The sequence below is a fragment of the Camelus bactrianus genome, chromosome 7 (genome assembly GCF_048773025.1).
Source record: "Camelus bactrianus isolate YW-2024 breed Bactrian camel chromosome 7, ASM4877302v1, whole genome shotgun sequence".
Taxonomy (NCBI): Eukaryota; Metazoa; Chordata; class Mammalia; order Artiodactyla; family Camelidae; genus Camelus; species Camelus bactrianus.
The window spans coordinates 71913215-72057393 of record NC_133545.1 but is presented as its reverse complement, the minus strand read 5'-3'; positions in this window follow the sequence as shown (position 1 = coordinate 72057393).

The following is a 144179-nucleotide window of genomic DNA, read 5'->3' as shown; positions in this document are numbered from 1 at the left end:
AACACTTAGTATTGTTAAATTTGAAGCTAATTTGCAGCAGAGTAGCAAAGTTTACTCCACAATCAGCTGCTGGGAGGCAGAGCTTGTGGAATTTTGAGTTCACCTTCTAAGAACATCTCTGTGTTTTTGCTTCACTGTGAGCGAGCACCAGAGATACGGTGTCCTGTTTTAGGAAACAATGTCTGAGAAAATATTTACCTAAAATCTGTATCCTTGAAGCTGAAAGATGGTCACAACTCTATCCTGTGCCAGCATCGGGACTAGCATGGGACTCCCTGCGGGAGGGGGAAACATACCTGACTGTTTGAAATGCCCGTAACCAAACTAATGGCAGATGTGGACTAATCTGACCTTACAGTCCTCACTTCCTGTCTGGTGTTTCAAAGTAGAACTAGTCTCCTCTGTATTGAGTAAGACCCTTGGTTCTGAGACCATTCGGTGTGGGACTGGGATGAGGCTATAGACTTAAAGTCTCAAAAAGGGAAATAGAAGACCTTATGTTGTACAACGAAACTTGAAACCTTGAACAACTGGAAAATAAGAAGTGTGATTTTATTTATATTACAAGTAGGTGATGCTAAATTCACATTACTCAGTGATGTAAAACCCTTCTCTCTTACCTCCTATTTCTTACTAAATCCAATTTAAACTTCTCTGCAAGGTGCAACCTAGCCCAGCCTTCTTAAAACGAGCCAGACTTACTTCTCACAACTTCGTCCAAAATTTCACCTAGTCTTGTCAGTCTGGTCTCTTCAAAACGTTATGAAAATTCCAAAGTTTCATTGTCAGTATTTTCCTTTCTCTGGAATGATCTCTTCTCACTTCTTTCTCAATATAAATAGTGTGAGGTTAGATTTAAGACTGTACCTTAAATCACAATAGCTATAAGTCACCACCAACCTTACTTATAGAAATTCTAATATATGTAAGGACTTCCCTTTTCTAGAAATGTCCAACACCTGCTTGCAGTGAATTATGAAATATTTGTCCTGGTCTTACCCTTAAGACTCCAAGGGAGGAACAGCTCAAATAAAGCTCCTAGAAGCCAAACTCCATTTCTAATTCCTCTCTTCCATCAGGGTACTATGGTCCATGTGGAACTGCCAGGGACTGACTGCTGTTCCTCCCAATGGTGCAACTGGACATAAGATATCACTGCTAACTTTATGGGAAATCCTGGGCATTCTGCAAGTCTGTGGCTCACTTAAACATCATCCCCTCTTCCCAAGTCCCTAAGGCCATGCTCTCCAACATCCCGATGAAAACTTCTGCCAGTGGCCTCATTCATTCCTTGCCTCCTTCTTGTAAAAAGAAAGATGGTCTATCCATTATTAAAGACCTCTCTCCAAATGAAACCAAATGCAAACAACCATACGGCAATAAATTGGACAACTTAGAAGAAATGGACAAGTTTCTAGAAACATACAGTCCACCAAAACTGAATCAAGAAGAAACAGATCACTTGAACAGAACAATCACTACAATGAAAAAAAAAACCAACACCCTGGCAATAAAAGTCCAGGACAAGATGGCTTCACTGAGGAATTCTATCAAACATACAAAGAAGAGCTCATACCAAACTCATTCTATGACGCCACCATCACCCTGATACCAAAGCCAAACAAGGACACTACCAAAAAAGAAAACTATAGGCCAATAACACTGATAAACATAGATGCAAAAATCCTCAAGAAAATATTAGCAAACAGAATCCAACATCATCCCAGGGACACAAGGATGGTTCAACACATGCAAATCAATCAACGTGATACACCACTTCAACAAGAGGAAGGACAAAAATCACATGATCATCTCAACAGATGCAGAAGAAGCATTTGATAAAATTCAACACCTATTTAATGATAAAAATTCTAACCAAAGTGGGTACAGAGGGAACATATTTCAACATAATAAAAGCTATTTATGACAAACTTATAGCCAGCATAATACTCAACAGTGAAAAGTTGAAAGTCTTCCCGCTAAAATCTGGACTAAGACAAGGATGCCCATTCTCACCACTTCTATTCAATATAGTATTGGATGTCCTAGCCATAGCAATTAGACAAAAAATAAAAATAAGGTATACATATTGCAAAAGAAGAGGTAAAATTGTCATTATATACAGACGACATGATACTATATATAGAAAACCCTAAAAGCTCCACACAAAAACTACTAGGGCTGATAAAAGAATTTGGCAAGGTAGCAGGATACAAGATTAACATAGAGAAATCAGTGGTATTTCTTTACTAACAATGAAACATCAGAAAGGGAAAGTGAAGAAACAATCCCTTTTAAAATTGTGTCCAAAAAAATAAAATACTTGGGAATAAATCTGACCAAGGAAGTGAAAGACTTACACACAGGGAACTACAAAACACTGACTAAGGAAATTAAAGATGACTTAAAGAAATGCAAACATACTCTACGTTCTTGGATTGGAGTAATCAATTTGTTAAAATGGGCATACTACCCGAAGCAACCTACAGATTTAATGCAATCCTTATCAAATTACCCAGGATGTTTTTCAAAGAACTAGAATAATTAACCCTAAAATTTATATGGAATCACAAAAGACACAGAATTGCCAAAGCAATACTAAAGAAAAATAATAAAGCTGGAGGAATAACCTTTCCACACTTCAGACAATACTATAGAGCTACAGTAATCCCAACAGCATGGTATTGGTACAAATACAGACATGAATCAATGGAACAGAAAAGAGAGCCCAGAAACAAATCCACAAAATTTTGGTCAATTAATCTTTGACAAATGAGGCAAGAATATACAATGCAGTAAAGACAGTCTCTTCAGCAAACGATGTTGGGAAAATCAGACAGCTGCATATAAATCAATGAAGTTAGAATACTGTCTCACATCATACACAAAAATACAACTCAAAATGGCTGAAACACTTGAACATAAGACAAGACACTATAAACCTTTTAGAAGAAAACAGGCAAAATATTATCTGACATAAATCTCAGCAATGTTCTCCTAGGGCAGTCTACCCAGGTAATAGAAATAAAAGTAAAAATAAACAAATGGGACCTAATTAAACTTAAAAGCTTTTGCATAGACAATTCTGGAAACCCTAAGCAAAACAAAAAGACAACCTATGGAATGGGAGAAAATATCTGCAAAAGATGAGACTGATAAGGGCTTAATCTTCAGAATATAAGAGCAGCTCATACAACTTAATAAGAAAAAAACAAACAACTCAATCCAAACAATGGGCAGGAGACCTAAACAAGCAATTCTCAAATGAAGAAACAAATGGCCAATAGGCACATAAAAAAAAATGCTCAGTATTGCTAATTATCAGAGAACTGCAAATCAAAACTACAATGAGCTATCACCTCACACCAGTCAGGATGGCCATCATTCGAAAGTCCACAAATGATAAATGATGAAGAGGCTGTGGAGAAAGGGAACCCTCCTACACTGGGAATGTAGTTTGGTGCAGCCATTATGGAAAAACAGTATGGAGATTCCTCAAAAGACTAAAAACAGACTTACCGTATGATCCAGCAATGCCACTCCTGGACGTATATTCAGAGAGAACCTTAATTCAAAAAGACGCCTGCACCCCAATGTTCACTGCAGCACTATTTACACTAGCCAAGACATGGAAACAAACTAAATGTCCACTGACAGATGACTGGATAAAGAAGCTATGGTATACTTACATGGAATACTACTCAGCCATGAAAAACCCCCATAAAATAAGGCCATTTGCAGCAACATGGATAGGCCTGGAGAATGTCATTCTTAGCGAAGTAAGCCAAAAGAGAAAGAAAAAAAAACATATGGTATCATTTATAAGTGGAATCTTTAAAAAAAAAAAAAAAGACAAACTTATTTACAAAACAGAAACAGACTCACAGACATAGAAAACAAACATGGTTACCAGGGAGGGGAAGGGGGTAGGAAGGGATACACTGGAGTTCGAGATTTGCAGATGCTAACTAATATATATATAATGATAAACAACAAGCTTATACTATATAGCACAGGGAACTATATTCAGTATCTTATAGTAACTTATGGTGAAAAAGAATATGAAAAGGAATATATGTATGTTCGTGCATGACTGAAGCATTATGCTGTACACCAGAAACTGACACAACATTGTAAACTGACTATACTTCAATAAAAACATACACATATTCAAAAGAAACTGAATGCAAATTCAAGCTGGCATAAGGAAGTAAGCAAATAATCAAGTAAATAAATTTAGTATTGACTCATACATCTAGGAAGTCTAAGCACGGGGTAGACTTTGAGCACATTTCGATCCAGGGTCTCTAACAAAGCTATCAGACTCAGTTTTCTATCTCTGGCCTCTGCTCGCCTCTATGCAATGACTTCATTCTTTTATGCAAGCTTTTCCACATGGTAGGAAAGATGGCTGCTGTCAGGCTCAGGTCAAGATCTCCATAGTTTAGGAACGAAAAGAAAGAGCATCTCTTTCTCCCAGTGTCTATCTAATCTCATAACGGACTCAAGTAGGTCCCGCTTGGGTTGCATATCCACCCTTGGACTGCTGTACTCGTTGACTAGGGAAATAAGATTATCCTGATGATATAGGTCAGATCTGGGTTCCAGAGGGGTGGGTAGGAGATGGTAGGACCATGTGATTGACACACTCCCTTAGAACTACACTGAATAGAAGAGAAACATTCCCCAAGGAAAGAGTAGTGGAGCATGAATGCATGTGCATGTGCACATGCACAGACACACAATGTCCACTAGGCCCCTCTAAAGTAGACCAGTTAGGGGTTCTATACTAATGAGTTCCATGGTTCCATGAATAAGAGCTCTTTAGTGCTTACTATTTTTCTCTTTTGGAGATTTACAAAGCATACAAACATAATAAAGACTCTGAATGTGTCTGCACTAAAGGAAGCTGCTTAACTTAATTTAACCTTGTACCTCCCAAACTTATTTGACCAGAGAACATTTTATATGAAATGTCTATTAAAATCCTGTGACTCTAGAGCCTGAGGAAAATAGTATGGGAAATACTGACAAACTAAGAGAAATGGACATCTTTTTAATAAGAAAATAGCATCTCTGAGATGTTTTGCCAGAAGCCAGTTACTTCACACAGATGAAAACTGAAGGATTAACGTGTCAGGATGGTGTAAGAAAAAGGATATTTACCTGGGAGATGAGTCATCTGGGCCTTATGTCTGTCATTAACACATTTAATGCATAATTTTCACTCCTGACTGTAGATTACATTTTCTTAAAATTTTGGTTCATGTTTTGTTTACTTTTAATTTGCTATTTGGTTGTGTTACCTGTCTTGAGGTTGTTTTAAATTCATCCTTTCATTTATTCAATAAAAGTTCACTGAAAACATATTATGTCCAGGCTCTGTGCCAGGTGTAGAAATAAAAATTTAGCAATCAAATATTAAGAATACCTTCTTTAATTTTCCAGTCCCCAGGGAATTTCAGCTAATTAAGGAAGCCATAACAAAGTGTCATAAGGGAGATTCTAAGGTACCTCAGAAAATGTTATCTCAAGCTTGGATGGTCAGTCAAGTTTTCTTGGAAGCTATCATATCAAAGACTTGAATGAGTGCGTGATCGTGAGGTGACCATCTGTCAGGGACCAGTGTTCCAAGTAGAGAGAATAACATGTGTTCTGCCAACAGGAGGAGAGAGAAAACATGCTGGATTCAAACTAATATCCTAAACTAAGTATTAGTGTGGCCACAGCACAGAGGAATGGGGGAGGGTATAGTAGGCAGAGTAGGTGGGAGCTTATGCAGTCTTGCAAGCCATTTTTAAGAGTTTGGAGCTGATCATATTTGCATTTTAGAAAGATGACACTGACTACAATGCAGAGAAGAGATTGGAAAGACTTAAGTCTAAGAAAATCAGTAGTGGAGCCTGTTTTAATAATCCAAGGGACAGTGGGTTTATTTTTCAAGTGAATATAAAATTTCCAAAGATGGGAGGAACTCATATCTAAGCTGCTCTGGCAGCTGGCCCACACTCTTTGGCTCTGTGTACTCAGCTACTGGGATAACAGGGAAAAGCAGGGAAGCAGTGTCAGCAGAAAAGGGCAACAGGAACAACCACAGGTTAGTCTGTGCTGAACACGCGGCCAGCAACTGACCTACAGAGCAAGTGTGTGTAACCTACAACAGCATCTGTCCACCCTGCTGCTCATTAGAACCACCAGAGAACTTTTCAGATGCTGATGCTCAGGTAGAGATTCTGATTTAACTGATCTGAGTCAGGGCCTTGAAAACATCCCAAAGTGGGATCAGCAGGCAGGACTGAGATCCAAGGAGAACCAATGAGTCTACCCAGAAATTCAGACCCATCTATCTCAGCTTTGTTAATTTATGTCCATTGTCTAAGGTGGTTGTTCTCAAACTTCAGTAGGCATCAGAATTCTGTGGTGAGCTGTCAGAACTGATGGGCCCTACTCTCAGTTTCTGATTCAGTAGGTCTGGGTGGGGCCTGAGAATCTACATTTATAACAAGTCTTAAGGTGCTGTGGTTGGTGGTCCAGAAAACAGACTTCAAGAACCACTATCTAAGGCAATCATTGTGGAAATGAGAAGTTTAAAAATGATTTATTTTTTGCGAGAGGAACTAACTTTTCCTATTCTTTCATTAATTTAGATATGTGGAGTCTTTTTAGTTTCACACCTTGTGTACTGCCCAAACACCAAAATGGAAACACAGATGAGGCAACTATGGTGTGCTTTTATTTTATTATAGATGTGAGAAGTAAACAGACTTTTGAAGAATTTCCTCAAAATACTTTTTGTGCTGATCTTTCTGCTTTAAAATTTTTTTATTCTGATTCAAATAAAGGAAAAGACCCTTTCTTTAGAATGATGCATATTAATGAGAGAATATATAATAATCTGATGGTTCACTATTGCTCATGATTGCGAAAAAGGTTGGTCATGATTTTTCCACCTGAAACTATTCTGCAACTCTTGACAAAACCAGTGCTTGGAGCTGGTCGGCTATCTCCTAACTCAGAGTCAGAATCAAGCACATCTTACTCTGCTCGTGCTAATTCATTATTCTTTACATGGCATTATCATTCTTTCAGTTCCCTAGGAAACTTCGTTAGTTTACAAAAGACCATTTTTCTTCCAACAAAATATTACCAAGGAAAATCTGATTTTACAACTAAGCCTGATGTATTTCTCAAATATACACAAACCATTTCAATGCTCTTGTTTAAAAGTAAAATCCACTTTTTCTTTAACTTTGCATTATTTTACATCAAATATAACTCAGGATAGGAATTTAATTTTTTATATAAAATAACTTTTACTCTTTAAAAAAAATATGAATCCCACAATGTCAAAGGTCTTAATATTATTCTTTCTGCTTCGCACACAAACATTTCTTATGCCAGCTGGTGAATAAAGTCTCTAGAAAGGAGGAAATTTTCATTTTGAATAATTTACAAAAATTACATGTTTTAAAATGTTTGGCATATTTTGTACAACCTATATATATACATTTTATTGTACCAGTATTATTCTTAGCAATAACAAAATGAAATCTACTTAAAGGCCAAAAACACATTAATCACTATAGACTTTCATTAGTAAAAATGTACCAATATCAAACATCACCAGAACTGTGAATATAATTATCAAAATAAATCATCAAAATAAAATTAAATAATGTAATTTTGAAGTTAAGAAACTGGCTGATGTCTCCTCAATTAGGAAAAATACCTGGCTAAACAGACAGAACCTGAACTGAGCTCTGAAGGCTTACAGACTTGGTTTTATTGAACAGTGACCCTTAGCCATGGCTCCGCCCTTTCCTTGTCATTAACTCAGAACACCTGACCAGACTGAAATGCTCCAGAAGTAAGGTAACTGGTAAATTAGCTTTGGGAAGCAGCCTAAAAACTGACAAGAAAAGCCAACAAACCAACATTTCTTATTTACTTATCATTCCAGGTTAAGTCACCAAACAACATGAGACCTTTTAATCAATTTTGGATGGTTGCTGGATTTTTCCTTTATCCCAATTTTTCCAGATATATCCTTCTTCAATCAGATGGTCCCTGTACACCCCAAAATTACAGAAGAAATAATGCAGTTTCTGCAGTTTCATGGTTGTCACTTCCATGTCCTTAAGAACTCTTAATTTATCCAAAGCAATTTCAGCATCTCAGGGCAAAGGGAAATTGTTTTAAGAAATTAAAATTGTAGACCAAAAAAATCCCTGAAACATCTCTAAGCCCACAGAAGGATTTACTGTTCATTAGTCAAATCATGCAAAGGCATTTTTAAAAATCATCATTTGTGTCAGAAATAATTTGCGAAGTAACTTACCACCATTCAAGAAGCATTTACTAAATACCAATGCAACACACGGTGCTAATGCTTCTCAATAGTTTCTCTTCCAGTATATAGATTATTTATTATTGCTTATTCGTAGGCTAAGAAGACACATTTTAACTCAAAACAACAATAAAAAGCCTGAATGATTAAACATGTAGTCATGTTAGCCATTTATATAACATTAATACAGACTGTATTTTATAATAAATAATATTTGACTAAAATTAAACATTGAGTTAAAATTGCATGTTTTTGGATTTTTTTGACTTTTTGATTTTTCATTAAGAATTTTAATATTTTCATTTGGAATTAAAATCTACATAAATCATCTTGTAAAACTGTTCAAGAATATGACCATCATTTTGAATATTTTTAGAAAAAGGAATAACAAATTTGTAAGAAATGGATTCAAGTATGAACGAAATACTTAGAGCACTCCCCTCTTTCTTCCCTTTGTTTTGCACCAATGGTGATAAAGCTGAAATATTTGCCCCTAGCCAATGCAGTAAATAACGCGGTCAAGCAGAAGGCCCAAAGAAAACAATGTAACATTATTTATGGTTCCTGTAAGTGGCTGTGGTACAGGTTGACAAACACACAATTTAATCAAAGCACTTCAGAACAGAAAGAGAAATAAGAGATAATCTATTTTCACACTCTCAACTTTCCATGAAGAAACTGAAGCCCAGATCCTATATTAGGACTCTGTAGGTTTCCTTTTATCACATTTAATTGGAGTATAGACAGCATATCTTGTGATACATTCTAGTGTAGTCTAGTATAAATTACAGAAAAACTGCTTGGTGGTTCTCAACATTCTAGGGTGCTGGTGTTTGCTGAAAATGCCCCCACTCTCAGAGAGCCAATTCAATTAAGTCTAAATGGAACCCAGGTGTCTGCAATTTCAACAGTGATTGTGATGGAACCATCCTTAGCTGGTTAGTCTTTCTGAGAAATACAGAACCTAGGATGCAAGTTTTAAAAGGGGGATACTATTCTGAGTGCACACTTTACCAAATAAGTCAGAGCTTTTCCGTTAAAACATAACTGTTTTCCCCTTTCTTTGCGACTATAACAAAAAGGCAATGTTTACACAAGAAACTGGGGAGACCACAGAGCAATACTCGACCAACTTTCCACAAAATCACAATCAACTTGTAAGACTACAGATTCACGGGGCCTTTTCTTGGAGAGTCTTGTTTGTGGGGAGATTTGTGGCTGGACCCAAGAATCTGTAGTTTTTAGACTCACTCCTGGTGACTATGTTAACCAAACCCAGTTTGAAAACTCCCGTCATACCTGTTCCATCAAAATCCGCTTCAGATGCTCTCAATTTTGGTTTGTAGAAACAACTGAAGGAGCCAGTAAAAAACGCTTACCTCCGAGCTTCCGAACCGGTAGGTCTAGGGAAGGTCCAGGAATGTGGCGACGCTGATGGCGCTTTGAAAACCGCAGGGCTGGATTACGCCGTGCAAACTGAGGCAGAGGACTCCCGGGAAAACGCCCAGAGGCTGCGGCCGCGTCTCCGCTGAAACCCGCGCGCGCGCTTCTGCTGCCGGAAGTGCAACAAAATGGCCTCCGCGCCGCTTCCGGCCTCCAGACCTCTGGCAGGTGCTTCTGATCAGCGGAACCTAAACTGGAACCTCCTGGTAGCGATTTTGGCAGAGGTCATGCCTAGGCCTCTGGCTGTTACACGTGTTGGGCGCAGCGCTGGGCGAGGGGTGGAGGGAACTAGAGGCTAGACTCTGGGAGAGGGAAGTCGTGCTCGACTCCCAACAAAAAAGGTAGCACAAATATACCGGTACATTTTAGCAGCAGTTTTTCCCATACTGTGGAAGTCAGTTAATCCCTGAACGTATTCAGAATATGAAAGGTTAGTAGGGTCTGAGGGCCTAGGAAAAGGGGGAAAAATATATCTAGAAGAGAGAAAAAAATGTGAAGGTTAGAGTGAGCAGGGTGAGACCAGACGGCTCAATGTGAAAGAAGTCACTGCTCTGTTGGCAGAATCCCACGTGGACATCTGAAAACCATCATTACTTACACGTGCAAGTGATCAATATGAAGAGTAGGCTTTGGACGCAAAAACAGACCCTAAGGAAGGCCACAGATATGGTGTTGGGAAAATAGAGCCTTATATAGAATCAGGCATCCTTCAAGTGAAAATATAAAAGAGAATAAAAGACTAAAATCCTTTCTAAATATATAAGGTGTGTAAGTCTCACACTCACCAGGCAAATGAATGCACTTATAATGCAGTAATAAAAATAAAAATAAGAAAAAAAAAACCTTTAGGGACAGAGAAATAAACAAATGTTAAAGACATAACCCTAGGGGAAAGCAGTAGCTAAAGCAAGAAGCTTTGTGTTAGAAATTAAGATTTCAGTGAATGGAAAGAAGCAAGTTATTAAGATTGTAGTGAACATGACTGATTTCTGCCAGGTCTGCATTTGTACAGACACCACTGTAAAATCAGGCATTGAAACAGAGAATATCCCTGGCATAAAAGATTGAGTTTTACAAAATGACACTGAACAGGGACACTGAAGCTGTCACAGATTTGGGTGGCTCAGGATAATCAGATAATCACATTAGCACAGAAGCAGACTTTCAAACACTATTTTCTTTTCAGTTTTCTCTTGAATCCTTATTTCAGTTATATTTTAGAGACATGAAAAAGTAATATTCCTTGCTGTTAATAAAATTAAATGCCCCACATTGCTGTAACATCTAAATATATTTTAGGTTCCATTTACACATTTAGAAATGCTTAAATAGAAGAACTCATAAAGATAATAAACAGATTAAATTAAACAATTTAATTTGAATTAAAATTTAAAACCTCTTTACATTAAAAAAAGGATATTGGAAATAAAGAGTGCCTAAGATAGATTACTGAATGAACAAAAAATGCTGTATAATATGAATGCTTATAACCACATCTTGTAAAACTAAAAAATGGGTTTCCCATTCAAGATGGCTACACAAGAGGATTCTGAACTCACCTCCTCCCACAAACACAAGTCTACAGTTGCACATGGAACACCTTCCTCTGAAAAAACCTGAAAACTGCCTGAGCCACTCCTAGCCTCTCCAAACGAAAGAAGGTCCACTTCAAAGTGAGAGACATTCTGTAGAGAAACACAACTGTATACTCTTTGAAAGATGGAGAAGAGAGACACATGCATAGCTCCTATTTCTGGAAAAGTGGTGAACATTAGAGCAAGAGACCACCCTCAAGAGAGTTTGGTCTATGATGTGGAAGTTCAAATTGTTTACAAAATAAAATACTTATTTTTCACCAAGGCAAATTATTATTCTCTGTCATGATGATAGCTATAAAGCTGTGATGGTAATTATAAAAAGAATGGATAATCACCAAAAAAAAAAAAAAAAAAAAAAAAAAAGGAATAGGAAGAGATAGACAGTAAGCTGGCAAAGGCGGCACCTCTGACTCTGATATACATTAAACTGGTAAACTGGGAGTGAAGAAGAAAGGGAAAAAGGGGAACTTATATTTTTAATTCAAATACACTTAAAAATTATAATGAATCTTCTGATTTATAAACATTAAAGATTTATCACTTAAACAGTAAAATACTGGATTAAAAAAAATGATCACATACATTTTCATGACTTCCCTGACTTCAGATGTCTTCTCAGCAGTATTTTATACCACAGATCAATGAAGTGATATCTGCTGAGTTGTGATGAAAAAGTTTGTCTCACTAAAATATATTAATTGTAGGCATCAGAAAGACATTCTCCAATAAACAAGTGCCCAAGAATAAATTCATGTCCTAAGTATATACATGCATACATACATAATTCATCAATCAGAAGTCACTGTGTAGAAGACCAGTTATGAATATGTAATCCATTGAAACACAGACTTAATGCTAAAATAATGTGGAATATGATAGCAGAAAAGAATATAAAAGTTGCAATTTTTGAAATAAAAGCCACCTAACAAAACTAAAAATCTCTGTATTAAAGACCAAAAGAAAAACTTGGCAGTGTACCCCAAAAATGGGAAAGTAGAGATTAGATGATACATAAATGCAAAAATGTCCTCATCATGCAATGAGTGTAATGAATGCTGTTACATGCTACCCAGACCCCCCTCCAGGACTGACGCACTTATTTTCTCACTGCTGATGGGGCTGCTGGGAGGGCTGCCTGGTCAAAAACCCTCAGCCCTCAGCTTTCCTCAGGAATTGCATAATTTGATGTGTCACTTGGCCTCAGGCCCTGTCCCTTTCAGGACCAGCCAGCACCCAGTGACTGGACATCTGGGGTCCCCTGCCAAACTCTTCAAGGATCTTGGAAGCTTTAGAGCTCCATATAGGTTGTTAAGGCCTTTACTGTGATTGCATAACAACCCACTTTCTCTATCTGCTCAATCTTATTTCCCTCTCTTCCCTCGTCCCTCAAGACTACCACTCCCAAATCTTCCTGTGCTCAAATCTCCATCTCAGAGGACAGTATAGTAGATTATAGCTAATCAAGTTAACAAAAAATAAATTATATATAAATTGTTGATAAAAGAAAAATTGCTATCTGGAAAAAAACACCCTAAAGGAAATGAACAAATGAAAAACTCAAAAAAAAAAAAATTCCATAACGGGATTAATAAAAGATCAATGCAGTAAAATCTATTTGTATCCCCTCCCCATCTCAACAAACAAAAATTTGAAAATACAATGTAAAAATTCTGACTAGCAACAAAAATAAAACATATCCTGGAAATAAACCTAAAAAGCAAAATAAAACTTGTGATATATATGCAATAAATTTTGAAATTTTAAAAAAGAAGGGCAATGATGAGGAAGTTTTTGTCTTACCAGTTAGCAGAATGTCATATAAAACTAGTAATTTTATCAATTTAATATTAGATGAGAACTTGATAGAGGTAATGAATAGAAGAGTCTAAAAACATATCATGAATATATGAGGATTTAGTTTGTGATAAAAGTTTGTGATAAAACTAGTCAAAAATAGTGTTGAAATGAGTGACTAACCATTGGCAAAATATTGTCAGAGTTATAAATCACACCATACACTGAAATAAGGTTAACTCTTAACTTGCTGTTTAAGCCTTTGATCCCTGTCCTTCCTTTCACCTCTGTGACTTCATTCCATTCATTTTCATCTTTTTGTGTATGTTCTGACTCTCCTTCTCTGTTTTGTCAACAATGAAGCATACTTAAGTCTTTCCCATCTTAAAAAAAACAGCCAATAACAACAAAAGAAAAAACTCTCTCAACCCCACCTGCTTCTTGGAACTACCACCGTATTCCTTTCTGCTTATGATTATTTTTTTAAGTATAGTCAGTTTACAATGTTGTGCCAATTTCTGGCGTACAGCATAATAGTTCAGTCATACATATATATACATGTATTTTTTTTCATCATAGGTTATTGCAAGATGTTGAATATAGTTCCCTGTGTTACACAGAATAAACTTCTTGTATGTCTGTTTTATATATAGTAGTTAGTATCTGCAATCTCGATCTCCCAATTTATCCCTTCCCGTGAAGTAAGCCAGAAAGAGAAAGAAAAATACCATATGACATCACTTATATGTGTAATCTTAAAAAATGACACAAATGAACTTATTTACAAAACAGAAACAAACTCACAGACATAGAAAACAAACTTATGGTTACCAGAGGGGACAGGGGTGGGGAGGAATAAATTAGTATTTTTTTTTAATTGAAGTCTGGATTGATAGCGCTGTGGCTGTTACTGTCTGTGCCCCCCACCCCTACTTTTACAGCCTCCTTCCTACCCCAGGTCTCACGCCGCTGGGTCTCTAGAAACAGAGTCTGTGACCAGAATTCTGGACGAAAGGGGTGAGGGGACGTTCTCCTAGAGTTGCCCTAGTCAGGAGATGAAGAAGACGAATGAAGCAGAGGGAGAAGGGGACCTACACTGTCTTCCTACGCAGGCCTCAGCTGAGTCTGTGGCGAGCACCGAATCCTTCCAGTTGAAACAAAGGGCCCGGGCCCTCACATCCCACAGCGGACAGACACCGGCCTGCGCCGCTTGTGCCCGGCGGCGCCCTGAACTGAGGACAAGTGACCGAGGGGAGGGCGGCCCTTAGCTGAGGACTGGAGTCACTGGCCCCACAGAGGGCATCCGGGTGGAGCCCACAATTTCGGCCACATCTCTGCCTGAGGGGCTCAACCCACTTGCTTCCTGGTAATTTCTCCCCGTCAGGGAAGAGCGTAGCCAGGGTTCTGTTTGGCCTGGTTTCCTGTGAGAGAAGGGTCGGCGGGAGGAACCACAGCCCCTGCTGCTGCACCTGATCCTAAAGCTACCACCGATACTCACCATCCCCTCCGCGACCACTCATCCGAGATTCCTCTCCCTCAGCCGACACCCCTGCTGGTGCGGGCAGTCGGCCTGGTCGGGTGGCCCGCGCGCTCCTTCCTGAAGCGGCGGAGCCCCTGGTCACTGGGCCATTTCCGGCCGCGGCTGCTTTTCTGTAACCATTAGAAGCGGGCGCCGGGTGCCGACGGACTCCCCGCGGGCCAAACTCGGGCCAAACACGTTTGTCCCTCCCCGCGCTGGGCCGCGGCTGTCCCGCCTCCTCCTGAGGATGGGCTCAGTCCTCGCGGCTGGGCTGGTGGCTGCTTTCCCGCCCTGCTGGGCTCTTGGCGCGAGGATCCTGGAACACCGGGCGGCAGCGGGAAGGAGGCTGAATCTCTGTGGTGCTGTTACCGGGAACCAGAGTCTCTAGACTTGCAGAATCTAAAACTTCATGGGTGGACAACACAGATTCCCTCCAAATGGATCACTGGGAGTGGACATTCTCGGAGCCACTCCTACTTTAACTCTTCGGTTCCCAAGCCCCTGAATTCTCCCTCATACAACCTCACACAACAGAAGTTGTTTCCGGCAGCAGATCACATCCTGGAAGGTGGCCCGGTTCTCATCGGCATCCTTCCTCCCCAAGCAGCTGTGCTTCTAACAGGCTAATCCATCTCCATCAGGCTGCTGGGTTCTGAGTTGTGCAGTAATGTGACAGGACCAGTGGATCCCTTGATACAGTATGAGGCCAGGGAGGGACCCGGGGTTCAATACTCAGGAGGCTCTCAATCTTGGGGCTGTGGCACTAACCTCCCGCCACATCTCTTTCCACACAAAACGGCTGACCAGGCCCACCATAAGAAGCTCTGCCCATTAGGACTTTTCCTCACTGAAGTCTTTCAGGGCCAGCTCTGAGTTACCTGCAGTGAAGAAACATGGAGTTTTAGCTTGCACCTACCATACCAGCTGATCCATCCATTAATCCTGCTGTAACAGAGAACAAACATGACTCCATACTGTATCTATTCCTTTGGCTCTAATCCATGTGCTGTTGCCTGAGCTCAGTCATACTGGCTCTACACCTTCGTAAAAGTGTGACTATTTCCTTAAATATACATGCTAGCCCATTCTCAAGGCTCTGACCTTTAAAGGTATAACACTTTCCCATTCACATAGAGATAAAATATTGCAGAACAGAAAATAATTGTCTTGTTGGAGGCTTATAGGAACATGGGGACCAGACCTATGTGGACAGCTGTAAGAACAAAGGATTTCTGCACAGTTTGCAACAACAAGCTATGCCCTCTCCCCTTTTAGTATAAAAAAGCCTCAATTCTAACTCAGAAAAGATGGTTCTTTAGATCACTAACTAGTCCACCATCTTCTCAGTCCGCTGGCTTTCTAAATAAAGTCTCTATTCCTTGCCCCAACGCTTCATCTCTCAGTTTATTGGCCTGTCATGTAGCAGTCAAGCTTGGACTCGGTTAACACTGCTCCTTCTTTCCCCTCCTCCATAGGAGCCATAAAAGGCTCTCTGTGAGGCAGTAGCAGCAGGAGCTAAGGGGGAAGGGTCATACAACAGTGGCAGATGACCGGGGATCTGGGCTGTGGACTCGTGCACTTTACTTGTGGTTTCTGGCTCTGCTCATGTTTAGTTCCAGATGTTCCATTTCCATCTTACAAGGCATTGTTGCTGGGCCTTCTGCTACTTATGACTATGATTGCAGCTCATGCAGTCACTTAATGGTCCAGGTCAATGCTCTCTCTTATTGGGCTTGTTGGAGAATCCACACGGTGTCCATTCCCACTACTAGTACTAGAGCCCTAGTTTGTATGGCCCAAGTGGCAAGGCTGCTTCTACTACAGCCTGGACTTGCACTTTCCTGCAAAGTTCTTTTCTATTCTTGTCTTTCACTCAAAGATGGCAGCTTTTTACATGACTTGGTAAGTGGGTTCAAGCAGTATTTCTAATTGTAGAGCTCTAAAAGGTGTTTCAAACATTTTGATATTTTTAAGTTGTGGGAGATGAGAGATCAATAAATTGTCCTTCATTTCGGAGAAGATGTCCTGACACACCAAGATTACTAGACTCCTAAAAACTTTACTGATGTAGTAGGTTGCTAAAACATTGTATCTCCCATTCTATAGAGTGTTTACCAAGCTTCTGACATACTGTTTACTGTTCGTTCATCCCATCAGATTAAAATTATGTCTCTGTGGAATGTCCAGATAGTTAAAGTTCTTTCAGATTATTGTCTGATAGACCGCAGGAGAGGTGACATTGCTCTGGGGCAAGACCATAAATATGTCCTGTTGTCCACCTGGTCATAACATGAATATTAACTCCTCTTCATCCTACTTCCTCATATGAATGGGAAAGAAGACATTTGCCAGGTGGATGGCTATACAGCATATGCCAGAGGCCCTAGTGATCTTCCTTAGTGAACACTTTATCAGGCACAGTAGCTGCAGTTGAGATGACTGTTTGTTTACATTTATGGTAATCTAGTAGTAGCCACCACGATCTATCTAAATTTTGCAAGTTAAATGGGAATATGATGGGGACAACCACTCCTGCCTTCTTTAAATCTCTGAGAGTCACATTCTCCAGAGATAAAATGTTGGTTTTTATTTACTATCATGCTAGAGAGAGGGAATAAGGGAAATTCAGACTCACCTATCAAGATATGAAGCTAAACCACATAAAAAACTCTCTCCATCCAACTTTATGTTAGGTCCTCCTTGTTCTAGTGCCCTCAGGATCCAGTCTCACACACATGCTCCTGCCTCTTGCCAGAACATATTACTCCCATCTTGCAGCTCCATCAGTGTATAGCTGTTCTCCTCCCTTAGGTCCAGCACAGACCCACTGAGCTGTGCCTGGATTTGAGCTTACTATGGTAGCCAACAGGGGAAGTAGGAGTAAAGGTTAAAGAGGGAAAACACTGTATTATGAGGGAAGGAGACAATTCTTCTGGCTCAGTGGTTTCACGGGATTCTGGGAATGCAAGGCACTCAACAGCATTTATCCGTTCCGAGTTCCACTCTTTCCCTATTAGGGCTCTACCGGTGTACAGAAGAGCTTTTAGAGCTCGGACTTTAACCTCTTTGAAGTTCCTCTACTCTTACAAATAGACCATGAACCTGATCCTCTCCTCTGTCTGCTTTTGGCTGCAAATGGTTAGGATTTTCATTAAAATGCCAAGGAGGCTCTCTGACTCTCACATCTTGTCTTCAACGGGTGATTTATCACCTGAGAGCATCTTTACTTCTCTCAAACGATGATCATCAGCAACAGCTACTCCGTTTTAGACTCTAAGTTAACACATTTCTCACAAGTGCCAGAGATGCTCCATTGGTCAGCACATCCTTATGCACTGGTATCCCATCCCAGGTCACATCAGTGAAAGTTTTTAACAAGTCCATTATCCATCACAGCGTGCCAGTCATACTCCCACTACTACTGGTGATGGGGTCCTCAGTGCCAGCTGGCCAGTGAGATCTATGTCCAAAGTTTAATTTAGAATCCACTTGCTAGGACTACTTCTGGTACCAGCTCTCTTAAATCAGATTTCCTGAAATGAACTCTAATAAGAGGAGTTGTGAGCAGAGAATTTATTCATCTCAGCCAAAAGTATGAGAGCTATGGAACTGAAATGCCTTTTAGAATTATCCTAAACTGAGACAAGAGGTCTTTATTCTCACATCAGGAACTATTTGGTTATGGTTCACCCCTGTGGGAGGACATAATTCTGGTAAAGGCAGTTCCCTGTATCTGAATGTAATTCCCACTGAGGGGCACAAGTGAGCACTAGTAACCATAAATAACTGGAACAGCTGGGGATGCATGTTTTTGACTTGGAAGGAATCTGGGTGGAGAACTTTACTCCTCTTTGCTGTTCTCCTAAATCTATGCTTGTCTTGTTGTCCAAATCAATGGACACTTTTTAGACCTTAACTTGACTTTATTCCAGCATTAGATTCTTTGGTCATTACTCTCTTCATGGAACTCTCTTCCTCTGGCTTCCTTGAGTTTATTCCCTTGACACTAGAATCTCTTGGTTTCTATATCTGGCCACTGCTCAGACTCTACTGTAGTTTCTCTTTCTCTGCCCATCCCTCGGAAGTTGGTTTTCCTCAGGGTTCTTCCCAAGAAACCCCTCATACCCAGCTGGTGTTGCACAATTGTGTAGAATCAATGTCATGATGGTTCCTTAATATAGTACATATCTTTATTTTGATTTTATCCTAAATATTGCCTTCTGGACATTTGGAATGGCCACATCCAAACTCAACACGTCAGAAAGGGAAACTATGTTCTCTCCTAAAAGATGGGCTCCTCCTCCCAGGTTTCCTATTTCAGTGAAAGACATCATGTTTCATCAATTACTTTAAACAGAACCTGGTAGACTTCTTTGCTCACTTTCTTTCTCAGGCTCAGTATTCAATGTCACCAACTGCAGTTGGCTTTGTCTCAAATCCATCTACTTTTCTCTACCTCATTTTCCCCATTTTTGATCAGACCATATCAACAGCCTCCTATTGGCTTCCCAGTGCCATCATGCTGAAATCCAAACTTCTTATAGAATTCACCAGTCCCTTAATTATCTGATCACTCCTTACCTTTGCAGGCTCATTTCTCACCACTCCTTAAATTCTGTCTTTTCTGTTTGTACATAGCCTTTGACTAGATAATCTCTTCTCAGCTGTGAGATCTTAGCTGATACTCACCATGGAGAAAAACTATCAAACATAGTGGAATAATGCAGTATGTTGGTTAATAGAGTATGTTCTGAAGTCCGACTTCCATAGTTTTGCATATTGGCTGTGAATCCTTGAATAAGTCACTACATCTCTTTGTGCTTCAGTTTCTTCCCCTGTAAAATGAATAGAAGTGTGTGTGTGTCTACGTATAAAGTGACACCTGCTGTGACGTTTCAGTAAAGTACTATTAGCTACACTGTCAGGTTTTAGATTAAATTTAAGCTGAGGTAGTGATGGATGTAATAGCCAATACTCCTTTTTCAACGTGGTGTATGGTAAAATATGGAAGAGAGATAAGAAGTTAACTAAGGATTAACATGGGATTAAGGGCAAGCTTTTTTGTTTAAGATGGGTGAGACTTGTCAGTGTTTGAATGTTGCAAAAAGAGGAAACCTGAGCTCACTGATGAATCACAGTTTCTGATGATTACAAAGCAATAAATCCAAAAAACAGGAGGAAGAATTAGCCTTGATCTGAAAGGGAGAGAAACTTCTTCCACTCAGACAAGAGGGAAGCAAAGAAGGAAGTGTGCAAATTAAATGAATGTTCACTTGGGGTACAGGAAGTTTAAGTACTTGAGAGAAGGAAGTGGACAGTAATAGAGTCAGGGAGCTCAAGAAGATAGAAACCTGGAAAATCTCCTGAAGGAAAAGAGAAAGGAGTGGACTGGGGACATTTAGAACTATACCCGGGTAGCCTTGAGGGTAGGCATAATACATTAGCACAGTACTCATCTGAAAGGAAGAGATTGTGTTGGAGAGTGGAAGAGAATGGTCTGAAATAGGAATGGAAGGCAAAACTATCATGGTGTCAATTATTATTGCCTTTAATTGTATTACATTAACATTGTTGATGTATTTTCTGTCCTACTTAGTGGCTCAGCTGTAAAATCTACAAAGACAATGACCATGTCCTTCTATAATTTTGTATCCCTAGCACTGGAACAGTGTCTTCCACATGGTAAATGCTAAAAGGAACTGACCTTTTGGGAGATCTGCCTGCGAGGGGAACATTCTGTTTAAAAAAAGAAAAAAGAAAAGAAAAGAAAGTTGACAGGATATTTCCAGTAAAATAGGAGTTTCAGGAGACAAAATGGAAAAGATGTAATAAGAAAAGTAAGTTGTTGGGGCTGAGAAGGGAAGGAAGGAGGACAGAGCAAAGGTGCAAGATACCATTTGGGGGGGATGGAGGGCTTGGCACTGAGGACAGTGAAGTAGGACAAGGGTGAGCTGAAGTTCTGGCCTCAAGATTTTTCCATATTAAAGCAGTTAAAGGCTCTTTTGAGCTGTTTAATGCTAGATTGTGTGTTTTGTTTGGGTCCTAGTCAGCAACGTGCAGGCTTTGCTGAGGAATACAAACAGAATAGTGGGTAAAAAATTTTAACTGAATTCTGTGTGTAAACCATTATCCCAGTTGATAAGGAGTTTAATTCTCAGTCCTTCAGTGCCATCTTTGCCTGTTCTCTCCCTTTCATTAACTTTTTCTTTTCACCTTTTTCTTTACCTTCCCTACCCCTTTATTCTGTTGTGCCTCTGCCTCCTGTATTTCCTTGTTTTACTGTCTACCCTTTGTTTACTTCTCCCTAACCATTTCTCGCGTGTAAGGAAGGGGGAATGTTTGTCAGATGGGAGTCGAAACAGAAAAATCAAGATGAAGGAAAGAGAGGGGTTTTAAAGGACAATCAGCATGTTTTTCTTTTCCCTGTTGCATAGAAAAGTGTTGTGTTTGATTATACAACGTTTGTCCAAGGTGAAGAGTGGAATGTAGGAATTTCCAGGTCAAGGGCAGTACTGCGTCTCAAATACACTTGGCCTTTCATTCTTGCTTTGCTGTTTACGATCTGTGTGATTTATGGCAAGTTCTTTATCCTTTCTAAATCCCAAATTTCTTATTTCTAAAATGGGAATGTTATTATCTAACTGTGGTAAACAGAAAGTTAGCCTTCATGATTGTTGCTCCCTGGTATTCCACCCTTTTACATGACAAAAGAGATTTTGTGGGTATAATTAAGGTTACTACTATGTTGAGTTTCAGATTGGGAGATTATCCTGAATTATCTAGGTTGGTCCAATGTACTCCCGTGATGCCTTAAAAGAAAATGAAAAAGGCAGAAGAGCAAGTCAGAGGGATTTGAAGCACAAGAAGCATTTGATGTGCGGTTGCTGGCTTGAAGAAGAAGGGGGCCACATGGAGAGCAAGAGAAGGAATGAGTCCTGGCAATGATTGGTGATCTTTCTAGAGGACCTGGAGTCCAAGCTGAGAACTGTAGCCCCAGTCAAGACTTTTATTTCAGTCCACTGAGATGCTGAGCAAAAAATCCAGCCAGACTGGGTTATTTCTGACCTACAGAAACTATGAGATAATCAATTTGTGTTGTTTAAGGTGACACATTTGTGGTAATTTGTTATGACAGCAATGAAAACTAACAATAAGAGTAATAATAATGCAAGAGTTGAAGGAATTGATACATGGCTTAGGGTTTTAGGGAGTCAATAAATCACATCCCTTTCATCTCTAACATATAGAAACAACTGAGAAATACGACACAGAAGACAAATGGAAAATTAAATACTAGTGTTATTACTGATAAAGCCTGAACTGGATGACATGATCTCAATGTGTCGCCACCATGGGCTTTCTCATACTTCACTCTGGAAATAAATGCATACTTTTTGTCATCAACAGAGTCGAATGTTAGCCCCCACTTTGGAGGGCAGACCATTTACCACACAGCTGAGAAGAGATCACAGAGTAGCTCTCTTCAAAAGTAGGCAGACCTGAAAGACAGACAACCCATGTATTCTGAGCTGAGGGTGATCATTTCCTCCTTACAAACTCACTAATCAGAAAGTCACACTTGTCCAATGGGTAGAAGGGGATTAGGAGGGCTATTCCAGCTAAAATACTTCCTTCCACACTGAGACAGCTCAGGAGTGTGAGATCCTTGGCAAAGAATCTGGCACAAAATAAATGCCTCATATACTGTTAACAAAAACTGGTAATTATTTGGCATTCCTAATACATCCCATTCCAGCATGGCTCTTTTTCCAGATTCTGGCCTGCCTCCCTGCACTGGACCAAGGCCAAGAGGTCTTCATTTTGGTCCCCAGCTGAGGCTGACATCTCTTGCTGGTAGACTCTCATGTGACTGCCCAGCTCCCTTTAGCTCCTGTTGCATTACCCTTTTGTACTGGCAGACTGAATCTCATGACCTTGGGACCATATTCTCCTCTGCGAGTGGTAACTTATAAAATATGCAAACTAGTCACTGGAGATGGGCTTTCAGGAAAGAGAGACATAGTAGGACCCTCTTCTCTCCCCATTCCAGACACCCTGCCTCCAGCCTGGGAACTTAAAAGATCTCCCACTGAACTTGACTATTCTTGGAGTTAATCCAATAGTGGCAGCCTTTTTCTAATTTTAAGAGGCAAATGAAACTGAGAAGTCAAAGTTTACACTTTTAACTCTTCTTTAAAATCCTGCTAAGTATATGTCATAATCTGATGAGCAATAACATCTCACTTGGCACAAAATCATTGCTGTAACTTCTTGGTTAATATTAATCAGTAATTCATGGTGCTAGACAATGAGCACAATGACTTCTATGTCTCTTATCAAAACAAATTTGATAAAAAATGATATAACATGGAGGTGACAATGGGAATTTTAGATCAAGTAAGAAAAAGGTGTAGGTGTAGTTCTCTGGTGAAGGATTCTGAGGAAGGAGCCTCGGAAATCACAAACTTAGTCACTGACTTTAAATCTAGGCTGGCTCTGACTGTGCTTCTGTTTCATGTTCCTCCTTCCCAGCCAGTTAAAATTCCAGCATTACATGGCATTCCAGTTGGCTATTTTTGCTATCTGCGTAAAGGCAGGCAATCATCTTAGAGTCACAGGATTTGGAAGGGAAGTGAGAATAGTACAGACTCCTCTTGGCTAAACCAAATGCATTTTTTGGAGCTCCATAAGGAGAAAAATGTACATTCATGTTGTGGCGCTATCAAGATGCCAGGGTCAACTCCAAAATACGTATGGGTATTGGTATGCTCATTTAACAAATCTTTTGTTCTTGATGCATTTATGCAAAATGCCTGTGGAAAAAAATCTATGGAATCTTTGGCAGGTTATTTAACTTCTCTGTGCCTCGGCTTCCTCTTCTGAAAAATGGGGATAATAATATCAATTTCATAGGGTGTTTCTGAGTATCAAATGAATCTCTCTGTTGGTGTCTCCATACACATCCACAAACACAGTTTAGAATAATGCCAAATACCTAAAACTACATTAACTATTGTTCTTCTCTCAACACTATTTATATTAAATGACATATTTATATAGTAGCTACAAGTATTTTCTGTTTGTGAAGTGCTTCTGTAGTTTACAAAGCTTAATCCTGTCCTGTAGTCATAGGCCAGGTAGAACTATATCCATTTAATAGATGAAAAAAATTGATTCTTTAAATTATAAGAATAAAAAAGTTATATTTAGGATTAAATCTTATTTTTTCAACCTTCAAGCAGAGTTATTTTTATTATATAGCTATAATGAAAGCTATATGACTCTTAGGGAAAATGTTCTCAGTTTTCCTTCTACTTAGAAGTTCTACTCAGAATAGTAAATGTACAATTATTTTGAAAAGAGAAAAATTTAATTTCAATTTGCTGTGGAGAGGTTTCATTCTCCATAGTCAATATTTTTGACAGAGTAAAAGGAAACACATTTCTGTGTTCTCTGAGATGCTGAAGGAGTAAATATTTATTTTTCAACTTATAACGGGACTCCTTGCCAATCAGTTGCTAATGACAAATGTTTACCGCACTCCAAGCTTAGGGGAAGAATTCCTTTGAGGAGCAGAATTTAAGTTATCTCAGTAAAGCTGTGATTAGACCGACCTTTGCAAAATGACCTAAAGTTGATTAAAAGACGCTAGACACTTCAACAAAATTAAAAAATAGGCTTTAAATGGTAACAAAAAATTTCTAAGAAGGCACAGACAAGTCAGAGCAAATTGTACGTTGAAGACCAAAGAAATCACGTATTGCTCAAGAAATCAGTCAGCGAGGTAAATATGAAGGAAACATGAAATACATGATGAGCCAGAGAACCATCTAAATGCGACTCTTTTCCTTCAAAGCCAAATGGACACAGATCTGTTTCCTGAATAGAACTATAGTTCCTTGGCTCTGTTTAGCAGGACTCTAACTTGTAAAAAATGCAAATTCCTAGGCTTCTCCCATGCTTTCTCTTTGAGTAAGTGTGGTCTCAGAAACCATACTTTTTAACAACTACCATATCAGATTCTAAGGATACTAAGTTTACGAATAGCTGCTTTAGCTTTGACTTCAATCTTCTCTTAATAATTTTTGTATCCTAAGGGTAGGTTCTGAATTGGAAGAAAAGTGTAAGGCATCTCTGTGCTTGGGGCTGTGGTTGGTGGTGCCGTGCGCACTGGGAACCCAGCAGAGTCTTCCACTGAAGAGGGTAACAGGATTGAGCAGCACTGACTAGGAGGGAGTTTGAACAAAAAGGAAAAAAGATTAATTGTTGCCTGGGCCAGAATTAATCACATTTCTTGCTTTCAAGCATTAGAAACAAATTCTAATGCTTAGCTATACTAAGCAAAATGGGAGTTTTATTGGAAGGATATTGGAGGCTCAAAAATTTCATGACAGCCTGGAGGATTTGACTTGGGAAATGGGCCAAAACCAAGGGCATTCTAGGAAGCTAGTTAATGGAAGTAGGACTAGGTTTGTGCAGCAATAAGAGGCTGGTCCAGATGGCCACTTAAGTCAAATTGGTTCATCCTAAATGATATGCTGTCTCCTGGCCATGTTGGAATGGAGTGAGGAACATCATCTCCTCTGGTATCTATGGAGCTGGCATTACCTTCCATCAAATCTACACAAATGGGGGCTTTGACAACAGGGAGATAAGGTGCTAACAGAAAGTAGAAACTTAAATGCTAGGCAACAACAACAAGAAAAACAATGTTAAAAATCTAGCACGAGCACCACTCCTTTGGGGCTACCTACATCCCGTTCAGCTGAGTTTAATAACCACTGATGGTGGAGAGCATATTTTCCCAGCTTTTCCTAATTTACTTCTGCCTCCATTTGCATTGGGACTTACATATCTCTGATATATTTTTCTAATCAGAACTTTCTCCTTCCTTGTGCACAATATCTTGCCAAATACAGCCAGTCTGATTTTCCTACTTATTACCTACTAGGGTTATGTAAGTTTCTGAATATCTCTGAACAGATTGAATGCAACCTGGCTCACTTCTTTTATTGAATACTATCTGCTTTTGTTAGCAGTATGTTATAAGGATAGATATTGTCCAAAAATAAGCTGTCAAAATTCTCCATTTTACTTCCTGGGCTACTGCCATAGCTATAGTTTTCAGCAGAAGTGCTTCAACACATAAACAACTGACATAAAACTGGAATATTTTCATATTTTGTTAAATGTGAGTCAGATTATTTTAAGAATCTATGTCCAGCCGGCTCATAGCAAATGGATCAATCAAATATTTACCAAATTCTCTCTTGGTTGCCTATCAATTTTTAGTCCTTATTTTAAGTAACATTCCAGTTTAGTGGTGAGATAAAAATAAAATATTGCACACATTTTAATAATACAATATTGCACTCTATGATAGGGTTTGTAAAAACAAAATAAACCTTCACGTAGGAAGTAGGACCTGATTTTAACCTTAAAGAACAAAGGGTTCTATATATTCAGGCATGATATTGTGGGTTTGGTTCCAGATCACCACAATAAAGCAAATATTGTATGCAATACAGTGAGTCACATGAACTTTTTGGTTTCCCAGTGCATATAAAAACTATGTTTACACTAGACTGTAGTCTTTTAAGACATAGCATTATGTCTATGAAACAATGTACATACCTTAATTAAATATACTTTATTGTTTAAAAATGCTAATTATCATCTGAGCCTTCAGTCATAATCTTTTTGCAATAGTGAAATCAAAGATCACTGATCATGAATCACCATAACAAATATGATAATGATGAAAAAGTTTGAAATATTGCAAGAACTACCAAAATGTGACACAGAGAGACAAAGTGAGCAAACGCTTTTGGAAAAATGGTGCCAAAAGACTTGCTCAACACAGGATTACCACAACATTCCATTTATAAAAAAACACATTATCTGCAAAACCCAATAACACAAAGCACAATAAAATGAGTTATGCCTAGTTGCTGAAAGTAGTTGAAAGGGAGGAAACTAGAATTGGGGAAGCTGTGATGTGTCCTCCACATAAAGACAAAACTGCCCTGCATTTGTAATTAGGCATTGTTTCAGCCTTATTACTTCCTTGTCCAATAAGCCGGTCTACCCAGTAGTAACTGGAACTTTCTGTTATCTTAGAAGATTTTTTTCCCCTCAGCTCTATCTGCTTCCTTGTATAACTTTTGAAAACTTGGTAGTCATTTGATTACTGATGTTAAACGTGGGATATTCTCCAGGCAACACCATAGCGCTAAGGTATCAAGAAAACAAAGGTCTACCAAGAAACTTTCTGGTGGTCATCAACAGATATTAAAAGCCACATTATTCCCAAATTCATCTCTGAAATAGGAGCAAAGGTGGAATTCATATGCTGTCCTCTCCCTTCTCCATGGGGGAAACAGCAATCCTGAAGTGAAAATTGGACATCAACCCCTTGCTAAAATCCTCTAGCCGCCTCTCAGTTCACTTGCAATAAAATGCAAATTCCACACCTCGGTCCACAAGGTCTGGGTGATTCATCCCTGCCTTCTTCCTACGTCAACTTGTGCCATTTTCTCCCTCCCTCGCTGTGCCACAACCACACTGAATCCTCTTATCACCCAGATACACCAACGTCCTTTCAACCTCAAGGTTTTTATTCCTGTTGATCCCACTCCCTGGAATACTCTTTTCCAGGCTCTTGAAATGCTGTCTTTTCATCAGGCCTTAGCCCACCCTGCACAACATCAGAAAACCTGCCCTGATGACTCACTCTACAGTTGTCTCTCCTTTGTCCAACTTACTGTCATATCATCCTGTTTATTTGATAGCACTTATAACTTTGAAACTATTTACTTATGTATTAATTTCCAGTTCTCTTTATTAAAATGTAAGTTTAAAAAGGACAGGGATGGGATCACCAATGAATCCCCAGTGCCCAGAGATCACTTGGCATATGAAAACCATGTCTGGGTAAATGTTTTGAATGACTAACCCTGAATCTGTTTCCAATAGATGAGACATTAGAGAGGCAACTGCAGAGGGCTCACCTCTGATGGCAACAAAAAAAGTAATCTTATATGCCTTAGAAGAGTGTGTTTGAGCTACACTTGGGTGATAGCACCAACTACATTGTCACATCTTTTGATGGAGACAGTCATCATGAGATCAGTTAAATTATTGAAATCTTGGAAGCCAGACGTATCTCTCCTTGTTCTTTATTTATCCCATGATGACAAGGGCCAATAGTCACAAAGAAGGGAAAGTTCTTATAATGGTAACATATTTAAGTGGTGGGAAGGAAAACAAAACATTCTGCAGAGAGAACATAGCATTACCCTGAGTCTGTAGACATAAACAGAACAAAGTTAATTCTCTCTGACCAAAGTGGATATTGTACTAACATTGTAAATCGACCACACTTCAATAAAAAAATAAGAATTAAAAATAATAGTAAAATTAAAGGTCTACAATTGAAAGCTTTAAAATATATTACAAAGTGAATGGCTGAAATTCCACTACACTGACTACAAGTAAGGCTTAGAATTTGACTAAGAGATGGTTTCATTTCTTTGACTCACGTTTCTTCCACTTCTAATCTCAACCTACAATAAACCTTTTATGTTCTTTAGTTAAAAAAAATAAACACAAAGTGGATATTATTTAGGGGAGTTTTAAACATAAACTTCTTTGGTAGAAAATTTAGATTAATGTTAAGATATGGTTAAAGAGTAGATTTCATAAATCCTGGAGTAAGAATATAGACTTGATGCTAAAAACTCCTGGGGACAAATGTAAGTCCTTGTACAGGGAAGTGGCCCAAAGGTAGCAATATTTATAAAGTATAACCTATTTATTATATATATACATATATATATGGCAAATTCCAAATAGGAGGAAAGGAAATTCAGGAGGATACTTAAGATGTCAATTAATGTTTCCATACCTGCCAAGAAGCTAACTGCCTTTCCTTTGAAAAATCTAAATTTTAATATTGGTTTGAGACTCTTTGCCAGAAGAATATACATTTTCCCTTAACTGCATAAATTACTGGGATTTTGCTAAGTAGAGAAAACATGAAATAATAGGTCTTCACAGCTGTATACAGAGAAAACAGCTGATATCTTGGTCTGAATTGATTTCTTTATCTTTTTCTTCTCTTCTTTCTCTTTCACATGTTCCATCTCTCATCCCCATTGTCTTTCTTTTTAACAGGTATTTATTTTAGAGAGTTTTTAATGTGTGTTCAACAAGATGTTAGATACCATGAGGACACATGAGAAGAAGAAATCTAGACTAGGTTTAGGAATTTGGAGGAGGACGTGACAAGTGTGGGCAGGAAATGTTGGAGAAGGACCCACAAATGTGTGACTGACTACGAGTCTGCTTGACTCACTCACAGGCACCTTTCACTTTGTTAAGGGCAGTGATTTCTTTCATCTCCTCCCAGTCTGAATTTAGTAGCCCCAATAAACTATACTTCAGAATAGTTTAGAATAGAGAGGAGACAGAATTTATCTACTCAGATTCCTCTCATCTCTTGATTTCCATTAGTCAACAGGATAAAATGCCCTGCTTTTCTGAATGTTACTAGTCAGCTCTTTGGGGCTCAATAAGGAAGACAGACTCCACACCTCATTTTTTTCATTGAAGTTCAAAAGTGAATGGGGCTTGGTTTGTGGGACATGAGAGGCATGAAGTTACAAGACTTCACCTTGAGAGCCAGTCAGTTCATAAATCTTGGCAAAGACACTGGCAAAGGCAGCAGCAGAGTGGCCTACAAGGTAGGAAGCACCTCTGGAAAGAAAGAGGTGGTTTTAAAGGAATTTGAGGAGTCATGGAAGATTTTTATCTAATAATACAGTGATGAGTGAGTAGGACACTGGATATGTGAGTCTGTAGTTTATAGGAGAGTGATCTGATCTGGAGATGTGTATCTTGGAGTCATCAGCCAAGAGAGGCCATTTAAAGCCATGAGCCCTCTGAGATAATTAAGAAGGTGAATGTAGTTGGAGAAGACAGTAGGAGCAGAGGCTGAGCCTGGGGATACTCCAACCTTACAGAGTCAGGAAAGAGAGAAAACAACAGTGCAGAATTAGAACAGACCTGGGCATATATCCAGAGGGAACCTTAATTCAAAAAGATAGCTGCGCCTCAGTGTTCATAGCAGCACTATTTACAATAGCCAAGACATGGAAACAACCTAAATGTCCATTGATAGATGAATGGATAAATAAGCTGTGGTATATTTATACAATGGAATACTACTCAGCTATAAAAAAAGAATAAAATAATCCCATTTACATCAACATAGATGGACCTGGAGATTGTCATCCTAAGTAAGCCAGAAAGAGAAAGAAAAAACCATGTGATATCATTTATATGTGGAATCTAAAAAAAACAAAAACAAAAACAAAAAAACTTATTTACAAAACAGAAACAATGGGACCTAATGAAACTTACAAGCTTCTGCACAGCAAAGGAAATCATAAGTAAAACAAAAAGACAACCTATGGAATGGGAAAAAATTTTTGCAAATGAAACCGACAAAGGCTTGATCTCCAGAATATATAAGCAGCTCATAAGACTCAATAAGAAGAAAATAAATAACCCAATCCAAAAATGGGCAGAAGACCTAAACAAGCAATTCTCCAAGAAAGACATACAAATGGTCAATAGACACGTGAAAAAATGCTCAATATCACTAATTATCAGAGAAATGCAAATCAAAACTACAATGAGGTATCACCTCACACCAGTCAGAATGGCCATCATTCAAAAGTACACAAATGACAAATGCTGGAGAGGCTGTGGAGAAAAGGGAAGCCTCTTACACTGCTGGTGGGAATGCAGTTTGGTGCAGCCACTGTGGAAAACAGTATGGACATTCCTCAAAAGACTAGGAATAGACTTACCATATGACCCAGGAATCCTGCTCCTGGGCTCATATCCAGAAGGAACCCTACTTCAGGATAACACCTGCACCCCAATGTTCATAGCAGCATTATTTATAATAGCCAAGATATGGAAACAGCCTAAATGTCCATCAACAGAGGACTGGATAAAGAAGGTGGTATATTTATACAACGGAATACTGCTCAGCCATAAAAACCGACAACATAACGCTATTTGCAGCAACATGGATGCTCCTGGAGAATGTCATTCTAAGTGAAGTAAGCCAGAAAGAGAAAGAAAAATACCATATGAGATCGCTCATATGTGGAATATAAAACAAACAAACAAAGCATAAATACAAAACAGAAATAGACTCATAGACATAGAATACAGACTTGTGGTTGCCAAGGGGGTGGGGGTGGGAAGAGACAGACTGGGATTTCAAAATTGTAGAATAGATAAACAAGATTATACTGTATAGCACAGGGAAATATATACAAGATCTTATGGTAGCTCACAGAGAAAGGAAAGTGACAATGAATATATATAAGTTCATGTATAATTGAAAAATTGTGCTCTATACTGGAATTTGACACAACATTGTAAAATGATTATAAATCAATAAAAAACGTTAAAAAGAAAAAGAAAAAAGAAAAGAAAACAAAACAAAACATAAACAGACTCACATACATAGAATACAAACTATGGTTACCAGGAGGGTAGGGGGTGGGAAGGGATAAATGTGGGAGTTCAAGATTTGCAGATACTAATATATATAAAATAAATAACAAGTTCATACTGTATAGCACAGGAAACTATATTCAATATCTTGTAGTAACTTACGGTGAAAAAGAATATGAAAACGAATATATGTATGTTCATGTATGACTAAAGCATTATGCTGTACACCAGAAATTGACACATTGTAAATTGACTACACTTCAATTAAAAAGAATATATATATACAAAAAAAAAAAGAATTAGGATATTAGATAGTGACAAAGGAGATAAAAACAATAGTATGATGTCCTTGAAAGCCAGTAAACAAGTTATATTAAGGAAGAGCAACCTATAAGTGTTTACTTTGATGTGTGTGGTTAGATTGCTTACAGTGGTACCTAGAAACAGAAACACTAAGTTATAGAGCATGTACCTTTCATATGTTATTTTATTTGTTTGTTTGTTTGTTCATTCGTTTGTTTTAATGGAAGTACCAGGAATAGAACCCAGGACCTTATGCATGTTAAGCATGCATTATACCATTGAGCTACTATCCCCTCCCTCACTTTCGTATTTTAAAAGACAGTCCCAAATTCCCCCTGAAAACTGACTGCTCCAGTGTAAACAGTACTCTATGAGCATTTATTTCCCAAATCTTAACCAATATTTAAATCATTTTAATTTTTTTCCTAATTTGATGAGTGAAAACTGATGTCTTACTACTGTTCTTTCAAATTGCATTTAATTATTCATGTGGTTGGATATTTCTTAATATATTTACAAGCCAATTGTTTTCATTTTTTGAAAAACTATCTTTTTCCAGTATATTATTTAGTATATTTCCAGTATATTATTTGTTTGCCCCTTTCTTATTGACTTGTAGATGTTCTTTAGGCTGCATACTAGTCCCTTATTTTGTAATATATATTTTTATATATAATATTTTCTCTGTATTTATATATAACCTTTTCTCCAGCTGTTAATTTTGTTTATGTTGTCTTTTATCAAATGATTGTTAGTACTTCTGCAATAGTCACAACATTTGGTAATCTTCTGACTAATTTTAACTTGGAAATTTTTTTAAATTAAAAGGCTTTCCACCTTCAATATCATACAGTTTTCTTTGTTAAAATTCATGTTTCTAAAAGAAAAAAATTCATGTTTCTATTTTTATTTAGGTCTATTCTCCATCTGGAATTTGTGTTTGCGCTTGAGGTAAGTAATAAAATATATATATTCTATTTAATACATATTTTTCCATGTGGAGAACCAGAGCTAATATTAATCAGTTGGTCATTCCAACCACTAACTTGTCATACAATCTCCAAATACATCAAATTCCCATATATGCATGAACTTCTTCACAATTTTCTATTCTGTTGTTTTTACTGCCTTGAAACTCTCTGATGTCTCCTGAGTTGGGGGGTCTCCTGGACCACCTTCATGTTTGATGATTTGCTAGAAACACTCAAAGAACTCAGTAAAGCTGTCCTACTCATAGTTACAGTTTATCATACCAAAAGGATACAGCTTAAACTCAGCCAAGGCAAAAGGTGCAAAGAGCAGAGTCGAGGAGCAATTAGGAATAAGTTTCCAGTAGTTCTCTTTCCTAGAGTCATTGAACAGCATTCCATTTCCCAGCAACATGCATGACAAGTTGTGTGAAGTATTGACAAACAGGGAATCTCACCTGAGCCTTGGTGTCAAGGTTTTTATTAAGGGTCAGTCAAGCAGGCATGGCTGACTGCCCAAGTGGCTGACTTTACTCAGTTTCCAGCAACTCCAGAGGGTCATCAAGCAACAGAGAAAGACTAGAAAAGGAGGTAACAAATCATGAATCAAAGAATTTATACCCAATAGCATAGAGATAATACAAAAACATAAAAAGGAGTTGGAATAAGCAGAGTTACTATTTACAAAGTGATGAATAAAATACACCAATGACACAAAAGTAAATAGTTATAAACCAAAAATTTACAGTTGTAGAAAAAGAAGTTAGAGGTAATAGAAATGCCAATTTATTTGAAATTAGTAAAAATGAAACTTACTATATAGTCAGGTAAAACAAGAAACTGAATCTAGCTAAAGAGCAAAATAATTCTTACATACAAAATGTGTGTATTTCCCCTACGAACACCTCCCAGTAATTGCTAATTCAATGTTCTCAGAGACTTTATAGTCTCTTTATATACAGCTACCAAGAGTAACAAAAGCCAACTGTAGAAAGTATCAAAGAGAAATTCAGCAAGTTTAGAGCATCTAGAAATTCATATTTTTATTTCAATAGAATTCCAGAATAAAGTAATAGAGAAAATAAAAGAAAGTCAATATTTGAAGAAATAATGGGAAATAATTTCTCAGAATTATAGAAATATATGAGTCCATGTATTACAAATATCCACTTAATGCAAAGCAAAATCAAAACAAATAAACAAGCAAGAAGCAAATAAAACTTCACACCTGAACATGTTGTAGTTTCACCTCCACATGTTAAGGATAAAGAGAAACTTCTAAAGCCATCAGAGGGAAAAGCAACACAATAAAGTGTAAAAATCAGTTTTTATAAGCTATTTTTATCAGATTCATTAGATACATGACATCAATAGAGCAATACTTCCAAATTACTGAGAGAAAGTTCTGCTTCTGCAATTGCTCACTAATTGTTTCCCACCAAGGAAAACTTAAAAATATTGACAAAATTAAAAATTAAAAAAAAGTGATGATCTGATGTCGCCATTTATGATCAACTGCTGACACCATTTCAGCAGTCACCTTTTTAGTGATGTCATTAGTTTAAGTTGAGCAGTAGTGGCAGCCGTTGTTCATTGCTTTACTGATATAAGAACATTTTATCCTATCTCCCCCTGTTAATATAGTTATATACTAATTAATACTTATTTATTTTTATAAACTCTCTACAATATCTATATTAAACTGATTAACTACAATGTCAGTTTTGAATAGGAGCCAGAAACTTTGGTGTGCGTGTTCAGTCTACCAGCCTGAACCTAGGAGTTTCATGGTGGTGTTAGAACTTGATAAAAGACATAGCCATTGAAATAAAGCTCCACGACAGAAGCTAGAACAAACAAATAAAAAAAGGGCAAGCATAATCAAACAACATCTCAGAATGGAAGGGATTGAGGGAATAAATGCTCTGGACTCCTTCCTTCCTTTCATCTCCTGCCAGTGCCTTCTGAGGCCAGACCAATCATAAGCCAGAGAGTAGATGAGCTCAGGAATGCAATCCACTGAAAATTTTAAAGCAGAACCTAGAAGAAAAAGTTAAATGGAGAAAAACCAGCACATCAAACTACTTTTAAGGTCTAGTTTGCCGACATCCTGCTTTAATGTTTGCAATACAGTGTTTAGTTGATTATGAATTTATAATTGAGGTCCAATTTCTTATGTTAGCCACAATTAATGTGCCTTTTAGTATAATCTATACCCCCCTAATTATGCTTTTTCTCCTTAGTTAAAAATTTTCACTAATGTATCAACATCTATAATTTAGAATATGTATTTATATATAAAGATAAAAATTTTACACATAAGTATATATTTTATTAGAAGTAAATTTTAATAAATTATATACACAACTATTTTATCTGTGTCTTAGTGTCTTATGTAAGAATCTTTTGTATATATTAAAGTCCAACAGTGATCTGAAAATCAAGAGATTGGGACCGGGGAATGCTCCTGCTCTGAACAGAATAATTTAATTTTCTTTTCTCCTTGGGCCTTCTTAGCACCTCATTTATTTTTTTAAAGACAGGAAAGCAAAGGAGTTAAGGCAAACATTTGCCATGCTCAATAAACAATGTTCTGATGTGTGAACTGATTCTAAATCAGGACAGCCAATGTCAGCTAAGTTAATACACCATTAGGCAGAAAATCGACGTATCATCAAGAATGCAACCTACTAATTTGCTGATTGTGGTTGAACACTAGCCAGTAGGTACTCACTAATGGCAACACAAACAGATGTTAACTGAACCATATGCAGTAGACACTATGCATTTCTTTTTCTTTTCAACATATACTTGATGGTAACATATCATTGTTGGGTATTCTTACTATTACTAAGTTTACTACAAAAATTATTGTGATAAAAATTACATAAAACATATATATTTTTCCCCAATCAAATTTGCTCCGAAGTCTTTTCATTTTTCCAACTATTTCCTCAAGTTAAATTAATTCCAATTTAATGAACATTTATAGACATGCTTACCATGTCTTACCAGTGCCAGGCACAGCGATAGGGATTGAGAATATGAGCATGAGAAATCATGGTCACTATGCTCAAAGAGCCATCATGGAAGAAAAAGTCATGTAAATGAATAACTGTGTGCAGGATAATAGGTGAAGCAAAGTCCACAGGTGAAATAGATGGCATAGTAATAAGTCAGAGAGAATATGATTGTGTCTGAGAGGTTTACAGACCCCTTAGAGAAGCTGAGATCTGAACTGCATTTTAGAGAAGATTCAACAGCCTCCCTCAGGATGTGTACTTACATGTGTTGGTGGTGGACTGAGGCATACAGGGGCAAGAAAAATGTCCCCTTTGGTTTAGCATTTCTCTTAATGCAGCACTGTATATAAGTTAAAGACTATTTCATCTCTGAATCTTAAAAATTTTTATGGAACAGTTCATAACTCCAAATCCAAACATTAGAATCAGTCATGTTTTGTTTATTGCATTTAAGGCCTATCAACATCACTGAGGATTGCTCAGTGCAAGGTGCAAACCATATGTGCTGGTAAAAGATAACAGGTGGACAGTGACTCCTTTAAAGTATCGATAATCTAGTAACTAGGCAATATGTATGCAGGAGGTACACAGAATGATAACTAATATAACTGTGAGCCTAATTATGAGAAATAATTATAATAAAACATAACAACATGAATAGTATAATGTATATTCGTGTAGTGTTTAATCACTTACGCATGTTTTCCCACATTAATTTCACTTAATGTTCACAAATACTCTGAGTTTGATATCAGTATTCCTATTTTATTGATGAAGCAAAACAGGTACAGAGAGGAAATAAATATATAGGAAATAAATGAAAGAGAAAAATTCAGGGCAAAAGTTGATAGAGAAAATAGGCTGTAGAAGATGGGTTGGACTTAAAATTGTTGTGAAGAGGCTGGGGAAGCTATGTGGAGTTAATGGAAAGGAAAAGACTAGAAAAATGAATATGCAGCACATATTAGTGAGCAGACCAGCTTGGCCAGAACATGGCATATGAAAAAAAATAGTATATACAAGCATGTGAAATCTTCAATAAAAATAATTAGAAAAAATTCTATAATATTAAAAATGATGTTAATAAACATCTAAAGTCATAGTAATTATGAAAATAATTGTCATTTTTGTAACACATTTCTTAAAATAATAAATGAATATTATACAAAATCCAGAAAATATGAAAGGGTTTGTAGTGAAAAGTAATCATCTCTTCTCAGAACCCAGTTCTTGCCTCACCAGGAGGTAACATGATTATAGAAAATATACCAGCATATATACACATCAGCACTACACACACATATTCATTTTTATCCACAGATTATAAATACTTGGTTCTTAACCTTGTTTTTGAAATTTTAACAATGTGTCTTAGAAATGGTTTCATAGTTTATATAGAGCTACCATTGAATAGATGCACTATTATTTATTGATGAAGATGAAAATCTTTTCATATTTAAAAGACATTTGTATTTCCTTTGATGGATGATTGGTTAATATCCTAATTATTTTAAATGAGTCATTTGTTTTTATGTTAATTTTAGAAACTCTTTTAAATTTAATTATTCCTATAATAATCTGTTATAATTTTTGTTTCACAATTTTGTCTTTTATCCTGACTATATTTATATTTGTGCCATGTAGTTATGTTTTATTTTAGTGTAGTTGAGTTGATCAATCTTTTTTCTAGTCTCATTTAAATTATTTCATGTTTTCTTCTAGTACTTTTATTATTTTATATCCTACATTTACATCTTTGATCCCTTTAGCATTTTAAAAATAGTAAAGCCAGGAAGGAGGGATGTTCTTTGGTTATTGTTTGTTGTAAAATTTGTCATTTCCTCAGTTACATGAAATACCTTCATCATATAGTAAATTGGCATAATTTAAAATCTATTTCTGATATCTTTTATTCATTAATCCATGTAAAAAATCTTTGCTTGTCATTATCTAACTTATTTTTTAAATGGGTAACTATTTAATTCTCACTCAATATTAATCACTGTAACTATCTGAATGATTGCATTGGCTATCACTCCTTATATTTATTTTTCAAAAATTTTCTAGGATACACACGGTGATTTAATATGTAAAAGTTAATGGAACAATGTGCTGTCTCCACTGTTGCAATTAGTCTGAAAGGTACAAATTATGTTTATTTTCTCCTTCCTCTATCACCAATTTTATACTTTTCCTACCATTGACTAGAATGTCAGTCTAGGTGGCTTGAGTTTAGAGTTCGAGTTTATGAGTGTGGAGCTCTCAGCTGCTTTATTGTTACTAGTTGGGTTTGTTGTAATTGCCCATTTGACTCTCAGTTCACATGAAAACACCAAGAGACGATCCAGTGAACCCCTAGGTTCTGGAAACACTTCTGTCTTCCCACATTGTGTTGCAGCAACCACTCTTTATGGTATTCTGGATCACATCCAATGATATGGTATCTCCTTTCTTGATTGGCTGTTCCTCTGGTATGAGAGAACCCTGAGCAGCTTCTCCTATAATGGAGCTCTTACTGTCTTCACAGTAAGAAGCTTCCTCTTGTAGCTTTCCTTTCCCAATTCTATTTGTCTTCAAATCCAGCAGAACCTAAATGTGTAGAGTCAAGAAGTAGAAATTCTGCAAAATGGTCACTGTGAGGAGTAATGCAGTGGGCCAATCCTATTTCCACACCTGTTTCCTGGTTCCAGGTAAGTCTAAGGATTGGGGCCATAGCATTGTATATCAGGCATTAGCTCAGTGTACATTTCTTATCTTTAGAGGATACCCTAAGATGATGCTGTAGCATTTTAACAGGTGTTTCAAAATTCTATTAAGCTAACTGCTGTTAAGATGGCACCCTGTATAGTAGGACCAGAGAGTGAATCCCACAGTCAGGCACTCAGTGTCATACCTTCTCTCTTAGAATGGCTGCTTGGACTGAGTTATACCATGGAGAATTCTATGTAAGTTAATCAGCCCCTGTATAAGCTTGAGAGTTGTGTTTCTGGCACTGCAGGTGGGAATGGCAAACTCATATCCCAGAGATAATTTCAATTCTGGCAAGAGAAAACTGCTGCCCCTCCAGGGTAAAGGTGGTTCAATGTAATCAACCTGGCATAAAGTGAAATGTTGGGTTCTAGTAGGGGTTTGCAATGTGCAAGGCTTGCTACTGGTAGATCAGGAATTCTACAGCTAGAGTGAGTAGATCAGCAGCTTCTATGGAAATTTTGTACTTTGTTTCGCACAGACCTAGGGTTATGCTATGGAGTTAACTCCCTCAGGTATCCATGCTCACACAGGCATCAGAGAGAATGAATGGGTTCATGCACGTGTCCCACATAGTGATGGCAGAGAAACTCTGGGTCAGAAAAGGAGACACAGAGTGAGAGAAGACAAGGTATTGTCAGGTTACATCTGCCCGTAGCTGGTTGCTGCAGGAATGGCCAGAGCAAAAAGCTGGACTGAGAGGGTATGAGGCAGGGCATATGAATCATCTGATGCTGTGACCCTCTTTAAGAGACTGGCCTTTGGGAATGTTATTTTGCTTTCAGTAAAATCAAATAGAGGACAACCATAGAAGAATACATCAACTGCCAAGGCTAGGAATTACTCTCTTTATATCTAGGCAGGACTAAAGAGAGAAAGCCTCTACTTCTGAATGACAAATCTTTTATATTCCTAAGTGGACTAGTGTATGAATATTTTAAGGTCCTTGATACAGATTCCTGAATGGTTTTAAAACATTATGAAAGTGCACTGTGTAAGAGTACCTGTTTCACTGTATCTCTGACAAAATTGGGAATGAAAATTTTCAGTCTCACAATTAAACAGTTGAAAAATAGTATATTTTAAATGTGCAGGTCTTAGATTACTAGTATGATTATATTTTTAAGATATATGTAAACTTATTCTTCTCTGGGTAGCTAGTTCAAATCATTTCCCTATTTTTTAAACTGGATCTCTTTATCAAAGAACTCTTTATTTTTAAGATCTCTTTATAAGTTAAAAACACTGACTTTTTGTCCATCATATATATTGCAAACATTTCCTCACTTTGTCATTTGCCTTCTAATTTTAACTATGATTTTATATATTCAGCCACTCCCTGTTTTTCTTGTTTTTTTTTTTCCTAAAAACTGACATTTAAGCAATCTTTTTCAAGTATAGCTTTTTCTTTTCTTTTTTTCTTGCCAGGCTTGTTGTTGAAAGCTAAAAAAAAGTCTGCCAGTCACAGTTAGTTGTCACTTGTCTCTACTTATCTGTTATAATCTCCATTTGTATAGCATCGTATTTTATTTTTACAGTTAATGATAGATATGGAAAGAGTTTAAAATTTGCCCTGTGGAGCAAATGTGTGAATTACATTTTTTAAAAATTATAAATTATTTCCTTTTGGTGGCTCAAGGCAATTTTCTTTATCTCTTACTTCAAGCAAAGAGGAATACCTTAAGATGCTAGATCTTTGTTTTTCAAACTGTGGTTTGCAGACCACAGCATCAGCATTGCATATGTGCTTGCAGAATCTCAGGTCTCATACCAGACATGCTAAATTAGGATACACACTTTAACAAGATCCCCTAGTGATTCATGATTCATCTGCCCATTATTGTTTGAGAAGCATCATTTTAGACCCTATTGTCTATTTTCAGGGAGACATAAAATTAATCAATCAATGTATCAGTTTATTGGATTATGAGATTATTAAAAACTAAAATTGCAGAATGTCACAATGGAAATATATTTTACTTGCTAATCTTCATTTCCGGCCCAAGATTTTCTTTTTAAATAGTTGAACCCATGAACTGCACCTGAGCTTCAGACAACTTTCATTTTTGATAACCACCATTAAACTTTCAGATTTTCAGCACCATATCTACTAATTACTCTGCAGTCAAAGGAACAATTATGAAATCTAATCTCTGTATTTCCAGATAGAATGACAGCCACAACTCTCTGTCTTTAAAGACCGAAATCAGAGGGAAAAGGAAGAAAATATGTAATGTAGGTACACATTCTAAACAGTTGTATATAGCTGTATCACAGTTCTATTCCTTCATTCATTAACACATGCATTTACTATGTACTTATGTACAAAGCACTGTTGGGGAAAATTAAAGAATGCCCAAGAGAAACAGAATCATATTATTGTTATCAATAGCAACTGCACTTTGCATGCTTGTAATGTACTAGACATTTTCCTGGTACTTTTGCTCTGCAATCCTCAGATCCACCCTTTGAAGTTGGGACTATTATGAAACCAGTTGTATAGAATTAGCATGAGAGCCTAGGAAAATTAAGCACATTTTCCCAAGGTAACACAGCTAGTGAGTTGTGTGACTGGAATTCCAACTGTGCTTGCCCTGATCCCCAGCTCTATTACACACTGTCCAGTACCCGCCTTGATTCTATCAGTAGATGGCAGCTGGAAAATTGATGAAATCATTCATTTGCATTTTACATTTCTTCCATTTAAAGTTTCAGACAATGGAATCTCAGAATTTTTTTTTCCTTTGGGATGGGGGCTGCATACCCAGTTTTTTCCCAGTGTCTTCAAAACCCTGAGGGAATACATCATGAAGGCAAAGCTGGGTGTTTTCACCTGGGAGCAGTTGGGAGACATGACAAATGAACAGGGTGAGCAGTGCTGAACAGAAGGGGCAGAATTCCTACTTCTTCCCTTCCCAAGCAAAACTGTGGATAAGAACTTGTTCCCCTATCTTATAAAGGGCAGAGTCCATTACATGATACTGAAAGCAGAGTTGTTACTTCAGAAAAGAATAAAATGATTTACCAAGAGAGGCAGGAACATCTGTGTGTGTGTCCGTGTGTGTGCACAAGGGAGAAGTTGTATAAGGTGTTTTTCTTAGTATTTTCAAAATGTGTAGTGGAACAGATATAACTATGGAGAACATTCAAGTAATTCAGCTACATGTGCACATGTCACGTGATCCCCGCCTTTAGGTAGAATTACCTCTTTGGTTTACTTTGATTCTGTGAAATCCCAACTCTTTGTTCTAAACAACATAATATGAGAATATGGAATATTTACAATACAAATGACTTACTAATTATATGCAGATTATTTCTAAAGGCATGAGACATTTTCTTTCAAATTCTAGCAATGGGAAGGATGTGAAGGCATCCCAGCAATTGACTTTGTGCCAGAAAAACTCCAATTGACTCATTCCCCTTAATTGCTTAATCTCAACGATTTCTCCACAGTAGTTTCATAAATACGGTGTAGAGTCTTTTCCTTACAGATGAAAACAAATTTTAACAGCCTATCCTAGTTTCACAAATTAGAATAAAGGGAATATAAGCTGCCTAGTGCAATAATAATATTCAATGATATTACTTTAAAACAAACATCCTCAATAAAAAATAAATAAATGTAACATTCACAATGGGAACAATAATATCTCCTTCCATGGAGCAAAAACTGGCTCTTAAGCAAAGAAAAATGTCTTACTCTTTTTGTAAAGTGTAAATCACAGACACAAATTCAGTACATCAACAAATACATAGTCTATCTGTGGTTTTAAAATTTCATGGGAAGTGGTTAGGGAAAAAAGTCTAAACAGGCAATAATAAAAAAACGTTGAGAAACACTGTTTTAAAGCATGTTTCCTGTATCTCAGCCAGCAAGTCCCTGCCATGTTACTGTCATTAGGTGAAGAGCATATATGATGCTCAGTTCTCAGCAGTATCCCTCCTGAAAGCCACTGATAAAATGTATCACCGACTGCTGTCTCTAGTGAGGATCTGGATATAAAATTACTGGCGATCAGGAACCCAACAGGCCTCCCTTTCCATGTCCTGAGTGCTTTTCAGACCTCTGCTAAGGTCTTTGAGTCAGAGAACATCGTGACATACATGGTGAAACCCTCGGTACATAATTTCCCGTTACTAACCTCCACATTCGTTCTACTATTTTCAAACACTCCAAACAAGCATAAGAGCTTTAAAAGAGGAAGAGACAGTGGACTTATTTCTTGGTAGTAATGGGCATGTTGTTGGTAGGGCCTGCTCTGGACAAAATCTTGAGCTTTGTATTTCACCAATTTCCTCCTTTGGCCTTATCACACTCTGCTCTGATCTCTCTGTTCATTCTTCATCACAGAAATGCCCTCCACCACACAACGTATTTTTTTTGAATCTCCCTATAATTATCAAAGAATTTGATATTACTTTCTTATAACTTGTATAAATATATGAAAAGATTCTTGACATTATTAGTCATCAGGGAAATACAAAGAAGGAACCACAAAGAGACAGGTAGTAGGAATGGAGACACAATATAATCAAATCCCATACTCATGTCAGTTAGGGAGACCATTGAGGCTAGAAAAGAAGATTTTGGGGAAAAGTAATGCTTTTATAGAAATTATGAGGGTACATGTGAGATAAAGCAGTGAATAACATGAGGAAGCTATCTGAGTAAGGTGGCTTTATCCTAAGAATAGTGTCAGAGAAAGGAAAGGAAGAGTACAGTGTAATTCTGCAGGCAGAGCCCAGGAAGCTCCAAGTTCATGGTCACTAGGCACAGGGAAACTAGTTTCCTCAAGAAATAAAATAAGAGGTTTGGGGCCCAATGAATAGCTTTGCTGTAAGTGAATGTTCTTTCTTACTCCAGAATAGTTCTTACTTATTGACAACACTTAAATTAAGGGTGAATTTCGGACAACTTTTAATATAGTAAGTTATGTATTTTTGTGTATAACAACAAAATCAGGCACAACAGAATTGGCCTATGAATATATTTTCTTGGACAAACAGGGCAAAGGATGGGTAGTATAAGGAAGACAGAGGTGTGTGGAGTAGCCAATGTAGGTCAAGGCTTCATCACTCAAGGGGCCACTTCCTCCAGCTGCTTTGCCAGAAACCCAGTGTCCCAGGTGCCAAGTGATTGTTTCCACACTCTCCTGTTTGAAAGCTGATCTTACTTCTGTTTGATCATATTTATTCACTCTTTCAAGTCACTCTGTGTTACCCAATGGCTAGGCCTTCAAAGTACATTCCAAGTTATCTCTAGGACATGCTTGTTTGATCCTGGCACAAATAACTTAAAGGTTCATTTAGATTTTCATCTTGTCACTTGAGTTTTTTCTTAATGAGTCATTCTTTCAACACATATTTATTGCCTATTAACAGTGTTACTATAAACAGCACACTTGTTCTTCTTTCTTTAGTAAACCACACTTAGAAAACTTTTATCTTAGGGTAAGACTATAAATGTGTGGATATACAAATCACAAAGAGGTATGTGTAACAGTTTTTAACTTCAAAGATAATTGCTAGTTAAAAAAGGACACTTTTATGAAAAAGAGCAGCACACTGACCCCTTTCTAGAACACACTGATTTCTATAAAATAATTTTCAGTATGAGATCAGTTGCTCTTGGGTCACATTACAGAAACCCTTAATTATTGAACTAGTCATAAATATTTATTATATAGAACTGTCATTTATAAAGGTGAGGACCAGAGCTTGGGCCTAAATTCTAATGCACTACCTTTCAAGACTGATTCATAGTCACTTTAGTTTTTCCAAGTAAAGAAATAAGATTTCACAACATCGAACAATATTCTTTAACTTCGATAGGCCTTCCATTTCTTGTCTGAACTCCACATTCTGGCTTTCAAGATTCAACAGCTAATTAAGTTAACCAACTCTAAGTTTGCTTCCATCTTTTACATTCGAGACTTCTGATGTCCAAGTGGAGATGCAATTTTTTAATTCAAACAACAAAAATAAAACACAGGTTAAATGTATTTCTCTGAAATTAAATATTACCCTTTTTTGAAAAGTAAACTTATTGGGAAGTGATTGAATGTGTTATCGTAGTCATGATTTATACTACTGTTGAGGCTGCTCCAAGAATGCAATTTCAGGTTTTTTATGGATGTTATTCTTCAAAGTGTACATTTGGTATATTTTTTGGAAATACACACTTGGTTTGTTTACTTATCTACTTGGTCAAATGGTAATATCAGAGTGACATTGTAAAAGGTTTGGATGTCAAGATTTTAGTAAGAAAATAGAGATACTTCAGGAGTTAGATCAATTTTTCTTTGGTTTTCATAGTCAAAACTAAAAAGAGGACTACAAAACAGAATCTATGTTAGTGAAAAGCCAGGCAGAACTGTACATGTCAAACACCAGCAGTAACTGTTACACTGAAGGAGTGAACAGCACTGTAAAATTGTCCATGTCCCTTTCATTTGTTTCTTTGATACATGACCATAATTTTGCATAAACATGCAAAATGGAATGTAAACTAGAATCACCATATAATGGAATTCAGATCTGGAACCTCGTAATTTTAATAATGGGAACCCTGAACTAATTAGTCAATGACCACATTTTTCTTAGGTAAATTTATGAAATTTTAAATCCTTTTATATAGACATGTAATTTTACTGATTTTATTAGGGTCTTGTACAGCATAGTGCCAAACTTAATTTCTTTTCTAATAAAAACTTTTCTTGACCTTTTAACTTTATATCTTAGGAAGGAAATGATTATAAAACTATATGAATTAATACATTGCCCTTTGGTAACTATGTTATTGATACTGTTTTGTCCTCAAGGAAGGAAATAGACTACCATCTGTCTTTTTTCCTGTTCACCCATTAAATTATTAGATTGGCCTTCACCAAAGCATGCTTACCAATTGCTTGTTGAGGATTATCATCTAAACTAGTTAGATTAAGTACTGAAATTGTGAAACTACAGCTGATGCAACTCTTGCCTCTGAAGATGTCTGCCAGAAAATATGTTCAAGGTTGTTCCATAAATAGAAAATCTTTTTCCTGCACAGTCTTTAATAGGAGCTTAAAATGGATCTTTAGAAGGCTGTGTGGATTGAGCAACTGGAAATTTTAACCAAGTCATTAATAGCTAATGATGTAAACTGTAGGCCACTATCCACGATCAGTCACAGGAATGAGGAGAGAAAGGCCAGATCAAGGCAAGGGGATGAGGCAGCTTTTACTGCAGCAACTTCTCACATCTTGCCTCATGTAGTTTTTATTCCAATGGTAGACATAATTTACTGGCCCAATAATTTTTCTTTTGGTTTGTTTGTATTTGCATACACACTTACATATGTGTGTGTGTGTGTGTGTGTGTGTATAAATTTGTGTTCATATATTGTTTCTAATAAATACTTATGAATTTATTATTATTGTTTTCCTATCTTGTATTATTTTAAATAAATATAACATATCCTATATATTTCTCTTTTCACTTGAGGCAGGCAAATATTTGTTTCCATATACCCTGCTAAGAATCATGTATCTGATAAACAACTTGTATCCAGAATATATAAAGAACTCTCCAACCTCAATAAGAAAACAAGTAACTCAATAAAAATAGTCAAAAGATTTGAAAAGTCACTTCACCAAAGAAGGTAAATGAGAACATGGAAATATGCTCAATATCATTAGACATTGGGGAAATGCAGATTAAAACCACAGTGAGACATTGCTGGACACCTATTAGCCTGTTTAAAACTTAAAAGATTGATCACGTGTCAGGGAGAATGTGGAGGAAGCAGAACTCACATGTACTGCTGGTGGGAATATGATAGATCACTTTGCAAACCAGATTGTCAGTTTCTTAAAAATATTAAACTTACACCTATTATATGATCCAGTCATTTCATTCCTAGGTATAGAATGAGAGCTTAATGTCTATACAAACACTTGTACAAGAATGTTCATAATAGCTTTATTTTTAATAGCTCCAAACTGGAAACAACCCAAGTATCCTTTAATAGGTAAGTGCTTAAACATATTATAGCATACCCACACAATTGAATATTTCTCAACAATAAAAAGAGATGAACTACTGATACTTGCAACAACTTGAATAACAACTGAGAATCATCCTTTCAAGTGAAAAACATACAATAGTACATATTGTATGATTCCATTTATATAAAATTCTAGAAAAATGCAAATGAATCTATAGAAAGCAGGTTGTTGGTTACCTGGGGACAGGGGTGAGAGAAGTAAGGAGACACAGGGGTGAAGAATTATAACGAGACATTAAGACTTTTGGGGGTTATATATGTTCATTAACTTGATGGTGTTGATGGTTTCACAGATGATTATACAGGTCAAAATTCATGAAACTGTATACTTATGTAAGTGTCCAACATATTGTATGTTGGCTCTACCTTAATAAAGCTTTTAAAATATGTATGTTTCTTAGTCCTATAAACTACTATCACAGTCTTTTTTCCTGTTTTTCCACTAAATAATTAGCCATCACCAAAGCATGCTTATCAATTGCTTGTTGAGGAGTTATCATCTAGACTAGTTAGAAGTTCTTACTGTGTATGCATCTAACAAAAGAGCATCATAGTCTGTGAGGCAAAAACTGATAGAGCTGCAAGGAGGAGTAGATTAATCCACTATCACGGCTGGGGACTTCATTACCCTCTATTGGAAATGGACAGATCTCATGGGCAGAAAATCAGTAAGGACATAGTGAACTCAACAACACCATCAATCAACTAGATATAATGAATATCTATAGACTACTGCATCCTAAAACAGAAGAATATATACATCCTTCTCAAACTCATATGGAATGTTTGCCAAGGTAGACCAATTATGAACCATAGAATACAACTTAACAAATTTAAAAGAACAGAAATCATACTGCTCTTAGAACACAGTGGAAATAAACTAGAAGTCAGTAAGAGAGAGATAAACAGAAAATATGAAAGATTAACAACACACTTGTAAATAACATATGGGTAAAAGAACAAATCTCGAGAAAAATTTTAAAATAGTTTGAACTAATTAAACACACAACTTGTCAAAATTGGTGAGATGCAGCAAAAGCAGTGCATAGAAGGAAATTTATAGTATTAAATGCATATATTAGAAATGAAAGGTCTTAAATTAATAATCTAAGTTTCCAATTTAAGAAACTAGATAAAAAGAGGAAATTAAGTCTAAAGTAAACAGAAGAAAAGAAACTACAGCAGAAATCAGTAAGATTAAAAACAACGTCAATAGAGAAATCAACAAAAACAAAATCTATTCTTTGAAAAAAAAAAAGTCAATGAAACTGATAAGCCTTTAGCCAGGTTAACTAAGAAAAAAGGACAGAGGACACAAATTACTAGTATTAGAAATGAAAGAGGAGACATTGTTACAGATGGTATAGAAACTAGTAGCATAATAAGGCACTACAATGAACAACTCTATGTCCACAAATTTAACAGCCTAGATAAAATGGACAATTTCTTGAAGGACATAATCTATCCAAACTCACACAAGAAGAAATAAATGATCTGTATAGGCCTATATCTATTAAAGAAATTGAATCAATAATTAATAACTTTTTAAAATAGAAAGCACCAGGCCTAGAAGGGTTCACTGGTGAATTCTACCAAACATTTAAGGAAGAAATTATACAAATTCTCTATAATCTCTTTCATAGGATAGAAGCAGAAGGAATACTTCTCAACTCATTCTATGAGGCAAGCAGTGCTCTGGTACAAATAACAGAGAAAGACATTATAAGAAGAGTATAAACCAATATCTCTCACGAACATAGGTGCAAAAATCCTCAACAAATATTTGCGAATCAAATCCAAAAAAGTATAAAAAGAATTATATACCACAACCAAGTTGGGTTTATCCCAGGTATGCAAGGCTGATTCAACATTCTTAAGTCAATTAATGTAATTCATTACATCAACAGACTGAAAAAGAAAAATCACATGGTCATACTAACAGATGCGGGAAAAATATTTGACAACACCTACTCATGATAAAAACTCTCAGCAAACTGGGAACAGAGGGGAAGTTTCTTAACTTGATAAAGATGATCTACAAAAAACCTGTGGTGAACATTGCACTTAATGCTGAGAAACTTGAAGCTTTCCCACTAAGATCAGGTACAATCAAGGATATCTCCTCTCACCTCAACTTTTCAACATTGTACTGAAAGTCTTTGCTAATTAATTAGAGCAAAAAAGGAAATAAGAGGTAGACAGATTGGGAAGAAAAACATACAATGTCCCTGTTCCCATGATCATCTGATTTTTAGAAAATCTGAAAGAATCTACAAAAAAACAAAAACAAACAAACAAACAGAAAACTTCTGAAATTAATAAGCAGTTGTACCAAGATTAATATACAAAGGTCAATTGCTTTCCTATATACCAATGATGAACAAATAGAATTTGAAATTAAAAAATACAGTCTCATTTAATTAGCACCCCAAAACTAAAATACTTAGTAAACATCTAACAAAATACATACAAGGTCTATATGAGGAAAACTGCAAAACTCTAATGAGTAAATCAGGAAAGAACTAAATAATTGGAGAGATATTCCATGTTCATGGATATGAAGATTCAATATTGTCAAAGTGTCAGTATTTCCAAATTGATTTACAAATTCAGTGGTAATTTCAATAAAAATTCTAGCAATTTATTTTATGGATATTGAAAAACCGATTCTAGAGTTTACATAGACAGGCAAAAACCCCAGAATAGTCAACACAATATTAAAGGAGGAAAACAAAGTTGGATGACTGATGCCATCCAACTTTAAGGCTTACTATAAAGCAACAGTATTCAAGACAGTGTGGTATTGACAAAATATAGACAATAGATTAGTAGCACAAAATAGAGAGCTCAGAAATCAACCCTTATAAATATTGTCAACTAATCTTTGACAACACAAAGACAATAAAATGGAGCAAAGATAGTCTCTTTAACAAATGGTGCTGGAACAACTAGATATCTACATGCAAAAAAATAATTAAAAAAAGAAAAGAATCTAGACAAAGACTTTACTGCATGCACAAAAACTAACTCAAAAAGAATCATGTACCTAAATATAAAATGCAACACTACAAAATTCCTACAGTATAACATAGGAGAAAACCTAGATGACCTTGGGTATGTGATGACAAGCACCAAAGGCACAATCCACAAAAGAAATAATTAATGAACTGGACTTAATTAAAACTAAAAACTTCTGCTTTATGAAAGACAATATCAAGAGAATTAGAAGACTGGGAGACTTGGAGAAAATACTTGCAAAAGACACATGTGGTAAAGGATTGTTATTCCTAATATGTAAAGAATTTTAAAAACTCAACAAAAAGAAAACAAACAACCCATTTTTTTAAAAATGAGCCAAAACCTTATCAAACACCTCACCAGAGAAGATATACAGATGGAAAATAGGCATATAAAAAGATGCTCCACATCTTATGCCAACAGGAAAATGCAAGTTAAAACAACAAGATGCCTCTATTTACCTATTAGGATGGCCAAAATCTGGAATACTGACAAGAGCAAATGCTAGCAAGGATGTGGAACAACGGGAACTCTCATACAATGCTGGTGGGAATGCTAAATGGTTCAGCTACTTTGGACTGCATTTTGGCACTTTCTTACAAAACTAAACATACTCAGCATTAAGATCTAGCAATCATGCTCCTTGGTATTTACTCAAAAGAGTTGAATACTTACATTCCACAAAAACCTAAACATGGATGTTCAGAACAGTCTTATTTATAATTGCTGAATCTTGGAAGCAACCCAAGTGTCCTTCAGTAGATGAATGGATAAATAAGCTGTGTTACATCCAGATAATGGAATGTTATTCAGTGCTAAAAAGAAATGAGCTATTAAGTCATGAAAAGACATTTAAGTAGGAACCCTAAATACATATTACTAAGTGAAAGAAGTCAATCTGAAAAGGCTACATATTGTATGATTCCAACTATATGACCTTCTGTAAAAGGCAAAACTGTGGAGACAATAAAAAGATCAGTGGTTAACAGCAGTGGAAAAGGAGAGGAGGGATGAATAGGCAGAACAGAGAGGATTTTAGGGCAATGGAAATATTCTGTATAATACCCATAATGATGGATATATGTCATTATACATTTGTTCAAACTCATAAAATATACAACACCAAGGGTGAACTCTAATGGACTCTGGGTGATAATGACGTGTCAAAGCAGGTTCAGCCCTGTTAACAAATGTACCATTTTTGTGAGTGATGTTGATAATGTTATGCACGTGTGAGGCAGGGAATATATGGGAAACTCTATAGGATCTTCTCAATTTGGTTGTGAACCTAAAACTGTTCTAAAAATAAAGTTTTTTTTGAAATTTGTGAGAAAAGACTAAGAATCAGGGAGATACTGAGGAAAGCAGTGGGAGTCTAAACATGAGATACCAGGATCACACTAGGAAGAAGAGAAGATAATGGAACAAAGGTTAAATTTTTATTATATAAATGAAGACCCAACTAACTTTATGACTCAGTTGGCTATAAGAAGGAGACTGTAGAACTGTATAATTTAAACTAATTTTTCATCTTGGACAGACTAGTCAGTTATATACATTAAGAGACTCTTTAAAACAAATCAACCAAATTTTGCTTTAATTGACCAGTAATTTGACCAAATTAACTATGATTTATGTTAAACTATAAAAAGGTACTTGAAAAGATTTCTCTGTTTCTGCTTTTACCTTTACCACAGTGTAGAAACAACCTGAATTTCATCCACATTATCCCAATAATTTTGTATTTTCAAAGTCAGAATAATATATATGAAAAAAATTTTTAGAATGTAAAAATGAAGAAGTTTGTACTTATTTGGTAAATAACTTAATGTGATAGTTACATGGCCAAAAATAATAAAATTAATTATTTATATATCAACTATACTGATAAAATTTGAACAAAATCTGAATTTGAATCCTGAAGGTTTCTTGTAACTTAAGCATTGGGTACAGTGCCCACTCATGGCAGTAACTGTACATCAATGAAGAACTTTTACATTTCTTCTATTGTTACTATTCCCTAGCTATTTATGTGCAAATATGTTTGTGTGTGTTAGCATACATTTATTATTATTATTTTTGAAGTAGTGAGACTAAGTCAATGACTTTAATTGATTGAGCTTAATGTTTGTTGGAGCATTTTTGTTGTTTATTCCCTTTGGTTAGGACACAGAATAGAAAGTGGTAAACAGTATCCCTTATACTTTGAGTAGAGCCTCACTGCACTAAATAGTGCCTTCAAAGGCAAAACTAGACTGTAAGCTCAATTGAATTTCAAACTCTTTGAAAACTCATGTCACTCTGTCCTTTCTATGTCGGGCAATTGACCTAGCAGTGGCCAGATACAAGGGCTTAGCATATGAGTAATTTAAACCACATCTGTGAAACTCAGATGTACACTCTGCATGCATCATAAGCTTTCCCTAAAGTAGAAAATGAAATACACAGTGATAATTACTGCTGCTGAAAAACTCAATGCTCTGCAAGACAGATTTTATTTTGACTAGTGCACATTACAATACATTTGTGGAACAAAAGACAAGCTTAGTTTTTAGAGCTTGTTTCCACATTCTGTGTGCCTTGAATATTTTCTGACCTAGGCATAGTTAAATGCAATTGGGTGTTTCTCCTTCCTCCCTTCACTTCTCTCTCTCAAAGATTAACAATAAAGGAAAGCATCGGGGCTGTTCTAATTTACTTAATCACGTGTCTGGCCATTGATTTTAGTTATTTAAACTGCTGAAGAAACACAGTGGCATATAAGGAAAAAAAATGTCAGAACAGTGCAGAATCCTTTTTTTTTTCCTTCAAATCCTTAGCTTGATAATACCCAGTGTTGATGAGAGTGTGGATAAGCAGGGACTCTGATACATTCCTGGTAGAAATGTAAATTGTTTCAACCCTTTTAGATACTAATTTAGCAATCTCATCAAAATTTTAAATGCATATGAAATTTGGCCCAGAAAACCCACTGCTAACAATTTGCACAGGTATTCAAAGACTCCAGGCTACTTATTGCAGTGTTGTTGGTGTTAGAAAACAATGAAACCAAACTAAATGTTCACTTGTAGGGGAATGCTTAAGTCAAGCTAATTTTTGTAGAAGTCAGTTAATGAAATAATATCCATGTGCTAATCAGGATAGGTGACCAGGATGGATATACTTGTATACATACATACAACTAGTGTTCGGGACAAGTTACCCCAAAATATGACACCTTGGCATATTAAGCCCTGTAAGCTGAAGGATTTTGAGAAAATAGCAGAAGCAGGAAGGTCATTCTCACCTCCCCCGCAACCCACTTCCCAGAAACAGGCCAAGAAACGCTCATGTGAGAGGTGCTCTGCCTGTACCCAGAGGAAAGGAGCATCTTTATCTATGAAGACAAAGGGCTGCTGAGAAGAATCCTAAGTCCGAGGCCTTGCTGTTTCCCCCCATTTACTGCAATTACCTCATACCCTGTAACCTACCACTGTGCACTTCTTCAAACCTAGCATAAAATACTCAGATCTAACTGTTTCTTTGGGTCTTCATTTCCTTATGAAGGTTCTCAAGCCACATAAAACTTAACTTAATTTAATTTGCATATTTTTCTCCAGTTAATCTGTTTTTGTCAGTTTAATTTGCAGACCCAGACAGGGACCTTGTGATTGTTGAGGAGAATGTTACCCTCCCCTACAGTTCCCCATGTAAATGTGCTTGTAAGCTCACTGAAATTTTCTTAAGGGTTACATATGGAGCAGTTAACAGAATATTCTTAGAAACAAAGAGGGTATGGAGGTGGGGCCTTTTACTTTTCTCTGTAGTAATCAAACTTGTTTTGTTTACCATGAGCATGCATTACTTTAAAATCGTAATAAAATATTTGACTTAGAAAATTAATGTTGGCTCAGACTCTTTTGATCTTCATAAGGACATACAGTTGGTGTTTGGAACATAATTTTACTAGTATATTACGCAACTCTTAAGATAAACTGGAGAGAAATCAGCTGTTATTCACAGATAGATGGGGCATTTCAAATTTGCAGCCATGACTACAAATAACTTGAAAATCCCATAATCTTGCCAACTTTCTTGATTTGGTGGTGATAAAACATTTAAACTATGGGGATAGTAAAGCATCACAGGGAAAATATAACAAATAAATTACTTTGGTTGGTACATACTAACAATGTAAAATCCAATGTCATGATTTCTTAAATATATTACTAAAATGTTAAAAAAGACATAACAGGCTCCAAATGGAGTCATGTGCTAAGCTCACGTAATCAAATCCAGACTTAATACCTAACCTAATTACAATTTCAGCCTCTCCCAGGAATGTAATCTTAACAAGTCACTCTGGAATTTGCTGGTCAAAACTGTCGAAGAAATCTGCTTGATAAACCCTTAATGTACGCCAAAGGAAGGTGAACTTGCCTGAAACAATCCACTCCTTGCTGGTAACTTCCTTGTCCCCTCTCTGCCTATAAAATTCTGTCGTCTTGTATAGATATTTGGAGTTCTTTCTAAATGTTAGGTGGGATGCTGCCTGATTCATAAATCATTAAATAAAGCCAATTAGATCTTTAAATTTTACTCAGTTGAATTTTGCTTTTTAACAATAGGAACTGAGCAGTGAAGTAAGTCAGGCCTCATAAGAATTTATAGCTTAGGAAAGAAAACATGGTATTTGGATTAGTTGACTGTGTTAAATGAAGTTCTGATTGTGACAACATGGAACATTTCTAAGATACTTTCATACTTGCATTATTAGATGAATTACTGCATAATATAAATATGATCATTGTCAAAGGACATGGTGAGTTGCACAAAGTTTCAAAGAAATGTTGAGATACATTTGAAAGGATGAGAACCGATGAGATTATTCCTCAAGTGAAAAGTGTAGTTGGCTAATAAAATCTGTATCTATATTGTACAGCTATGTTTGCTTTTCACAATACTAAAGACACACTGAATGCATGTATTATGTCAGAGAAGTGTACATGTTTTGAAAATGACATTATTGTTTGGAGACAACCAAGAAGTGATGGTGCTGTTTTGAGACCAGACCTACACAACTCCAGAAGCTCTTAAACACCAAACTATACTTCCTCATTCAAAATAGAACAAAACAGGATAAGGATAATTTTAAGAGTCAGTCTGGTCACAGAGACCAATGCACCATTGGATGAAGTACAGTACAGAGTGGCTTACTGCAGTGGCAGAGCTTTGCCTGTCAAGAAGTAAAACTTTCTTTCTTTGAGAATGTCTACCTCTTTAGCAAATATATCCTGAACTCCCACTATATGTCAAGTATGGTAGTTTCTTGGTATAGAATGTAGTAAGCATGAAATAAGATGGCATTACATACTACATTTTGAAAGTTGGGGTGTGCTCTTTTTCAGACATGGACTTTAAAAAAATGCTCTGGATAGCTTGGATACCACTTTCTCTGCCCCTTCAAAATCATGGAGATTGGGAACATGCATGAACCCGTATTTCCAATAATTCCTGTTATTCCTGGGGAGCACAGTCACTGCTTTATGCCCATGTCCTTGCTACCTCTACTAGAAATCCCAGAGGGGAAGACAGCAATTAAGATATAGAATGAGGGGAAATATGACAGACTCAGTCTCAGAACAAAGTATAATGGTAGCAGTTGGTAGCAGCCCTATCATTTATTGGGCACTTACTCTATGCCAAGTCCTACATTAGTGGTATGTACATTACCTTATTAATCTTCAAAATAATGGGATAGAATAGGGTTACTAGCCCCACTATGTGGATGAAGAGTGCTGAAGATCAGCGCAAGCTAGTCATAAAGCAAAAGCGTAGTCAGACACAAGTTGTGAGAACAACTTTCCTATCTCTAGAATACTCTAGAAGATGCAGTGAATTTTCAGAAGTTGCTGATGGGAAGTCTTGGAAATCATTTATCTTGGGTTATTTGAAAATTTTCCTGCTTAATAATAGAAGCAAGCTTTAGAACCAAAGCTTAAGCCCCATCCTATGCCATGAAGAAAAAAATTAGATTATACAGTAGATATTAATCCAATTTGAACAAAACAAGTGTTTTCTTCAGGCTCTGTATTCACTAGGCACCAAAATGTTCCTTTTCTATTGTCAATCATGATTTACAGATATATGAAAACAAGATTCCTAAAAGATATAAATAAAACATTTATATCAAACCGTCTTTCTTAAATACCTACCCAAATTCTCTTTTTAATTTCCCTTACTTTCCTCCTCCAGGAACATTCATGAGCACATTATGTATCACCATTTTTGCTGGACAGTTTTATGCATGTTTAGATTGGTCATTTAGTCATGGATCTTGCAAAATTCTGGTGAGAAAAATCTACATATTTGTTATTGTCTGGTGATAATATCATCTGCAGAAGGGAGATCTTCTTCTTCTTCTGAAGAGAGTTTTTGGAGCCCTCAGAAAGCACACTGGTTGGTGATGATCCAGGCCTCAAGGCAGACTAATATGGAAGTATACTGTACACCCAAGATTCCATAAGATTCTTTCCAAGAGTCATGATCAAGTGTTCTTCTTCAGTGTCAGTAGAGGACAATGGAGTCACGGAGATGAGTTTAAGACCTAACTACACCAGCAATGTTCCCATGGACAAATTACTTTGCTTCTTTGGGATGTGGCTTATTTAAATTATCTGGGGTTGGAATTGTTATTTTTAGCTCTAAAAATGTAAAGAAATGTGATAGAAGATGGTCCTTTCATCAATTTGCCTTCGTGTTGTATTTTAGCTTTTAACCTCTTAAATTTATCAATTTATCTTTTTCCTGAAAATTTTGATGAGTCCCCATCATACTTCTACCCACCACACTTTCTATTCAAGGTTAATTTTTTTAATCACTTAAACTTTTTATTTATTTCTCAGCAATTTTGTTCAACATGTCCTGGCTTTGGGATCTTTGCTATCCAGCATTTGGCAGGATTTGGAATGGTAGAGGTGGATGGAGCTGGTGGGCACTTTAAACCTCTCATGGCATGAGAGAAACAAACAGAAGCTGATGTCTCCACAGAGCCTGTGAAGATTCTCCTTGTAGAGAAGTGGAAGCAGCAGACTTATGAGCTCTTTAAAGTGGTCAAACTTCAGCTCCAATGACAAGCTGACAGAGGGTCCCTTTTGGGTGGCAGCTGAGATATAGTTTCTTCTAGGAAACTTTGCCTGGTCCCTGGGCTGGGCAGCTCTGAGCTCTTAAGCTCACAGGTTACACTTTGTCAAGGCATGAGTGTGTCACCGGGATCCCAAAGAAATGTCCCGAGTCCCATCTAACCTGACACCCTGGAAAGTCTAGGTCTAGCAACTCTCTGCCCATTATGGAGGCACAGAGGAGCCTGTGAGGTTCCTCTTCTTTCTGCAAGCCAGCAAACCAGGCAGGGTTAGGACAACTGCGGAACAAAGGGAAACCTGGTGAGAATTCACCTCATGACCTCATTCCCATTAGCACTAATTCAGAGCTGCCCATGGGCAACACAGTGTTCCCAAACAGAGCTAACTCACAACTGTTTTGTAGCAGATTCTTTCCAGAAGAGTAGCTGATGAAAATACTATACCTAGAAATGGTTTCTTGATTGGTCACAGAAGTTAATGATTCTTTTTGCTATGCTGCTCTAGATTTTTTTAAAAAGAGATGTTATGGAAAAAAACAGCCTCAAGATGTGTTTAGGTCCCCAAGTGACGGGCGAATGCATAGGCAGTGGAACAGGAAAAATAGAGACTGAGTGACTTATGGTTAGTTACTCCAAACCATAGAAGTCTTTTGTCTCCACTCTGCAAGAGAAAATAAAGTTCCTGTTTTGGGGGGTTTATATGGAAATATCTTGGGTAGAACACAGCTTGGATAGCCGTGGAAGTAGAAAATACTTATAATTCTTATTGCCTACTTGCTGATCTTATTTTCTTCCTCTTAATTTTTTTTCCTCCCTTGCCTATCTGTAAATAGTGTGAACACAAGGCCCTGGATTCCCTGTCGCTCCTAGAGAAAAGGGTGTGAATAATTCCTAAGGTGTTAGGGACTCAATATATTAAAAACAATAGCTTGCTCTTCTCTCAGAAACAATCAGAAAATTAATAAAATAACTGGAAAGGGCCGTGCTTTACACAAAGGCAGTCGACGGCATTCCTGGTATTTGTCAAATTATATCATGTGAAAATACGATATTTTAAGAGTAAAAATTATGATATAAAACCATATACATTATATATTCATTTTACTACTATAACAAAGTATAAATAAGCAAACAGGTAGACAAAGAGAAAAATGTCTTGCATAGTGGGGCTATATTTTTTTCTTTTTAAAATTTCTTTAAAATCTATGTATAATTATTTGTCCTTTGTACACACAACCCCTTCCCCCTAACCCTGCATGACATCTGATAGAGCCTAAAAATCAAAGATCAAGGTGTCCTGGCAGAAAAGGTTATGAGGAGGGAAAACTAGACTGCTGAGTGATGTTAGGTTTCTTCTTGTTCTCACTTAATCTGCATTAGAACAACAGCTCCCTGTCCCTCACAGTGACCCAGAGTACTGTAACTTTCGTTGTGTTTCTTTACCAAGTTGCCTGATAAGTCCCACCTAGCAGAACTCTTGTTTGCACAATAACATTTTTGACATCTGTGTTCTTCTGTAATTTAATTAATCTCTCCTCCTTGCAAACTCACAAATCCACAGAAAACGTGGGTGGGAACTGGATGGTGGGGGTGGGGGGGAGGGTACATTATTCAACTAATCTAACACAACCCTGAAAGGCCAAAACAGTAATTCAACAGCAGAGTTATTATTTTTTTAAAGTGTGATTTATAGGCATTATCATCTCATATCATTTCCTGTCAAAGAGAGTAACAGCTACTGAGTGCAACAAGAATATAAAATGTTTTGATTCAAAGAATAATGAAAATGGCTGGCTAACCTTTTAATTTCATATTCAAGTAAGTCTGCAGATTGGAGTAATTCTAACCATAACCTTTATGCATAAGATCCAGAAAAAGAACCAGTTATTTTCAATGTTCTAACTATAGGCCAACTTAGTAACACCAGTATTTTGTATGTAATAACTCATCTAAACCACTTAACATGCTACAAAGCAGAGAGTACTATGATACTTATATTAAATATGAAGAAACAGAAATAGGAAGGGAAGGTTAACTTATTTGGCTGAGATCACAATACTCAGCAGTGGCTGGAACTCAGACCTAGGCTGTACTTGTAAAAACCGTCATTTTTTTCTGGAAAATGGATGGATTGCTTTTTTTTTTTTTTTTTTTTCTGAAAAAGAACAAAGTGTGCCATTTGTTTCATGTCTAGGAAAAATAAATTTTCAATGAGTTAAACATAATTGCTAACATTTATCTAGCACTCCCTCTGTATCAGGTAATTTCTAAGCACTTCACCTGAAATATCTCATTATTGCTGGCAATAATGCTTTGAGGTATTATTAGCTCCATTTTAAAGACAAGGAAACTGAGGCTCAGAGAATGAGTAACTTGTCTAAGTTACAATGCCAGTAAGAAGGACACAGCATACAGGTAGTTAGACTCCAGGGCTTACACCCTTTACCACATCTTTATATGTTTAATAGATAAGTCCATCATCAACATTTATTGAACATTCACAAAGTTTGGTGTTAGACTGAAGAATATCTCCCCCTTGGGATATGTTATTGCCTGAAGAGTGTAGTTTGTCTATTAGTATGAAGAACGAAACCTAGGCAGTACCATTGATTAGGACCATTTGAAGTCCAAGGAATCTGAATATCAGATAATTGGTTCTTTGCCATGTACTCTGACTGGCTGCAGATTTAAACCCTGTACTTTTTGACGAAGCATTCTTGGATTTATTATTAATGTTTGAGTAATTTTTCACGATGTGCCAAGCTTACCTGAATAACTTTTCCTGTCTTGTGAATTGACAGGAGTTGTTATGATTTATCTTAATGATTATACTCTGGGCAGGAAGATGGCATCAGGATAATTAGATAAGGTAAAATTTACCTGTGAACTTTGTTCAATATGGCATTCTTAACGTATTCTTTTCAAAAATGGAAGAAGCTAACAATAAGAAATAACAAATTAAAAACTGGTATTTTAGAAAGAAGATCATTCGACAGTTAGTTATCAGGGACTTTGCCACTAATAACTAGATGAACTTACATTGTCTGTGATCCAGAATGCTAATGTGTAAAGTGGTGGCAGTGGGGTCGATGATCTCTGGAAGAGCCTTCTATTTCTAATATTTAAGTACTTTTAAAATAAGAGGCATGTTGTAAAGTGATGGGGTTAGGGAACGTTGAGAGGGGTGGATACAGACATATAATGAAAAAGTGATTTACCAAGTAAACAAAGTCATTAGAATGTATTATAGTTTAGAAATGCCAGTATTTGTACTATATTCTACAAATGCTAGAGTGTTACACATTAACAGAAATTACATAAATGGCAAGAAATTAAAATCCTTGTGAAGATAAATCATTAATTATTTATTGACTTCTACCATGTGTAAAACACTAGCACATAAATTGCAGCATAGAATGGTGACCAGCCCACTGCTGTCTTATGAGAATAAAACAAGGCAAACTTCTTATTTTGCAAAGAGAATAACTTAACATCCATCAGTCATCTTCTAGACAATCTTTAGACATTCACACTAATAGCCCAGAAGGCCTGCAGCACCTCCCATCCAGAGATCTTACAGAAGATGGTGGGGTTGGGGGATGTCTCTCAAAGTCTGACTTAGCAGCTATTTTATCAGGAGCTGGGACAATGTCTCCAGAGGTCCCTGCTGCTGTTCAACTTCATTTGAAACTTTATTAGATTTTTAAACTTTGATGTACTCAGATAAATTTTATTTCAATCAGCTTACCTGACCAAACGAAAAAACAACATTAAAAGAATTTCTTTGAATTAGTGATTTAAAAAAAATATGTGTCAGTAAATCTTTTGTAAAGCCATATTCAGCCAAGGGGTTTAGGCATTCATTGGCTTTCAATGTTCTGCCTAAATGGAAACTATTAATGTGTCAATGGACTCATTTGCTAATTTTCTGCAATGAAAAAGCCAATAAATTGAGGAGACTGATATTACCATTTCACTTGTACCCTGTCTAAAACAGGTTCTCTCCCCTGAGTCAGCAGCCCCAACTCTCCTTTTTTTTTCAACAAACAATTAAAACTAATTCCAAATGGCCAGAGATAAGAAGAGAATGGTAACATCATATAAATAGGCTGAACTGAGTGTAATAATTAGAGTTATATTTCTAAATAAGGAAGTCTACTTTTAATTAGCTAGCATATATTTTCTTGCAAAGGATATATTCAGTTGTCTATTCATTTAGAATATAAATCATTGAAAGTCTCCTAAGTACTAGCTGCTGTACTAGATAATAGGTAAAAAATCAGTGAACAGCAAATAAAATTACTTTCTTATGACTTAAACAAACGTTTCTCCAATAAAGACATACAAATGACCAAGAGGCACATGAAAAAATGCTCAATATCACTATTTATCAGAGAAATGCAATTCAAAACTACCATAAGGTATCACCTCACACCAGTCAGAATGGCCATCATTCAGAAGTCCACAAATGATAAATGCTGGAGAGGGTGTGGAGAAAAGGGAACCCTCCCATACTGCTGGTGGGAATACAGTTTGGTGCAGGTACTATGAAAAACAGAATGGAAGTTCTTCGAAAAACTGAAAATAGACTTACCATATGATCCAGCAATCTCATTCCTGGACATATAGCCAGAAGAAACTCTAATTCGAAAAGATACTTTCTTCCCTCTCAGTACTCATAGCAGCACTATATACAATAGCCTAGACATGGAAACAACCTAAATGTCCATTGACAGATGACTGGATAAAGAAGTTGTGATATATTTACACAATGGAATACTACTCAGCCACAAAAAGAATAAAATAATGCCACTTACAGCAACATGGATGGACCTAAAGATAATCATACTAAGTGAAGTAAGCCAGAAGGAAAAAGGAAAATAGCATGTGTTATCACTTATATGTGGAATCTAAAAAAAGAAAGACACAAGCGAACGTATTTATCAAATAGAAACTGACTCACAGACATGGAAAATGAACTTACCAGGGGGAAAAGGGATGGGGAGGGATAAATAGGGTGTTCAGGATTTACAGATACTAACTACTAAATATAAAATAGATAAGCAGCAAGGTCCTACTGCATAGCACAGGAAACTATATTCAGTACCTTGTAATGGCCTATAATGAAAAAGAAGATGAAATGTAATATTTGTATGTGTAAATGAATCATTATGTTGTACACCACAAATCAACACAACATTGTAACTCTATAACTCAATTGAAAAAAAAAAAGATTACTCCCTTCTGAAGCTTACAGAGTAAGGGGAGAACAAAAGTCACCAAGTAAACAAATAATGGTCTTTTAAATTATACATGTGAGTGTGTAAATCAACTAGCCTGTCCATTTAGCTGTACATTTTGGATTTCAGCTTCCCTCCTAACCTTCCCTTAGGTTCCTTCAGAGTCACTGAGGGGCTGGCTTATGATGATACAGTTATATTTCTGTACTTTTCCTATGGTTTAATTATCTCCTGAGTACAGAACCCTGGAAAAAGGGACCCAGTGATTGTCTCTCCTTCAGAGAGTTTTGGTGGCTGTAGAACCAGATAAGGGAAACTCTATAGTGTTCCAGATACCTCAGGTCACCAACCACTTGTTAACTGTGATTAGCTAGTGCTTGATGGAAAATACACTGTTAGCAGCAGGGACTTGGCAGCTTCTGCCTCCCACGCCTGGACAGGGTGGGTGAAGTCTGTCCCTGGGGCAACAGAATCAAATCAAGATGGCTGTCATCAGTAATCAGTGTTACCACCAAGAGTTGAGAGAATAGGGATGGGTCAAGTTGAGAAGGCAAGACGAAGACAGCAACTGAGGTTAGCAGCTCAAGTCAGAGGAAATGGACTGAGAAGCCAAGTTTGAACAGGTTAGGAAATGCCAGGAACCTAGGGAAGAATTTCGTCTCCGTGCCAGGCTCCACCCATTCAAGGTCACACAGGTACAAGACGCCAAGCCAGTGCGCAAGACTGATCAAAAGCACTTACTGATTGTGTAGATGTTGTTGAGTAATAGGAAAATTATCTGATTAAAAACAAAGTAAAACAAAAAACCTATTCAAATCCTGGCTCTAATATTATTCTCAAAAGGGGATAGAAAGGTGAATTAATATCTCTGAAAATCAGTGTTTTTCAACAGCACAATGAGGGTAACTTCCCTCAAAGAGCACTTTATTATCAGGATTAAATTATATCTGTACGTGAAATTGTCCCCGAACTAAAATATACCATACACAATTAAAACTGGCTATTAATGCTACATCATTTCAATAAAGACTACTCAGATAATAACTGTTTCAGGAGACAGAGTCTCTTCCCTTTTCGATTTACATAATGCCTAGACACTTTTAAACCCTTGAAAGTTCTATTAAAAATCCCCATTATATCAGAGATCATTCTCAAACACTGAACAGGTTGAAAGAGCTTAGGAAAGCATGCTTAGGACTCAATGTGAAATTAAAAGTAAGACTCTCAGCTGTGAAAAAAGATAAATGTTGAAGTTCTGTGTGGCCAGATCTGTGCAGACAGTGTTCCCTGAAGACTGGAGTGATGACTTTTCATCATAGTAACTAGTGTGGAGAATCAGGGAGGCAGAGGGCAGTACATCCCATAGGGCAGTAACCAACCACAGGGACAGAGAGGGGTAAAAGCCAACAGCCCTGGACGTGGAGACAAATGACTGACCAAGCGCTAATAATGACCATGCCACTGATTTAGTGTGACCCTGTGGACAACTCTAGTGTTTTTCACTATATTTGTGAAGTGAGGAGCTGGGACCAGGTGATCTCTAACATTTCTTCCAGTTATAATAGTCTACGATTAGACAAATTATCTGCCCTGCATTTGTACATCATATTTCACCATCTGAAGCATGTTCCTATCTATGAAATCCCTTATCCTAGGAGGCAGGCATGGCATACATTTTTATCCTAATTTAATGGATAGGGAAGTAGAGATTTAGACGTTGTGGCTTCCATAAAGTTTCATTTGGGGTCTGAGTCAAGGATAGAGATTTAGAAATACTTAGTTGATCTTTAAAATTATATAAGAGTTGGGTCTGTTTCCCTTTAAGAATTCTTGGCAATTACAAATTATTTTGAACTATCATGTGATGTGGTGGCTGCTATGGAAACTGCATTAATACGTGAAGCATGCAAAGCCTGTCACATCAGATGCTGCTGCCCTTTGGCTATGCTAACTTATTCATCTGTTTCTTTAAAAAATATTTCTCTCTTTCTTCTTTTTTCCAAACACATGCACATTATGCTTATAATCCAAGAAATCTCATTTTGAAGTGACTCATCCTTATGAAATGCATTCAATGACTTGGAACAAAAGATTCTGGTAGAAATACAACCTGAAAAAAATATCCTATTTAAAAATATATACATAGTATTCATTTTGTATTTCCATGGCTCAACTAAAATGTGAAAAGAAGCCATGGAAGAAAAATTAAATTCCTGAGCTGGGACATGTTAGATTACAAGTTGAAAGGGAAAACCACGCATGAATTTAAATATAATTTTTTCATTTTAAATAATATATAAAGATATTAACATGTCTGAGTTCTGACCAAAACCATAAAATTTTAAACTTTGCGTACATTTGTAAACAGTAGCACTTTGGGGAATCAATGAATCTTAAAAGAGCAGTCATTGCTTTTAGATCAATATGAACTATTAAATATAGATATATATTACATATATGCATATAGTATACATAGCATCTATAAACAGTTACCACCTGCTACAGACTGTTCATCTTCCCCCAAATTCATATGTTGCAACCTAATTCCCCGTGTGATGGTATTTGAAGGTGGCGCCTTTGGGAGGTGATAAGATCATGAAGATGGAGTCTTCATAAATTAGACTGGTGCCCTTAAGAAGAGACCCCACAGAGACCCTTTGCCCCTTCCACCATTTGAGGGCACAGAGAAAAGAAGACATCTGTGAACTAGGAAGCAAGACCTCACCAGACACCAAACTTGCCAGTACCTTGATCTTGAACTTCCCAGCCTGTAGACTGTAAGAAATAAATTTCGATTGTTTATAGGTCACTCAGTCTATGGTGTTTTGTTATAGCAGCCCACAGGCTAAGACATCACCTGCAATCCAAAGCTTGATATTTGGTGCTTTGAATGCAGGGCCTCTCTGTCGGAAGTAGGACTCCATTGTCTTGAAGTTCTTGATCTACCCTAAGAAATGATGGAGATGTCAATCCATAAATTATATGAACCAGAAAGAAGCATTTACTTTCTCCTACAGTCACGGCTCTTTGGCAAACACATTTAACCTCATTTTTTTGGCCATCTCACCTGCCACCTTGTGATGCCAACTTTAGTTGAAGTGGTGACAGTCAGTACTATACTTTTTCTGGTGCCCATTTATAGGCTATTACGGGGCACTGCTTTTCTTCTATTTGCATTTCTGTGATTCATAATGAGTTGGATTTTTATAGGCTTATTACTTAATTATATGACTTTCATAAAATATTTCCTCATAGATTTGGCTATTTTGCTTACTGATTTATATTAATTATTTATATATAAAAGGAAAGGAGCTTTTTTAACAGTATAGAAAATGTTAATGTTTGATATATTAAAGGTTTAAATTTTTATGTAATAGGCAAATCTGCCATCATTATCTTCATATATATTATAATGATTTCATTTTTTAAAAGTTCTCATCTTCCATATCCTAAATATTCATATGTATTTTATAGTTTTGTTACCATTAAACTTTTTATTGTTTCAATATATTTTGCATGTAATGCCAACTGAAAACTGGCCTTTATTTCAAAATAACTAATTTTCCCAACACAATGTTAAACATAATACATCCTTTTCCTATGAACTTGTGATATTGTAAATCCTATTTGAGATTCTTACTTTGGTTCTAGAGCTACTCTGCTATCTGTCCCTTGATTCTTCAGTCACTACCACACTATGTTAACTATTGTATCTTTAAAATAAAATTTATAATCTGATAGCATAATTCACTTCTTAACATGATTCATAGTTCTCTTTTGTTTAGTTTATCCAGATAAACGAAGGTCCTTACCCCCAATCAAAATTTCCAATGCTTTTTCTTTTCTGTCTCATTTTGTTTGACCTTATTTGTTCTGCCTTATTTTTAACATTTATCTCAAACTTGTAAGAAGTCCTTATTTTGCTGGGAATATTGGATATTGAGCTCAGAGTTTATAGAATTTTGTTTGTACAGAGCACCTTGAGTGAATAAGAGTTAATGTTGGGCAGGAGTTCAAAAAGACATTGCAAAAGTTGTTCTGAATGCTTGCAATTTGAAAAATGGATATTGAATACAGAATTATTTTTAAAGCGGGGGTAGTGGCAGGAAAGAATTAATATCTTATACAGAGAAGACATGAGCTGTTTAGCTGGTGAGTTAAGTTATATTACTCAACTTGAGGATTCTTAGCCTCAAGAGCAAGCAATTTCTTTACCTTGGGAAATTTGCTTGCAATCACACTCACATCACATAGACTATCTGCACTGAGAAAAGTTGCAAGAAAGACTTATCTCCAGCAATTACTGCATTGCATGCTCCTACTCATAAATTGAAACAGAGTTATAGGAATTATAAGACCATGAAATCATAATCTGGGAGCTTTCATAGAGGGAAGAATTCAGTATTTTAAAGAAGATGATATGTATGAGGCAGTGAAACATCATGATAAGCTAAGATTTAAAACCTGATTCTTCTTTGTACTGGTGGTTTGAGGATGGATGCTAAACCAATCTGATTTTAGTTTTCCCATCCATAAAATAAGTTATAATAATATTTTGCAAGAACTGTAAAAAAGATTAAAGGAAATAATGAAATGATTTACAAACTGGGAACAACACATGAAATATGGTACTAATAAGTGTTAATGATTATTATCTATTGCAATTAATGAGCAATTTTTAAGTGAGCAGAAACTCTCCATAATACAAGGAAATAAACAAATTACTACCATGGGATATAAAAACATGCAAAGAAGCTCAAAGACAAGAAAAGAAAGCTCTAAAAAGGATCAGAGACAAACCTAGCTGATCTTTTCTAAAGAATTTATTAATATATTCATAGAAAGATCAATATTCAGACATTCAGGTCTACTGTATCCTTATAATACCACTTGTAAATGGTACTTACTACTTGGAATTTGCTTGAATTACACTGTTTGAAACTGAACAAAGGAGGCAAGAATACACAATGGAGTAAAGACAGTCTCTTTAGCGAATGGTTGGGAAAACTGGACAGCTGCATGTAAATCAATGAAGTTAGAACACTCCCTCACACCACTCACAAAAATAAACTCAAAATTGCTAAAGACTTAAATATAAGACAAGACACTATAAACCTCTTAGAAGAAAACATAGGCAAAACATTATCTGATATAAATCTCAGCAATGCTCTCCTAGGGCAGTCTACCCAGGCAATAAAAATAAAAGCAAAAAATAAACAAATAGGACCTAATTAAACTTATAACATTTTGCACAGCAAAGGAAACCATAAGCAAAACAAAAAGACCACCTACAGAACGGAAGAAAATATTTGCAAAAGATGAGACTGACAAGGGCTTGATTTCCAGAATATATAAACAGCTCATACAACTTAGTAAGAAAAAACCAAACAACTCAATTCAAAAATGGGCATAAGACCTAATCAAGCAATTCTCCAATGAAGACATAGAAATGGCCAACAGGTACATGAAAAAATGCTCAATGTCACTAATTATCAGAGAAATGCAAATTAAAACTACAATGAGATATCACCTCACACCAGTCAGAATGGCCATCATTCAAAAGTCCACAAACAATAAATGCTGGAGAGGCTGTGTAGAAAAGGAAACTCTCCTACACTGTTGATGGGAATGTAGTTTGGTGCAGCCATTATGGAAAACAGCATGTAGAGTCCTCAAAATACTAAAAACAGACTTACCATATGACCCAGTAATCCCACTCCTGGGCATATATTCAGAGGGAACCTTAATTGAAAAAGACACATGCACCCCAATGTTCATACAGCACTATACGCAATAGCCAAGACATAGAAACAACATAAATGTCCATTGAAATATGACAAGATAAAGAAGTTGTGGTATATTTATACAATGGAATACTACTCAGCCAGAACAAAAGAATAAAATAATGCCATTTGCAGCAACGTGGATGGACTTGGGGATTGTCATTTTAAGTGAAGCCAAAAAGAGAAAGAAAAATACCATATGATATCACTTATATGTGGAATCTAAAAAAAAAAAAAAAAGACAAATGAACTTATTTACAAAACAGAAACAGACTCACAGTCATAAAAAACAAACTTATGGTTACCAGTGGAGAAGGGAGTGGGAGGGGATAAATTGGGACTTCGAGATTTGAAGATACTAACTACTATATATAAAATAGATAAACAAGTTTATACTGTATAGCACAGGGAACTATATTCAATATCTTGTACTAACTTATGGTGAAAAAAATATGAAAACAAATACACTTGTGTTTATGTATGACTGAAGCATTGTGTTGTACACCAGAAATTGACACAACACTATAAACTAACCATATGTCAATTATTCATATATATATATATAAATACACATATACACAAAAACAAAATAAAACAAAAACATTGAGACATTGAGTTCTACTATATCTTTCTAGTACCTTTTGTAAATGGTGCTTACTATTTGGAATTTGTTTAAATTCAACTGTTTGAAACTAGAAATGTGACTGCATTTGTTTGAAACAAAGGCCCTGAAAATAACAGCAACTAAAAGGAGTATATACAAAAGACCATCAACTGTGTAAGGGAGACAATAAAAATTATAGGGAAGTGAAAATTTTGGGTATATAACCAAGAATGTTAAGGCATAAAGAAAATTTCAGAAAACAAAGTAATTCATTTGCCAACAGAAAGATCTTCAATCAACCTGAAGAAATGTGTTTTCTGGGTAAGGAATATCTAAGAGCTATATTATTGAAGTTGTCCCCCAAATACGTCACAAGTCCCATGAAATTTGCAATGGTATATGCATTCTGGACTGTAAAAAATAAGAGAGGCCAAGTTAATAACTAATCAGAGAATTATGGGAGAGAAATAGAAAAACAGAAAAATTGAAACATTTTAAAACTGAAGAAAAGAGCTAATTCTGATGGTCTGATTAAAAACTAGAAAAATAAGATAAAACAAAAACCACACTGCTGTGACCATTTATCTCTAGTGACACAGAAGTAGATAGAATAATTTCTGAACAGATTAATAGCAAAAAGTCCACTCAGAAGGTATAAAATGTACTATAGCATTTTCAGATAAGTTATCAACACCCAGAAGGGAAATTTATTACTGAAGAGAGTCAGAGAATTATCAGAGTAAGACAACATCCTGGAAGAGATAAGAGATGGAAAATATTATTGAGTTTATGTTCCTCAGTTCTAAATATACTCAAAGAAGGTAGCAATTTTCTGAAAATTGTATGGACACAGGGAACTTTATTTTCATTAGGCCTGACAATCCTGTTCTTACGTATAATACAAAAAACACTTTAAAAAATAAAGGCAATTATAGATTCAAATTTTTTAAAAAGATTTCCATAAAATGTAAACAGCAAATTCTTGGACAGGACATCTCATCAAATGATCTTTTAAGAATCTGTGAACTTGTTTAATGTCCAAGGGAGCTACCAAGATTAGCTCTGCAACATTGTCATTCGAATACATTTTATAACAGAGTTAAGATACTGGGAAGCAGAATATAAAGTTAAAAAAGAAGAAGAAGGAAAAAGAGAGGTAGAGCATTTATTCATTGTAATATTTATTCAGATGACCAAAATATATTTCTCAGATATATTTGGTCTTCATTCATAGTTCCTGCCTCATAACTCTCTAAACGCTTGGAATTTTCTGCCTTCACAGCCGGGTTTATGTTAATGGAGGTGACTTTGGATCCCACCTCAGGGTAGGGGCTGGTTGCCAGGAGAAACAATCATGTGATTAGAGGGTTGGAACATTGAGTCTCACCTCCTGATATCCTGAGAAGGGAGAGAGGCTTGATGTTAAATCACCATTGGCTCATGATACAGGCAATTATGACTGTGTGATGTTATCTCCACAAAACCCCAAAGAACAGCTTTTTGGCCCTCTTCAAAGAGCTTCCACAATAGGGAATCAGAATACGTCCCTGTACTGCCATGCTGAGCCTCAAGTTCCACAGGGACAGAAGCTCCTTTTTGGGGGGGGATTTCATTCTGTATATCTCTTCATTTGGCTGTTGATTTGTATCCTTTAATACCCTTTTATAGTAAATTGATAATATAGTGAGTAAACAGGTTTTCCTGAGTTCTGTGAGCCATTCTAGCAAATTGATTGACCCTGAGGAGAGGGTCGTCAGAATCCCTAATCTATTACTGGTAGGTCAGAAGCACAGGTAAGAGGCTGGGCTTGCAACTGGCATCTGAAATGAAGGGTGGTCTTTTTGGACTGAGCCCTTTACCCGTGGCATCTCATTCCACATCCAGGTGGACTGTGTCAGAATTGAGTTGAATTCTCTGACACCCTGAATTCTCTGACACCCTGCTGGCATCTGAGAATTGTTTGTTAGCATGGGGATGCTTCCACTGACGCATATTGGAATTGAGTCCGGAAGTCCTATCATTCATTCGTTTATTTTATCACTCATTTTAGTGAAGATTTATTGAGTGCCAACTTATGGCAGTGTTCTAGGCACTGGTAATACAATAATGATTGAAGCTGTCATCCCCTCAAATTTTAATTACAATGGTGGCAACAAAGACACGACAACATAAATTAATTTGTAATATCAGACAGCAGTAAGTGCTGTGAAAAGAATATAGTACTGTCATCCACGGTGCAGATGAAAACACAGGAGGTACAGTGTATTCAGAAAAAGTAGGCCCAATGTAAATAATCCAAATAAATGTTGCTCAGTAGAAGCCCAAGGAAGTTAAAGAAATAGCTCAGTTACTAGGACAACTCAGCACCCAGAGCATTCAGTGTGGCAGATTCCATAGTGACCTGCCCAGGGCTGACTTACCCATCTCCAAGCTGGTGGGGAAGTGAGAGCCCAACTTTTCACAGGGTATCTCACTCAACATTACCCGCCTCCCAGCAGGTGTAATAGGGGCTGATGTGAGCATATGCAGGCCCAGCCCCTTGCATCAATTTGAGACAATGCTGAAAGGTTATCACAATGCCAGATCTCAAATGGTATCAGTTTCTGCCTCTATCCAGTCTCACCTCTGCCTCTTCTTCCTAACAGGTGTGTCTCCTGAAGGCATTTCCCAGGAGAATTTCTACCTGAAACTCTGTCTCAGAATATATTTCCAGGAATCCAGTCTAAAGACACAGATAAACTGAAGGGAGTCAAAGGATTCCCTAGCTTGGTAAAAATTAAGTACAGTTTTTATATGAAAGGAACTAAAGTACAAAATTTGGGGGACTATTTAGATACTGAATGTATATGAAACATGAAGCTAACATTTATTGAAAGCTTTTAATGAGAAACTTGAGCTCATATTTGTTTGAAAAATACTTTTAAAAAATTAGGTTTTATGCTTGAAAGGGTTATACATGGCTCCTTATCAAGACCTTTTAATTATGATCTTTTCAAATTCTTGATGGTCACCATCAAAGAAAACCTGTCCATACAGATATATAAAAAGTCAATTAAACACATTTTAAAACTATTTTAAAATTTGAGACTTTTGAGATTATATTTAAAAGGGATTAAAGGAGAAGGGCCAAGATGGTGGAGTAGAAGGACGCTCGTACCTCACTCTCTCCCATGAATACACCAAGAGTGACATCCACAGACCCACCCGTCCAATCAGAACACCTGCTAAACTTTGACAGAACACTGCCTTCTTCAAAAGACAAATTACGCCACATAAATGGTGGTAGAACAGGAAAAAAGAAAGAAGAAAAAGGAAAGTAGTGCAGGACCAGTCCCACGGGGAGGGGGCAGCAAAGGAGGAATAGCACTCATAAGCTGGGTCTTCCTCTCTGCAACAGAGAGGTCAGTGGGACAGAGGGGGAACCTCTGAGGCTCAGATCTGTATGGAATAGCTCTTGACCGACAGAACTAAGTTAAATGGGCACAAAGGGTCCCTGCGATCCCCAGCCCTAGATGCAAACTGACAGTGGTGGGTGGGACAGGCTGCCAGAGCCGGGCAGTGGACTCGGGCTGACTATTCAGAAGCAACCTCGGGAGACTGCAGAGTGCCATACGCCGTGGCTGGGAGGGTATACAGATCAGACCCGCCTGGATCCTCCATAAAATATTAAAAAAAAAAAAAAAAAAAAAAAAAAAAAGCAAGACAACACTGCTGGTGTGCCCTGGGGAGAGGGGCACCATAGCCTTTGTCTCCTCAGACCTGATGCACCATTACTGGTGCATTCTTGGGAGAAGACAGGCCGGGCTCAGCCACAGCCACCATACTCTCCAGTACGCGGCACCCAAGGAGAGGCAGGGTAGAAACCTTAATCCGTACCTAGGGGCTCCACAACCTCATAGGGGAGGCTGAGATTTGTTTACAGCCCCAGGCAGAGGGGACCATTCTGCCCCAGTGCCTCTGTAAACTTATGCCTCTAAGACAAATGAACAAGGAGTGGAGTTCTGGCACACGGAGGGGGCAAGTGCTAGTGCGGCTATTTTCTGCGATTCCACCTACCGAGTATGGACCTTTCTCGGTGAGGGGAGCGACATTTAACAGGGGTGCAACGTGGCCCCCTACCTTGCACGAGCGCAGTGCGGAACAGAGGCACTGGGAGCAGGCGCGACCCGCCCACCTACCATGCGCAAGCAAGGCACTGGGAGGCAGCGTCCGGAGAAGGCATTACCCGCCCACAGATATGGGTCGTGACCAGAGGGCCTTTGGAACCAGCAAAGCAGGAGCAGGGCAGGAGCGGTGGCAACCACAGAATAAAAAGGAGGCCCCACCCAATAGCCAGGGCAGGCTCTAACCACCACACAACCAGCCACACTCCCAACCAAAGGGCTAACAGACAAAAGGCACAGAAGCAAGACTTCACAACTAGCCATACTCAAATAGGACCTCTGGACAAAATTATTAAGAGCACACAGTCTCCACGGGAACACATCCATTTTTTGGTTTTGTTTTGTTTTTCTTTTCTTTTTAAATTTTTAATACATTTTTTAAAATTTTTTATCCCTTAAAAAATTTTTAATTAAAAAATTGTCTCAATTTGATTTTTATTTCTGTTTTATTTTTGTTTTTGATTATACTGTTTTCAAATCTTTTTACTTCTCTTAAATTTTTAAAAATTTGTCCCAATTTGATTTTTTCCCTTTGTTTTATTCTTTTGTTATTGATTATACTCTGTTTTCAAATTTGTTTTTCTTTAAAATTTTTTTTAGTTTTATTTCCACATCTGCTTTAGAGAAATAAATTAATAAACCCCTTCAGGACCACAGTAGATGACTGATACTCCATAACTCATAGTTCCAGAGAGATATAAGTAAAATGAAGAAGCAGAGGAACCACTCCCAACTAAAAGAACAAGAGAAATCCCCTGAAAGTACGATTAATGAAATAGACCTTGATACCCTACTAGATCATGATTTTAAAAAAGGACTGATCAAAGTACTGAAGGAACTAAAAGAGATTGTGAATAGAGAATACATCAAAAAGGAAATTGAAACTATAAAGAGGAGCCAATTAAAATTGTAATACTCATTTGCTGAGATAAGAGCTGAGCTAAAGGCTATAAAAAGTAGGCTAGATAATGCAGAGGAATGAATAAGTGACTTAGAAAACAGGACAACAGAAGTCACCCAATCACAAGAGCAGAGCGAAAAACAAACCAAAAAAACCAATGAAAACAATATAAGGGAACTATGGGACAATATAAAGCATGCCAACCTACACATAATAGGGGTCCCAGAAGGAAAAAAAAGCAAAGGGGACTGAAAAGGTATTTGAAGAAATCATGACTGAAAACTTCCCAAATCTAAAGAAGGAATCAGATATCCAAGTACAGGAAGCACAAAGGGTCTCAAAAAAAAAAAAAAAAAAAGCCTGAAAAGACCCACACCAAGACATATTGTAATCAGGATGGCCAGGGTTAAGGCTAAAGAAATGATTCTAAAGGCAGCAAGAGAAAAACAAAGTTAGTTACAAGGGAACCCCCATAAGGCTTTCAGCTGATTTCTCTACACAAACACTGCAGGCCAGAAAGGAGTGGCAAGATATATTCAAAGTCCTGAATGAGAAAAAGATGCAACCTAGGATACTTTATCCAGCAAGGCTATCATTTAGAATAGAAGGAGGGATAAAGAATTTCAGAGACAAGCAAAACTAAAAGAATTTCACAACACTAAACCTATGCTAAAAGAAATACTGAAAGGTCTACTCTAAATAGAAAAGAAGCAGGATGCTACAGAAAGGAGAAAACCATAATTGCACAGCAAAGGAAACCATATGCAAAACAAAAAGACAACCTACAGAGTGGAAGAAAATATTTGCAAAAGCTGAGACTGACAAGGGCTTAATTCCAAGAATATATAAACAGTTCATATGACTTAATAAGAAAAATACAAAAATGGGCAGAGACCTAACCAAGCAATTCTCCAATGAAGACATACAAATGGCCAATAGGCACATGAAAAATTGCTCAGTATCACTAATTATCAGAGAAATGCAAATCAAAACTACAATGAGGTATCACTTCACATCAGTCAGAATGGCCATCATTCAAAAGTCCACAAACAATAAATGCTGGAGAAGCTGTGGAGAAAAGGGAACCCTCCTACACTGTTGGTGGGAATGCAGTTGGGTACAGCCATTGTGGAAAACAGAATGGAGATTCCTCAAAAGACTGAAAACAGACTTACCATATGATCCAGCAATCCCACTCCTGGGCATATATCCAGAAGGAACTCTAATTCAAAAAGACACCTGCACCCTAGTGTTCATAGCAGCATATTTACAATAGCCAAGACATGGAAACAACCCAAATGTCCATGACAGATAAATGGATAAAGAAACTGTGGTATATTTATACAATGGAATACTACTCAGCCATAAAAAATGATAAAATAATGCCATTTGCAGCAACATGGATGGAACTGGAGAATGTCATTCTAAGTGAAGTAAGCCAGAAAGAGAAAGAAAAATACCATATGATATCACTCATATGTGGAATCTAAAAAAAAAAAAAAAAGACAAATGAACATATATATAAAACAGAAACAGACTCACAGACATAGAATACAGACTTGTGGTTGCCAGTGGGTAGGTGGGTGGGAAGGGATAAACTGGGAGTTCTAGATTTGCAGACACTGACTGGTATATATAAAATAGATAAACAAGTTTATACTGTATAGCAAGGAACTATATTCAATATCTTGTAGTAGCTTATGGTGAAAAAGAATATGAAAATGAATATGTGTATATCCATATATGACATTATGCTGTACACCAGAAATTGACACAACATTGTAAACTGACTATACCTCAATAAAAAATATATATATACCCCAGAATATAGAGCAAAAAAGACAAATTAATGAAAATTACTAGTGAAATAAGAGAGAAATGGTGGTGAAATGCAGGATGTATAATTGACAAAGACAAGCAGCTCTGGAGGAAAAAAAGGAAAGAATGAAGAAACAATAACAAAAAATAGAAAATAAAAATTACCTGGAGTTGAAAAAAAGACCTACATTTCCAGATTAAAAGTCACAGAATTATACACACAATTAACAAAAATAATACAAATAGACATTTTCTGGTGAAAAATGTTAATTTCCAGGAATAAGCACATATTACAAGTTTTTAAAAAGAGATAACAGGTTACTTACAAGGACAAGAGAATTATTTTAACGTTAGAGTTCTTATTTGCAACACTGGAAGCTAGAAGATGTTGAGAAATATTTAAAGAATATCAATGGAAAAGGACTGTGATTCCTTTTTTTTTCAACCAAGAACTGCGAGGACTCAAAAAGTATGTGGCCATGGACTTCTTACAAAAGACTAGAAGAAATATGCCCTCAACATTAAAATGTAATTAGGAAAAAAATCAGATTGAGGAAGATGAAATATATAAGAAAAATACTGATTTTTAATGAATCCAGTAAATCTCATCTTTAAATAAAAAAAGAGATTAAAGATATTCACTCCTTAATTAATAATTTAATGATGAAATTTTTTGCAATAATTGTGATAGATTTCAATTCCATCAAACTTTTTCAAATCAAGAATTTCAAAATAATGGTGAATCTTTCATTTTGCAGAATACATATTACATTGCTAGGGCTGTGACCTGGCCACTAGCTCAGGTGTCTCCAAAAACACTGTCAGAGGTATGTGAGGACAGTTTTAGATCCTAGCCCTGAACTTGGTCTGCATACTATGCTCTTTGGGCATCTGGGACACACAACACACAGCAGATCAATGGACCCCACATCCACAGTGGCCAATGACATAGCTGTCCAGGTGGTAGAGGATTTCCTTCCTTGTTGTACAGCAGTACATGCTGTATGTTTCCTGTGTTCACTATTCACAGGGAGCTTGGGCACACTTTCTGGCTTGCTCTGCCTGCACCACTGTCAGGAAGAAAGGCCTGGGTCTCTGGAGACCATTCCAGGCCCTACCAGGGCACCCTGAGTACTCAGAGATCTGTACTTCATTGGCACACCTTTTTTTGTGGCTGTCCATGGTGTGCTGCATACAAATTGGGTAGCTCAGGGATACATTCCTAGGAGTATATTTTCAAATGAGCGAAAGAGGCTCTCTGGGAAATATGCAGATCTTAAGCAGTTTAACTGTCATAAAAGAACTGAGACTCATGGTCCTGGCAATTCATGACATTTACAAAGCCAACAGCAACGAATTTTACAAGCTGAAAAACAGATGGACCTGTGGTAACTTACTGAGCTGACTGAGAAGGAGGACTCCTAAGGCAGCAGTGATCTGAGAGATCTAAGTCCCTTGATTTAAAGCAGAGAATCATCAGAAGAGGCAGGAATAGGCAACACCATGTGCCTCTGGAAGTAGTGAAGGGAGAGAAGCTAAAATGAAAAACATTAGGGGAAACTGCAAAGTAGTTGGATCTCTAGTTCCTCTTCCCTGCTAACCCACTGGACAGAAGAGAAAAGTTTCATTTCCTGGAAAAGGTAAGACTGAGGGTCTTCAGAATAGGGGCACAAATGATGACATTGGTATCACACGGAAAGTAGAGGATGCCATGACCAGATGCATGCTGTAGGCTCGGCTAAAGCCCCCAGACTTCTTTCTCCACTGAATTCCCAGGACTACTACCAGCCAGACCTTTACCCATTAGGCAGGAGTTTTGAAGAGAACATTCTGGGGAATCTGACCAGCTCAAAAGGAAAGAACGAAAGACGCTGACACTGTGGTTCATCCACCCAGTAGATGCTTTCAAGTTCAAAAACCCCACACTCATGCTCAGTCTTTCCATTCAAGCTTTCAGACCATTGTCTGCCTTCACCTGTGTGTTCTCAATTCTTCTAATTTTCTGATATCTGGCGATAGCTCTCCAAACTCATGTTTCTAATTCTTCATCCACTGTCATTACTTGGCAGCACTGAGAACAAAAATTGCCCTTTTCCTGCCATTTTTCCTGAAACCCTGGAAGCTGAAGCTGGAGAATTTAATATAAACCTCAAATAAATCACCACAACAGATCCTACCTATACAAGCAGCCTTCATGCCGGCTGCTGTGTGGGTAACTTGGAAAGTTCACCCAATGCCATCACCAAAGACATCTAACCTGCAAATCAGGAGATCCATTGGATGGCCACTGTCATTCTTGAACCCAGCATCAATAAATCTCAACTCACTGTATTCTAGACTCAGAAACTGGGTTTCCAACTATTAACTTTTGTTTTTCTTATTTTCATAGAAACTACTAGCACCATTCAGGAAACATCCTCTACTACCAAGTTCCAACAGATGCTTCAGTTGATCCTTAATGAATAAAAAACAACCAAATGTTAAATGGACTTACATTAGAAGAGACATTCTTTCTTTGAACAAGAGGAGAGACTGACAAGGATTCTCTTCTTCACTAAGCTTTAGTCCAGTTCTTTTGAGCCAGACTAGGCCCATCCCTGGACATGTCCTCCAATAGTTCAATTTTAGCCAGAATCCCACCCTTGATACCTGAGCACCCTCAGTATCTGATGCCTGATCACCCTGGCCTACTTTTAGCAAGATCCTGTCAAATGAGCTTAGCCAGAATCCTCCTACCCCTCTTGTTTCCTCTTAGTAATTTTCCATCCACTGACAAACCCCCTCCAAACCTGCTGTTTGGATATAAATTCCCAATTTTCCTTCTTGTATTCAGAATTGAAACCAGTTCTGTACTGAGGTCTCTTTTCTCCTATTGCAATGGTTACTGAGTAAAATCTTTTTAAAAAATCAGTTTAACTACTACCAGACTCTGGTTTTTTATTTGATAAAGAGAACCATCTGTATAGAAAGACCAAGGAGAGAGATTCCATAAGACTCTTCAGCAGAAATCATTTTACTGTTGAAAAGTTAAGTGAGAGAGAGTGTGGGAAACCTCTCATTCCTGTTTCAGAAAAAAAGTTTCTGACTTTAGGAAATACAATTACTATTACATATTCTGGTGTCTCTGGTGTCTTGTATTTGGTTGATAACTTTGGTTAATTTTGGTTGTAAATGAGATGTACCATGTAACTTCTTATTTCTGAAATTACGTTGTAAAATTAATTCAACTCCTCTCTGTGAAGGAGAAACAGGATGTAAAGAGATTAAGGTTTTTTTTTCCTTTCTTCCAGCAGCCAAGAATAGTCTCTAAGCCAATAAAAGATTGTGAGATGGTAATGATACTGAGGGAGATCTTAGTGATACAGTTCTGTGATTAATTTAACTACAACACAGAAACTAGTTTACGGATGGGTGGCAGAGGAACATGTAATTATAAAGGAAATCAAAGGCAGTTTGCCAGCATCAGCATCCAAAGTCTACAGAGAGAATGACAATGATCCAATTAAAGAAGTATGTAGAGAATTTTGAATTCATGTGAAAGTTTATAATGTCTCTGATTTATGGATTGATGCCAGTGTAATTTGAACCAGTAGGAATCAAGACCAAGATTCAAGGAAATGATGCTTTAGAAAGATGAAAGTACAAAGGTGAAAGCCCAGACAATTAGGCACTCTCATTTACAGAGGAGGCTTTAGAATAATTCCTAAATTTTCTGAAAACAGGAAATCTACCCGTCAGGAAAGACCAACATCCACGCCACTTTCACACTGTGTGTCCTACATCAGCAGCATCCTTAGCCGTGGAACCCTTTTCAGGTTACTTTTTAAATCAACTCATATAAATGAAAGCAGAGAAGATTCATGTTCTATGTCCCAGACTGTGCAACTCTCCTCCCCAAAGCTCTGTTCTGAGAAGTATCATGACCCCGTTCCATCTCTCACCACTATCATTAAAATCTACGAGTAATTAAGTTAAAAGTAAAGTGTTCTTTAATATGACTGATTTAACACCCTCAAGGAATTTCAGAGTACTTAACGCAGATAGTACATGGAAAATCTTGCTTGTGATCTTGTAGATTGTTTAGACAAAGTGAAACAAAATCTTCATCAAGTGAGACCTCTACAGGTTTTTATCAACGTTTCTAATCTATACACTCCATCTCTTTTAACTACCTCTGCCTACATCTGTAACAGCTGGAAACTTCTTAGATATACTGAAAACACAGCAGAAGAGAGAGGAACTTTTGTTGTTATTGTTGATTATATTGCACAAATGATATACGTCCTTTAGAAAAAAAATAGAAAATAAATTAAAAGAAGAAAAATCACCTATAATCAAAACACTCAGAAAAATAACTAATGCCATTTAGGTGTAAAGTCTTCATACTTCTTATGTATATATACTTAACTACAAAATATGTACATATTTTAATTGGCTATTGGAACTAAATCTGCTTTCACATAACTCAGTTTCCTCTTCCATGAACTCTGTACCAGTCCCTATTAGTACATATTTGTCTTAATTCTCTATGATATGTAGAATTTCAATATGTAGACTTAGTTTTTAGTCAAATGCCAATTAATGGGCATTTTTAGGTTTGTTCCTAATTTTTCACTAATAAAATAACTCTACAGTGGCCATTCTCCAGAATATATTTCTTTGCCAACATATACAATTCTTTCTTTATGACATAGTATTAGAAATAGAATTTCTTGATCAAATAATTTGAAAATGTTTAAGCTTTTGCTGTTTATACAGCTAAATTGCCTATTAGAAAGTTTGTACTAACTTAAAATCCAAAGAGTGTTTGGAGAAAGGAAATAAGACATTACCTCTGTAGTTCCCTGCTCTACCAGCTGAGCTATCAAAGAGTGCGCGGAGAAAGGAAAACAAGACATTTATAGATCTAGGGCAAGAAAAAGGTCTAAAAAATATCCATTCTCAAAATATTGCGTATTTTGATGTGTGCTATACTTTGAACCAATTCTTTTTCACTCAAATTCACAGAAGTTTTCAGTTACTTCAGAGAAACTGCTCTCTATTCCTTTACATCTAGCATAACAAATATTTTGTTCAACTACTTTTCACATTTAAGAATTAAAGGGAGAATCACAAAAATACTTTTCTAACAATTGTTGCTTAGAAGAAATTAAACTTACAAGACAAATAACTTAGAAATTTATGAAAATAAGGATACTTCAAATAAATATGAAATGTAACTAAAGTCATAGTTTTAAAATATGTGAAACACTCAACTTAAGGAGTTAGAAAAAAACCGATAGAGAAAAATTCCAATGGAATACAGATACTGTATGTTCTTGCTCATAATTTTAAATTCAAAGCCCAGTAGAGAGTAAGAATTCAATCATTCAATAGACATATAAATGTGACACCATGAATGAGAATGTGTAAGTGATGATTTCATAAAGGTAGAAGATAAAACTAATGAGCTATGAAAAGTAGAATAAAAAAAATCTTGAAGTATTTTTTACATTCATAATTTTTTTTTTAAATGTTGATGATTTATTTGAGAGGTTGGGCAGTCAACATTTATTTATCTTTGGTTGTTTTTGTGCTTTTCTTCAGTTTCACAGAAAACAAAGTTCTCTCTATGAGATGTGAAATTTGGTGTCAAGAACTGGACAGGTCTGAAAGTGTACCCTACTTGCAAGTTAACAAATTAGTCTGCCATTGTTTTATAGAAGCTGGTGGAAGACATGAAACTCCTGGATCAGAGATGAAGGATGTTATTATTTAGAGCAACAAGAGAAGCCAGAAGATCCGAATTTGCATTGGTTCTGCCTGACACAAACCCCACAGGGGAATACAAAGAGAGCTGGGTGATACCTGCACACACAGTAGAGTGGGATGCAAGAGAGGAACTCTGGGCTTAGGACCCCCAAATCTTTTTAAATGAGCAGTAATCTTTTCTGGCTTTTGCCCTGGAGGGAGACACTATCTCTGTCTTCCAAGGCTACTTGCTACACAAACATCCCTGAAAAGATGGTCTGGAATAAAGTCAGTCAGTGCCTTTATTTGCAAGATATGCACAGATGCTAGAGACCCACGGAGAATTATCTCCTAACAGGAAGAGGGGAGGGAAGCACCGTTACTGAATGAGCAGCAGCAAGTAGGTTTGTAGGATTATAAAGGAACAGAAGGAGATTTTTCCAGTATTTTCTGAGTGTTTTCCTGTTGGATCACCCACTTTCATGCTGAAGGCAGCTGAAGAAATAAACAGTAGTTTCTTACAATTCCTCACTTCATGATTTCTTGAATCTGGCAGATCTTTGATACCCTCCCCAAGCCAGATTTTCAAATGTTTTGTAAGTGTCTAATTCCCTATATTAAATCCCTCCTGCTTATAATCCTTAGTGTGTTTTCTGTTTTCCTGACCAAGCTCTGTCTGATACAATATATGACATAGGAACTTGAATCCAGGAAACAGACTCTCCCAGGTGGGAATCTGGGATTGGTCATTGGAAAGCCATAGACTTCATCATCATGGAAAATAGGGAAACATGTAGTCCAAAGAAAAGGCAAATAGGAAATAAAGTGCCTATTAAAGGCAAGCTTATGGCACCATCAAAGAAGCAAAATCTTTTTATGACTACTTTTAAAAATGTATTTTTCAGCAACTTAATAGGTACAGAGCTATAAATACAGAACCAGAAATAAGATTTGATCTTATGAGATGCAGATTTACAAAGCAAATGAAATTTTTAGCGATGCTTTGCCTCTTATGTAAAAGTTGGAGTATTGATTAGGAAGGAGTAGAACTCTAAGTATTGGACTGGGATCTTTCCAGCAGATTCCAGTGAGTCTGAGGAGTTTAAACTACTAACTTCCACTAATTCTTGCTTTCCATCAGAAGCAGCTGATCTTCCCCTAGCTGGGGACATTAGCCTTGCTTTGCCTGATGATTCTGAACTACCTCAATGAAGCATCCCCTTGTAAGGCAATGCTGATTCTGTTCAAGACCCACCCCCACTCTTCTCATTGCCTCCAGTCATGTGATGAGAGTCTGAGTGCAGGATGCTGGGGACGGTTACAAATTCTAACCCAGGGGGAGGTGGCACACACACACTGAAACAAAAGCAGTGTTTTCCACATTTATATTCACAGAAAGCAATGTTGCTGAAAATGATGCTAAGAGTTTTACAGCAGCACAAAACAAAACAATAACAGCAACAATTTAAAAAATCACATGTAAGTCTAGTTTACTAAATGGGCATCCTTATCAGACATTCTGGAGCAAATGTGTTACCACAAGCCACTAGGAGTGACTTCAACAGTTTACTCAGTCTGGTGACTTAAATCTGACCATATCAATGACCTAAATTAAGTAAGTACAAGGTGCCACAACTGCCTTAGTATAATGTCAACTAAAGAATCTAAGAGCTTAAGGAAATAAGAAGGTTGGAGAATATTAATCATGGGAAATTCTTACATCCATCCCCTGGGGAGAGTTTGGAGAATACTCCCTTCATCAAAACTTTGAGTGATGCTGATGAACGTAGCACCAGCATCTTTGGAAAGCATGGTGTTAGCTGTTGAAGAGTCTAGGTTGGGATAGTGGAGCAGACTACTAAAATTTTACTTGTTTCTTATAATATGTGCTTGATCTGGATTAAAAATCCTAAGTGATCAGAGATGTGAACTGAGTCACTATAATGAGAAGTCATAACTCACCCAAATGCCCAATTTGATTCAATTCACAGATCCTGAAGCTTTTGAATAAAGAGAAGGCAGTTTCCCCTGAGGAAGGTCCCAACACAATTGCCACAAGTGTTTACAGTAAACATTCCTTTCAGTTTTCCATAGAGTGACTGGAGGCCATTCACCAGGGTGACCAAGCACAGAGTAATGGGAATGGCCCAGATTTCCGAAAGATTTTACCTTGTTCCCAGACTGTCACTAATACACAAAGCTTCAAAGTGTCACAGTCAAGAGTTTCATCTAACAGTGGTCAGGGAATAAATAGAGTTTTGGCCAATGTCCTTCTGACACCCTGTGATTGTTATTCCAAAATGTCATAACTCTTCTGAATGCCTAATTGGAATAGTCAGCTACTGACAAAGTCCCCGCATTGGCTTTCCAGCCCCTAGAAGAAGACCACTATCATAGGATGGGGAAAAAAAGCTGAGGAAGTACTCTTCTCTACCAAAATAAAAAAAAATTTATGCCAAATCACAGGCAATTGCAGAACATATTGCCACTACCAAATACCTGAAAGATGTAGGATAAAATTTTTAAACCACATTCTCATTTAACTCACCTATTTGTTTGGTGCAAAGACATATGGATCTTTTAGAGTACCATTTTTTTGTAAAGAAATTAATCAGGTGGTGACTTTAATTTCAGTCACTTTTCAGTTGTAGCGTATTTATTAGAGTAAATCAACTCAGCCTCTATTATCTAGTATACAGCTATAGTAATAGAAAAGAACATCTGACTCCATACTAGATCTGTTCCTTTGGCTTTAACCTGTGCCCTGTTTTTTAGGCTTAGTCTTGCTAGCTATGCACTCAGGTAAAGAGAACAAGTTACATAATAGAGAATAACATTTGTTTTGTTGGAGGTTTTGCAGGAGCACTATGAGCTGACCTCCACGTGGACAGCTGCAAGAACAAAGAATTCTTACACCAAGAAGTTTGCAACAACCAACAACCCCCCTTTATATATATATAGTATTCTGACTAGGGGAGGATGGTTCTCCAAGACATTAGTCAGCCATACTCTCAGTCGGCCGGCTTTCCCAATAAAGTCATTATTCCTTGCCCCAACACTTCCTCTCCCATTTATTGGCCTGTCCTGCCTGGAGCAGAATGAGTTTGGACTCGGTAACACTGCTGAGCAGTACATCTTTACCATCTCACCTCAGGGATATATCACAGTTATACTCTCTTTTGTAATAGGTTCTACAAGGAATCATCCCGCAGGACATTACTCACCACATGTAGCACAAGTCGGCCCACGGGACGTCGCGCCACCTCACGCTGCTTTACGAACCTAGAGCAGCGGCGCTGCCTCCTGTGCCCCTCCTCACGTCCCCGCCCCCTCCCACTTTCGCGCCTCCTAGCCCGCCCCGCGCTGGCTGTAATCGCGTGGCTGCCTCATCCGGGTCCTCTGTGTTCTCTCTCGCTCTCTCCCAACATGGAGGCCTCAGGTGAGTGAGCCCCAAGTGAGCCCCCAGTGCGGCCAAGGACCAGGTTCCCAGGGCACTCTCAGAACCTGATCCACTGATTTTCTGGAGTCAGGGGGCGGTGGCACTGCTCCTTTTTGGGTTTTAGGGCTGCCGCAGGCTGGCGGCTGGGTCATGTTAGGTTATCGCCTCAGGATGTTTCACCTTCCCCTCCCCCCTCACACCCTTTTCACCCTGTCTGCGCGAGGCTGGAGTGAGGGGTAATGGTGGGCTCTGGCTTGAGTTGGAGTGAGAAGTGCAGAAAGATACGCGGGAGCCGTGAGGCCTTCTCATAGACGTGAAGCACTATGCCCGCGGGAAGGCGCGGAGGAAGGAAGGAGGCGGTGGGGGCGCGGACGGGTGCACACTACACAGGGTCTCCAGGCGCGAGGCCGTTGTGGACGGGAGTCGGGGCAGGGGAATAAGGCGGGGTAGTTAGAACGAGCGCGAGTCAGCGGAGGGGAGGGGGAAGGCAGTGGTGCGCGTGCGCCGCAGGGGAGACGGGTAGTGGAGACCCGTGCACCTTAAAAGCACATGTGGGAGCCCACGTGGGAAGGTTTTACGCGCCTGTGTTACTTTCTTTTAAGCCTTTCAACTTTCTGCTCTTCCCCTTTTAGAGCGTGGCCTGGCCTTTATATTCTTACAAGGGTAAATATGTAAGGTTTGGAGGTTGAAGCTACTAGAGTTATGTGGAGGTGGGGAACCCAGTGTGGTTCGCCCACGTGTTGGAGAGGAAGCCAGGGTGGAGACCTAGATTCCTTCTAGGCATTTTTCTTAATCAGTCAACATGTTTTACTGAGCATAAACTATATATATGTGCCAGGCACTGTTCTGGGTATTGGAGCTACAATAGTGAACAAGTTCAGGTCTCTTGACAGCCTCCATTTTGATTAAATTTTGATAGCCCCAATGTTGGGCTCTATTTTTCCCCCCTTATTTTGAATAAGTGTACAACTACTAGTGGCTCAAGGCGGTTTCTTTTTTAGACTTTGTGGGAGGGAATATCGTCAATAACATGCAAATCTACTTGGGTTTCTAATGGACCTAGCAGTGAGCTATGCCAACATTTTGTACCATTAATTTTAGTTTGAGGAATATAGTGTTATCCCTGGCAGGACTGTTCTACAAAATATCAACTGAACAACTTTTTCCTCTGGACACTTACTTCTCACCAAGAATTTCTCTTCTCTATTATTACATAGAGATGTCTTTGAAAAATACTGAACGGATTGAGGTGCATTTCAACATAATACCTTTCATTAGTCTAGCACTTGACAGTTGACCTAGCACTTTTATGTATATCGTCTAATTTGATGTTCTGTGAGATAATGTGGATAGATGGTGGTATCTCTCATCTGAGGAAGATGAAATTACTTGTTTAAGGTCACACTGCATGCTGATGGAAGACTAAGGTTGAAATCTTTGAGATTTCTGACTCTTCTCTACTTGGAAATAACAACTTGGAAATAACAAGACTGACTTCTGTGGGGTGCTGCCTGAGAGTTCCCTCTAAAGTAAAGTACTTATTTGGCCTGAATTTGCCATCTTGATGGCCTAGTGTCACCATTTAGTGATAAGCCTTTATTCCCTTTCTCTAACTTTTGTACAAGTTTTAGAGGTGGAAAACATGTTAGCAATTGTGTCCTTAATTTTAGAGTTGGGTGAAATCCAGACTGACTAAACTGATTTGCTTAGTGATGGTTACTCCACCCCTTTGGGAGCCCTCATCTCCTCTAATTCCGTTCCATAAATCTTTTTAGCTTGTGTAGTATGCGTAAGGGACAGTATGCCCTTGAGAAATTTGGGATTTACCAAATTTCTATCCCCACTTTGAATATTTTCCCATTGCATTGAGTTTGTTGACTGACCAGTATTCCTAGATATGGCTGTATTAATGAGTAAAAAAGTAGTGTTTTCTCAGTGTACTTCTTGATGATGCCTGATGTCTCATTGGAAAATACAGATCTTATTTGTGTGTGTGTGAAAATATATGATAAAATTTTATAGGCTGCTTCTATCATTAAATGAGACCAAAATTCTTTGCAGTGATACCAGTATCCATTGTGACCCATTGCTGACATTCAAGAACTGGAAGTGTCCTGGCGGGGGAACGGGGGATATATGTATACCAGGAGCTGGGAAAATTCTCATGGAAATTTAGGTATTTGGGTGGATTTTCTGGGGGTCCAATGAGCATATCAATATATCCTATCCAGAATTTTTAAATGTTACTGTGCCTTATGTTACTACCAGAAGTAAGAGTCATAGTTCTTGGTGGGATGCTTGATTACAAAGACAACATGTACTACTTTTCCATATGTTCACCAAGTAGCCCCTAAAGCTGCCAGTTTTAAATGGAGCCCAAAAGAAGAGAGAGTGTTGCTGTTTTGGACTGAAGTGCATGCTACTTTGCCACTTGGAATTTATGAATCAGCAAATTCTGTGAGTGCCCTTGATACCTTTGGAAGATAGGTTTGCTCCCTAGAGCTTCTGGCAAGCCCTGATAGATATGTGATAGCAAATATCCATAGGTTTTTTTTTTTTTTAATACTCTTCTTCAAAGTTAACCGTTCTTTTTTAAAGAAATAGTCCTTGGCTTGCTTTTCAGTCCTCACAGTGATAGAATGACTCACTATAGGATATAAATTCATCATACTACCTAAGTTTCCCGTCACGAACTGGATGTTATCTGATCCCAGCCATAACATAAGCATGCCAGCGTTGCTCTGTCATCAAGCAGAAGTGATATAGGTGAAATCAAGCTCCAGCAAGTCATGGAGACACAAGTAGGTTGCATAAGCTGGTAACTCAGGCTCCTAAAGCATCTACTCCTGCTTCTTTGTCACTTTTCCTTCAACTGTAACATGGGGACTCATGGGCGACACTTCCCTATGACCAGTTGTTTGAAGCAGATACAATTTCAGGTTTGATTTATAGATAGTTCTGGGTAATAGGCTGCCACCAATTTGAAGTGAGCCGCAGCTTTATGGCAGCCCCATTCAAGACTGTCATAGAGGGGGGAGGGTATAGCTCAAGTGGTAGAGCATGCTTAGCATGCAGAAGGTCCTGGGTTCAATCCCCAGTACCTCCTCCAAATATAAATAAACCTGATTACCTCCCCCCTCCACCAAAATAAAATAATTAAACAAAACGGTAATAAATAAAATATTTTTTAAACATAGACTGTCATAGAAAGTGAGGGGGAAGTTCCTCTCAGTGTACCGAACTTTAAGAAGTGCACTGTTAACTTTCCCTTGGAGAGACAATGGCCAGAGGTGTGGATAGATACCAGTTCATGAGTGAAGACTGAGGATTAAGCGGGATAATTGCAGACTTGAAGGGCGTAGGTAGGTAGGTAGGTGGAATGAAGATCCAGGCAGAGTTTGAATACTCATGAGAGCATTCCAGAGAAGCCGCTCAACAGTATTTAGATACAGCCCATTCTTGGAAATCAGTTTCCCCCCTTTTCTTAGTTGTTCCAAGGCTTGCTTTGTCATTAAACTGAGGAACAAAATTGTTGGAGTAAGGATGGAGTCTAAACACAAGGTATTTTTTCCCGCAAAACTCATATGACAAATAGCCACAGCTGAATGGTTAACCAAACAATAGCACAAACCAAATCTCATCCCCCAATATGACATCATTTCCTAGTGGCATTTAGTGGCAGAATGATTATATTGGACCCCTGCCATCCTGGAAGGAAAGAAATTTTTCCCTTTGGAAAATATACTTAGTTTGGCTCTGAGTTATATTTCCTCCCCCACAATGCTTCTGCCAGCATCACCACCTGTGTATTTATTGAATACCTTATTCTCTATGTTGGTATCCCAGATACTATGGCTCCTCACCAAAGAGCTCATCTTATAGCAACAGTAGTGACTCATATCCATGAGACTTGTCTTACCATGTATGACATCTTCCAGAATCTCCTGTTCTGATATAATGATGCAATTACGCATTGGAGAGACAGACCAAGAATACAAATAAAAACTTGAGGTGCCATCAGACAAGATGCAGTATATATTCTGATAGCATCTGAAAGCAACAGCAACTAATCCATGTTTCTATGACAGTCAGGACACATGCATCCGAGGGTAAGGGTATCTCCTTTCCCTGTATGTCAATGATGCATTCACTGAGAATTTTATTTCCCACTCCTATAACTTTGATCTCTGCTGGATTAACAAGTTTAGTTCTCACGAAAATGGCTCTACTCAAGTGGAAGTTGAGAATTCCATGGAACCGTTTTGAGTTCCTCATAACAGTGACCTAAAGGGAAAAGCAGGACTTTAATGTCTGGATGATTTATCCTCATTATCGAGGAAAATGGGGTTGCTATTTTATATCTGGAAGCATTCCTTTTATTATTACTTTTGTTGCTGCCGCTGCTATTACTAATAGTAATAATTTTGAAATTACATTTGGGTCACTCAGTGAAGTAAAGAACAAAACCAGCCCAGAAATGTTGATTGAGAAACAAGGAATAAGGACTGGATACTGGAAGACGGAAGTTGTAAAACTCAACTGTAGCCTTATGACTTGCCGTGTGTGTTTTCATCTTTGCTTTGTTTACACATGTAGATGATGGCAAATGCCGACTGAAACCAAAAGTTAAGATTAAAAGTATATTATTCAGCATTCACAAAACTAAATAAGTGTAAAAGAAATTTAAACATTGTCTTGAGATGGCATTGTTTTGAAAGTTTGTAACATGTATACTTCTGAAGTTATTAAAACGCAAAAGCTCACTAAGATTTTGAGGATAATCTGTGTGTGTGTGTGTGTGTGTGTGTGTGTGTGTGTGTACGTGCACCCACATGCACATGTATTTGTATCTGTTAACCAGATTTTTTTTTCCCTCTTAGCCCACTCTACAACTTTAAATGATGTGTGTTGTTGCTGGTTGTCGTCCTTATAATTCAGTTATAAGGTATCAGAGGGGGATTATGCAGTAAATATGCATAGTTTTTCCTTTCTTATGTATACATTTTTATCTATAGATTATTTCATCCTTCTTGTCCTCTTCCCTTACAGAGGGAAAATAGAGTTATAGGTATATTTCAAAGACCGCTCCTGGAAGTCATCTCATGACTTCTCAAAATCTGCAGAAACAAATACAGACACTGGCTGCAGGGGAAGGAACATTCTCCTCCTCGCTTAAGGGAGCTGGAATCTGTTTTCCTGTTTCCTCCTGCAGTCTTTCCCTTAACTGTTTTTCCAGGGTATTGCGAAGCCCCAGAACCCGTGGTGATCTTGCCAAGAACAAATTGTGAAGTGGTTGCTGAACCCATTACCTACTAAGCTGTTGTTGTTCATCTTTTTTTGACAAAATATGCATTCTGGCCAAAAAAATGTCTTTCCTTAGATGATAAGGGGCCCTATAAGTAATTCTTTGAAGACTCAACTGTAATTACTGCCTCCCTTTGGCCAAAGGGGTGAATCCTGGGTTGAGTTTTTTTAAATCTTCGTTTAAAAAGTATTAATTATATCAAGAAGAAAAGAGGGCCCCCCCTCTTTTTTCCCCAATAGTTGAGTCACTGCTTTCCTGCGTTAAAACCCTGGAGAGGATTTAATCTTCTGTGGACTTCGGGGACGTTACAGGGCTAGATAAACCAGCTCACTGTTTAGGTTTTTCAAGAAAAGCCACTGAATAGACATGGATGAGGAAAAAAAGCTCGTGAAAGGCATCAGACAGTGCAAACCACAGCTGGCGCTGTGAACCAGAAAGCACTCCATATCGCACTGAGCTTGTCTACTCCTCAGCCTTCCCAGGACCGAGTGCGCACACAAACAACACAGATAAGACCAGAAAGGGAAACAGCCTGACAGTGTTTGCGTTTATGCACATGAGTGAACAAAAAGGAGGCATAGAGACACATTTCAAACACTGCTCTGTGACTAATAATGTAGTCTTATCATCGAAGTCATAAACTGAAGGAGCTGCTCTCATTTAGGTTGATTTCTCAGAGGCACCAGCAGCTCAGTGTCACTGCTAGACCACAGCATCTTAAAGAATGGGGATTCTGTACTTTCCAGTGCCTACCACCCAGGTTCTTCTAGGGCCAAAAAGCCAGCCCTTTTGGAAAACACTGTTGATGGGAGTCTTCCTCTGAGGCAGGGATGGTGAGAAAAATAGAAGTTCTAATTAATGTGGCAGTGGAGCATATGGATGAATTCAGACATATCAGACTGTTGTTGGGAAGAACAGTAAGCTGAAACCCTACTGCGGTGATTTTCAACATTGGCTGTATGGTAGAATTGCCAGGGTAGCTTTAAAAAATATTGATACACAAATCTTACTCTGACTTAATTGATGTAGGATGTGGCCTTCGCAGTGAAGTCTTCAAAAAAAAATTTCCTACTGATTCAAATGGGAGAAAAAGATCAAACAGATTCCTGGTATTGGTGACATCTACCCCGTATCCTGAAGAAGTGTGTGTGTGTGTGCGCGCGTGCGTGTGCGTGTGCGTGTGTATGCATGACAGATTCCACATGTGAGTAACAGGGTGAGAAGACATGGGCACTAGACCCGATGATGCACACAGGCCCCACAAGCTGAACTTAATTTATTGAGAGTAAGTATGTGGTGGTGAGTGGCTGATTGTGAGGCTTTAAAGCTAAGCTTTATGTTTGGGAGCTTGAATTTAATCCCGAGGCCAGTAGGGAGATACCAGAATTTGATCTGATGTACATTGTAAAGCCATCGCAGTGCTGTGGTTTGGAGAATGGTTTGTAAGTAGAACTGATGTCGTGTAAGGGGCCACTTGTTAAAAGTATTTCAGTTCAGATGTGTTGGTTGGGTTAAGGTGGTGGCAGTAGAGACGGACAGAAACAAATGGATTCATAGAAATTTTGAAAGATTTGGTGACCGAATGCATATGAGTATGAAAGGATTGGAGGAGTTAAGAATGATAAGCATCCTACTCAGAAAATCAAACTTCTCTTACTATTTAACATTTCCTATAAAGAAAATCTAGGAGATTCTTCATCTCAATGCATTGTTAGCCAAAAATCAGAGAATCCTGGCTCTTGCCATTGAATTGCTCTCTTGGTGTATAAACTCGGTTTGTTGGTTAGAAAGACAGTTTTGAGTTACCATTGTCATAAATGACCCTTACGTATCATTTTGAAATGGGTGGAGAGTTTTCACTTGAAAAAAATTATCACAGGTGCACAAATGACTTTGCCTTTAAAAATTGAACTCAATTAATTACTTGAGTAAAAAAAATGTGTTTTGTTAAATTTTAAGACACAATCAACATGTATGTTTCATTTTGCTTTCAAATGTCAGTTTCAACTCTCTTTAAGGAGCACAGTGGTGAGAAAACACAACACTTCAAAACTCCACTCAGAACGACTTTGCAGAAATGGCAAGTTTAAGAGCAGGGTGGTTGACAAGATTCTGGAAATCTTAAAGGAACAATTTCCAAATATATCATGAGAGTGAGAAATGAATAACAGAGAAGAGTGTAGTCATAATTTTCAACTGCAATTCAGTTCCATCGGGAGATTTTTTTTTATGAACATTCTGAAAGAAAAAATAATACATATTTATGATTAGAAAGTAAAAACAGAGCATTTTGTTTTCCTCATTCAGTATGTGGCAAAGGTGGTACGGATCCCTCCTGCCTCACTGAATCATTGGCTCTACTGGGCTGTACCACTCATTATAACAGGTATTTATATCAATGAGGCTAATTTGTGTGTAAATATATAATCTATATAAAATGTAGGTGATAGCCTACATTGAGATAACAGTCTCCAGATTATCCATATTTTCATATATCCTTTAACATTTGATTTCAATTCAGCTGGTTAAGTATGGCATTTGGCATCCATAGGGAAGCATATTAAACTCACTTCCCCAATATTGTGTCCTTTCAGTTGTATAATTTATCACTTCTGATGCCAAAAATATGGTCAGTCAACAATTTCCTATGAACATATCATAGTAGGTAAGAGCCAAAACTGTTGACTCTTAGATGGGTTTATCTGGTGCTGCTCTCACTGTCCTGAGGTATTGAATATTAATTTTTGGAAAGATGTATCACTGTAGCTCCTGTGAGTGTGTGTATGTCTGTGAGATGTGAAATTTGCTAAAAAAGTTCCATCAAAACTACAAAGAGGATTTTTATATGGTAACAATGTATTAAACAACTAGAGTTTTTTTCTGAAGTGGAGAAAACCCTAGAGTTCCCTCTACTGAAATCCACTGTATTCCTAGAAACTAGATCCTGAGGCAAATTGTTAAAATATGAACTAAGCAGTTGCTTCTGCTCACCACTATTAATCAGTGGTCACTGCTTTGGGTGGGAAGCTTAAATGAATATAAATATCATGATGTTATATTACAGAAACTCAGTGTATTTATTGTTCCTTCAGAGTCTGACAATTTTACCTGTATATTTTTTGTTCCTGTCTTCAGCAAAGTAACATGGAGGTTAATTATGAAGTCTTCATCAATATAAAATTTTAATTTAAGGAGTTTGAGCTAGGACATTGTATTGTGGCACTAAGACACTGCAAAAGTGAGCTGTGGATTAAATGTTGAGAGAATAGTCATATAACATAATGTGGCCAATGTAAACGTTGTTAGTTTGTTGATTGTAAAGCTTGTTTAACCAGATCACAGGTAACATAGGTGTAAGTGTGAGAAAAGCTCAAAATGAAGATCTTACAGTGAAAGGAATACCAGCCCCTTTATAAAAACTTTAGCAAGTGTAATGGTACTTGAATGGATAAGGTAATGCCTCCCTCGCCCTTTGGGTGCCAGTAAATGCAAAAAAGCCCGTAAAAGGTGAAGAAGAAAGGAGGACAGAGCAATTGGAGCTTATGGACAAAAAAGGAGGACAAACACGGAACAGCAGGCATCCTTTTGACATTAAAAGGATAGTGAGGTGAACATTTCTGAATTGTACTGGTGAGGAAATGTGACACAAAGACATCAGATTTGGTGACTCAGGAGATTTCCTTGTTGTGGAGATGGGAGGAGTCTTATTTTGATGTGTGGACGCCATGGGCATTGCTGTCATCAACAATGAATTGTTCTTGAGCCCTTTTTATTGTCTAGGTCCTAATAGGTCCTAGATTGTAGCAGTGTGGGTGGGCGGTGCAGAGAGTTCACTTTATTCTGTGTTTTTCTCAGGGGTCCCTGTATTTAATCTCTGGAGATCGATGTCTTGGAAATACCAGGCAGGTTTTGATTCTGTTTAATGTGTTTCACATTCTCCCATTCTTTTCCCTTCTAAAGTAGATGCTTTTCCTGCTTTAAAAATGAAAACAAATAAATAACTAAATGGCAAAGATAATTTTTTTTTGCTTTGTTTCGTAATTTTCCCTCACAGAATAGACCTAAGGGATAAGTGTTTTCTATCTCTTAGTGTCTAATCAGTGGGGGCTTTTACATTGTACTATATGCTCTGAGAAACCATCCAACTATTTGGGCAGAAAGTTGAAGGGATGCATTTGGAACGTTGAAAAACTGTGGGTTTTAAAGTCAGGAAGATCAGGTTTTGAATCTCAGGTTTGTCACTTATTAGCTGTGTGACCAGGGGCAAGTTACTAAACCACTTAAAGATTTATTTTTTTCTCCTGTAAAATAATATTTTACAGAAATAAAATGGCCTATAATTGCTCAGTATTATAATCTTTCTCCATTATTAAGTATTATAAAAATATTCTCCTTTGCCACAGTGAACATATGACTAGGAAAAACTCAATATAAGCAAAATTTGAGCAAGTAAATATAATAATCTGTAGTTGTTATATTTAATATTCCTACCATGCTCTCAGACAGGATAAAGACAAAACAGCTGTTAATATTTAGGTACAGTTTCTCCCTTTTCTTCCTGTCTTTTCGCACTTTGGAAATAAATAGGTAAATAGACAGGCAAAATGCGTGAAGATAGAATCCCTGAAAATATGTTAGATAGAATGAGATAATTAAAAGTTGACTACATAGAAGCTTTCATGATAATTTATCTTTTCTTTCTCAAATAGCATTCTCTAAGCCAGAGGGCTTCTTAGCAAATCAAAAACTACTAGAAAATAATTTTATACACAGGCAGTCTGAAAAATACATGTTTGGTAGGTGTTACGAATTTTGGGAGGTAATGCTCATGAAATTGATGTTTTACCATAAATACATTGAATTACTTTTGCTAAAACAATTAGTGAAATGCTTATAAAAATGGTCTTGAATTTTTTAAAAAGTCAGATTACTTCAGTTTTATGCTGTCATTGATATGCAATAAATGTATTTTCAAAATAAAGTTTCCATATGAAATTTTGAAAATAATAACACAAAATAAACCAATAGCTCCATTAGCAGACAAATAATCTGTCTTTGATTCCAAGAATTTTTCCTCTTTAAATATTTGAGATTGTTCACTTTATAACATTGTTACTATAATTGAGTGATAAGAAGGTATTTGTCATTATTTGCTTCAATTTTTTTGGATGGTAAAAGGTACTATTTTGCATGCAGTATAGCATTACTATTTAGTTTTAAACATGACAGATATCACATATGAATTTTAAAAATCATTTATTGAATGGTAATATTAATGGTAGAAATAAATGTACAGGTCAATTAATTAAATTCCTTTATTTCATTACTGAGAAACTTGGGGAATAAAAGATTGATTTTCCCAAAGACCAAAAACTGATCTCCTTTATTTTAAATCTGAGTGAAGAGTAGTCTTCTGGTTCTTAATATAGTCATGAGCTCCGAAAATACGCACATTTATATCATCTGTGCAACTTCAAACCCTCTGCTTATTCATAGATCTATTTTTAGGAATCTATTTATGGTAATTATTTCTCTATTTGCGATGACGTTGATGATGATGGTAAAAATGAGAAGGCAGTAAGATTGACAATATAAGGACCAGTTTACTGATTTCAATAGGTGATGACATAACCACCAAAAAGATTTAATGACGCAATCTTCACATGTGTGTCCGTTACCCCCACAGTCCTCCCCACATCTTCCCATCCCTTTCACCAACTCTGTTACTACTCAAAATGTGGTCTGCAGTGGCCTGACCTAGTTAGAAGGCAGAATCTCAGGCCCATCCCAGGCCTCTTGACCCCAAATCTGCATTTTAACAAGATCTCCAGGTCACTAGCATACATGTGAAAGTTGCTTGAGAGCATCTTTCATGAACCTCGTATGTGTCTCTGATGAGAAATTGGACTCGTCAATAGGGCGTCTCTGAGCACAGCTTCCAATTGCAAATTTCTCTATGCTGTTTGTTTTGGGATCCACACAGACCAACACTTTCCAGGCTCTTTCTGTGGCCCTTCTAAAATGTCCGTAATTGCCAAAAAGTGAAGAATGTTATAATTTCACACCAGAATTTGGTGGCAGCTGTATTAATTACTATTCCATGGCTATACGGTATGCTCTACACTTAGGGAGACCGTGCCTTTAGGAGAAGTGGCTTGGCACTGCATAGCTGTTAAAACTTCGAGCAAATGCTACCGGCTAAATTATAAGGATGAATTAAAGGGTGCCCTTTATAAATAGTCACAAAAGGCCTATGCAGCTGATTATAGTGTGGGTGTAATGTGGAGAAAGGTTTGCTGTAGGCATGAAATTATAGTAATGCTATTGTAATAGAGCCATGAGCCTAGCCATTTCCAGTAGCTGCATTACCACCTGCTAGTACACTTATTCAGAACTGAGTCAGAGAAATGGGTGAAGTCTAATGAATCATCAAGTCTTTGTCTAAAACACTTAATCTAGCTATTAGTTTTAAAATGCACCTTGTTTGAACCAGACCTTTGCCTGTGGGCTGACCTGAAGTCCTAGAGATAAAGGCTTTCTGCCAAATGAACAAATGACCTAATGCAGTTTTTGTTTATGTCAGTCCTGGAATTTTGTCTGCATCTCTGTGGTCCTGGGCATCCTTATAACATGAGGACAGATCCCAAAAAATCTCTAACTCCTGTCCTGAGGTGCCGATTTAATTTGGTGGCCCAGTGTTTCTAGCACTAAGCCCGTCTAGTAGTCATTGGTCTCAAGTTCCTTTTGACTCAAGGAGCCAGGAAATGCATCTTCGTATAGGTGCTGTTATTAGTAACAAGTTGCTTGTCCCTGAGGTCTGCTGTGGCTTGAGAACGGTTAGCTAAAGAGCAGTTTCTCCTTCCCAAGTCTTGCTTTCCCATTAAATTAGTCTTCCTGTTACCCCAAAAGGTAAAGACCCCGTTCTTGTCAGACCCAAAAGACAAGTTTGCAGTCTGGAGATGGTGCGTTGTGTAGCAAAATATTTTAAAAGATTTATTTTAAAGGAAAGGAAAAGTACACCCCCAAGAATGGGTGGTGGGCTGATCCAAGGGAGGAAAAAGTGGCAGTTGTTTTCTCCTCTTTCTCTTATACCTTGGCTTAGAGGTGATCTTTTGATTGACAGCACTTGTCCCTGGAATGGTTAGTCACGTTTGGCCGCTTTTGCGCATATCCTTACCTGTGGTGTACACGGAAAAACCCATTGAAGGGGGGAGCCTCAACTGCAATGTTAATTATAATACAATGAACGTTGGTCATGTGCGGTTAAGTCCTTCCTGCTTTCGGCTGTCGGTTTTTAACCAGGTGTTTTTTTTTTTTAATTAATTTTTTTTTTTTGCTCGCACTCATTTATAAGAAGTAAAGTCCTTTTATGCTGGAGGCAGCATAACACCATCTTCTGGACTGTCCTCCCTCTCCTCCACCTATCTGCCTGGTGACCCCACTTATCTAACTACCTAACATTCCCACTTCCTATCTGAATTGGACCAGATTTTTAAAAGTATATCTTTGTATGATGTGCATGTGTGTGTGCCTGTGAAAAGGAAATTTTTGTGTGCCTTGTCTAGTAATAATAATAGCTACATTTACAGAAAGCTATGATGTACAAGGCACTGCTTTTAGCAGTTTATTTACATGGTCTGATTGAATCCTGACTCTAACCATGATTTAGGTACTAATAATTTTTGCTTTACAGATAAAGAAATTGAGGCACAGACCTGTTAAATTCCTTGATTAAGGCCATAAAACTAAAATGGAGGAGACAAAATTTGATTTGACCCAGGCAGTAGAGATGCTAATTTAGATTGTAATAGTAAATTAGTGGATACTTCACCTCACTTTAGCGGAGGGGTGATGGGATAAGGGTGGCAGAAACTGAGAGAGTAGGGACCTCTAATGAGGGCCTGGGAAGGAGAGTGTCTTTAGCTTTAACAATGACCTAAAGCTGATCAGGTAGTGAAACTAAGACAGGCAAAATAAGGAGCAAGTCAGGAGTTCCTCATTCCAAGAAACAGACGCCACCACTTACTTAGGCAGACTTAGGGTCTCAAGCCGATAAGGCACAGAGCTTTATCATCAGTCTGCTTTCTGTTAGCAGGAAAGAACCAGGCTGACCCTGGGGGAGGTGGTCAAACTACCAGAAATTAAGTGGAAGAATGTAGGCTGATGGAAGCAGATCTGAGAAATTCTGTTTCAGAGGTCTATGCCCAGATGGAGAAGGAGGTACTTGTGGGCAGAACAGGGCGTGGCCAGGTCAGCTGTAATTTCCTGGGGGCTGGAGAGAACATATCTCAGACAGTCCCACTGTGTCTCTGCTTTGTGCAAAATATTCCCAACTGTGTTCATTAGATTATATAATCTTGAGTATTGAGAAGACAGAATTTCTTACATTCAGCAGTGTACAAAGAGTTCTTCATGAAAAGTAATTTGGTATACTTTTAGAGATGGGAGTCACTACCACAAGCAAATATGCTACTGTAAGAAAAAATGTTTTTAATTAATACAGAAATAGTGAGGACTCTGCTAGCTTTGAGAAAACTTAATATTAAAATAAAATGTTATTGCCTGCTACTTCCTTTTCTCTTTAGATCATTAGCATTGGACGAAAATTTTTTAAATGGGGTTTTCAAACTCATAGCAAGCAGCTGTCTTCTATTACAAAAGACAATACACTCATACATATGTATTATGCACTTAATTAAAACTGTTGGCTTTTTATTTTAAAGAGTTCTGATGATGTTCTGCATTTTTATAATGATTGGGATCTCTGAACTGCCACCAGTTTGCATAATTTAAGTGGGAAAGGAGGATTTGGGTGGGATAAGCATTCCAAAGTTCATATAATTGAAGGGCAAGGCCTGAAATTAGCTGTTCCACTGGCCTAAGATTCCACTATTAGGTATTCATTCCTTTTACTTAAAAGGAAATATTTTTTTCTTCTGAATATTTTTTTACTATAAATGTATATGTATTATAGAGATTTTAGAAAAAAGGAAATAAAAATTATCTGTAATCCTGTGCCTTTGATACAAACATTATTAACTCTTTTGTATATTTCATCTCTATAATTTTACTATATAGAGTATGTTTATAGAATTTGGATCAAATCATATTAATAAATACGTATTTCTTAGTTTTGGCTTAATTTTAAATGGTGAATCTTTTCCCATGTCACTAACTCATTTTCAGAACATGATTTTTCATGACTACATCATCATCACAGCTGTAGAATAATTTGAGTCTTCTACTTTTGTAATGTACATAATTTAAATTATAGAGGAGCTGGAGATGTGATAGAACTCTATTGGGGAGAAGAAAGAGCACTAAGAAGTAGTATAAGATAAGTTCTTAGAGATTAAAACAAAATAAATCAATAATGTGTAGAAATAACTTAAAATAAAAAGAAATCACAGTGTAAGCAGCCAAAAGCCAGAAAAATTTAAAAGTAGGCATCTCAAAAGAGAAACATTTTTTAGAAAAGAGGAATTCAAATAGGAGACTGATGATTTTCATTATAAATTCCTCTAAATTTCTTGATTTTAACCATCTGCATACATGCCTTTTTTTTTAAGGTGTAAATTAGACATTAAGATCACCATCAGAATCTCACACCCTGAAGAGCGGTGTGTGTGTGTGTGTATGTGTTTAGGTGGGAAGGTGAGAAGAAGAATGCTGTATCAGGAGTGGTGGGAGAAGCAGTTGGGACCAGGGCATGGTGCCCTCTGGGATAGCATGAGGCCCCCTGGGACTGAGAGCAAGGATGAGCAAGGCCAGGGTCAAAGTGGAGGAGCACTTTTTCTCTGTCTTGCTTCAGGCTAGTCTTGCCAAAAGACCTTACCAAGTGGGATGTAATATCCCAAGAGCAAGGAGCTTTAGAAGTGGCAAAAGGACATTTCCTCCAAATGTTATCATTATGTAGAAACAGAAGGACCTGTGTTCTGAGCAACTTGTCTGTTCACCATTGACACATAAAATCCCCTCATTATAAACTATATACAGTGCTCAAGCCATTTTACTGCAGTGTGATTTTGTTAAAATAAATATATAGCTAAAAAAAATCCAAGCTGAAATATTCAGAAAGGAAAAAGAAAACTGGCTTTCCTATAGTAAATTGTGAGATAAAATTTTTTAAAAAGCATCTTAAATGCAGTGGGAATTGGGATGTATCACACCTTATATCATCATCATCCGTTGGCCTCTCCCTTTGTCCCCATTCTGAATGGAGCTGTGATGTTTTGTTTGATGTGTGTGGAAGTTTAGATAAGAGACTAGAAAATTTGAGGAAGGCAACGGATTACTTTTTTGGCTTTATGAATTAGTATTTTGAGTGTTTATAATATTTACAATGCAAGGAACTATGTCCGTGAATATTTGAGCCTAGCTGAAGTTTCTCTTCCTGTATATATTATAAAATGTTAAAATATAGCCATTTCTTATGGAAGAAGTAAAGAATATGGGAAAAAGAGGGAAAAGTTGAAATTAGTTTTCTTTGTTAAGAATTCATTTGAACTCAACAAATCTCTCCTGGGTCACTGATTGAATCTGCTTTAAAGGAAAACTTGAGAACAGAGATGCCATATTTCCTCTCTGTTTTGATGGAGCTTTTTCAGTAGAGATTTCGTCTCTTTTCCTCCTCCAGGGGAACAGTATTTCCTCTTATCTATCTTTGTTTTCTCTGCTTCTCTTACTCCCTCTCCTAATAGTTTCTCTACCTTTTCGTCCTCCTGCTTATTCCTTCTTGGACATTTTTTCTTTTGTAACCATTACCCCCTGCTTTTCCATAACCAGCAGCCATTAAATAGTCTTAAAATTACAAGCAATCAAATCCAGTTTTAGAAGTTTGGAAACAAGACTGGACATTGGCATTTCTATCAGGACTCTAAGATGTGTTTTGCCTGTCCTGTGGTAGGCAAGATAACCGTCCCCAAAGATGTGTCAGTATTTAGACTACATGGCAAAGGGGCATTAAGGTTACAGCTGAAAATAAGGTTGCTAATTAGCTGACCTTGAGAGGAGGGGCGCTTGGATTACCCAGGTGCGCCCAATCTAACCACAAGTGCCTTTAAAAATGGCGGAGGGAGGCGGAGCAGAAACAGGCAGATGCCGGCACGAGGCATGTTGAGCGCAGCCGGTCCTTGCTGGCTTTGAGGATGGCGAAAGAGGGTCATGTGCTAGTGGATGTGGGCCTGTTGACGCTAGAAAAGGTAAGAAAATGGATTTTCCCCTAGAGCCTCAAGAAAGGAACGTAGTCCTGGGGACACCTTGATCTAAGCTGTCTTACACCAGAAGTAAGTTGGACTTCTGGCCTCTAAAGCTAGTAATACATTTGCGTTGGTGAAATTAAGGTTACAGCTGGAAATAAGGTTGCTAATCAGTTGACGTTGAGAGGAGGGGCGCTTGGATTACCCAGATGAGCCCAGTCTAACCACAAGCGCCTTTAAAAATGGAAGAGGGAGGCAGAGCAGAGAGAAACCGCGGGGCAGACGGCGGCATGGGGCGACCATTGCTGGCTTTGAAGACGGAGAAAGAAGGTTATTCCCTCGTGGATGTGGGCCTCTCGATGCTGGAAAAGGTAAGGAAGTGGATTTTCCCCTAGAACCTCAAGAAAGGAACCTAGTCCTGCGGACTTTTTGATCTAAGATGTCTTACACCAGAAGAAGGCTGGACTTCTGCCCTCCAGAGCTAGTAGTAAGTTTGCGTTGGTTAAGCTGCTACATTTGTGGTAATCTGATACGGCAGATTTAGGAATTAATACATGACCGCTCACTTGGCAAAGAGTCTGGAGAAAGGATGCAGCTAGGGTTTATTCCTCGTCAATGACACACAGACCCAGTGGATTAGAAGTGATTTGAGAGGTCATTGAGCACAGGTGTGTGTCATCTAAAGACACAGTATCTTCTAAGAGGGAACAGATAGTGGAAAAGAGCCCACAGGTGTACCTAGAAATGTAGAGACTGAAGAGCCTGAAGAAAAAAATGTTCTGGATATATGTGTGTGTATGTATGTGTATATTTATTTATATATATATATATAATATAGTGTATGCATCTATGTGTGTAATATAGAGGAGAAAAAATAATTTCCCTCCTACCTTTCTGAGTTTTTTGCTGAGACCTCTGTGAAAAAAGACAGATTAGCAAGAGAAAAACAAAACAAGTTTATCAACATGTATACCTCATGGCTTATAATTCTGGCTTAAACACCATCTTCATAGGAAAAGGGGAGGAGGGATATAGGCCTTTTAGGGGAGACGAAGTGATTTTTCAGAAAGATGAACGGGCCCTTAGGAGAACAGAGGGGAGGTGTGATGGTTGGTGACAGTTTGTCTGGATGTTGTGTTTACTTCTGCTCTCGTCTCTGTGATAAACGTCAGTCTTCTCTGTTGATGAAGCTCCCAGGGAGGGGATCTCTGACAACTGAGCTTCTTTTGGAGAATCTGTCTTTAGGCAGATGGAAAAGGTTCAGAAACAGCCTCTCTGTCTGCATTTGCTCAAAGTAATCAATATGCCAAAGTGGCCTATTTTGGGGTGGCATATTCTTGGTACTCTCGTATAGGGGTATTCAAATATATATTGTTGCTGTTGTAATAACTAAAATAAAAATACTGTCAACAACATTACTGGTCCTTTTTATTAATAAGAAAATTCTAGTTTTTCACTTAAAATCCTGTTGGAGCATTTGAGATTTTTTAATGCTATGTTTAAGTGTATTTGGCTTTCAAAAATTTAGAAATTTCTAGTCCCTTTATTTTTGAGATCACAAAACTGAGAACTAAAAGCATGTAAACAAATTTGCCTAAATTAGAATGATTCATAGTGGCTGAGATAAGACAGGAACTCTGTGCCCTAGTACTTGAGATCCTCTTTCCAAAATGCACTGTATTCAGCATTGAGAGAGGCTCTGCCCACTCCATCCTCTTAAAACTATGCCCTTGGCATTCCTAGTAATAATAGTAACGTAATGACCTCAAGGTGGGGAAGCCACATGATGAATTTTTGGTTTAAATAGGCATGTCCTTGGAAATTAATCCTGTCCTAACTTTTCCATAGTTCTGTTTTGGGGCTGGAAAGAATTACTGTGCAAAATGTATTCTTAAACCATAGGTCATGGATGAGATACATAATCACTCTCAGATAGATACCTTTTCATATTTGTGTTCACCATTTAATTTGGTTGAATACAAGATTTAGGTGATGAGGATGCCTGTTTGGTATTTTTTCTTTCCATGCATACAGTTCATACATTTCAAGGGGGGGGGTCTATAGAATCTCTAACCCAGGTGTTCCCTTTTCATAAGTCAAGCTGGGTGTTAGCATTCCAGAACAATAACAGAAACCATACTTGTTCAGGCCTCAATCAGCCCAAACTGTGAATAACCCAGCTTCTGAACCAGCTGGATATTTGAGCTTTTCTTAGACATTTGGATAAGAATAATAGCACTGGAAGTGGAGGTATCTTACTGTCCTTAATGTCTTTTGCATGCTTAATGAACCTGAATTTGGAGTAGGTTTCAGGAGGAAGGATAGGGATAAGATAAGAGAAGTACTATCCCAGTTACAGAAAAACACTTCATACCATGAAAACTGAACACGGTGGGCCGTGGAAGTAGGAATGTTAGATACGTTGTAGATCAGTGGTACAACCATACTGCATGTCAGAGCATGCAGGCAGTAACTATAAAATGAAAAGAGAACACAGACCCTAAATTATTATTCATGTAAGAAAAGTATCTACAAAACCAAATTCATTTCAGCTCCTCTTTTACATTTCCAGAAGGCAAAAGGAAAGTTTTAGCAGAAGCAAAGTCTTCAAGTATAACAGATTAGGAAAATAGAAACCAGCCTCTATACCGTTTTAATTTGTTCATGCCGTTTTGTAGAGTTCCTTGTGGTTTTGGAACACTGAAATTCATACAAGTGCAACTCATTGAACTTGGACAGCAATTTTTAAGGTTCACTTCTCTGACTTAAAAAATTCTTCATAATCTTGTCAGTACAGCTATTCATTCAACAAATACTAGTTGACCACTGACCATGTAAAGCAGTATTCTAGCTGCTGGGGATATGGTAACAGGTAAAACACAAAAATGATCCCTGCTCTCTTGAGCATGATTCTATCAGGTAGTCACAGACAATAAACAAGATAAATAGCAGAGTATATTGGAGAGTGAGAAATGTTCTGTGGAGAAAAAAATGAACAGGAAAGATGGATACCTTATAAGGAGAAGATTAAATTTCTGATATGGTGGCTACAGAAGACTTGACATCGATGCTGTCACTTAAAGACCTGAAGAAATTGAGAGAGGGAACCACAGAGGTGTCCAAGGGAAACCTTTCTGAGCAAGAAAACAACCATTGAAAGCTCTAGGGGTCAGAATGTGCCAGCAAGGAGGCCAACATGACTGCAGTGGAGGGAGTAGGGAGAGGAGTCAGAGTGGAGTTGTGGAGTGAGGCCCTGTGGTGTAGGTCCTTCCAGGTTATTGTAAAGATTTTGGATTTTACTCTGAGATAAGATGCTGTTGGAGAGCATACTAACCTACACAATTTACAACATACATTTTGAAGACCCAAGCTGTCTAATATAGCAGCCTCTAGCCACATGTGCTGATTTAAGTGGAAATTAATTAAAAATAACTAAAATTAAAATTCAGCACTAACATTGCAATGCTGAAGAGCCACATGTGGCTATTGACTATCGTATTGGTCACTGCAGAATAGAACACTTCTCTTACTGCAGAAAGTTCTTCGCTAATTCTGTTCTAGATCAATCATACCATTTATTCATTAAGAACAAATGCATGCCCCTTAAGAGTTTGACAAATATTTTGTTAGACTTTAGAGATAAAAATTTGTATAAGGAAGAGATGGAATTTTCTCTGTAGGTCTTTCAGTCTCTTAAGGAGAGCCAGGCACATAAATATAGTCACAGAATTATTTCTAAAGCATGTTCAAGGTATATATTTCAAAGGAAAGAGTAGGCAGTTTTCCTGGAGGAGAGAAGTTCCCCTCAAAATGAGTTATAAGTCACACAGTGGGTCAGGGGGATAGATGAGGTGAGTAGAGATGATAGTGGTACTTAATAACTGCCATGATGATATCTGACTTTATTTTTACAACATTGCTGTTCCATTTTCCAGATAAAACAAATTCAGAAGCTAAATCAGTTGTCAAGACCACATAGCCAGTTGACATGAAAAATTAAGTTAAATTAACTGTGGGTAGAAAAAACTAAATTACTCTTAAACAAAAATTTCAGTTGCAAGGTGGTTATAGAACCATGATTTGAACTCTGGGTGCCTGGCTTTAAAGGTTGTGCTTTTATTTACTATTCTGTATTCTACCCTCCCCCTCCAAAAAAAGGTGTCATACAATGCTAGAGAAGAAAAAAAAACAGAAAAAACAATGTGAACATACATGCACTCAACAAATTATTTAAAGAAACTGACAGAATTGCCAATAGATACATAGAAATTAACAATTAAGGTTGAAGTTATCAGCACACACTTAGCAGAAAGTGGTAGATAAAATAGACAGAAATTTAAGTGACGATGCTGGGAATCTTTCCAATTAAAAGCTTGCGTTACTAAAAACTTATTTGCCTTAACACCTAAGCCACTATTTGTCAAAATTTGAGAGACAAAGCTAAAGTAGTACTTAGAGGAAACTTTGTAGTTTGAAATCTGCTTTTCTATAAACAAACCGAGAATTCAACATAAGAAGCTGGAAAAAGTTCAACATAGTATAGAAATAAGAGAGAAGGAAATGATATAAGCAATAATAAATTATGTAACACAAATAGAGAGAAGCAACCCAAAATAGACAAGTAAAACAAAATCAAAAACTAATCTTTGAAAAGGTTTAGGAGTAACGTTGGGAAAAGTTGGGGAAAAGGAAAACTGATCATAACATTCCACCTGGTTCCCAGTCAGTCCCACTGGTTCCTAGTTCTACTTTCCTACCATTTCCTCATCTCTTTGCTGCACCTGTGCTTCTAAACTCTGAGAATTTCCTAGGAATTTTACACTTCCAAAAATATTCTTAGAAAAGAATGATGACAGAGCCCAGAATATTTAGCCTACAATATTACACCTGTTTCGTCTCCCTCCCTCCCTGCCTGCCTTTAACCCTCCTTCCTTCCTTTTTAAGAAGCCACCTGTACTTGTGTTTTCATTTCCCATTATTTATGGTGAGCAACTTTCTAGTTACTGTAGAACATGGTATTTTTTGTGTCCTTTGCTGTATAGAAATAACATCTAGAGCAAAGAATAAAATGTGTTTTTTTGTCAACATTTTCAAGTGTCAGATTATAAATCATGATTTTGACAAGGGGGGAAGAAACGACCTTAAGCTTCACTGCCTTCCTTAACAGGCATGCACTTTAGTGAGGTAGGCTTGACAGGTTTTATGATGCAGCTTGGAGTCAGGTAGGATTTGCAAGCTGGTTTCTAACCTTTTTCTTTTTTTTTTTTTCTGTCAAGAAGCTAGGTTTGCCTACGATAGTGTCTCCTAACTCTGGATCATTTCCAACAGCTGTACAACTGATATTATTTCCTAAAGACAGAAATTATACCTGTATATCCTAAGTAATCATTCTCACCTCTTGAGACTAGAAAAACAAAAACGAGATAAATGTAGGCTGAAACATTAATAATGTGTATGTTTTGAGTAATAGTTTTTCAACCATTTCCCCTGTTAATGTGAGTCTATGATTCCCTTCAATAGATTGGATCCACTGTGCAACCCCAGCCTGTGGTTTCAGTGATTTACTCTGTAGCATAACTATCTCTAGAGCACAAGGCTGTATTCTCCTTGGGATGTGCTCTTACTTTCCAGGAATGATGGAACCATCAGAAGGGTTTCTTTGTCATGAATGAAGTTCTGAACACCTCTAGGATACTTATGAGAAGGGATGATGCAGGGAGAATAGGCAGAAATCTGCTTCTTTCACAACTGTTAGGCTTCTCCTCGCTCATCTGCTTCTGCCATCAGCATTGCTTCACAGCAAAATTGATTACTCTCTCCCCCTGCACTAACCCCCAGCTCCCCCGGACAGCCTGGAGGACCAAGCATGCCCCTAGTCCTTAGGAACCATGACTAATAAAGCAAGTGTGTCCGTAGCCTTAGTGTCAACACCTATCTAGGGATAGGAATGAAGTCGTGGTTCCATGGCTCGATTCACTCTTGCAGCCCTTCAGTGCCCTGAAATGAGCTCATACAGAGGTCGGTAGTATCTAGCCAGGGTCCTCCAGCTCTCCTTCCCTGAACTGGATCAAATTCACACATATCTCATTTCTCAGTAATTTGCTAATTCAACATACTTGAGTGAGTCAAATCCTTATTTTTTTAGGCAATCTTTTATGCCTCTAGGAGAAGGCAGTAGATGTAACAAATTTCCTGCTCATAGAGATGTTAGTGGGAAAGAAAGACACAAACAGATAAAACACAGTTCTGGTGGAGATAAGTGCTATGAAGAAAAACAAAGTCAGAGTAAAAGTTGAGAGAGTGACAGGGGAAGCAGAGGTAGGGATGGAAATTCTTTTAAATGAGGTGGTCAGGGAAGGCCTCTCCTAAACGATCAAGCCACATCTCCATTGGGGGAAAAGCTTTTGAGGCTGAAGGACCAGCAAGCCCAAGGCTCTACGATGGAAATAAGCACTCATGGAGAGTGAGAGCATACTGAATGAGTTGCCAAATGGTGAAAGTAGGCAAGGGCAGTACTATGGAGAATCCTTGTAAGCTAATGGTGATAAGAAGTTAATGATTTGGAGCCAAGATGTCACATGATCTTACTTCTAAAGGATCTTTCTGCTTTATGGACAATAAACTGTAACAAGAAAAGAGACCAGTTAAAAGGCAGTTGCTGAAGTCAAGGAGAAAAATGTTGGTGTCTCAATTACTGTGTGATAAATGACTAAAATTGTAATACACTTATGATAGGGGTGGTACCTTGGAATCTCCAATTCTGTTTCTGGCTCACTAGACTTAACTCCATGGGACATTTATAAAGATATTTGGGCTTGAATGTTCTACTTGTCTTTGCCAATGTCAACTTTTAAGCCTCTTTAGCCTTTGCCTACAAATGCCCCCCAATTTTTCCTAGTGGCAGGTGGTCTACGTTTATATTTGGTGTTTTAAAAATTGAAGTATAATTGACTCACAACGTTGTGTTTGTTTTTGGTGTACAGCAAAGTGGTTCAGTTATGTGTGTGTGTGTGTATATATATATATGTATTTTTTTTTTTTTTTTTAGTTTCTTTTCCATTATAGTTTATTGCAAGATAATGAACATAGTTCCCGGTGCTATACAGTAGGTCCTGGTTGTTTAACTGTTTTATATAATAGTGTGTATCTGCTAATCCCAAATTCCTAATTTATCCCTCCCCCATTCCCCTTTGGTAACCATTAGTTTGTTTTCTGTGTCTGTGAGTCTGTTTCTCTTTGTAAATAAGTTCATTTGTATCATTTTTTTTTCTTAGATTCTACATGTACGTGATGCTGTATGATATTTGTCTTCCTTTATCTGACTTCACTTAGTGTGATAATCTCTAGATCCAACCATATTGCTGTAAATGAAATTATTTCATTTCTTTTTATGGCTGAACAACATTCCATTGTATAAATGTATACTACGTCTTTATCCATTCATCTGTTGATGCACATTTAGGTTACTTCTATGTCTTGGTCATTGTAAATAATGCTGCTATGAACATTAGGGGCATGTATCTTTTGGAATTAAAGAGTTTTTGCCTTTTCCCGGTATATGCTAAGGAGTTGGATTGGTGAATCATATGGTAACTATTTTTAGTTTTTTAAAGAACTTCCATATTGTTCTCCACAGTGATGGCACCAATTAACATTCCCACCAACAGTGTAGGAGGGATAGACTTGGAGTTCTTGATTACTTTCTTCAGTATCAATCTTGGAGCCTCTTTGATTTCCAAACTGCAACTACCCAGTGCTTCTCACCTGTGAGGGAGTCTCCTCTTGTTCTCTATTGACCCTATATTCCCTGAGTTCCAGAGGTCTTAGTGAACCTATGAAAGATGAAAGTCATGAAAATCATAGTTAAACTCTGATAACTAGTTTACAGCATTTACACAAGTCAAATGTAATAAGATAAAACTAAGCTGCTGTATTTATTTTGTTCTATTAAAGAACCAAATGGAAATTCAGGAACTAAAGAATATGATGACTGAAATTAAATCAGTTCATGAGTTGAACAGTATATTTGACCCACATGAAGAGAAAATAAACTGGTATATGACCCAAAATCATATCTCTGAGCTTAAATTTCCTTAAAAGGATACAGATTTTATTTAATAATTTTTTTAAATTAGAAAAATATTCAAATTTGGATCCTTATACAAACAAATTGAGAAAGACTTGCTTAACTTCTTTTAAGAAATTGGTTTCCTAGTCCTTTGGGAATTATTTGGGGAAAGGAAATAACAATCTCATGCAATTTTCTTTCATACTGATAATTTTGTCCATATACAATTATAGTAATATCCATTATTTCTAAATTAATGACATGAACTATTATCTCAAATGTCTAATTCATTTTAGTTTTCTTCATCACCATTGTCAATACCACTGTTTAATTCCTATTATTTCTCACATGAATCACTGCTACAGAATCTTTTTAGTCTTGCCTCAGTCCAAACCATTCTTCACATAGCTGCCAAAATGATCTTTCTAAACTGAAGGTATGATTGTGATATCCCCCTGCTTAAAACACTTAACTGGATCCTATTCAATTTCTCCATAATCTCCTTAATCTTACCTTTTCCTCCCTTTTCTTTCTCACTGTTATTACCATAGTAAACCCTCATACCCTCTAGTTCCAGCCACACTTTTCTAGTTAATTTACCTCTCTATTTGCAATACCTGAATTGGTTAAGGCATATGAATTTATTGGTGAGATACAGTTGTTGAAAGGAAGGCTAAGAGCCATGTTTGAGAAATACATTCAGATACGTTCAGAAATTACTGGGATATAATAGGGATACAATACCCAGTACTGCAGCTTCAAGTCCAGGGAGCAACTCCACAACATAAAAGCAGTAACACATGACCAAAAAAGAGAAGGATACTGAAAAAAGAAGACAAAATTTTCATGAAATAATGGCAATTTGAGTTCAAATCTCATTGAGTCTCTACGTGAGACTTGAAGAAGCATAAAGATCCCAGTTGCTCTCACTCTGGATCACGAGAGCAAACATGTTATGAGTGTTAGCATTAAGAAATGTCAATATGACAAAAATTATGAACTCATTTTGACTTTAAAGGTATTTCTGGCTTTGTTTCTGATATCCAGGAACTCTTAACTAAGTCACTAACTCATAGCTTTCTAACCCAAAACTAGTCAATAATTATTTCACTAGCCTATTCTGCTATTCTTAGGCAGGATATCATTGTCATACAAACTCTTCAAAATGGTGTTTTCCTGCTGTTCTAAAAAAGTACCCTGTTGCCTTACTGGAAGAGCGATGGCAGTAGATGCATGCCACATAACCTTGGTAACAGATGTTATCTCACGCTGAAAATTCCTTGAATAAGTCAAAGTAAACATGGTGTCCAGGAAGGTAAAATATTGCAGCCAAACTCCCATCTAAGAGCCAGCTGTTTATGCTGTTTGAAAAAAAGATGCTGTTTAGAGTCTCTTCTCTGAGTTACAGGATTCTGTAGCATGCTTTATAATGCTACAAATATTTACTTTCTTTCAGAGCAGCAACCAGATTGCATGCAAATTTGCCCAGCATTTTTGTGCTTCTCTTTGCTTTTCTTTGACAAAGAATGAGTGTTATTTGAATTAGAATACAGCAAAACTTGGTAGGCTTTTAAGCTTCAGAAAACTGTAAATCCACCCCTCTGAGGGCAAGAAAGAAGACATTTAAAAAAAATTCTTCAAGGTAACTGCTTGGATTTTTCTCTGGAAGCTTTCTGTTAGCACTCCCCCTGAAGTTTTCCCTTTTATTCTGATTTCCCAGTTTCCTGCTCTGGGGAAGAGAATGGAACACAAGAGTTGATTATATGTCATTTTGTCCTGAAATGTAGCTTCTGTTATTCCAAAATATATTTTGAATTTTTTTAAGCGAAGTGAAGGGAACAGAAATAGAATAATACAGGACCAAGTGACAGCAATCTGTTAAATCTCACCAACTGCTGGTAATACTGGTTTCTTGTGCCAGTCTGACTCAAAAGAGCATTTTAAAATCTAATATAACTATTATAAATGTCTTAAAATACGTCATTTGGGCCACATGACTTAGGAAAGAATGACTTTGCAGGATATATGCCAAGGATAAACGTTAGACTTGTCTGCATAGGATGGCAAATAAAGAATCATGAAAAGGGATTCTGGCAGACAAAATATGTAATTTATTAAAGATTTTCAAAAATATAAACCATTTCCTCAGTACAATTTTAATTATGTTAAAGTTAGTTTAGATTGACTAAGGGGATATTTTTAAAAAAGGAGCAAATTTTAATTGTGAACATGATATTTGTACAAAAATACTTTCTCTGGGACTAGATGAGAATAAACTCTTACTCTAGCTCACCCAGAAGTCTCTAGGGAGACAGAGACCATCCATGAAGTGTTTGTTCTTTTTTTTTTTTTTTTTAACATTTTTTATTGATTTATAATCATTTTACAATGTTATGCCAAATTCCAGTGTTCAGCACAATTTTTCAGTCATACATGGACATATACACACTCATTGTCACATTTTTTTCTCTGTGAATGAAGTGCTTATTCTTGTTGTTAGATTGGTGTCCATTCAACCTTGGTTTAGCTTTGGTCATAGCATAAACTAGCACAGAAATGTCTTAGGGAGATGTATGTGCCAGTTGCTCCTGTCCAGGGTCCATTCTGTTTTATTAGAGCTTCGTATGCAAAACAACTTGCTCCATATAGTTCATCTTTTGCATCATGTGAAAGGAATTGTATTTGACCTTTTAACCTACAGAACAACAATTTAATGTGGTCTAGGAATCCCCAGTAAATTTTCTCATCATTTTCAGATGCTATGGGAAATCTATAGAGAGTTCTCTTTCCAATAGCTTGTTTACTCTGCTGTTCATATCAATTTGTATAAATAATTGGTATAAATAACTTCTAGTGGGACAGGACAGCAGCAGTTTGAATGTGAATTTGGACTTGTTGAATTTTAAGCATAATTGTCTTCTCCCTAATCTTATAAATCTCACAACTTGATAGAAAAGGGCATGTTGAGGGTAAAATGTCAAGAGGCTACAGGATTATGGGTCTGTGATTCCCACTGGTCCTTGTCTTAGAAGCTGTTTATTTATTTTCATCTCAAATCATGAAGTAGAATGAGTAATTTTCTCAATATTCTGGGGAAAAAGAACCAGAAAGATAAAAAATAGAAAACCTATTCCCTCACCACCCAGCCAGATACCTAGGAGTGATAAAGAGAATATTCTTATCATTTTGATAACAGCTGTTCTAACAGGTGTGAAGTGATAGCTCCTCATGGTTTTGATTTACATTTCTATGGTTAATGATGTTGAGCTTTTTTTCATGTGCCTATTGGCCATCTGTATGTCTTTTTGGGGAAAATGTCTATTCAGGTCATCTGCCCATTTCTTAATAGGGTTTTTTTTTTTTTTGATAAGTTGTATAAGCTCTTTATGTATTTTGGATATTAACCACATTGTTGGTTATATCATTTGCAAATATTTTCTCCCATTTAGTAGGTTGTCTTTTCATTTTGTCAATGGTTTCCTTTGCTGTGCAAAGCTTTTTAAGTTTAATTAGGTCCTGTTTGTTTGTTACTGCTATTTTTCTTTGCATTAGTAGACAGCTCCAAAAAATTTTAGATTCCTGGTGTTATTTAGGTCTTTAATTCATTTTGAGTTTATTATTGTGTATGTTGTGAGAAAATGTTCTAATTTTCTTTTTCATGTAGCTATCAAGTTTTCCCAGAACTACTTATTGAAGACAATGTCTTTTCTCCATTGTATATTCTTGCCTCCTTTGTCATAGATTAGTTAACTGTAAATGAATAGGTATATTTTTGAGCTCTCTAATCAGTTCCACTGATCTATGTGTTTTTGTGCCAGTACCATACTATTTTGATGACTAGCTTTGTAGTATAGTCTGAATTCAGGGATTGTGATTCCTCCAGCTCTGTTCTTTCTCAGAATTGTTGTGGCTAGTTGTTCTTGTTCTGTGAAAGATGCTGTTGGTATTTTGATAGGGATTGCATTTAATCTGTATATTTTCTTGGGTAGTATGGTCATTTTAACAGTATTGATTATTCCAATCTATGAACATGGTATACATACATTGTTCCATCTGTTTGTGTTTGTCTCCAATTTCTTTTATCAATGTTTTATATTTTCACAAGTACAGGTCCTTTACCTCCTTAGGTAGGTTTATTTCCAGGTATTTTCTTTCTTTTTTTTTAGATGATTGAAAGTTGGATTATTTCCTTAATTTCTCTTTGTGATAGTTTATTGTGAGCATATAGAAATGCAATGGATTTATGTATATTAATTTTGTATCCTGTAACTTAACCAAATTCATTGGGCTCTAGTATTTTTTTGGTGGAGTCTTTAGGAATTTCTATGTATAGTATCATGTCTTCTAAAAAGTGACACTTTCACTTCTTTCTTTTCAGTTAGGATTACTCTTCTCTCTGTTGTCTGAACGCTGTGGCTGGGACTTCCAATACTATGTTGAATAAAAGTGGAGAGAGTGGGCATCCTTGTCTTGTTCCAGATCTTAGAGGAACTGCTTTCAGCTTTTCACTGTGAGTATGATGTTAGCTATGGGCTTCTCTTATGTGGACTTTATTATGTTGCAGTGTATTTCCTCTGTACCTACTTCTGGAGATTTTTTTTTTTATCATAAATGGATGCTGAATTTTGTCCAAAGCTTTTTCTGTATCTGTTGAGTTAATCCTATGGTTTTTATTCCTTAATTTGTTAGTATGGTGTATCACATGGTTTGATTTTTGTGGATATTCAATCATCCTTATATCACTGGAATAAAATCCCACTTGATCATGGTGTATTATTCTTTTCATGTGTTCCTGGATTCGGGTTCCTAATATTTTGTTAAGGATTTTTGCAACTATGTCCATCAGTAATATTGTCCTGTGATTTTCCTTTTTTTGTAATATCTTTGTCTGGTTTTGGTATCAGGGTGATGCCGACATCATAGAATGAGTTCAGAAGCTTTTCTCCCTCTGCAATTTGTTGGAATAGTTTGAGAGGGATAGATGTGAACATTTTAAATGTTTGGCAAAATTCACCTGTGAAACCTTCTGGTCCTGGGCTTCAGTTTGTTGGAAGTTTTTTGTTGTTGTTTTCGTTACTGATTCAATTTCATTACTTGTAATTGATCTGTTGATAGTTTCTGTTCCTTCCTGATTCAGTATTGGGAAATTGTACATTTCTAGGAATTGGTCCATTTCTAGATTGTCTGTCTATTTTATTGGCATAGAGTTGTTTGTAGTAGTCTCTTAGGATCCTTAGTATTTCTGAGGTGTCAGTGGTAACTTCTCCTTTTTCATTTCTGATCTTATGGATTTGGGTCCTCTTTTTATAAGTCTGGCTAAAAGTTTACCAATTTTTGTTTGTCTTTTCAAAGAGCCAGTTTTTAGTTTCATAGATTTTTTTTTGAGGAAACAGATATGGAGAGGTCATGTTGCTCTATATGTGTAGAGCAATATGAATAGGAATATTGTATAGGAATGTGAATCCATCTCATTATAAAGCCAATACTTTTTTTCTTTCATTGTAGTAACTTCTGGTATGATGCGTTATATTATGTGTTCTTTGATAAAAGGGAATATATTGATTCATCAGGAATATAGTACTTCATCAGAAGAGTAAAATATTTTGCAGTAATACCTGAAATTATTTTGAATATTGAATTTCATTAATAAATTTAACAGTGACTTTTACATAAGATATAGAACATTGCATTTCTTAAAATTTCAGCTTTAGTAAGTTACTACATTAAAATATGTATAAATTAAGATTTATATATAAGTAGTTAAGCAGATGAGTATAAATGTGACTTTTGGGTTGAATAAGTCTGTACAAGATAGAAATGGAAAATCCAAAGGGGTAGCTGTGTACTGACCATTTAAAAATGGTCAAGAAATTTTATAAAGTATGCCTGAAATTATATCTGATTATCTTGCAATGGCAATAACAGCTTCTATTTTCATTGGTTTGGCATAGCTTTCTGGTTACTGGTATTTTGTGTGGGTTTTTTTTTAAGGAGGGCAGCCCTCTGGTTCTGTTATTCTTTTTCCTGTTTATTCCATTTCATTATTTGAGTACAGTTTTTTTATTATTTGCCACCACTATAGTTCAACCTCAACTATACACCTTATACTGTAAAACATTTTTTTTAATCCAACTTTTTTTTAAATCCAAGTGCTAAACTTATCTCTCCTAGTAAGTTCTCTAGAAATATTTGAGGAATTGTCACTTTAAAAAAAATTGATGCTTTGTAATAACTACACATTTTTCAATTGAGTGAAAGACATGAGGTGAATTTTCCATTTAAAAGAGGATGTTGTTAGCATGGTTAAATAAGTGTACAGAGAACAAAGGCTAAAACTGGCAGATGTTTATTTCTATATTGGTCAAATTTATGAACTGTCCTTTGATCAAGTTTTTGGCTTAGGAAATGGTTCTTTTCTTATTGAATCTTCTTATGTTTCTTTGATAATCAGACAAGATTGTATTACTGCTGGCTCTCAGGTATCCTTTTATTAACCATAAATTTTCAATGGATTATTTGGCTATTCTTATAAAAGAAAATTTTCTGTCTTTTAAATTCTGAAAATTGTCTTCTGATAATCTGCCCATTACTACTATTATGAAAATAGTAACAATAACGATACATATGCTATTTAAAATGTATTTAATTCACCATGACTTCATTATTAGCAACCCTTGCCCATAGGTACATATATGGTGTCTAACATTCAGACTATAATACCATGATTTCTACTAACTAGCTAATACTCTATTAGCACTTAGCTTGCTAATAAAAATATTCTCTTGTTAGATTCCTGTAGAGCCTGTGGGATGAATACTAATATATCCATTTTTAAAGATTGAAAAAAATGAGATTTCAAGAAATTAAGCAACAAATATGTATAGTTATTAAGAGATGAAAAGTTTCTGTCAGACTTCAGAGCCCACAGCCTTAGACATTATAAATACTTTCACTCCTAAATGGTTCTCATGCTTTAAGTAAATTCTTCATTGAACCAACAGACAGTTATTTTATGCTGACTATGTGCTAGTCACCGGCAAAGATACAAAGGTCCCTGCCTTTGGAATGTTCGATTTAAACACAAACAATCATGGAATGGCCCAGTAAAAGTGTTTTGAGTAAAATATTGATTTAAAACACTGGCAGCTTTATTTTTGAGATTCGTTTACATTTAAAAAAATGATTTTTTCCTGTATTTCTATCCTGGGAAGAAGGAAAAGGAAAAGAAAAAGCAAATCTCAAAGTGGTAGACCTCATGAGAAAGGTTGTCTTCTTTTTGTTTTTATGGTTTGTTTTTTCTGTTAGAAAACTCAAAGTTGGAGAGGACAGAGGAAGTAAACATTTTTTTCCCCAACTCTTCCACTGTCTGAATACAACACTGTGGCTGTATGTTGGGTTGTGAGATATAATTTCCACTTTAAAGATAAAGAAAATTATTCTCAAACACATAGAAGATAAGTGGTAAGTTGAAATTGTGGATTGTGCTCAATGTTGTAGCTTCATTCCAAAATCTTTCTAATAAAATCTTTTTCCATTCTTCCTTTATACTATCTTTTCAATTTGTTGCTTTTTTTAAAAAAAACATGGCTAGTTTAAAGTTTTAATGATACCTATGTATCTTAGGTGAGAGTTTCTTGGAAGCCAAATATGAGATGGGGATTTAGTGAATGTGATTTACCTGAAAGATCATCTCAGGTCCACAGGAGTGAGAAAAGCAAGAAAGGACAAAGGAAAAAGGCTGAGCAAGGATGGGGTCTTCCTTGGAGTCTCACTTCACTGTGATGACGGGATACTCAGGAGCACAAATTACACCATGATTGGTCCATCCTTGAAGCAAAGGGGCAGCCTTTTGTACTCCTGTGCCAGGCCATGTTTGTTGGAAGGCAGTTTTCTAAGAAAGTGGCAGCTGTGAGGCACTGACAGCCAGTTCTCAGAGTAGCTGAGATGAGTGTGCCCGTGGGCAAGGGGATTCTGGACAGGGCCCTCTGCTATCCTCTGTGTATTTGTATTTTAGAGCACCTACAGTTTGTAATGCTGTGCTGAGTTTCTTTGAATGCACATGTGTGTATTCCTCAGGGCCATTACGGACATGTAGTGATTGCTAATGACTCAATGTAAGATTACCTAGAAGCTCAATAACTAGTGAGCCAGAAAAGCCTATTTTGTAGAAAGATAAAGGTTAGTTTTTGACTGATTGGTCAGTGATGTATTTGGAATTACACCCAACACCTTAATTTTTCCAGTCTTTTACTGCAAACTCACTATGAAAATGCTGCGCATGTAATTGCAATGATAAAGCCTGTGTAAACTTTTATGAGTGTTTACTCCCAATTATTGTGTGGTCTGGCAGCATGGAGTTACTAGGAAATGTGGGCAATCATCTTGGGATTTTTCCGTTTGAAAAAGATTATTTCAAGCTCATAGTGTGTTAGATGCTTTTGCTGTTTTCTTTTGTTCTTTGTCATTGAAGCAAGAAGGAGGCCTAGTATATAGCACACTTTGTTATAATCTTTACATAAACCTTTTATTTGAAGAAAACATGCAGTGAGTGTGAATTGAATCAAACCTGTTGGGTTGGGATAAAGAATGCTAAATTCTACAACGTGATTCTTGCAGATAAAATGTGTCACACATTCTTGATTACCTTGATGCATTTAGTAAAAGCACTTTTTCTTTATAAGGCGTTTTTGCTAGAGGGAACACAAAAAGCAGAAGTTTTTTTGCTGTTTTCCTCCTGATTTGCTTCTCTCTGATCATGTTTACACTGACATCTGAAATAACAGAGTTGAGCACTGAGACAACTGGTTGAATGTTAAATGCAGCGTGTCTCTGCCACCATGGTCTATATGAAGGGGTATCAGTATTTTATTTGAAACTGTACGTCACTTTGGGTTTTATCCTATGATTATCTAAATCAAGATCTATGTTTAGCTGAGACAATAACAGCCACAACAACCCAGTTCAGTAAAGCCAAGGATAACTTTAAAAGAAAAGTCACAAATGAAAGAGACAGTGCTTCCCTCTTATGTGTAGTCTTACATGCTTTTATTTACCAGCCACATTTTAGAGGAAAATGAGAGTATTTCATCCAGAATAGAATATATGATTATAATTCAGAAGGGAAATATGGACTGAGAGTAAAAAGGATAAGAAAGGCAAATAAAAATTCTTGTATAAAAATACATAACCAGAAGATAATTTTTGAAAAAAAAACACTAAAATCATTAGTTACCTTCCATTCCTCATAAATGTAACCTTTAAGAAATTAGATAACGAATAACAAATGAGGTTTTATTTCACGGGCCTTTTAAGAAACCATAGCTTATTTATAGACATTGGGAGGCAGTAAACATAACATTTTGACCATAAGCACCACGTCTTAAAGATGTCACGTTTCTTTGAGTTTTAGGAGACATTGACAGTAGTTTCAAAGATTACGTTTAGAGTTTAAAAATTAAGAATGCTTTGAAAATAAGTATATATTTTAATATCATTTGGAGCCTAAACGATTGAAAGAATTACAGAGAAGTCTATTGTGAAGGACAACAGAAATATACTACACATTTACAACAAACAAAAAGGTAAGAATAAGTTTTATAATTTTAGTTTTGGAGATAATAGAAAAGAATTTCTCTCTGCAATCCATTGACTTTGTTTTCTTAAAAATTAAATGTAGCAAATAAAATGAAACATTAAAAGGAATAATGTATGTCATATAAAAAACTTTAGGGTTTGAATATTTTACTACATCTGTACTAACTTACTAAAATGAATATGGTATCATCTTGTCTATCCAGACTCACCAGACCATGAGTCACTTGGAAAACAAATATTTTTTTAGTTAGCCTAAGATTCATCATTTTTTACACTACAATGATTTGCTTCAAGTTTTAACTATCTTACTGAGAAATTTCTGTAAATTCTTTTGTGTGTGTGTTCTTAAGAGTATAGAGTGTGATGACTACAGTTAACCCATTAGGCATCATATTGAGAGCAGAGATCATGGGCTTAGGATGCTGACTGGGTGTAGAATTCTGGTTTTGTCATCTAGCAGCTCTTTTTTTTTTGGAAGTTGTTTAAATTTCTTTTTAATTGAGATATAATGATAATGTTATATCTCCTGGAATTGTTCTGAAAATTAAGTTTATCAAGCTTCTTCAAGCGTCCTGGCACTCATCCATTCCTTAGATGATTCAGCATCATTCCTGTGAACATCAGTTGAGAGATAAGGATGATTTTATCAGATGCTAATTAAGACTAAGGCTTTTTGAGTTTTTCCTTGAACTTTTTCCCATTCCTTTGTCACCTCTCCTCCAATTTGTTCCTTCTTATCTACTTTGAGCCTTGGGGATTTTTTTTTTTTTTTGAAGATGGAAAAAGAATTTTAAAATCAACCAAACAAAAAGATAACTAAAAAATAAGTCATTTAACCTCTGTACTAATTGTCTACAGCTATGCTATTTAATAATAGCCACCATTCACATTTAATTCTAATTAAAATTAGGAATCCAGTTCTTTAGTTTTACATCTTGAGTCCTTGATAGCCGCAGTAGCAATTGGCCCCTCTGTTAGTGCAGAGAAATAAATATTTCCATTATCACAGAATGTTCTGTTGGGCTGCACTGATTTACAATGTTTAAAGCTCTGTACTTGAAGAATTTTAAAGATGAGTGGAAGGTGGCCCTTGCCCTCATGTAACTTAAGTGTGGTAAAAGAAAGAAGATATTTCGGGGAGGTGTTTGGGGAAAAAAAAACCCATCAGTGTGATGCAGATGATGACTATTTGATTGACATTGGGGAGTTAGAATAAATAGTTCAGGATTAAGGGAAGAAAGGACTGAGCTGAAACCTAAAGCATGATTAAGATTTGTGATCGTCTCAGTGCCTGAAGAATGACAGAATGTGGTGATGGGTCTACTTGCAGGAGGAGAGAAGAGGCAGGGATGATTTTATGTGCCCAAGAATGCTATGTTAATGTGTTCTTTTAAAATATTCTGTATCTTATAAATTTTTTACTATGAATAGCTATTATTTTAATAATCAAAATTATAATTTTACTTTAAAAGAATCATGAACTTGGTAATATGTAAAACATTGTCTTTCTCCCCATCTCCAAATAAATTTCCTGGCATCTGTTCCTATTCTTGATTTTTGTAATTCTACCTCACTGAAAAAGATCTCTCCTACTGTCCAAAGCTCAAGTATATTCTTCAGATTTTGAATACCCTCCCTGCCTATCATCATAATTTTGATAACATTGCCTCATAATTCTTTATTCTCTGTCCTAAAACATACCTTCTGTATTTCTCTTCAGCCTATTAATGTGTGTAAGATTCTTATATCAAACCCATTTGATCCTATTTCTGACACTTTCTTTTCAACCATTTTCTAAAAGAGTGCTTTCCATTTGTTCTCCCCAGTTCCTCACTTGTAATTTACTCAACTCTGAAATTCAGTATTCTCCCTCACTGTTAAGTGGGTATATCTTTTACCACAGTCTCCAATGACCATTGTCCACAATTACCGCTGTCACTTCCAGCAATCTTTATAGTGCATCTTTTTCTTGGTTAAAAAGGTAAATGGAGTGGTCAACATGTTGATGACTCCCAGATCTGTTTCCATCCTGGATCTCTCCGATAGAAACCACGTATAAAACTGACCACATACGTAGCTGACTGATAAATGTTTCCCCAAGGATGTGCTGCAGGCAACTGAAAATTCGTTTTAATACAAACTGATTATCTTACCAAAATCCCTTCCTTCCGCTCCACCAGTACTTTTCTCCCAGTCAGTTGTACCCCGTGTATTCATTTCCTCTAGCCAGAAACTTAGAAAACCCTCTTCTGTGTCCCAATTATAATTGGTTTAGCAATGATGGATATGTCTTTAAAATTCCCCAAGTCCATCCTTTCCACCCCAACCATCATAGATTTAGTGAAAGAGGAAACTTTGTCACGAAGTCTCCGACCTTTAATTTTCACCCTTCTCCAATTCATTCTCCACACTGCCTCCGGGGTGATATTTCTAAAATTCACATCAGCTATTATCATTCTGTTTCCTTGTGTATTTCCTTTATTTTTAACTTTTCTGCTAAAGCTCTCTGGTAGTTTCACTTAAAATAACTATTGCTTAAATAATTAGGTTTATTAAAGCAAACCACAGAATTTCCAAGGTCTCTGTACCATACTGAGAATCTCCAGAAAAGCATCTGGGTCTGACGCTTCTCCTTCAGTTTCACCCTCCCTTCAGAGTCTCTCACGATCACTACTGCTACCGACATGTCAGGTCCTGGAGAGACAGCACCTCTCAGTTACATTGTGGTCCCAGACAAAATCCATTCCCTTTTATACAATATTCAAAGAGTGATTGAAATAAGCATACATAAAACTATAACTGATTGTTATAAAATATAATTAAAACTTCACAGCAAGGAAAATTACAAAGGTAAAAAGTTACTGTTTCATTCTTTCAAATCTTGCGGCCTACTCTGTTTAAAACAAGCTTTAAATCTGGATTTTTAGGGCAATGTTTTCCGGGAAGAAAAAGTAGGCGTCCACCATAGCTGTTGCTCTGCTCTGCCACCCCACGAATAAACAAGTAGGGAACAGTGAGGCTCTGCTGTCTCCACTGGCCTTTGTCTGTGCAGAAGCTGATGCTGCCTCCAGCAGCACTTAAATGTGGACTCCCAGTATTTGGGGGGTGTGTGAGCCACATCTCAAAATCCAGGGAGAAGCAGGCTTGGCGGTCACTGTCCTGACAGAATGACCTTGATGATGTGAAAGTAATGTTTAAACTTCCATATAAATGTACAGGCATAACTTCTTTTATTGTGCTTCACTTTGTTGTACTTTGCCGATACTATGTTTCTTACAAATTGAAAGTTTCTGGCAACCCTGTGTCCAGCAGGTCTTTCGGTGCTGTTTTTCCAACAGCACTTGCTCATTTCATGTCTCTGAGTCACATTTTGGTAGCTCCCCCAATGTTTCAAACTTTTTCATTATTATACTTGTTGGCAATCTGTGATAACAGTGATCTTTATTACTACTATGACTCACTGAAGGCTCAGAGGATGGTTAGCATTATTTAGGAATGAAGTATTAAGGTATGTACATTGTTTTTTAGACATAATGCTATTGTGCACTGAATAGACTACAGTACAGTGTAAACATAACTATTGTACACACTGGGAAACCAAAATAGTCCTATGATTCACTTTATTGCTGTGTTGGCTTTATTGCAGTGCCTGAAATATCTCCAAGGTAAGCCTGTATGAGAATAATATAACACTGCCTTTCGAGCTTTTAGAAGAATTCAATGACTGTTTGCCGGCTGTTGTGAACAGGAAAGTTGCTTTTTTTTTTTTTAAATATATTTTTATTGAAGTATAGTCAATTTACAATGTGTCAATTTCTGGTGTGCAGAAAATACTTCAGTCATATAGGATCATACATATATTCATTTTCATATTCTTTTTAACCATAAGTTACTACAAAATACTGACTATAATTCCTTGTGATATACAGGAAGTTGCTCTTGATAATGTAACTGGGACTGAATAGACAGTTGGATCAGTATCCTAATTATCATCAGTATGATCAGTGAGAAGGACTTACTAGTTATGCTCAAGTTACTTTTAGTTTCCTGTATTCTGTCTAATTATTGATGCCAGATAATTGCATACAGAAAGTTGGTCAGATTGAAAATCTGAAGATAAGTTTTGCAGCTTATTCGTAGGGGTTGGGATGAGATGGGGGTGTGGGAAAGCCCCTTTGCTTAAAAACTAGATGGTCATTGAGAATCCTGTTTTAGGAAAATTTGTAAAAATACGTATCTCAGTGAAATAAAATTTGTCTTTATAAACTGAGACTGATTCCATAAGAATTATATAAAACATGTCTTTATTTCTTTAGTTCACACGTGGATTAAGTCTTTCTATAGCCATCTACTTACTGGCCCGATGTGTGTATCTATACCACATAGTACTAATAAAGACCTTGAGTCATGTCAGAGAACTGAATATTCCTAGATTTTCAAAAGATTCTGTTCAGCATAGTTTCAAAGTTAAGTTTAATCTGATTGCAATCAAAATCTTCTACAATTGTAATATGCGTGAACTCTGAATTATAAACTTCACAAGTAGGTGTTTTTTTTTGTTTTTTTTTTTTTTAATCAAAAAGGACCTTTGAAATCATGGAGCTTATGTACAAACTTGTTGGTGCATCAGCATCACCTCAGGAGATTCTTAAAAAGAATGCAGATCTCTAGGAACCAACGTAAGCCTGAGGCTCCAGGTCTTTAAGAAGTTCTTCAGTTGTTGCTGATGCTGATAGAAAGCAGTTTGGGAAGAACCAATACATTCTTTCCAGTTTACACATCAGAAGGCTGGAGCAGGCCAAGGGTGGCAGAGTGACTTCCCCAAATAGTGCAGATTGGAGACAAGAGTCTAAGACTCTTAGCTCCCAACTCAGTAATTTCTGTGAACAAAAATAGAGAATTTCCCGTGGAAAGAACTTAAGGGATTGTTTAAAAGAATGGAAATGGTATGAGTTTCTGTGATTTCAGTGTGATAGGTATTGACTAGGAATAAACTTTTCTGCTTCTAAGTTGTTAGACCAGATTCTGGGTAAACTATGTTTGTTGTCTTGAATTGAGACGATGCTAGTAAATGTATTACTTGGGACAAGAGCAAGGCATATTGCTATCAATAATGATACACATTTTAAAATTTGCTTTCCCATATTCCTCTAAGAAACCCAACATGATATTTTCCTTCAACTTTCAGCTTTGTGATTTTATAAACTGGATTTTCAAATGACATTGAAATGCAGCATTATGACCTAAAAATATACTGACTTCTTCCATAATACACCACTTATAAGACATGAGTGATCACTTCTTATGCTGCTACAACCCTTAATGATGCTAAAACATTGCCAAGTCCATAGGTTTAACTAGAGCAACCATTACATGAATCATAAATCATGGAGGAAGGAGGACCAGTATAATACCTTATATATTTTTTGAAATCCAAAGAATCATGCATTAAAATAAAAGCCAAAGCTAAAAATATATAATGATCTTTACTAATTTCTGCCCAGTGATATCCTTCAGTTTTTACCCTCTACCTCACTGTTGATAATAAGCACTCAGGAACATGTATATGGTTCAGAATTCAGCTCTGAGTGCTCTTATTAGAACAGCATTATGGGTCCTTAAAGAATGATATGTTTATAGTAATAATTGCTTACTCTCGTGCTGGATTGAAATTGCAGCTCTCTCTTTGGGAAACCATCCCTATTCCATTATTTACTGGTCCTAGTAAGTACCATTAACCTTTTATAAAGAAGACAATCCTTTTATTTTTGCCATTGTGAAAATGTCTTCTAAGATACACCAGTCAGTGCACTTTCCTCTGAAAGATACAGGACTCTGTCTTTGGTCAGTCATCACAGTGTGCTTGTAAGCTTTACTGTCAGGGCCCGTCATGGTCTGAACACGTGTCAAAGAGGCAGCAGCCTTTGACATTACCATCTCTGTTCCCAAGGAGCAGATTCAGATTCAGTGTGACCACTGCAAGATGAGGGGTAGAAATAGAACACCTCTAAGGAGCTTTTAGTGCCAAAAGTCTGTATTACTTTCTACGTGAGAGGTTGGGCCACATCTGTACTGACTCTTATTGATGATTTAAATTTCCAGTGCCAACCACTTCTGCCATCTCTAGACTTCTTTTTAAAAGCAAGGAGGAATTGCTAATTAATGTACGTTTAATCTTAATTAGCAAGTAAGATGAAAAATCAGAACACCAATTTGCTGAGCATTGCAGTTAATGAAATGCTGTGAATGAGAATGGATACTTGCTGTAACAACAAACCTGGTCATAAATGCCTCCTAAAACTCACCCTTGTTCTACACTCCTCTTGTACCCGCCACATTCTCTGGTCTTGCCTGCTGTCTTCAGAGTTCAGAGATAGAGCAGAAATGAGTCAGATTTTCAGCAGTTGGGCTTTAGTATTTTATATCTTGTGTTCCTATCATGTTAGAAAAATGGGCAAACATTAGAGACATACCTGTTTTAGTTGACTCTTGAGTTGTTTTATAGAAATAACTTTGTTTCAGCTTTTGGGAGATTGTGAAATACTATTAGTTATGCTTTAAAATAATGTTAAATATGGAGTAAACTAAAGTTACGTATAAGTATGTGTAAGGTAGAAGGAATGATGATTCAAATGCATACCCTGTTGACTGCTGGTTTAAGAAAATGGTAATCATTCCCTTTGGAATCTCCTTTATAACCCTACTGAATTCCATTCCCTTTTCTTTGTGCTCAGATGAAATTAAATAATACATTTTGTGTTTAGCTTTGGTTTGCTTTTTGACTATTACTGTGTATCTTTATATGCTGAAACCACATAATGCTTAATGTTTTCATGGTTCTAAATAAGAATTATATTGCACAACACTGTCTTTATGATTTGCCTTTAAATTTCATTAGACATTATCTTCCAGAACATCATTCTTATTCTTGTTTAAGGATGCAAGACATTTATGCTTACTGTTGCCTTACATCAGTACAATATGAAAGTATCACAATTTATTGATTGACTCTTTTGCTAATGTACATTTAGATTATTTCCATAAATATTCAATCCTACTATGAGTCCTTTTGTCTAAGTGCACATGTGCGAGAGTTATTTAAGGTAAATACTCATGTTGAATTATCAGTTACAGGTATAGCTTTGTTAGAGAATGTCAGTTTGTTTTCCAAAATGCTTGAAGCAATTGGCACTGATGTCATCATTTTAAATGTTTCATTTGCTTCAAATCTTAGCAGCATTTAACATTGTCAGGCTTTTGTATTTGCCATTCCTGTGGGGGATGAAAACTTATTTCATGATTTTAATTTTTATTTCCCGGGTGAATTTTGAGGTTGAGCATAATTTCATATGTTTGCTGTTAATGATTACTTGTCTGTGACATGCCTTTCATATAGCTTTTGCCACTTTGTCTATTGGGTTGTGTGTGTTTTTAATAGATATGCAAGATTTCTTCACATATTTTGGAAACTACCCCATCTTCTCCCAGTTCCTGTGTTGTGTTTTGTTTTCTTCATGGTGTTTTTAATTACCATACAACTTTATTAATTATTTCCTTTTTCATGTGTAACTTTTTGTCTTAAAATATGCTTTCCTAATTGACAACATAAAGATAACTTTCTATATTTATCTGTTAAAAGTTCTGTAGATTAGCTTTGACCTTTATATTTTATACAACTAATATTTTTAGTATATGACATGAGGAAGGAGTTCACTGTCATAATTTCATAACAAACAGTAGACTCAGTACCATCTATTGAAAACTCTATCCTTATCCACTCACATACAATAAATTTAATTTTATCATAAATCACATTTCCAAATGTGTGGGCTTTTTGTTAGGGGCAGGGGAAGAGGAAGAAAGGGCTATTGATTTGGTTTATTCTTTAACCAATACCAGATATCTTAATTATCACAACTTTCTAATACTTCTTGATATTTGATAAGGTAATTGTTCACACATTTTTGTCTTCCTCAAGAGTGTCTTACCTACTTTTAGATCTTTGTACTTCTGTACACATTTTTGATTTAGATTTTCAAATTCCAGGTAAATGAAAGTTTGAAGTGTTACCTGACATAGACCAAACTACTGATCAATCTGGGAAGAACTGATATCCATAAAATAATGAGAATTTCAATTCATTGTTCTTGGTATATTTTCTATACTTTAGTCTTCCACTAGATGAGGTATCTATGAAGATTCTATAATCTTTGTTAAATTTTTATTATGAACTTTACATTTTCTATGATACTTTAAGTAACATCTTTTAAAAATTACATTTTTAAATTAATAGACTATTTTTAGAATTCCTTTAGAATAGCTTTAGATTTTCAAAATAATCGAGCGAGTAGTACAGAGACCTTCCATATATCCCACTGCTACTCCACAATTGCCGTTATTATTAACATGTTATTTTAGTATGGCATGTTCTTACAATTAATTGACATTGATATAGTAAAAATTAACTGAAGTCCATAATTCAAATTTCCTTAGTTTTTACCTAATGTTGTTTTCTGTTCAAGATCCCATGCAAGGTGCTTCGTTACATTAAGTCTTCATGTCTTTTCAGACTCATTTTTTGCTGTGACAGTTTCTCAGACTTGGTTGTTTTTGATAATCTTGACTGTTTTGAGGATTACTTACTGTTCAGATATTTTGTAGAACATTCCTCAGTTGAGATTTATCTGTTTTTCTCATGATTAGACTGTGGTTATGGATTTTAGGGAGGAAGACCACAGAGTTAAAGAATCTGTTTTATCACATCATATAAACGGCACTTACTATCTATCTACGTGATTTCTGACTGTTGAAGTTGACCTTGATCACCTTGATCACCTGAAGGAGTATTTTTCCACATTCTCCACCACCATATAGTAATTCTATTTTATTTTGCCCTCTTTCCATTTGGTACTTTGGGAGGGAAATTACTAGGCACAACCCATGGTTCAGGATTGGAGAGATATGCTCCCTACAAAGTTACTTTTTAAACTTTCTTTTTCTGGTGAATAGAAATGGGTACTCTTTTTTTTTTTTTTTTCTTACAGCCAGCAAATTGCTGAGTTCTTTCATTATTAATATTTGTCAATTTTTATTTTTAAAATGTAGGCAAGAACATCATCTTTCAATAATACCAGTTTTGGTTCTTAAATTCTGATGGATACGTCCTTTTATTACCTTACTGTATTGGCCACATGCCTAAAGACAGTGCTTATTAAAGAGTCAATATTGAATTGAATAGCCTTATGTTTTTCCTGATCTAGTTGCATTTAATTTATCATGAACCCTAGTTAATTGTGCCCAAGAATCTTGCAGAAGCAAATATGGAAAGAAAGATTTCAAACCAAATTATGATAGATTGCATTCTGTTGCAGCAATTTTAAAAATGCTCTCTCAAAATTCAGCTTTATCATCATCAAATTCTTGCCAAGTGACCTAAAACGTAACCACAGGTCAATTTTATGACAGCTAGGAGGTCTGCATCTCTGTTTTTGAAACTATGTCCTCTCTTGACTCCTATGTGTTACCTGCTCCTCCTACCTTTTTTTTGGTCCCTGGCAGTTCTTTCTCTGCTTTCTTCCCAAGTCCTCATTCTCCTGCCTCTTAAATGTAGAATCTGTTCTAGGCCCTCCTTCTTTATACTGTGTCCTCTAGGCGTTTCCATCACCATTCATTTCATGTTTTGCTACTACATTTCTTTTATCAATGAACTCTTTCTTTCCAAACACTATCCCCCAAATCTACTGCCTATAAGATATATACAGCATTATTCAATTAGATTTATCCTAGATCCAGCCTACTTTTACTTTTGTTTCCAAATCAGTCCTTCTTCCTAACATTCACATATGTTTATATGAATGCCATTATAATTCTCCCAGTTACCAGGCTTAACACCTTGGGGTCACTTTTTACTTCTGACTTTCACACATGAAAAAATTTTAGTATGGTATTGGTCTAGACACTAAAGCTACAAATGAGTAAGATGCATTCTCTGTCTTCATGGACAACTCTTGGGCAAGTGGCCATCTCTCATCCCCTTCAGATAAGATACCCAAAGATACACAATACCTTCCTGTCTATTTCTCCTTTTCAGTCCCTAATAACTATTAAGATTCAATTGTGCCTTTCATTCTGTTTCTGTTCCTTATGCAGACATCCCAAATGCAATCTACATACTGGAAAATCAGCCTTTCTCCCGCACCGCTCTGGTAAGATTTCAATCTTACTAAGACTGCTTCAATAGGTTCCTTCAAGTTCTGAACCTGACATTTAAAGCCCTCTTCAAAATGATGGCTTTTTTTTTTTTCTGTCTGTATCATCATTGCTGTATTCAACTTCCAAGAAAGAGTCTTGAAATTCAGTGAGTATCACTTGACAGTAAAATGGAATTTTAAATGAACTTTTACGTGATACAAGAATTTCTTTTTCCAGAAAATAGGCAGAGTGGACTATCAGCCTTTTCTTCAATAACACTCCAGTCTGCTCACAAGGTTAACTCACTAGTCCCAGTAAGGGGAATCAGGGCTATTTTTTTAACCTGCTTCTGACCTATTGTACTCTCATGGGGAAGTTGGCTTTTTCTTCTTTGCTTGCCTACAAAACAGTAATCAAAAATGCTTAATTCCTGACTCTCAGCAGGTAAATTACATTCATTGTAGATGACCTTGACATCAAGTCCTCTCTGGCTTAATTACACAGAGTAGTAGAACTATCTTTAGCTGGAATTTTATACCAGCTCCTGTCTGCTTACACTTCCTCTAGGCAGTTTGCTGCCCTGCTAGAGCACTTTTAGATAAAAACACATAATATTTTCACATTTCTGGAGATTTCTGAGCAGTTACTTCTTAGCTACTTCTGAGCTGATAGAATCTTATTAATCTGAGGAGGCAGTGCTAGTTACTTGTAGCTTGGAGTGAGAAGCAAAAATGAGAGGAGTAGAAAAGGGAACATTAATGTTTTCTCATCTCCTGTGTCAGCTTTTTTTAAAAATAGAAATGTCTTGCTATTTATTATGTGCCTGTCAAATAGCAGATACTTACCTTGGTTAATTTCTGACTTTAGTTTGAATTCGGATTGAGCCTCCCATGTGTTTGTGATCTTGGGTATGTTGATCTCTGTTAGCGTCTGTCGAGTGTAAAATGGGTGTTAAAGATGATTGCACTTAGAAGGTGCATCAGACATGGGGACAAAGACTTGTACTAGAAAGAGATGCAAAACCTGAGAGATGCAAAATGTGGTCCTTAACTGCAGCATCCTATACCTGGAAACAGATGAGAAATGCCAAATACTGGATCCCGCTCCAGATCTGCTCCATCAGGAACCTTGTGGATGGGGTTCAGAGATCTGTGTGTGTTAACTTAGACCAGCAGGTAATTCTAATGCCTACAGCAGTCAGAGAACCGATGCAGTACAAGTATGAATCCATGGAAAACATTAGGCTACATTTATGGGAGGAAGCAGGGAACCATTATATTGCCTGTGGTTGAGGAAAACTTGAGATAGCCACAATTTTTGAGCTGGTAACTTACCATTAACCTGAGCAGCAATACAAAATAGATAAGCTTAGTTTAAAAAAAAAAAATAAGTTTCGTCCAGGAGAACAAGATGAGGTTGGGACTTCTGTCACCACTTCACACTTACGGAACTAGAAGTTCTTTAGAATGCACAGAACAGAGGACAGGCGAGACAAGGAATTTATTCAGTTGAAAATATTTCTACATTTCCAGTTTCCAAACTGCAGAATCAGCTTTTAAAAAAAAAAATCAAGAAGTCAGATTTTGTTTCACCATATCATAAAGTTTCCAGCAGCTAATGATTGAGTAGGGAAACCACATCAAGAGAGAATAATAGAAATCTTGGGGTGGGGTGACAACATCTCTATTCTCAAGGTCTTAGGATTCTTAAATCCCTTAATAAAGTGAAATCAAGGAAAAGGTAACGCCTAAACCCCAATAATTAGGAAAGGTGCGAATTCTTTAAACTCAGTAATCTACTATTTCTGTCTGCTAGTCACTTAAACATTTAAGTGTTAAATACTTACATGCATTCCAGTCTGTGGATTGGAGTTGACCTCCTTTTGAGGTATTCCTTTCTTGAATGATTTATGTGAAGGTCAGAAGAAGAAAAGAGACACACACACACTACCAACAACAAATGAGTGTGTTTCAGCCGAGTGCACCACTTGACTTTCTCCAGAAAATTTATGATTTGCCCTGAGGTGAAGCATTTCCATTTCACTCCTGACCCTCCACTCTGTGTCCTGCCTTGCTTGCTAGGAGATATTTTTTTTCAAGTTAGGAAAATGTGATCCTAGAAATGTTTGCGTGTATTAGCCTGGCTTCAAAGTATGAATTCTGTTAGTTAACGTGTCAACTTGTATGTGCATGTTAGGACAGAAAGGTCTAGGAACTGTTTCCAAGTTGCTAGCAGCTTTCTGTTAACATCATCACCTTCTAAGGAGGTAAGAAATCCAACTCATGTATGTGTTTATGTGTATATGTATTTAATAATTTTATCTTTCTTTTGTCTTTAGTAAGTATCTTTCAAATCATGGATAGGAGAGTGACTAGGTTTTGGACTTAATGTCTCAAAGGTCAACATCAAATATAGTCCCTGAAAGGTACCAAGATACTGATCTTTTCATTCACCTGCCTAAAAATTCCATGTCTGTCAATTTTTATTAATCTACTACTATTTCTTATAACTGTCTTTAATCCTCATTAAGAAGATTATGTTATATATATTATATTTTGTCTGAGTCTGCCTTGCAGATTTTTCTCTCATTTCATACTCTGGAAACTTAAAAAGATTTTGGGACAAACTTGTCTACATCCTCAAGCACTTTAACATCTCCACATATTAACCCAAACTCATCTTCCTCTCGATTCACCGGCTTCTCAGATGCCCAGCTTGTGGGGAGCACTCTGCCAACATTCCATGTGCCGCAGGGACACAAAACAAAGGCGGTGTCTCCTGAATCCCTATGATGGCTTCCCAACCGCTACTTGTTTTCTTAAAAAATTTTTTTTGATTTAATTCATATTTCTATTGAAGTGATACATGGATATACTTTTAAAATACACCATAGTTCTACAAAGCTTATTACCAAAATCTAGTCTCCAGAACACCAAGCCCCATCCGACACCCAAGAGGCAACACTTCGAATTCTTAGCTGTTTCCTTTAGAATCGGCCCCCAGATTTATAAATAACATGAATATGTAGATTTTCTTGATTTTTCAATTTTAGGTATTTGCTATTAACTTCTTCCAGAGGAAGATGTATCTTTATTACTTATCCCCATCTCCCCACTCATTCTCGATCTCCCTTCTCTCCTGTGAAGATCGGTATAGTTATTTAGTAAGTTAATCTTTAGATCAACATTTAGTATTTGTTTTATGACTGTGTGATGATTATTCACAGCCAAGTCATGTGATCTACTACACTTGTACCTCTTTCCCCTGGAGTTAATGATTCATTTTCTCTCTCCCCACCTACCCCCTTAGTTTTCTCTGTACCATCAATACTTCATCCCTAAGCTCCCTCTCAGAAGTAGACATCATTTTACATGTCTCTGGTCAGTGCACATTTTTATTCTCCATACCTATTGTTACAAGGTCTCGCTGTTTCCTCACATTGTCTCCCAGCACAGTTCTAACCTTCTCTCTCTAGAGATGACTTATGACTTACCATGTTACTGTAATCAAGGTGATGAGCCAAGGCAACAAACAACCTGCTACTACCCTCACCACGTGCCCTCTAGTCCAAGTAGACAAGCTTTTTCATATCTGGTACATTATAATTCTACCTCTTTTGCTCCATTCCATCAGCATCCCTCCTGGAAGCCATTCTAAATCAATCCCACCTGTTTCCAACCGTGCATTCTTCTTGTTTCATTTCTCAACCATTTCCCCATCTCATTTTTCAAAAACTGATGAGGGTTCTATGTATATGCACTGCTCTGGGTAGTTGGGTTTGCTTAGGTAATCCTGTCATATGTGCTGGAATGTTTTCTTGTGCTCTCCAGTACTGACAAGATGGGTTTAGTTATTTAAATTTGATTTGTTGCACTAAGTTTTATGTATTAGGGAGTTATAAAATAATAACTAAGGCAATTATAATAGAGGAAATGTGGCTTTAACATATGTATAAACAAACTTTGATTCTAAGAATCTAGAATTTTCTCATTCCAGTGGTATAAATAGGAATATTTCAATGTTTCTGTTATACTTGCTAAGAGACATGAAAGAGATACCTAGTTGATCAAATTAAATGGCTTCTATGAACTCTGATATTTGACCTTCCTGGGATTAGCTAGAACTTAAATGTCTTCAATATAACATTTTATTAATGTAAATTAACAGCAGAGATGTTGAGTGTTTACTGGCTGTTAGAAAGTGTTCCAAACATTTGAAAGGAATTCAAAGTTTAACAATTATAAGAACCCATGAGATAAGTGTAATGAATTCCCCCATTTTACATTTTACATCTCTGAGGTATATTTAAATTGTATATATTTCCCCTAATCCCATAGATAATATGTACCTGAGTCTTATTTTACACCCAGGTAGTCAGATTCTCCGGGTTCTGCCCCTAACCACTGCTTCTTTCACCTGAACTACATGATTAAAAATTCAGTGTCTATCTCTACATTTATTCATATGTTTATTGAACACCTATTTGGTACCAAGGATTGAATATTCATAGAAAAATTTTAAAACAGATCCCGTCCTGGAAGGTATACAGCCTGGTGTAGAAAAGAGACATGTGATTAGTAAGGACAATAAGGCTTTAAGGGCACCATGACAGTTACGTATAAGGTATAAGAACAAAAAAAGTGGATACCTTTCCCAGAAGGTACTCTATCCAAGTGTCTTCTGACAGGTGACAGGAGAAGGAAGTGTTGTAAGTCAAGGAAGAAAATGCATATACATGTGCAGAAGTACCAAGGAGTTGTGCATATTGAAGAAATGTTAAGTGGTTCATTATTCTAGGGGCTTAGGTTTAGAAACTATGTACTATGGGCTTACATATTTAGTCTTTATTTTTATTTTTTCAGATTTGAGGGTTTTTTTAGTTGAAGTACAGTCAGTTTATAATGTGTCAATTTCTGGTGTACAGCATAATGTTTCATTCATACATATACCTACATATATTCCTTTTCATATTCTTTTTCATTTTCGTTATAGGTTACTACAAGATAGTGAATATAGTTCCCTGTACTATACAGTATGCACTTGTTGGTTATTTTATATATAGTAGTTTGTATCTGCAAATCTTGAGCTCACAATTTACCCCTTGTGGGCATACATATTTATCAAAACACATTGAGTGGCACTTAATGACTGTGCTTTTCACTATATGCAAATATTTTAATTTTTAAAAATTGGTTGCCAGTTTTCAAAAGAGTTTGGAGAGTCAGGAAGAGGCCACAGCACAGTTGGTTCTGTAGGACATGGTAAGGAACATGCATTTTATCCTATACACACTGGGGAGCGTCCAAAGGATTTTAAGGAGGGGGGAGTCACGTGACAAAAATGTTCTAGGAAATCGTTCTGGTGGCAGAGTGAGGATAGACTGTCATGATACAAGGCATGAGATGAAAAGATTACATAAGATACTGTTGCGATAGTGAAGCACAAAATGATGAGGACAGTTGCAAATGAAGTAAAGAGTAAAAACTGAGCTTGAAGCTATTTGGATATGCAATATACTAATGTGCTGAAGGGATGCAATCTGGAGCAAAAGAGGTGGAATTATAATGTACCAGATATGAACAAGCTTGTCTACTTGGACTAGAGGGAATGGAATGGGTAATTCTTTCATAGTCCAGATCTGGTTGTAGCTTGTGTTTAAAATTAGATGTTTTAAAAGCCTCCATAATCGAAACTGATGGAAAAATGTAATGAGTTGGCAGCCCATTCAAATGGAAAACTATTAATCAAAGTTTTTTTTTTCTACTTAACACAGAGCAGAATTTTGCACCAATGTGTTTTGTGTCTGTTCAACTAAAAAAATCAAGATGTGGACTGCTGTTGTATTTTTCTGGGTATAATCAGAATCTTTAGATTCCAAAGCTCGGTTGCTTTATTTCTGCCATCTGGTGGTTGAAAGTGGTGTTTTTGCAGTTTGTGAAGCTGTATTAATTCTTTGTACACACAAATTCATATACATTGCCTCCCACAGAATAATCTGCCATAACTGAAACTGGCATACATTTCAGTATATTGCACCTGGAAAAAAAATGGAATAGACTTAATTTTTTCTGAATTCTTCGATCCAAATTTATGATGACATACTTACTAAATTATTTACACACAAATGTTTTACTGTGTTGAATCCTATGAATGGTACTGTTTTGGAATGAAGTTTTGTCTCTCAACATGCTCTAAAGTTATTTTTCACCTCTTTCCTCGACTCAGTGCATTTTAGAATGTCAAGGGATTTTTTTAGGTGACTTTAGAATAAATTACTAATTTTGATTAATGTTTTAAAGAATAAGCAAGTAAAACTGAATGCAAAATGTAAAAGCAAAGTGTAGTTATCAGTGGAATTGAAGACAGATAACCATTAGAAGGACCAAACGCTCACAAACCAAAGTCCAGTTTATTGGACACCTTCCGAATCACATATGTAATGTAGCTGGAATTGAGTGTAGCAGGAGAATTGGGGATGGGAAAGAACGGAGATTTACATTGTTATACTGGAAATAAATATACGATATCCTAGGCTATGTACTCAAACAAAAGTCACTTCTCCCTAGGCTCACGGTCAAACCTAAGGGTTTACTTTCTTTAAAACCTTGACTCTGGGTTCATGACTGTCCTTAAAGCGTAGCTGGTTATCAGCAACCACTGCTGTCCTGTGGCTATCAAAGAGGACTTTAAATACTATGGGAAGTTCTCCCTCTTAGAATGGAGTTCATCCTATGTGACATTTCTTTGTTCGAGCCTTTGCAGCTGTGCACACAAGAAGGCTGGTTCAGCATAGATAAGAACATTTTCAGTATTAACTGAAGTTTTATTTGCTATTCTTTTTGAGCCTCTGAGTTTTTTCTATTTCGCTGGAATTAAGGATGTAGAATTACAAAGTAAAACTCTTTGGATTCCAGGCCTAGTTCTGTTCTTTGATTTCACTGAATGATTTTAGTGAATCAGTAGATTCACCTGAAAATGGGGATGATGACAACACATACCCGACCTGCACCAGAAGTTTCTTTTGGTGATCAATAAATGTATCGTTTATTCAAGAATTCACAAAAACATACCACTACAAAACTGTAATAGGATTATGTTGACATTTCTCACGGTCTACTTGCTACTTCCTATCCGTGGTTCCAGCCAGCTCAGAAAAGAGGAAGAAACAGTATGTAACAGAAAGAGAATATTGTTTGTGAGAGAGCAGTTTTTCCACAGTCAGTTTATGAGGTAGCCTGACTAAGTGCATGGGGAGGCACAGATAGAATTTAAAGTAAGAATGAGGACCTCTCAAATAGTGATCATATCTATCGCTGCCAAACTCAAGTTGAAATTTTGCAATTAAATATGCATTTCTTTTAGACTTGATGCCACCTATTCCAAAAGTCCCTACCAAAGAGAAAACACTCCACAGGGGTCCAGACGTATTAGTCATCAGTGTCTTGACAGAAGTGGAGGAGTTGACTGGTCAGAGGTGAGGCTGTGCACCTGGGTAGGGTGAGAAGGGACACCTCCTCCTCCACGTTCACCTTTACCTTCCAGCGGACTTTGCTAGGGCAGAACCCTATTTGTATGATACTTTTTTTTTTTTTTAAGTACATAGCTTCCCTAAAATATAATTAAGTATTCACCAGGAATATATTCAAGTTTGTTTTCCTTCACTATTTTTTAGGCTTCCTCTAAGTTTGAATTTGTTTTTCAAAAGTGTTTTTGAATTTATACTATGTGCAGTTATCTCTGTGGTAATTTTACAAATAAAGATATCTCTAGCACATAGAATACATCTAAAAACATATGTGTGGATAACCTTGATATGTTGGTGATAGCACAGGGAATTTTCTGTTTCCATTTAAGAAATCGGGGTGTTTTTTCTTGCTAAAATTATTCCCCACCAAATATATTTTATTCACAACCATAGAAATGATGTTTAGAACAGTGACAGGTTGTGATCACAATTTTCTCTGTACCAAGGATGAATTTATAAAAATACCATTCTTGTAAGATATCCAATCATCATTTTATATTCCTTTCTTTCATATGTTTTGGAGAACCTGGTCTATAAAATAGAAAAAAAAAGGAACAGCTACATCTTAAATGATACTATGTAGGTAGAAAGTCTTCCTTTAGAACTCGAAGTTAAATAGGCACAAGACATTTTAAGTATGATCCTTAATTAAATGCCCTCAGAGTATCTTTTCATTTGTTCATTCATTGTTAGCACTAAGCCCGTAGTTCTGCTGGGTGTTAAGTATACAAAGGTGACAAGGTGCTAAGTCCTTGGATGATACAGGTAATTATTCAACATGAATCCTGCCTTTAAGGAGCTAATATATTTCAGGGAAGTATGAGAGTTTATGCAGCATAAAAAGAACAATATGACAGATTCTTGAAAGGCAAGATGCAATCAGAAAGAATGACAATTTCTTCTTGAGAATAAGAATGAAGAAAGGCTGCACAGAATAGGACAAAAAAAGGAAGCTGAGTCTTGAATGAAGATAATAGACACTTTCCTTATCAGATATGGTGGGTAGAGATGTGGGTAAGAATCAGCATTCTGGATAGAGGGATTGACATACACAAGAACTATACATGACATAAACTAACATTTAAGTAATAGATTACAAAAGAATAAAAATTGACCTACATTACATGATAAGTCTAATGATCCACTCAGGTTTCTTCCTTCACTAGAGTAATAGCTCCAATAAGAATTAAATATTGTAGAGTGGAATCATTAACCATGTTACCTGTCTGGTTTTGGATCCAGTATTTCAAAGAAGCAGTAAATTATAAATGGAATATCATATCTGCAAAAATGTGTGTGTTTGAATGCTAAGAATGCATGTGAGAATCTATGAATCTTCTCTCCTCAAGCTATGGCACTGTGAAATTTGATATTTCTTGAATGAGAAGATGTGAATGTTTGAGTGTTTCAAAATTTTGAGGTGTCTTTTTTAGAATTTTATTTAGATAAATATGGAGGGATATGATCAATAAAGGCTTTCCAGATTAAATGGAATATCAAATAGTTATTAATCTTATTTTATAAAGGACTAAAGCAAGTTTATTTTATTAACTACAAAATTATTTGATAGTAAGTTGCTACAGCCAATGTAAGTACTTAATAGAGGAATTACTAAGTCAGTTAAGGGACATCAATAAGTTGCAAAGACTATGCACTATATTTAAACCCTTTAACTGGAGAAATTGAGTGGAGAATATGCTTTATAACATATCAAAATAAGTAAATGTAAACTTGTACCTATTATATAGAATAGACTTTTATGGTTTTGGAAAAAATGTTCTTAAAGATTCTATAATAGCTAATTTTCCCCAATTAAAAAAGTTAAATGGCTGATTTCAATAGTTTTGGGGAAGCTTCTCAGGATTAAATATGAAGTATAACAGTTATACAATTTTGAATTTGTAAAAATACACAAATAAGTATTATACACTGTGGAGACTAAATTACAAAAGAGCCTGAAGTAGCATTTATAGAGCTTGGATTCAGCAGGCAACTTGGCTCCAGGAGGTGTTCTTTGCCACTACTCAACACTACTCTCCTGGCAAGTCACCAAAATACTAGTGGTTGTAATCTCTTGGTATGCAGTTATGATTGCTTTTAACTTTTTCTTCTTGCTTCATATGTTGGCTGAAATGTTTGTAGTTAACATGTACTAACTAATGCTACCACAATACCAATTTTTTTTAAATAAAAACTATGACAAGAGTTGGTACTGAATTTACCAACTAGAGTAACTAAAGATTTCTGTCTTTCTTACATCAGTTATTCTTGGAAAAAACATGAGTATTAATGACTCCTATTCAAGCACCAGAGAAAGGCAGAAAAGAGACATCTCATTCATTCATTCACTCATTAATTCATTCTGATAGCTCAAAGATGTAACTACTGCATTTCCTTTAGGAAATCACGTAGTTTCTACTCTCATTAATACATTTTGTAAAGAAGACATGCTCGTTGCCCTTGCTAATACTTTCAAGAGTGGCATCATTATCTAATAAAGTGGGTTTAATTCCCAAAGCAGTTACATTTGGATTTGGTGGCAAAGTTTAATTATATGTAAATTAAACAATGCTTGAGAATAATAAAACTAGGCCAAATTATGAGATGTTTGTTGCACCTTAGAAAGAATCTAATTTACGTTCAAAACAATCTTTTTACAGATAAATAAGTGAAAACTCTAAGGCTTATGTGAAACAACTTTTCCAGCTAATCAGTAGCAAAATTAAGACTAGGTTCCATCTGTGTTTAACAACTTCCATGTCAGTATTCTTTCTACTCTGTAACATTGCCTCCAACATTCTGTATTTTTCATATTTGCTTGAAAACTTTTCAGTAATTTTTCAGCCTTCTAATGAGGACATTACAAATCTAAATGCAAATGCATTCATGAAATTAAAAAGGAATCCTAATGAAACCTGTTCTACTTTGGATCATTGTGGTGGAATATAATGTTGTAGGTCTCTACTGTTTACTGATATGCTGAGTGAATTTTCACATTGCCTCTGTTATATAAACATAAGTGATTTAACAAGCTCATATGATAGAATATTTAAAACTATATTCATAATGCTTCAGATGGATACTAATTTATGTACATTAATCAAACATTGAATGGAGAATATGTTTTATGAGAAATTAAAATGAAAAATGTGAATTCGGTAGCTATTATGTAGGGTGGACATTTGTGATTTTTGAAAAAACATCCAATTTTTCCTAAGGATTTGAGAATTCTGTGATGATATCTGTCACAATTCTTTTGTGAAATATATTTTGTTCAATCCAAAATGAACTTGTAATCAACAAAAAATTACTGAGGTATTTTACACTTTTTTCATTTTTTATTGAATAAATTTGACATGTAATATTGTACAAATTTAAGGTGTACTCTTAATTTAATATACAGTGTAGCTATATGATACAGCTATATTTATCACATTATATAATTATATTGCAATTTTATCTATATTCATTATTCTGTGCATTAGATCTCTATGGCTTATTTACTACTTGTTATAAGTTTGTACCTTTAAGCACCATAAGTCTTAATCCACTTCTCCTCCCCTTGTAATTGCCCTTTTGCAAAAAAAACAAGTTTAAATTTTTTAGATTCTACATATAAGTGATATGATCTAGTACTTGGCTTTGTCTAATTGATCTTGCTTAGCATGTGCTCAGGATCCACCTATGCTGTTGCAAATGGTAGGATATCCACCTTTCTCATGGCTGCATAATATCCCTTTGTGTATATGTACCACATCTTTTTTATCCATTCATCCACTGATGGGTATTTGGGTTGTTTACATATCTTAGCTATTGTGAATAATGCTGAAATAAACATAGGAACACAAATGTCTTGGCACAATCCTGCTTTCTTTTTCTCTGGTTTTTGTTTGCTTTTACTTGATGATTTATTGTTCAGCATCTTTTCATATGCCTTTTGGCCATTTTGGTGTCCTCTCTGGAAAAACATCTATTTAGTTTTTCTATCCATTGTTTAATCAGACTGTGTTTTTGTTATTAAGTTGACTGAGTTCTTTAAACATTTTGGATATTAACTCCTTTTCCAATATATGGTTTGCACAAATTTTTTCCCATTCTGTAGGTTGTATTTCCATATTGTTGATGGTTTCCTTTGCTGTGCAGAAGCCTTTGAGTTAGATGTAGTTTTATTTGTTGAATTTTGCTTTTATTTGTGCTTTTGGTGTCATGTCCAAAAAATCATTGCCAAGACAGTATCAAGAGCTTTGCTAAGTTTTCTTCTAGTAGTTTTATCATATCAGGTCTTATGCTAAAGTCTTCGATCCATTTTGAGTTAGTTTTTGTGAATAATGTGAAATGGGAGTCCAATTTCATTGTTCCTCATGAGTTTTTTCGGTTTTCCTAGTGCCATTTTGAAAAGACAGTCTTTTCCCCAGTGGGTATTCTTGGCTCTCGTGTCAAATATTAGTTGACTGTATATGCCAGGATTCAATTCTGGGGTCAGTGTGTCTGCTTCTGTGCCAGTACCATAGTGGGGTTTTTATTACTATGGCTTTGCAACATAGTTTGAAATCCAGAAGTGTGATACCTCTGCCTTTTTTTATCCCCCCTCAGGATTGCTTTGGTGTATGGGGTCTTTTGTGGTTCCTCACTAATTTAAGGATTTTTTTTGTATTTCTGTGAAGAAAGCCTTTGGTATTTTGATGGAGATTGTGTTGAATCTGTAGATGGCTTTGGTTAGTATGCCCATTTTAACAATATTAATTTCTCAGTCCATGAACACAGTATATCTTTCTATTTGTTTGTGTCTTCTTTGATTTCTTACAGCAAGGTTTTGTAGTTTTCACTGTACAGATCTTTCATTTCCTTGGTTAAACTTACTCCTAAGTATTTTATTATTTTGAAGCTATTGTGAATGGCATCAAAACAATTCTTTTAGTTCTTTTAATTCTTTTTCAGATGTTTCATCCTTAGGGTAAAGGAATGTAATTGATTTCTGTATATCATACTGCCATTTTTATTTGTTTTGGTACTTTAAAATTTTTCTTTTAATTTCTTTTTTGATCTACTGGTTGTTCAGTAGCATGTTTAATTTCCACATATTTGTGAATTTCTAGTTTTTTTTCTTGTAATTGATTTCTAGTTTCACACCATTGTGGTCAGAAAAGATGCTTGGTATGATTTCAGTCTTCTTAAATTTAAGACTTGTTTTGTGGCCTAATATATAATCTGTCCTGAAGAATGTTCCATGTACACTCGAGAACAATGTGTATTCTGCTATTGAGTTGAATGTTCAGTATACATCTTAAGTCCATTTATTCTAAAGTGTGGTTCAATTCCAATGTTTCCTTGTTTGATTTTTCTGTCCGAATGATGTATTTATTGCTGATTGTGGCTATTTTTGTATTGTTGCCCATTTCTTCCTTAAGATCTGTTAGTATTTGCTTAATATATTTTGGTGCTAGGGTATTGGGAGCATGTATATTTACAGTTACTCTATCTTCTTGATGTACTGACCCCTTTACCGTTACAAAATGACCTTCTTTGTCTTTTGTCACCCTTTTTGGCTTGAAATCTATATTTTTCTGACATACGAATGGATATACCTGCCTTCTTTTGGTTTCTATTTGCTTGAAATATCATCTTCCATCCTTTCATTTAGAGTGTTCCCTTAGAGAGAAAATGAGGCTCCTGTAGACAGCATATAGTTAGTTCTTCTTTTTTAATCCATTCAGTCACTCCATAATTTTCGACTAATAGTTCAACCCACTTAAAATTAAGGTGATTACTGGTATCTAAGGTTTTACTACTGCCATCTTTTCTTTTGCCTTCTGCTTATTTGGTCTCTCCATTATTTCTTTCTCCTCTTTCTGTCTACCTTTGTAAGTGGGTAATTTTCCATGGTGATTTGCTCAGCCTCCCCCTTTTTTTGTTTCGTGTCTGTTCTAGAGTTTTGCTTTGTGATTACCATGAGGTTTACATAAAACATTTCATAGATAAAATAATCCTTTTTTCTGCTGATAGCAATTCATCTTCACTCATCTATAAAGGTTTTATCCTTTTACTCTTCCCCTTTTAAATTTTTGATGTCACCAATTCTCTTTCAATGCTGTTATTTCACTACCAAATTGTAGTAGCTGTAGTTATATTTAGTGCTCTTTTTCTTTCATCTTTATGCTATAATTAAGGGTTTAATACACTATTCTAAAGAGTTACAGTTTTCTAATTCTGACTGTCTATTTATTGCCTTAATTAGAGTTTTGCGTGCTTTTGTCCTTTCATTTCAGCTTGAAGGGTAGTTTTCATCTTTCCTTAAATTGAATATGTCATTTCACTCCATCCTGGCCTATAGAGTTTCTGCTGGAAAATATATTAGCCTAATGGGAGTTCCTTTGTAAGATTTAGTCTTTTCCTGGCTGCCTTTATAATTCTTATTTATTGACTTTTGACACTTTTAATATAATGTGTTGGGAGAAGGTCTTTTTCTTTTGAGATAATAAGGTACTCTATCAGCTTCATGGACTTGTATACCTAGTTCTTCCTCCATGTTCAGAAACTTCTCAGCTATTTTTTTTAAAATACACTTTCTGCTCTCTTCTCCCTCTTTTCCTTCTGTTATACCCATTAATCTTTGTTGGTTTTCCTAATGCAGTCTGATGGTTCTTGTAGGGTTCTTCTTCACTTTTAAAAAAATCTTAGTTCTCTCTTCTCTTCCACTTGAGTCATTTCTATATTCCTGCCCTCAAGCTCACAAATTCTCTCTTCCCTCTGATCTTCTTGTTTTCCAGTATCTTTGACTGCATTCATCATCTCATTTACTGAGGTCCTCAGCTACAGAATTTGTCTGGTTCTGTTTTAGAATTTCAGTCTCTGGTAAAGGACTCCTTCTGTTTGTTAATTTTATTCCCAAAATTATTGTATTGCCTTTTTGGGTTTTCTTGTTACTGATTAAATTTCTTCATAACACCTATTTTGAATCCTTCACCGACCTGATATTCCATGTCTTTGGGTTTGCTTACTGAAAAATGGTTATTTTCTTTTTGTTACACTGTATAACAATGATTTTTCGAAGTATTTGATGGAAGGTGCTTCTGTTGCCATTTTTCAAATGGTGAACACCTTATTTAGGTAAAGGCTTTGATTGTAACAATTCAACAAATTGGTAATTAGGAGCCTGCCTTTTTCCCAGAAGGTGGCACTAGAGCACAAGGTTTTGGTTTCTCTGACCACAGCTGACAGGCTGCTGCACTAGGAATCATGTGCATTTAACAAAACAACAAACCAGTGGAAGGGTCAAGGGGAAGGTTGCAGCAGAGCTGGGTTGGTGTGTGCCATGGCCTGGTAGTAGAATCCTTGAGTTGGTGGGGGGAGCGGTCACTGAGGTTTGTGGGTGGTGGTTTTGCCAGAATCCCAGGGCAGACAGCAGGAAATGCTTTCCTTCAGATCTGTCTGCTTTCTTCTCCTTACTCGCCCTCCCCCAGTCACTGCAGTTCTCTCCTCAGAAAGAGCAATGGGTCTTTCCAGCTGTAGCACTCCCATCTGGGCAAACCCCCACTTGACTCTTTCACCTCTGCCAGGAGGGTTGTCTGGCCCTCTTCTGGACCTGCAGGCACCTCTGCTGCTGCCCCGTCTGTCACTGTGTAGCCTCCGAGGTTGTCAACTCACTTTGGCATGCACAGATGGGTGGGTCTCTCAGGTGTCCTTCTGTATGCTGTGCAGAGGTATCCTTTTTAAATTCTCTGGTTATGGATGTCCAATTAGTTGTAAATCAAAGGGGAGAGAAAAAGAAATGACTCATACCATCATGATGGTGACATCACTCTCTGTCCCAATTCTTAAAATCATATATTTCTCATCCTCAACTTTTTTTTAGTAGATACTGTGATACAGGTCTTAGAACTGTTTCTTAGACTATCTTTCAATACAGACCAACCTATTATGTCAAAAGAGAGTTCCCTAAAAGTAATTTTGGGAAGAGGGTCAGTAATAAGTAATTCATGACTATCAGAATCATTAATGGTCCAATTTAATCTAAGGATACTTTTTTTTTTTTTTTTTAGTATTTATAGAAATACTAGATTTCCCTTGGGCAATACTGCATAAATATTGTTTTGTTCAACTGAGCAAATATTTTCTATTTAACGCTGAAAAATATGAAATAGTGGTGTATTTTT